The sequence below is a fragment of the Doryrhamphus excisus genome, linkage group LG6, assembly GCF_037039965.1.
Source record: "Doryrhamphus excisus strain RoL-2023G ecotype Guam linkage group LG6, RoL_Dexc_Guam_v1.1, whole genome shotgun sequence".
Lineage (NCBI taxonomy): Eukaryota > Metazoa > Chordata > Actinopteri > Syngnathiformes > Syngnathidae > Doryrhamphus > Doryrhamphus excisus.
In genome coordinates this window covers 11,901,694-12,045,872 of record NC_136362.1, presented here as the reverse complement: position 1 = coordinate 12,045,872, position 144,179 = coordinate 11,901,694, and the positions used below count along the sequence as shown (strand labels likewise).

The following is a 144,179-nucleotide window of genomic DNA, read 5'->3' as shown; positions in this document are numbered from 1 at the left end:
GCTGACATTTCTGCTTTTGGGTTGTGCACCGCCACAGTATGGGTAGGTTTTTTGACCTTACAAACGTATTATTGTCATTAAAAACTTTGTATCATTTCAGGAATTATTTAGAGATAAAACAAAAATCTGTTTAAGGCTAAGATTTTGAAGTCAAAAGCAGCACAACGTCACCATGTTAATATGTTAATACATAGACTAGCTATTGTTTCGGAGTGCAGTTGTGTGACGTCAATACTACACGAGCAATAACAAAATGACGGTATATAGTATTTGTGGTATATTAAACAAGCCACAGCAGCAATGTTAGGACTAAAACTAACCTGCTTTCTTTTTTTTCAGAGTTTACTGGCCGATGTTTGTCATGGTTTTTTACATCTTGAGCCCGATCCCAGGCATGATATCAAAGCGTCTGAGTGACAGTTCTGACGCTTCCCACAATCCCTGCAAAGAGATGGCCTATTTCATAACAACTGGCATTGTTGTATCAGCTTTTGGGCTGCCCATTGTCCTCGCCCGCAACACCACAGTGAGTTCATTCTGACATATTTAAATGAATCTTTGTTTCTGTTATGTATTCATTAGAGCTGGGCTATATGGACCCGAAGTTACATCCCAATATATATAGGTTGAATATACATATACATCCACAAAGTTAGTTTCAACAAAAATCAAACCCAAATGTGTGTGCGAAGTAATCAGTGCTATCGATCGATCGCGCAGATCCATCGTTAGCGCGTAACAATGACAAACAGTAAACATGGTTTATGCCGTCTTTATACTGCAACCTTTATATCGTCTTTTCTGCTGTTTACTTGCGCTATTCAGCCTCTCCTCCTTATCTCCACATAGCGAAGTTTTGTGTGGCTGAAAGCTACTGAACAGCTACTTCCGGGTGTAAACAATGCAGCCATGATTGAATGTGTCTCCTGCATCAAACAAGAGAGCTACAAAAATATAACCTAACAAGATGAACATGCCGAGCTGCAAACTCTTGGTCTGGCCTGTTACCTAGGAACTGATTGCCTTGACCCTACCAGGGTCATATAGCTCCAGACCAAATAGCTCCCAAGATCACTCGGGCACTCAAACCCCTCCACCACAATAATGTGGTGATTCATGAAATCAGTACATCATTTGAAGTCAGAACTTGACATGGAGGTTGTGTGATGCAGGCTCAACCTTGCAATTGACAACAACATGAAGCACAAATATTAGTACTGCACCTTTAGTGAGGGTAAATAAAATATACCAATGTTGACACAATAATGAGAAAATGGAAGAAATACAAGAAAATTCATTTACCTTTCAGTGTTTCCCATAGGACTGCAATCTATTTGTGGTGGTGCTGTGTTTCAAACAGTGAGTGGGGAAGAAGAACCAATTAAGACCACTTCCACATGGAATGAGAGGAGAGCCTTTTTCACTCTGTATCCATGGCTGGCTACATGGAGTGGAATGTCTAATCCATATAACATTCCTGCTGCTTAGTAGACAACAATACTACGTAACATTTGTTTTTCAGTAATGTTTTTACTCATAATAGACCATATTCTACATTGATACGTCAACCATTATTTTTCTGAAAAACCGCGATAATGGAACCGCGATATTTTTAGGGACGACCATATCCCTAACTTTTTGTGAGTGGCGGATATTCTTACGTTATGTATCCCCTCTTGTAATTTCAACACGAAGTACTGCACCACTGACACATCTGTCAGTCATTTGTTTTCTATGTTTGGTATCATTTTGGCCACTTTAACCTACGTGTTTCTCACTTTCAGATCGCGTGGGGGGCCTGTGCCTTTGTGATTACAGGAAACGTCGTTGTCTTCCTCACAATCTTTGGCTTTTTTGCGGTGTTTGGAAACAGTGATGAATTAGGCTGGGAGCAGTGCTAGGGTGATTAGAGAAAGTGGGCGGACGGAAGGATGGATGGATGGATTGATGACTCGGCTGCAGACAAAGGTGCACATGTGATCAATGTCAAAAGTGTAGAAAGGGGTAAATCTGGACAAGTTTTCCATTTCTTATACAAAGCACCGTGCTGTATTATTGTGTCGAGTACACCAGAGCACCACTTATAACTCACATATTCTTTAACGTCATCACTATACATGTTAACCTGATTATTTTGGCTTGCCTTTTTTTTCTTTCTCCAACCTCACATCAGCTGTGCTGTGTCGTTAGGTCCTGGTTTACTACACTGCCATGCTGACTGCATTGGTCGCCATCTTTAGTTGACTTGCTTACTATTGCTACTTAAAGTACAATGTCAGGGGAAGCTCATTAGAGCCTAGTTAGTCACATTGATGTAACTTTCTTACCTGGGTATGAAACTTGCTGTTTTTTCTGTCCTGGGGCAATCTTCTACATTCTCACCAAAGATCATTTAAGGTTCAACACCAAATTGTTCATTATGCTGGGCAGCTCAATGCCAGCTGAGGGATTGTTATGTGAATATCGAAGCATTTCACTGTGTGAACAGCATAGAAAAGTGCCTTTTCTATTACAGTGGACTGAAACAAATTTGTCTGATTTATATGTATTTTTTACATTCTGAAAAAATGTCTTCCGTGGGAAGTTGTGATGTAATCCCCTGCTTCTTATAAAGACGTGAAAAGTCTGCATATTTATGTTAGCCATACTTCAGCTGGGAGAGACACAACATTAAATCAAGTATATAAATGTTCTTGTGTTTGATTGACACAAATGAGTATTTAATCCACTACCCTACCTATCGTGTTGAGCAGGACACATACTGGTGTGCTGGATTGTGCTGGGAGTTGAAATTCATGTAGAACATTGAATGTTTTATTGAGGTATCTCTTTGTTAAAATTGATAATTAAAAAAAAAACAGTCTGAGGTGGAAAACGTCCAGGTGCAACAAATGCAACATCAGTTCTCATAAGTCAACCAACACTCTTCACTCAGCCTGACCATTAACTGACATTTGAAGACTTGCATACGTACGTTTGAGTCCACTCCGTTGAAATCAGCAAACAAAATGACAGTGCCATATGCTTCTTATGTCATTTCTCACTGTCTCAGTCAAACACTAACAAGTGCTTACAGAGTCGGATTACTTTTATACGCTCTTGACTGCATTTGATTTTCTAACAGTTTATTAAAATTGTTTTACAAATGTCCAGTTTTTTTGTCTTTTCCATTCACTGTGGAAGTCCTAGATGATTTATTCAGAGACAACTGTACATTATTTATACTGTATAGCATGCAGAGGGGGATGGGGGTGGTTCAGCTCATGTTTCAACAGATAATGACCACATTCAAATACATGACTCATCTAATTTCACGATGGATGACGTCAAATATTCTAGCTCTTGTAATATTCAACCTCTCGCACATGGAAAAGATCCATACCTCGGCGCAAAAAGTTCCCAAGAAGTTGTAAATTGTCTATTATTGACGACACCGACTCCTTGTGACTGAAATTGTTGAACCTCGGTGGCCTTGGAATATCATCAGTGAGGGAATTTGCTGGAAACTGAAGCCATACTGCATGGATATTCAACATGATGTGAGTGATAAACAGGAGAGAAAAGTAAATATGGAAATGAAGAAAAGAGCTCAGGGACACCCGTTCACTTCAGTTTTAGGGCAGCTGTTGCCTGGCAACTGCTACGGTATCCAAATTGTTCAGAAAGACTGATGAGGCTGGGCTGGAACATAGCACTAAACACTTGTATGCTAAGTCGAATAATAATGGCGTACAGATGAAGAGCTTCGATGACAATTTATAAGTGGGCTATTATAGCTACTGTAAACTTTTACAATATACAATGACAATCAACACACTCGTTCATAGTGTAATGTCAGTGTGTCTTGATCCTGGGTTTTTTTTTTGGTATTACAGGCTCACTAATTACAACACAGTGGGTCATCAACATGTCGGCTCAAGAAACTGCATCAAAATAACAAAAAAATATGAACAAATGCAAACCAGACCAGGTCACCAGGCCAGCCATACATGAAGGATAGTCCGTCTTATGAGACGGCATAAGAAAGTTGGCTTAGTTTTGTAAAAACGGAACGAAAAGACACCTTTTTCTTTGTCTTTGGGAAGCACTTGTTTAACCCTCAATTCCTCAGGTCTGGCGCCATGGTAGCCTGACTTGCACTTGCAGCATTTCCCTCATGCAGTTGTTATTAGGTGTTTTGTTTTTTTTTTACTCTGTAGCATTGATGTGATTGATTGCAGTATTTTAATTTACAGCGTTTCCTGTTTGGTTACAAATGTGTAACGACATGTATTATGACATTTGTAAACAACAAAACGATTATGTGTGGAAATTTATGTGTGTAACACATAATTTATGTGTGTAACTATAAAAGCAATCTTCACTTGCTAAATGTACTGCAAAAAAGGTCAGTAAGGATAATTCATAATGCCGCCTACAGAGAACATACTAACTCCTTATTTCTAAAATCACTATAATGATATAGTTCATCTTCAAACAGCTAAAATAATGCATAAGGCTAAAAATAACCAATTACCTAAAAATGTCATCCAATACTTCTCTACAAGAGAGGAGAACTATGATCTCAGGGAAGAACTACATTTGAAACACTTATATGCTAGGACTACGTTAAAAAGCCATAGCATTTCAGTATGTGGAATCAAACTATGGAATGGAGTGAGTAAGACCCTCAAACAATGCACAACGATGAGCCAATTCAAGAAACAATACAAGCAGTTGATGTTTGCTAAATACAAGGATGAAGAGTCTTGAACCAGTCATGATGTGCTATACATATCACTATATTGACACTTACTATGGTAGCCATTATGTCATTGGATGGTCATATCACCTCCTACTTTTGTACGTGCCAAAAAATAATAAATCTTATATTAGGAAAGCAGGAAGTGAACAAATGTAACAGTTACTGATTGTAAAAGTACCAGATGGAGGGGTAGGATTTAATAAGCTTTGCTTCTTCCTACTCCTTTTGGACATGTGGAACTGTGAACTGATTATGTGATGCATTCAATTGTAATCTGATGCATGTTCAAATGAAATATAACCATTACTATTACTATTACTATTGTTATTGTTTTAGATGCGTTGTATGCGTTTGACTCATTCATTTTAACCCGACGAGTCAGTGTATGCAACAGCTGTTCGAACAGACGGATTCATACTTTGCTCCGGCTGTGGATCGGATGGATCCCGGCAGGAGTGGGGCGGCACTGGGTGGCGGAGCACACAGACATTGGCTCGCGGAGGGATTTGCGTGGCCTCTGACGAAGCCAATCGATGAGCTCGTGGGCTCCAGAGGGGCGACGAGCGCGAATGGCACAAATAAAGGAGGGCGCGTGCAGCCTTCGAGGGAGACCGCTCGAGGATCTATACCGGGTAAACCCTGCTGGATGAAGCCACATTTTACCGGTAAGACGTAAGCTCAGTACACTTTAAATTTTAATATCGTGATGGTGATGTACCCTGCAGCAGCCTTCATATAACATTTTATCAAGTTATTGTTGACAGGCTAGTAATGTCCCCCATTTTTTAATGATGCTTTCAAGTGAAAACCGCTACTACTGACGCATGCACTGAATAAGATACTTTACCATTAAACATCATAACAAAAATGTCAATGTAGCCATGTAAGCGGTTTTGACTGTGTTAATGACTTAAAACCACTCAAGATATTTAGCAAGGGATTAGTAGGTTAGGCTCATGAACGCAGCATCTAACCATTAAACAATCCATCACTGTCCATTAAGAAATGAGGTCAACAAGACTTCTAGGACTATAATATAATAGATGTATTTGGTTTAATGTTCAAACATTTTACTTGATTAAATTAAGGTAGTTCTAGGGAAATTGCTAGATTTTTTTTGCAGAGAAAAACATTACAGGGCTGCACGGTGGACGAGTGGTTAGGGCGCAGACCTCACAGCTAGGAGACTAGGGTTCAATTCCACCCTCTGTCATCTCTGTGTGGAGTTTGCATGTTCTCCCTGGGCATGCGTGGGTTTCCTTCCACATTCCAAAAACATGCTAGGTTAATTGGCCACTCCAAATTGTCCATAGGTATGAATGTGAGTGTGAATGGTTGTTTGTCTATATGTGCCCTGTGATTGGCTGGCGACCAGTCCAGGGTGTACCCCGCCTCTCGCCCGAAGACAGCTGGGATAGGCTCCAGCACCCCACGCCACCCCAAGCAGTAGAAAATGAATGAATGAATGAATGAACTTGGTCGTTAGACTGGGTTTGAGATGAGTTACTGTACTACTCATATTGTGCTTTCACATCAATTACGTTGAAGTACTGCCTGTATTTCCATCCTGAAAACAACCAAATTTCATCTCAACTGCTTTGTTGCATCTACCTTTTAGTCCATCATCATCACTTATGTGTCTGAACTCCTCATCATCAGATGAAAACATTCACGTTGGATCAGTGCATATACAGAGGTACAAAGTCGACACCTTGAGAGGTAGTATCAGGGGCGGAAAACCTCATTTTGCAATGTGATGTGTAACAGGACATACTTCTCTCATTCTGTTGTTTTGAAAGCAACTGACTGTTTAACAAGTAGTTTAAAAGTCACACAAGAAAGTGGTGCTGATGCTGTCACTGATTATCTGAGAAAGCACAAAGTTCCGTCAGTATCCTGCTTTACAGGGTTATGTACAGAAGGCACAGGCCAATAAATGGCAGCGCTGCTACTAAGACTTTCATTATTCTTTCTTGGATTCTATGACGAGGCCAATAAAATGCGGAATTTTCCCTGTCACAATCTTGTTATTATCAGCTCTGCAGGGGAAATTCAGCTCACGGTCAGTTGCTGTGACGCTTGCCTGAACAGTGAAGTCTCATTCAAAAGCTGATGAATAGTTGCTGTGTCTTTGTGCAATAATGCTGGGAAGGTACTGTCTTGTCATCTTGAGCATGCTGCTTCAGTGTAATGTAATGTTATTCATTGTGTGAGCACCATGCATAACCTGTGGAATTATAGTTATTAGTATAAAAGTTATCAACATTGATTATCAGTTTGACTTCTATATGGCTCGAGGGCTCCGTATATGTTTGACCGGTGAGAAGTTGGCCTCCTCACTTACGTATTTGCCATGGCTTATGCAGTGGTGTTTGCGCCATCCCGATTTCTTATTTGTTTGTATGTTTGTCACACTTAAATGATTTAGATCATCAAACTAATTTAAATATTCAGTGACAACACAACTGAACTCAAAATGCAGTTTTGAAATTAAATGGGAGAAACTAATTCAAATCAACATAGCCCTGTGTGAAAAAGTGATTGTCCCCCTTATTTTGGGACTCCAGCCAACCACAGTGAGAGCCATTATCCAGAAACCCAGATACATGTAAGAGTGGTGAACCTTCCCAACCAAAATTATCCCAAGAGCGCAGCAAAAACTCAGTCAAGAGGTCACAAAAGACCCCACAAAAACACCCAAAGAACTACAGTCCTCACTTGCCTCAGTTGAGGTCAGTATTGATGACTCCACCATGAGAAAGACACTGGACAAAAACGGTCTGCATGGCAGAATTCCAATACTTAAAACCACAGCTGAACAAAAAGAACAGTAAGGCTCCTCTCAATTGTGCCACAAAATAGCTTGAAGATCCCCAAGTCCTATGGGAAAATACTCTGTTGTCTGATGAGACAAAAGTTAAAATATTTGGAACGTGTGTGTCCTATTACATCAAGTAAGCACCGCATTTCAGAAAGAGAACATTATACCAACAGTAAAATATGGTGGCGGTAGCGTGATGGTCTGGTGCTCTTTTGCCATGAATTCTGTTGTCTACCAAAAAAAATCCTGAAGGAGAATGTCTGGCCATCTGTTGGTGACCTAAAGCTGAAACCAACATGGGTTCTTCAGCAGGACAATGATCCAAAACACACCAGCAAGTCCACCTCTGAATGGCTGAAGAAAAACCAAATGAAGACGTTGGAGTGGCCTAGTCAATGTCCTGAACTGAATCCTATTGAGATGCTGTGGCATGACCTTAAAAAGGTACTTCATGCTGGAAAAGCCTCCAATGTGGCTGAATGACAACAATTCTGCAAGAATTGAGTGGGCCAAAATTCCTTCACAGACTCATTGCAAGTTATCACAAACGCTTGATTGCAGTAGTTGCTGCTAACACATGCAAAAAGAAAAAGATCAGTTGTTTTTTTTTCAGTATGAATAAAACTAATAAAAAAATAGCCGTGGTGGAGCACAGACTTCTGGCAAGGTTGAATAATCCTAATTGCCTCAGCCTCGGTTCATGCTTGAATTCTGTTATTAACGAGCATGGTTTATTCACAGTGAAGAAAATATACTAATCAATTCTTCAAAGTTGGACATCAAACTTTAAAAAGGTTGTGTGTAAACAATAACTACAGTAGGTGATAATTAAAAATTTAATGTTTGTGATATGATGAAGTTAATTAATAATTTTAGACCACACACCAAAACATACAGGAAGTGAGCAGAAAAGTTAGGGTATTTTGGAGGTATTTTTTTCAGCTGTATCGCAGAACTGAGAAGATTACTTTGCATTCCGTGCGGATGGACTTGAGAAGCATTTACAGCTATGCTGATCAAAAGGTTCCCAGCTGGTGACACCAAAAGCCATCAGCTTGTGCCAAAATCCGAGAAAATCTACCAGGCTGTCTGTTACTTGCTTTCAGAAAAATATTTTTTGCCCACATATATTTATGACACATTCCACACCTGCAGGGTTATTTACAAGGGTCTTCAATTGAAATGGAAATGTCATGGTTGTAATGTTTATATTATTGGGGTATACTGATGATAAAATTAAAATTGGTAACGCTTGGTGTCTTCTAATAGCTGCAAAAGAAGAGAAAAGCATAGTAAAAGTAAAAAAAAAAGGTAATACAAGAAGTTATATACACAATTTCCAGCTGTATCCATGTTGATCAAGTCACATTTTTTTGTATGGTTATTGCACTTGTTTATTGCATGGTTATTGCACGGTTTATTGCACGGTTATTGTACAGTATTTTTGGAACAGTTTATATCATGGATTCTGACAGCTGCAGAATTGCAGTAATGCAAGTCATTACTGATTACTGTAAGTTTTGCAAAATACACACACGATTTTTACTACTCGGATAATATTGACATAATACAGGAACTTCAATCCAATAAGAATCATTCTCTTTCGTGTCCGCTGCCGTCATGCATGTTATTTAGCATGGGGTACACCTTCAGCACCTTCTGTTTTGCTTGTAACACACACCATCTGCAAACCAGGAAGCTAAAGGTATGGGGCCAAATTACTTCATGTAACTACATCATTTATAAGTTAATTATGTATTGGTGTTCAAATCATCACAATTGTTATCACTCACATATTTGATTGGGTGCAAGGTTTTTTTTATGATGTGGCAGTTATTGAACACTACAGTCAGCAGGTTGGGAGAACATGTCATATAAAGTACTTCACTCATCATAGTGTACTTTGGACAAATCCTAATCTAGTGTATGCCAACATATGGAAGTGATGCCTTAAACCTGATGTCAGTCTCTTGTTTTGCCTGTCTTGACTTTTTTTTACGATTCCAACTGATGTAATGTAGCAGTTTTTCTGTTATAGAAAGGAGTGAAGTAATTGACGTGTTAAAACGTCGGCACTTGTCAGCTATGATATGTTCACATCAAAGGTTGACTAGCCTTTGATTATTTTCCACAGCCCTATTACGAACCATTCTGCTAGTGTGTAATTGAATCTGAAAATTCCTTAAAACTCGGGATGGGAATTTGGTGAAATATTTACGTTAAATCATGTTTTGATGGGATGGGATGGGAGAATGTCTCTCTGATAGTTTTTGATGCCGGCCGGCATCAAAAGCATTTGATTATTAGCAGCCCGTCTGTACTAACGATGAAAATTTCTACACTAAAATAGTTTGGAGAAGATACGTTATGATCAGTGAGCCACTTTGGTTCAAGTTAACTTTATTTCCTGCTTGTTTTTTTTCCTGTTCATTAGGGCGAAATAACTTTTATATCGCATAGCATGCCAACTGCTTTTGGCACATAATTAAAGAGACAGATCATTTGGCCAGTTTTATTACATCCTAACTTGTACTGAGTGTAATGGGATGTAGTGTACACCTGCATGTGTGTGGCGGATACTGTTGTATGGAGGACATGCCCACACACACACTGTGTGGGAAGATCAGATGCAGTATCCATGTACTGTGTGTTGCTTTTAACGTGGTTTTAACCTCATGACCGCAACTTTCACAATAAGATGAGCTTACCGTATGTTGGCTAATAAGTAGAGGTGGGAGCGAGTCTGTTTTTTAAGTCTCAAGTCTTTAATCTTAAGGCTCAGGGAAAGTCAAATTCAAGTCTCAAGTGAAAACAAGACAGATCGATTCAAATCCAAAGTCATAGGCATGAAATTTTGACTCCTTACAAGTCAAAAGTACTGTAAGTGTTGTGCAATTTTCTACAACTGATTAAATTTGAGGCAGAAAATGTTGTCTTACACTAAGTGACATAATAATCACATTAGTTGGATATTTTATTCGGAATCGGGACACATTTTACTCAACACATGCACTGAAAATCTCAAGTATTGTCAAGTCATCAGACTACAATTTGATTGAAGTCCTGAGTCATTGATGTCAAAGTCGAGTTGAAAGTCTTTGATGGTATTGTAAAGTCATATCTAAAGTCATTTTCAGGTTAAATCAGATTGATTACATAGAATACTTGGAAAGCATTAAGCATTAATCTTGTGACCGTTGGTAGTTGCTTCTCCATGCATTGCAAAATGCAAGTTGTCATGGTTCTTGCATGCGTATATGATGCTGAATGCTGTCTTTGTTTGGTTTGTTTTGGAATAATTATAATGAAATACAGTTTCATTTGGGATTTCTTGAGCCATCTTTGTTATGGGACCATAAAAGCAAGCGTTGTGTCTGAGAAGCAATTTGAACTGGATGACATTTAATGACACTGCACTACACAGCCTTCAACTGTACATGAATGGCATCACATTATTATACATGCTGAGTTTGCCAACGTACATGATAGTGCTGTTGCTTGAAAACTGTGGAAGCCTCAATAGCCACGAATGGAATCTTTCCGAATGACCTTTCCGAGAGCAATGGTATACATGGAAAGGAATATTCCAATCGCGTGTCTACATGCGCCGCTATAATCAACCGTGATATATAGTGAATGGGGCATGCGCAGTAAAGCGTAAACACCAACATTAAGTGATACCGACTTCCTCAAGTTTTTCTTTCACTTGTTGGAATAACTCCGTATTGCCAGTTTTTCCTTCGTCCAGTCTTGAAATTTTGTTTTCATCAAAAACAAACTTTCCGCAGCAGTCCAGTGCCGATTGCTCGCCTCCATTTTTTTAAATCGAAGAACGTCTCGAGCTGCGTGTTACGTCATATCTCAGCATTCGCTGAAAGAACGCACCCGGAAACAGGAAAAGATAAAGTTCAATCTTGCTAATATTTTATAATTAAGAAGAATTATTTTCTTTTTTAATAAAACTGGACTTGTGAATGGCGTATAGAAGGGTGTAGATTCTGTTCCACAGATGGCGGTAATGCACACGAAAGCTGCTTGCCAACCGCCAATAAACAACAGAAGAAGAAAAACACCACGAAGAAGAACACAGTCTGACAACTTTCCAATTGAGCGGATACAAGATACCTCAATCGGATTGGGGAAAGGAATATTCCACCCCTGTGAATCCGATTATCTATTCATTCAGATTGGCATTTTTCTTTCGGAATGAGGTGTATACAAAAGTTACATTCTTTCCGTTCTTTCCGCAAATAACCCGAATGGAATTGGAATATTTGGGTCCATGTAAACGTGGCTAATGATAAATACAAAAAAATCAGAGCATCTTAGTCCAGGCAACAAAGATAGACATCAAGCTCGTTTGTTTTGTTTTGTATCCTAGCACAGTGATGGTACACACAGCAATCCCTGGTGTTCAAATCAAAAATCCAAACAAAATACTCACCAGCTTCTCAAGAGCCACTTAATGTCCCTTTCTGTGAACTGCTTCCCCATCAACAACCAATTTGTAGAGGCAGACAGCCTCCATGGAGATGACCTATTTCAGGGGTGACGGAGGATACATAAAAGTGTTTCTCCAGAAAGCTCTGTGTAGTATGACAGTGTATTTTAGTATGTCAAGCTTGTTTAATTGTTAATTTTTCTTACTTTTGGTTCACTGATCAAAACCAAGTCAGAAGTGCAGATTGGCTATAGTTTCCAAGATACAGTATTGGGTCAAAATAAGACAAAAACAGTCAACTAGTTCTATCTGAAAATGTGTCTGCACATTCCAATACATTCATTTTAATATGTCTGGAGTTTTGACATAAAATGTTTTGTTTTTATTTGTAGAAATAAAATATTATCCGCTCTGTGTGGATGTTACAGAAATGATAGCATCGTGTTGTTTTTACTGCACTCTTCACGCCACTTGAAATGGACAATTGCGCTGTTGAAAATCAGCAACGGCGGTCCTACATTAACGCATGGACATAGTGCCTGTCATGGGGGGGGGGGGGGGGGGGTAAAATGGCCGAGAGCTTTGAATCAATGGTGACATGGAAAATATTGATTCGTCTCTGTCACAAAGACTAGTCACTCGTGTCTGCCTTTTGGTTGATATCCAGCCGTGGTTAGTTTATAATTGATGAGTTTAACCTTGCTTTCAGAGCGGGTTGGCAGATCTAAATGGACCACAGTGGAAGACATTCAGGCAAATGCAACATGGACAATGTCAGAGTGTACTGCACATAAATGAAAAATGTCTTGAATTTAGGAAATGCATTTCTAAACAGCTGCATGATGGTTGAGTGGTTAGCATGTTGGTGGGAAGATCTGGGTTCGATTGTCGGTTTGGGCATCTCTGTGTGGAGTTTGCATGTGGCAATGTGGGTCTTTTTCAGGTACTCCGGTTTCCTCCCACATTCCTAAAACATGCTAGGTTAATTGCAGACTCTAATTGTCCATAGGTATGAATGTGAGTGTGAATGGTTGTTTGTCTATATGTGCCCTGTGATTGGCTGGCGACCAGTCAAGGGTGTACCCCGCCTCTCGCCCGAAGTCAGCTGGGATAGGCTCCAGCACCCCTTGTGAGTATAAGCGGTAGAAAATAATAAACAAGGTGCATCACATAATCAGTTCACAGGAATGAATGAATGAATTTTGACATTAAAAATGTAAAAAAAAAATTAAATAAAAATAATGAAAAATACAAACAAAAGTTAAAAAAATTGATGTAAAATTTTTTAAAATAATTTTAAATATTAATGAAATATAATAAAAATAATAATTTTACATAATATATAATTTACATAATAAAAATGTATAAAATACCCTTGACCCTGGTGAGGTTAAGCAGACATTTTTTTTAAATGCCATTTATAATCCAGTGTGACTTATATATGTTTTTTTTTCTCTTCATGACGTATTTTATGACTGGCATGAGTTACAATCCAGAAAACACACTAGATAAAAATATGCAAATTATCTTCATGATTCAATTATAATCAGCAAAGTTCCCAGAAAGGAAGCATTAGTTGGTTCATTTCGTTCACAGCATTAGCTTAATGGACTCCCTGTGGCGTTGACAAAGCTACAGCGCCTTGATTATAAGCCATTGTAATTGTAAAATGAGTACATAATATTGACTTGTAAGTGCATGTGGAGAAGAATACGTTTTTCACCCACACTCCTCTCCTCTTTTCGTGGGCAGGTGTTTCGGGGATACAGCCCAAGCAGGAGAAGAAGGAAAGATCTGTGTCATTGGAGAGAGCGCCACAGAAAGCCTGAAAAGTGGCTTATGATGAAGAAAAGCAGGAGTGTTCAAGGAGTCACACCAGGAGATGTAAGTATATGGATTGATCAGTCAACAGTGTAATAGGAATCCAGCCATGCTTTCATCACAATTTTTATGATTTTATGCTACCTTGAAAGCTTCATTATGACTCCCAATTGTTTAAAATGCGATTGTGATTGTGTTTCCTTTGGATGCAGTCTCGTGAGTTCTAATGAGGATTCACTCGACCGGTTTGATTCAGTGTGTCTGTGCGTGGTTTGATGACTCAAAAAGATGACTGTACGCACAGGGCACACACTGGAGCTGGAGTATGTACTATGTGTGTGTGTGTGTGTGCTTGTGTGTGTGTTTTAGAGAGAACGTCATGAAGATGATGGAGTGGGGTGGCAAGAGGACAAAAGGGTGTTAAAAGACAGCCCACGCCAGGATGACATTTAGGACACAGATTGAATGGAAACATAGAACAGCCCATCTGTTTCCTTTCGATGTTTATGACACTGATGGTTGGCCAGATCCTTTACTTTGACATTGTCCAACTTGTGCTCAAAAGGCAGGCTACATCCTGACTAATTTGTTACTGTGTCTGGCCCTCATTAGACATCACTGACGTCTCACTCAATATTTCGTCATATGCACTCTTGGTGTTAAACTTACCCAAATTTTTCTAGTTTTGTGTACTCCCAGAGCCTTTTTGTTACACCACGAGCACCCCGTCACTTACATGTGTTGATAATTCTTCAAAAGTAGGATGCAACACAACTGTTATGAGTCTGGCACTGCTGTGCTGCGAGTTATTGTCTCCCTGGGGAAACTACTTTTAGCACAGTTCCTACACTTTTAGTTCCTATAGGCCCTAAAAGTGTAGGAACTGTGCTAAAAATAGTTTCTCTTAAAAAATGCTGGGTTAAAAATAACCCAATTTGGGTTGTTTCACAACCCAGCGCTGGTTAAATATTGGACCAACCCCACGTTTGGTTAATTTAACCCAACGCTTAATATGAAATTAAGAAAATTAATATGAAATTACTACGAATATTGGCTCAACATCTTTCCACATACTGTCCATCCTACTGTACTGTTAGTTCCTTGTGTATCACTAAGGGTACACGTACCCCTGGTTAAGAATCACCGGATTAGTACCATAATAAATTTATTATGCAATGAAAATTATAGGGATGCCGACCCAATATCAGCATAAAAAGTTGATATTGGTTTTCCAATTTTTCCAGATCTTCAAAACCAATATTTTAAAAATGCTGTATACAACACATGTGTTCATTCCACCATGGAAGATATGTCATGTTACACATATCGGAATCGGTATCGGTATCAGCTGATATTGGTGTCGGAAATTGAGAGTTGGATGATATGGTAATGGTCATGGTTTTATTTCATTTGAACATGCATCAGATTACAATTGAATGCATCACATAATCAGTTCACAGTTCCACATGTCCAAAAGGAGTAGGAAGAAGCAAAGCTTATTAAATCCTACCCCTCCATCTGGTACTTTTACAATCAGTAACTGTTACATTTGTTCACTTCCTGCTTTCCTAATATGGTTTAAGCTTTTATTTAATGTTTTTTATTTTGTAATTTTTTTTTTTTTTGTCACGTACCGAAGTACGAGGTGATATGACCATACAATGACATAATGGGTACCATAGTAACTGTCAATATAGTGATATGTATAGCACATCACGACTGGTTCAATGATGATATCGGCATATCAGTTTTCTGCAAAAAAGCCAATATCAGACATAGCTACTGAAAACAGATTGCTGTATTTTCTGACTATAAGTAGCTCTGGAGTATACGTCGCATTGGTAAAATGATATACTATTGAACACAACTGAATATAGGCCACACCCATCAAATGTACAGAGAAAAAAAACTGTATTGTTTTGTACTTTCATTACAAAAAGCGTCCGCTATGCTATGTATGGTTCAACTTATGTGCCTAACTGCGTCACAAGATTAACACAGTTCATTATTGTTGCCACTAGGTGTCACCAAACCCCACTTTCACTTAATTATATACATTACTGTATATATTTGACCTGAGTGTAAGTCGCAGTACCAGCCAAAATTATGAGTAAAAGTATGACTTATAGTCTGTAAAATATGGTATACAGTTGGTATAAGTTTTATTTACTTTTCTCATTTATAGCCTTTCAGTGGTGAGCAGCGAGCCCACAAAATTGAAACTGGCTCCATGATAATGAAGTCACAATTCAGTTTAAGTGTCCTTTGAGATTTAGGCGCGGCATCCATCTCTACTCTTGTCAAAATGAAAGCACACAAAATGAGAGAATATGTTTTCAGAAAACAGCAGAACAGGAGTAGAATCATCATATATTATGGATGAAGGTGAAATCAGGTGCTGTAGTCTACCCGTGTACAGTGGTGTGGAAAAAGTGAGAGCAACTATCCACAATTGGAGAAAACATAGAACAGTGGTGAATCTTCCCAGGATTGGCTGTCCAACCAAAATGACACCAAAAGCGGATTTATGGAAATATCCCAAATAGTTATTGTATCCAAGAAAGCCCTTTCATCTCCATGTAGAAATCACCCACTCCACCTCCATTCAACACTGCAGCTTCATTTTGTCCATTTGGGTCTTGTGTTACCTTTCATCTTTATTCCAGTCATCCTTTCATGGCCATAGTACCACATGGAAGACTACAAAGGGTTTCTGTAATGTTCAAATGTTTTATATTTTTAAAGCAATAAACATTTTATGTTCCTGACACACCTAAATACAGTAAAACACATGAAGGCCACCGGGCCGCCATTTGATCAATGAAGCGCTTGAATTATACGGGGGCTGTCAATGATGCAATCAATATTCAATTGGGTTCGAATTTTCCTCTGCCACAGTAAAATATTGATCCGGATATTTTAAGTCCATGTGTTTTATAAATTGGCAGTAAATAGAAGTAGCCGCAGATATTTTTTCAGGACACGTCAATTGAATAATGTGGCTCAGTTTTCAGCTTCCGCCCCGCAAGTATTATGTCTCAAATGCAGGCACGATACATCAGATAGACAGCATTTCCGAGAAGATGCTGCTGAGTCAGCAGAAAGAAAAGAAGCAGAGTTGCTTGCATTTCTGTTTGTAAAAATATCTTATTCTTCCGGCCCCTTTAGTCTGTTTTCATGCAGAAACTCTTCAGTCTTTTGTGTCTCATGTGCAGGAACTTGTGAGACCTATTACATCATATTGTTTTGTTTTTTTCACTTGGTAAAATCAATGCTTTATTCAGGCTACATACTGAAAAATAAAAGAATGGAAGGGTCACTTTGATGTTTTGTTAAGGAAAAATTGCATGTCAGCTTTGTGCCATGGGCTGCTTATGGCCCCTTGGCCCACACTGGATACCCCTGCTCAATAGGGGATTGTTACCCTCACCCACAGCTGAACAGACTCACGTGAGAAATGAGAATAACGTCAGAGCCCTGGCTTTCCTCACTTCCTTTTTGCTGGTGCAATAAAAGGCACATGTTGAAGTGTAGAACACATAAAAACGCAGGATTCTTCACTGGCAATTTCGTTAACATAATGGTAATGGTTTTATTTCATTTGAACATGCATCAGATTACAATTGAATGCATCACATAATCAGTTCACAGTTTAAGGTTATTTTTATTTTTATTTTTATTTTTATTTTTATTTTTATTTTTATTTTTATTTTTATTTTTATTTTTATTTTTATTTTTATTTTTATTTTTTAAATTTTTTTTAAACATAAGAAATGAACTTGCAGGTTTGCCCACTTTGTGAAACAATCTGGCATTTTAGTTGAAGAGCTCTGACTTCATCATCAAAACCACTAACGTGCTGTCATGTTGTCATTTTCCATCAGGAGAATAAGGACCCTGCTGCGGGGCAGTTTTCCTCGGGCAGCACTCTTGGAGTAGAGGTGTGCAAAGTACATCGGCGCTTTTCCGGCAACCTGCAGCTGCCTCCGTTGTCATGGCGACAGGCTGAGAAAGAAAGAGAGAGGGGAAGTTTGCTATCACCAGAAGGCGATCCGGGGACTTGCACCAGACCGACAAGTTTGCCTATCGCCACTCTCCCACGCATTGACATCACTAAGGCTGACAACAGGTGAGGCTTTGGGTGTTAAAAATGAAGTATTTTGGCTTTTTGACCTGCTTTTTCTCATCCTTAAAGTTGCTTCACTTGAAATTCTTCATACTGAAACATTGGTTTGCATTGTTCTTTTTAAGACAGGATCCAGAAAGGTACTGCACCGTAATGGGATATTTTCAGACAGAAGCCTTAATGATGACTATAAAAATGGAATGGCAATAACCCACCTGCGTTTTCTTTGAAGCAATATAAGATATGCCACTTTACTGCAGGTGATTTATAGTCCCTCTGCAAAAATGATAAAAGCTGCTCATCATCGACTCACATTATATTCCTATTTGTATACGTGGCTTTTATCTGTTGTTGAAAGTCGAGCTTTCTCTATTTGTCATTTTTATCTGCACAGCACTTTTGTTCTTCGATGCTGCTTTTTGAGAGCAGTGGTATTATGTTGCTGGAGGAAAAGGTCGGTGGGGCACATTTGCCCTGCTTGTCATTGGACAATAGACTATGATGCGAAAAAAGCAAAATCAAAGCAAAAAATCAGAAACTGACTAGATATTATATATGATAGATGAAATCTGAGATTTCAGATATTTGTTTCATCTTTATTTGGATAAAGTGTCTCTCACGTTTATGGTCGCTCTATATTGGTAGTTTAATTCAAGCTGCGGCATGACTGCACAACATGACATTGGGTGTGCGAGTACAATGCATCCACCTGAGTCACAAAACAATGCATTTGTGTTTTATGAAATGTTTACAAATTGACTCTAAAGTGATATCATTTTCAGAATTTTTTTAGACTAAATAAACTTTTGTTTGTATTTTTCATTATTTTTATTTTATACTTTTTTACATTTTTAATGTCAAAATTCATTCATTCATTCATGTGAACTGATTATGTGATGCACTCAATTGTAACCTGATGCATATTCAAACAAAATTATACCATTACCATTCATTTTCTACCGCTTATACTTACAAGGGTGGCAGGGGTGCTGGAGCCTATCCCAGCTGTCTTCGGGCGAGAGGTACACTCTGGACTGGTGGCCAGCCAATCACAGGGCACATATAGACAAACAACCATTCACACTCACATTCATACCTATGGACAATTTGGAGTCGCCAATTAACCTAGCATGTTTTTGGAATGTGGGAGGAAACCCACGCATGCACGGAAAGAACATGCAAACTCCACACAGAGATGGCCGAGGGTGGAATTGAACTCAGGTTTCCTAGCTTGTGAGGCCTGCGTGCTAACCACTCGTCCTGAATAAGAAAAAAAGTGGCTCTTAATTGAATAGCATTAAAACACAGCCAATGAATTTTGTTCACAATACTGTAGAACAAGTGTTCCCAAATTGCCACAACAATATTAAATATGGGATATTTAATGTACAGTATCTCTTAATAGGGCATCATAGATGTGTGGATAGATTTACTGGTTAATCCGCAGTGGTTTAACATGGAAGGAAAACAGACAGGCAATCAGATAAACACTGAATCCATTCCCCTACGGTCCAGCCCAGATCTGCCTTATCCGCCTGCCAAATCTACGTTATTCCAGCATGTGGTCTGTGACGGCACACAAAAAAAGGTCTGTGTGTCAGTGAGCGTATGCACATGTTCCTTCTGAGTTAGCAGCAACAGATTCTGTGTTTTGGGAAGACTGATGAAAGGGAAAGAGGAAAAAAGAGTGGAATGTTACGAAGGTCCCCAAGGTGCAGAACCGGGCACTTTGATTTCAGCGAGGAGGTGATCAGTGGAGCACACCTCTGGGCTCCCAGGTGACTCGGCTTTTTTCTTGGATTCTTTTTCAATCTAGACTGAACCCTAAACCCGTCACCCAATCCTATCTTTGTATATGTCTGCTGTTTCATTTTATTGTTTTGGAGTAGTGATTGTTTCCAATACTGACATTTGCTTATTTAACTGCATTTCACCTCTTGTGAATAAACCATGGTCATGAGTGTCAGATTAGGAGATAAGGTTTTTTGAGGTAATGCATTGTGTTAATATGTCAAGTCAGGATTTTGATGACGTGAAATGAAACGCAGATGACGCAGTCTGTCGAATTTTCCCATTAATCCGATCTTGTCTGGCAGAGTTACGGGGTTGGTGTCCAGTTAATCACACGCGCGGAAAGTCTGAGAGGAAAATAGGGCAAACAGTCTTGATGAAGAGGAAGAATTAATATGATTTTTGCTAACCATTTTTTTTTAGCTTTACGATATACACGGGTGGGCTCGTATTGTCCAAGCTGAAGTCAAGATATTATAGTTATTTCTAATGAATGAATTTGTTACTTCTGCAGTGCATCATTACTTTGACCTTTCTCCCTTCACCAGTCCTACTGACCTTATGATCTGATTACACAATAGCTAGTCCCTGCCTCTCTGCAGGCAGATTATAGCCATCTGTGTATCTGTGTATGGGCCAAAACACTTGAAAAAAGTACGGTTCTCATCAGAACTTTACATATACAGTAATCCATTGTTTATTGATTGGAAATTGGTTCCAGTGGACTTCTGCAAAACAGGATTCCTGCTTTATAAACAGAATATTTTCATAGTTAGAGCATAGAAAACCTGTCAGTTTGTCTAGAGACAGGGCCACTTGAAACTGCAGTCAGTGGTTTTGCAGCTGTGAGGCTAATGATATAGGATTGAGTCGTTCGGCTACTCCATTTCTGTACTACACTATCGAAACAGCGCTGTCGAAACCATGCCACTTCCATATTACAGAGGTACTTCCGCATTTACCAACAATCTCAAATATATTGACTTTATTCTTATAAAATGACTGCTGATTTTTACATATTTCTTCTCTGATATCGGATAAATCTCAGCCTTGTAGTTGCTGATGAGTAGCAATGAATACTTATTTATCCATCCATTCATTTTCAATGCCACACATAAGGGTAATGGTAATGATAATGGTTTTATTTCATTTGAACATGCATCAGATTACAATTGAATGCATCACATAATCAGTTCACAGTTCCATATGTTCAAAAGGAGTAGGAAGAAGCAAAGCTTATTAAATCCTACCCCTCCATCTGGTACTTTTACAATCAGTAACTGTTACATTTGTTCACTTCCTGCTTTCCATAATACAGTTTACTCTTACAATCAGTAACTGTTTCATTTGTTCACTTCCTGCTTTCCATAATACAGTTTACGCTTACATTCAGTAACTGTTTCATTTTTTCATTTCCTGCTTTCCATAACACAATTTAAGTTTTTTTTTTAATTTTTTAATAATGTACCTCGTACTGAAGTACGAGGTGATATGACCATACAATGACATTATGTGTACCATAGTAACTGTCAATAAAGTGAAGGGTGTGACTGCTGTGCTGGAGTCTATCCCAGCCTACTATGGTCAGGATGCAGGGTACGCTCGAGGGTGGTCATCTCTCAGTCACAGGGCACATTCGACTCTCCCATTGGACTAAAATGGGGATTTGGGAGGGACAATGATATCCTGACTGTGAGCCAGCCATGCTTACCATTATTCCACCATGCCGGTCCATACTTATTTCCGAGCATAGTAATTGTTTCTGGGCTATGGATATGTGAGTAAGTGATCATTTCAGAGATTTGTGAGAATGTTGTGCAAGTCTATCAAATTAAAACATTAATGATTTCTATCCTCATCATATGTATGATTTTTCTTCAAATTAAAAACTGCTTCCTATTTGATTTTAGCGTGGAGGGAGAGAATGGACAATCTTTATGCTGCAGTCCTTCAGTCCCACAAGGGTCCCCAAGTTCGGGCCTGGTACTCCCCCCCAACCTGGCAGGCCACGGCCAGCGTCGAGAGTCCTTCCTCTACCGCTCCGACAGCGACTATGAATTATCACCCAAGTCCCTTTCTCGAAACTCTTCCATCATGGGAGAACTGTGAGAGCTTCCTTATATCTCATGAAACAAACCGCTGTAGTCCACCACAGTTCGGACTGTTTGACTGTTTTTGTCTTGCGTTGTAGGCATGGAGAGGACCTGATAGTGACTCCATTCGCCCAGGTATGAAGTTTATACAACCAAGCAAATACCAACCTTACCTTACTCAATCTAGACGTGAAGCTCTTCTATTAAAAAGCTTCTTCCTCAGTAACTTTTCTGCCTCCTAGTGGTTTGTAGTAGTAGTACACACCAAAACATCAGCTAGAAATGAAATGAAATGAAATGAAATGAAAAGCCAATGTGAAAGTACTGATAGTTATACTGGGACTAATTATTTCATATCTGCATAATGTCAAACCTGCTCTGGTATCTAATTTTTAATGTACAGCTTCTTCTCATGAATTTTTTCATCAGGTCCTGGCAAGCCTTCGGACAGTCAGGAACAACTTCACCACCTTGACGAATGTGCAATGTGCATCTACTAAGTAAGTTTTTTTTTTTTTTTCAGAACTAGAGAAATAGGTACATTTACTGTAAACGTTTTGAACTTGAAATTCCAAAGTGTCTCACTTGAGGGCGCCACCACATAAAAAACCTTCCTAATGCAGCGTCCTAGTGTGGAAGCCCTCAGCAACATATCATGAAGTGGCTTCTTTTGTGAATCTTATGTTTGGTCCTGTCGGTACTCCATAATAGAGGTCAACTCAAATCCAGACAGAAACAAGAATTATCACAATAAATTTTTTTTAATTGCAATTATGACGTTTTTATGTCTAATTGCAGGAGGTCTCCTGCTGCCAGTCAGCCTTCTGTCACCAAAGTCTGTCTGTCAGGTAAGTCACGCCATCTGTGAACTGCGGTTTGTGTTAGCAGCTCACTTGATTATCTCATCAGAATGATGAGGTGGGAATTCTGGGGAAGGCGTCATCGTACATGCATTGACGTGCAGCCCTGTGTCTATTGTGACAGCTCTAAGAATGGCCAAGTTACATCAGATGCCTACTTATTACACTACTTATTATTTCCTGTAGGTTAAAACATGGGAAGCAAATTTTAATTTTGGCAATAAATGACGCAAAAAAGTTACATAAGATTTTAAGAAGTAGTGTTTTGGGATGAAAAATATCTCTGAGCCTAACCTAACAATCTGCTGCACCACTCAAAGTAATAATAATAGGTTTATCCTTTAACACAGGGGTTCTCAAATGGTCTCCCCACATTTTACAACGATAATTAAGTTGTGACCCACTTTTTTTAAGTATAGTTTTTAGACTTAATATGTATTTGTCATTTTTATTTTTACTATTTTAAATTTTTTTATTGAAGTCATTTTTTATTTATTTATATGTGTTTAAGTCATTCTTTATTTTTATTATTTATTTTACATTATTTGTAATTTTTAAATCAATTTTTTAAACTTTTTTTCATACTTTTAAGGAGTTTGTATTTTTCATTATTTTAATTTTTAACATTTTTTTTTTTTTTTGCATTTTCAATGTCAAAATGTTAATGTTAAAATTTACAATTAATAATGCAGTATAAACAATGCCCAGGTTAACCTGTGTTAAAAGCCAGCAAGATTAAAAATGTTCCAGTGCTTGTGCAGGTCTATAGTTGATGGGCAGGTCATTCTAAAGTCTCCGACCTGCGACAGAAAAGACGCTATCGCCCCCCGAGATTTAAGATTAGATCTTGGAGGGATTAAAAGCAACTGTGAGCTGGACTGCTTTGTTCTAACAGGAACATAAACAGACAGTAAGTCAGATACTAAGTACAAAGGAGCCAGACCATTCAACAATTTAAAAAAAAAAAGAATTTTTAATGGCAAAATATACAGTGCAAACAAGGCTGGGCACAAAATAGAGCCTTGAGGCACACCACAACCAAGACTAGACATTTTTGAATTAGATTGGCCCATAGTGACAAACAATGACAATTGTCATCATAAAGATATATATCCACTTTAGGTAAAAACTTGGCAGAGTATGCATAATGGTAATAGTCAGCATTCAGAGGTTCACACGGAGGAGTACCGATGACAACAGGGGGAGGAGGGAAGTATGGACATTGTTTCCTGCTGCACTGGTTCTTCAAGCATGATTGACGTCAGCAAAACGTACAAAGCGGTTGCTCTCCGCTTCCTATCAGCACAGATGGGCTGCTACAGCATCCCACTGAAGGGAAAAAAGATAGAAGACAACTGCCTGTCTCTTATTATCTCCTCCACACTTCTCACAAACCTTGACCTTGTCCCTGTGGGATTCCAGATGAAAACATCAATCCACTGTGATGTGTTACAGACAAACCTCAGTGTGTCGAGTTTGCTTTTTAGGATAAAAGCGAAAGACATTGTGTCACATTTTTATATATATTTTTTCACATTTAAAGAAATATGGCGCTGGTTAGTAAACAAGTAGCATTAGCAACACAGTTGCTGGCGTCCGCAAGCAATCCCTCACTGTTCTTTTTTTTTTCTTATAAGTGGGAAAGCGTCAAGATTGCAACCCAACACTGCACGGTGTTGAAAACTTGCAACCTATCTTATTTTTGCTCATTTAGTGCAATTCCACATGGCGGCATTTTATCTTTTCACTTTTCCTCACGAGGGTCGCGGGGTTGCTGGAGCCTATCCCAGCTGTCTTTGGGCGAGTAGCAGGGTACACCCTGGACTGGTCGCCAGCCAATCACAGGGCACATATAGACAAACAACCATTCACACTCACATTCATACCTATGGACAATTTGGAGTCGCCAATTAACCTAGCATGTTTTTGGAATGTGGGAGGAAACCGGAGTACCCGGAGAAAACCCACGCATGCACGGGGAGAATCAAACTTGGGTGTCCTAGCTGTGTGGACTGCGCGCTAAACACTTTCCACCGCGCAGCCCATCCAAATCAAGCATTCATTCATTTATTAATTTTCTACCGCTTTTCCTCACGAGGGTCGCGGGGGTGCTGGAGCCTATCCCAGCTGTCTTCGGGCGAGAGGCGGGGTACACCCTGGACTGGTCGCCAGCCAATCACAGGGCACATATAGACAAACAACCATTCACACTCACATTCATACCTATGGACAATTTGGAGTCGGCAATTAATCTAGGATGTTTTTGGAGTACCCGGAGAAAACCCACGCATGCACGGGGAGAACATGCAAACTCCACACAGCGAGGGTGGGAATTGAACCCTGGTCTCCTAGCTGTGAGGTATGCGCGCTAACCACTCGTCCACCGTGCCGCCCCAAATCAAGCATTATTAAGTGTCCAATCACTGACATTATTGTGAGTGCAAGATTTTATTTTATTTGATTATTTGAATGCCTTGCTTGAGAGAAACTGAGAGCAGAATCGCTGCTTCCTCGCATGGAGAGGAGCCAGATGATGTGGCTCGGATGTCTCCCGGACGCCTCCTTGGGGAGGTGTTCAGGGCATTGTCTGACCGGTAGGAGGCCTCAGGGAAAAACCCAGGACATGTTGGAGAGACTATGTCTCTCATCCGACCTGGGGAACACCTTGGACCCAGTCTAGGTTCCCCTGCTTAGGCTGATAAGGGGAAGAAGATGGACGGATGGATGAGTAATTTTGAGTCAATTTTTAACTCAGGTTTGTAGACAGTGGGTTTGGAGAACATGCCTAGAAGTGATTTTATTGTCACACTGGTCACACTGGTCACACTGGACGGTTACATTTAAGACAAGAAAAATGTTTTGGATAACTCCTGGACTCGTCACACTTGAGTATGCTGTTTTGAATGTAGTCTCAGCCCCTCCTGTTTCGCCATAGAATATGTTATCAGACACGTCTGTGTAAACAAAGAACTCACAGCACACCTGTTGGTGAATAATAGTGATTGTTCCTTTGTGTTCTTTTCTCATTTTCGTCATCTCTCCGACCGGAAAAGGAGACCAGACTTTTCCTGTTTTGCATTTGTTTTTGCAAAGAACTGATTGCCCCGCAGTAGTGACAAAAGATCCCATACACAGGTCTCATTGGGTCCGACCGCTTTCTTGAATTCCTGTTAGACATAGTGACTTTAGGGACAAAGATGGTTGCCAGATTGTCGCAGCAAGGGACATAGGCAGCCAAGGTCAGAAATTTCCACAGTTTTAACCTCAGATGCGCAAGGAGAGAATTAGTCACAAGCTGTAAGTGGAGAAGGCTACTTTGTCAGCTGGGGGTGCTTACGCTAGTATGCCCCTTTGAGCGTAAGACGACTGAAGCTTTGGTCATGTGAGTTTTGTAGTTTTTTTCACCGCGCACCATATTGACCCTATCACACTCAATCCCATGAGCCCAGCAGCGAACAAAGGGCTCACTCTTCCCTGACTGATTTCGATTATAGGCTTTGCTCTGTATTTTTCTTTATAAACAAAACTCTTGAGTAAAAAGCTTGGTTATGACGTGCTTTGCCGTCACTTGTAATGAATCCGTGCTGGCTATTAGTCACAGATGTTGGGGACTTGAACAGACTTGAACTAGAATATGAAATATATGAAATTTGATATTATATGAAAAAATGAAAATATGAAAATTAAAAGGATGCAGGGGCCACATTGATAGTTTACTTTTTTTATTATATATTTAATGAAAAAACAGCTTTTTCCTATTTTTGACATATTATGACTTCCCATAATATATTTTTCTAGTAATAATACAATAATAATAATCTAATATAAATATATTATTAATAATAATATATTATTATTATAATAATATAATCATTTCCCAGACCTAATTTGTTTGGTTTGTTTCTCATCATTTTAAAATGTTTTTTTTTGTAATATTTCATCTAGTTTACATTTTTTTAAATTATATATTTAAGTAAAAAACAGCTTTTTCCTTTTTTTGTCATAATATTATGACTCCCCATAATATATTTTTCCAGTAATAATATAATAATAATATTAATATAATATTAAAAAATAAATATATTAATAATAATATCTTTTTATTACATTATTACAATAATAATGTAATCATTTCCCCGACCTAATTTGTTTGGTTTGTTTCTCATCATTTTAAAATGTATTTTTCCTTTAATATTTCATCTTTATGCTTCTAAAGTTACATCATATAATAATAATAAAAATAATAATAATAATAATACACGCTTTTTCCTTATTAGTATGACCTAAGTGTCGCACTGGTTTTACTTTACTCTCATTAAATTACTGCTCTTGTTCTATTTTGTTTTGTTGATTTCTTGTTTAATTGTATTTTTAGAATATGCTGCAGACCAAATATAACAACCATTGGTAGCAAATGACCCCAGGGCTGCACTTTGGACACCCCTGGTTTACACAATCCCTTTGGAAATTAAGCCCAACACAACAATTTAAATTGTTGCAGTAATTTAGTATTTCAAACGCGTCTTTTAAAGTATTACCTTTTAGGACTCTGGATTTCCGCAGCTGCACACTAAAGTACTTAGACTACAGTTATAAGGTAAACATCCTTGAAACTATACACATGTAAATGTAGTATCGGCAAACTTGCACTTTTACTATTTTAAGCAGTTGCAGAATATTTCTTTTGCATCATTTTGCACAGATGGCCTCCACGTATTTGTCCAATCCTTGTCTGGCTGGCCATCTCACTCACTCCAGTCTGCAGGATTTTCTCAAAATCCGCATGTGCAGCAAGAATCCGTTTCAGGTTTTCCAGGCTCACAGCCAAAGGAGAGGATCCTGAGGGCTGGAAGCTGCAGCTTGGATAAGTATTTGAATTATTTCATTGACGTCAGCAGAGTCATAAACCTTGTTGCAGCCCATCCCTCAAGCTATCCCGTGCCAACAAAGCTCCATGGCGCATTGTTAGAGAGTCGTCAAACAGGCCTTGATGAAGTGTGTGTGTGTGTGTGTGTATGCATGTTTGTTTAACAGCTAAAGTCTTTTGTTTTGATAGCTGACAAGATTATATCACAATTGTACACTACTTCATCAAAGTTAGTAAGAGAAGACATATAGCGATGTAGTCGTTTCGGTAATGATCTAGCTTTCACTGAAATATGCAAAAATTCTATAATGTACTGGGTGTACATACTGTATTATACAACTCATGGAAGTGCAGGACAGGGGCAATAAGATATATATATGATCGTATCCGCCATGTCAATATATTTTCTTCGATTACAGTGTCACCATGAAAATGGAGTTTAGCATTTAAAACAAAGTATTATTACCTTACAATTTAAAGAATAAGGCACGATAATTCAAAAATCCTCATGTTTGTTTATAATGTGGACAAAGTGGGGATAGTTTGGATTTTTTGACATATCGTTGTATGACATCCCTATCAGCGGAGTAGTGCATCATCTGTGACTTACCCTCCGCTTTGTTATGTTAGCCGAGTTCTGGTCGGATTTCGGTGACGAGACACATAGTTCTGGTGAGTAGGGCCACTTAAGTAGCAGTAACAGTATGGCTTCTCAAAACAAGACTCTTGGATTATGGTCATTTCCCCGTTAAGAAGATTCCTTATCAACATGGGGTCGTTTACTACAAGACACAAATCTATATAAATCGAACAGTATCATCATCCACACCCACAATGATGTGGAGGGCTGGCGCCGCCGCTCTTTTGTACTAGTTTTACAATTCATACGTAACAAATATGATGCTGCGCAACAAGTCCGTAGATAATATTAAAAAGGGACATATTATGCTAATTTTTCAAGTCTTTGTATTGAGTTGTGGTCAATACAAATAACCAGCACAGAAAACATTTTTCTATTTTACCTATTCCAACTGTATTGCTCTTTTAATTTATTCCACCCACAGCCCGCCTACCGGCATGCCCACGCCATTATGCTTCCTAACTATGAACCATATAAGGAAATCCGTCCCTCTGTGACATCACAAATGCGCAGTTTTACCACGCCTTTTGAAACCGAGCATTTTGAGCCATCCCAACATTTTTTCAATGCTCACTTCCAAATGCCCAAACCTCATTATCTGAAACTTTGGCATCGATTAACACAAGAATACAACATTCGAACTACTTTAATAGGTCAGAAAAGTGGAAAAAGCATAATAGGTCTCCTTTAAATTGATGTCAAGTTTGACAACACTAATTATGCATAATGATTACACCATTGTAAGAATGTACGTACATGCGTCAGTAAAGCCTACAGTTTGATTGATATACAATTCTGTCTTGTAGTCTCACACGGAAACGACTCTTGCCATGTTTGTGGGCGAATGCTTTACTGGGAATCGTCTTGACGGGATAAACATCGTGGCTGGGAAATGACTATATACCATAAACTATCACCGAAATCTGACCAGAGCTTGACTGGTCGGGATAAAGTTTTTACTTTGTTTACACTTGAATGCTGGTTAGGAATGATAAAAACATTTACTTTCAAAAAGCTTTTATGGTGGTGACAGTTAAAACTGGGAATGAGTTATTATTCTATTCTATTCTATCCTTTTCTATGGATTAATTAAAAAAAATGGACTATGTATGAAATAGGCTGTAAGGCCTTTATTTTCTGTGTATTACACTGCTCACTGAGTTAACCATTCACCTTTAGATAAATACTAAATACTCAATACTTTAGATAATACAGTAAGTTCCAATATGAAGAAGATTCACTACACAATACCCGCTTTTGTGTCTCACATCCACGTGCGGTGTCAAGTCAAACGCAAACAAGAGAACATTCTTGCACATGTCAGTGTCAGATTGTGCGCACAACAATGTCATGAGGTCACAGCGACGAATGTGTGTTTGCGTACATGTTGAATGCTCGGCGGTAACTGCGGTGACTCAAGTCTAACTGCACATATTATTTCCTGACAGGTCAGATTAGTATGAGTGAGTCAGCTTCACGATGAATAATCCATTGCTCGACTGCATGTGGGCCTTGAATACAGCTTACACACCGAGATATACAGATATAGTGACAAAAATGAAATTAAAAAAAACTATATTAGGAAAGCAGGAAGTGAACAAATGTAACAGTTACTGATTGTAAAAGTACCAGAAGCTTTGCTTCTTCCTAGGCGGCACGGCGGTCGAGTGGTTAGCGCGCAGACCTCACAGCTAGGAGACCAGGGTTCAATTCCACCCTCGGGCCATCTCTGTATGGAGTTTGCATGTTCTCCCCGTGCATGCGTGGATTTTCTCCGGGTACTCCGGTTTCCTCCCACATTCCAAAAACATGCTAGGTTAATTGGCGACTCCAAATTGTCCACAGGTATGAATGTGAGTGTGAATGGTTGTTTGTCTATATGTGCCCTGTGATTGGCTGGCCATCAGTCTCTCTCGCCCAAAGACAGCACCCCCGTGACCCTCGTGAGGAAAAGCAGTCGAAAATGAATGAATGAATGCTTCTTCCTACTCCTTTTGGACATGTGGAACTGTGAACTGATTATGTGATGCATTCAATTGTAATCTGATGCATGTTCAAATGAAATCAAACCATTACCATATATATTAAATTTAAATTATTATGCAAAAAGCAACTCAGCCGAATTCAACATATCGAAGAGGTTTTCACAATGGGCATATTTTACAATTAACCATGAAATAATAATTTAAGAAGCAAGTGTATGAATGACTCTTTTTATACAGTAGATACACACATCCTATCACTTACAGTTTGTCCGTAATATAAATAATAAAGATTAAAGTTGCATTTATGGCGTGATTAACACATGACCCACACTACCTGGTCGATCTCAATGGACTTAATGGACACTGCTCCTCTGCGGAGTTCTAACATCATACAGATCACATTGACACATGTCAACTTATAGTTTTGTCAGTAAGCCGTTTAGTCCTGAACAGGGTCTGAAACAAAGTCATTGCTCCTCACAGAGCAGGGGAAGGATAAATAATTGTCCAGGATATATTTTCCAGGACATTTGACCCTTTTTTCTCATATTCAATCTTTTCCATGACTGAAAAATCGATCAATCATTTTTCCAAGTTTTCCAGGACAGAAAAGCCTATTAGTGTCAGTAGCACGGACTGTTGCAGTTAACAGTACAGCTTACTAGCTTTCAAAAGACTCCAAAAGCCATGCCTTTACTCCAAATGATTCAATGACACCTTCACATTTACTTTGGGTGTGATTTTTCTTCGATTTAGCCAAAATAAAATCCCAGAATGCCAAGGGGTTAATGGATTCACATCAAATTTTTGGGTTAAACCTGTAACAGCTCCTCCTAACCAGATATTACTGCTGGTTACGTGTCATTGCACGTAGTTTTATATTCCCTTATATAACACTCTCACATTAAAGTAATCGTCTTCTCCTGTTGCCGCTGGCTGAAATTCTTCACAAGGTGGTATAATGGATAAGGCAGTGCAGTTTTGCAAACCACACTTCAGCCAGACAGCCTAGGAAACAGGTTTGGGGGGTAGATTGAGAGCACAGAGAGGGGCAGTGTGAGGTGGATGAGAGCGGAAGGTGTCTCGGCCAGGAATGGAATTGGAGGGGGGAGGGGGATGTTTTAGCCCGGCCCGTGTTGTTAGTGATGTTGATGGCGCTCACAGAGGCTGGTTTGTGGGCCTATAGGGGAGCGTGGAGAGGCAGACAGAGTGTGTCTGCACACTGAGGTCTGTTGTCCTCATAGCAGCCGCCTTGCATATGGCCAAAGCATTAGGACACGCAGATGAGAAGAAAAAAAATGTTAAAAAATAAAAAAAAAACATGCTGGAAAAGTACCCCACACTGTATCTGGGAGTAGGTTTCTTCGGCTGAAAGTGCGTCACAACACTTTAGACTGGTGACAGTGAGATATGTCAGTGCATGCAGCTTTACGTGAACTAAAGGTGATGACAGTTGAAGCACAACAGTGCGAAATATACTATATGTACCTTAGCACCAAAAGTATTTGGGTGCAATGGTTAATTCGAGCATCCTTGAAATCCTTGCAAATATTATAATATTCCCATAATATTCTTACTTTGTTTCAAAAATGTGTATTTCTGTACGGTAATTGCAACTTTGTTTTCTTTTGTTTTTCTTTTGTAACATTAGAACCTAAAAAAAACACCCATTTTTATTATTCTAAAATAATATTATGTTATTCCTTTGTTAGAATGCCACTTTTCTGTATTTTCATTTCTGCAGTTTGTTGTTCATTTTCCAACTATTTCAACTTCCATCTTATATTATGTCTTTATTCCCATAATATTCTTACTTTGTTTCAATAGCGTGTATTTCTGTACGCTAATTGCAACTTTGTTTTGTTTTGTTTTTCTTTTGTAACATTACAACCTAAAAAAACACCCATTTTTATTATTCTAAAATAATATTACCCTTGTTAGAATGCTACTTTTCTGCATTTACATTTGCAGTTTGTTGTTCATTTTCCAACTATTTCAACTTTCATCTTATATTATGTCTTTATTCCCATAATATTCTTACTTTGTTTCAATAACGTGTATTTCTGTACGCTAATTGCAACTTTGTTTTGTTTTGTTTTTCTTTTGTAACATTACAACCTAAAAAAACACCCATTTTTCATTCATTCATTTTCTACCGCTTTTCCTCACGAGGGTCGCGGGGGTGCTGGAGCCTATCCCAGCTGTCTTCGGGCGAGAGGCGGGGTACACCCTGGACTGGTCGCCAGCCAATCACAGGGGACATATAGACACACCCATTTTTATTATTCTAAAATAATATTACCCTTGTTAGAATGCCACTTTTCTGCATTTACATTTCTGCAGTTTGTTGTTCATTTTCCAACTATTTCAACTTTCATCTTATATTATGTCTTTATTCCCATAATATTCTTACTTTGTTTCAATAACATGTATTTCTGTACGCTAATTGCAATTTTGTTTTGTTTTGTTTTTCTTTTGTAACAACCTAAAAAAAACCACCCATTTTTTATTATTCTAAAAATAATATGACAATGCTATTCCCTTGTTAGAATGCCACTTTTCTGCATTTATATTTCTGCAGTTTGTTCATTTTCCAAGTATTTAAACTTTCTTTTTATTTTAAGTCTTTATCCGCGTAATATTACAACTTTATTCCCATAGTATGACAACTTTTTACCCTCTTTGGTCTAGAGACAGTACCACTGAGGAAAAGACAGGAACCAGAACTGGAGGTAGCAGAGATGAGGATGCTGAGGTTCTCATTGGGAGTGACCAGGATGGATAGGATCAGTAGTAGTACATCGGAGGGACATTACATGTTAAAGGCCTTGGAGATAAAGTCAGAGAGGCCCGACTGAGATGCTTCGGACATGTCCAGAGGAGAGATAGTGAATATATTGGTAGAAGGATGCTGCGTTTAGAGCCGCCAGGAAGGAGGTGTAGAGGAAGACCAAAGAGGAGGTTTATGGATGTAGTGAAGGAGGACATGAGTGTAGTTGGTGTGAGAGAGAAGACAGGGTTGGATGGAGGCCATTGACCCCTGAAGGGAAAAGCCCAAAGTTTTGTTCTCATAAATTTCTCATAATGTGTAAATGATTGATTGATTGAATGATTTGTCGCGGGCCAATAAAAAAACAGGCTGTGACAGAAACATGTGAGTCCGAGTGACACATGTACGATATACACCTGCAGGCACACATGCTCTTGTGCGTATTAAAAAAAACACCCACGCTGCAACATGCCTGAGTAAGAGCAGCCTCCGGTATCACACGTCATATCACCTAGCAAGTGCTTCAGCATGATCCTGGTTGCATCTTGGTGAACGACTTGCAGTCATTAGACCAGGGGTCTCAAACTCAATTTACTTGGGGGCCACTGGAGCTAGGGTCTGGGTGACACTGGGCTACATCAGGTTTTCCCAAAAAAAAAAAAAAAACGCATTTATTAAAAACAGAAAAATATACAAACTTTTTCAGTGCTTTGGTTCCGATTTTCTACAATAAAATAAATCAGTAATAAATAAATATAATAATAAAATTAAACACCAAATAATAAAAACTTAAGAAACCACATATAGTTGGTGGGTAGACAAATTTTTTTTTTTTCAGATTAAAATTACCAAAGCATTATTAGAGCCCTGTAGACATGACAAAACACGACTATAGTCACATTTATACTCTTTTTATTTACAACATATTGCGCAACTGCAGGGTCTTGAGACACATGCTAACTCGCAAACTAGAGAGCTAGCAACCTAAACGGTAGCCTTCAAGTTATTTCCTTTAAACTTAAATAGCCAAAAACTTACCACTTCCACACGGATAGGGAGGATAACTATTAACAGTTATTTAACCTTTAACATGAACATTATTTTAATATTTTTTTCTGGGTACATGATACCATACAGCATCCATATCAAACTTGCGCGGGCCGCACTAACATTAAACTTTCATATCAAGGCGGGGGCCTCAAACTAGTGTCCTGCGGGCCACTTGTTTGAGACCCCTGCATTAGAGTAATAACTGTTTCTTCCGCAGTTTTTAAACTCATTTTCAAAATGGCCTAAGTCTTATTTGCTGCATGGATGAGCCAAGCCTTTCATTTTTCTTGACTACCTTGTTTAACCGTCTGTCTCTGTATACCCTAACTGAAGGGAACTGGATCAGGATGTGGTCGCACCTTCTTGGCAGCAGACACAACCAAGACCGCGCCGCACATTGATGTATACCCAGTTTCAACAGCTCACCGCCTTGTGCGTAAATTGCTTTGATGCTGCACTTTTCCGCTCTCTGCCACTGACGTTTATATGACTTGGATGCCGGGGATTCTTGGGAATAGTTTTTGGGGCCACAAAGCTTGGTGACCAATAGGTCGAGTTAGGCAACATAATTGCAACCTTTCTGAAATCTAACCATTAACTCTCCTCTGCAATGCGTTTCAATTGTGGATTTGATTGAAGGTCTTTGTTCAATGCAGCCGTTATGAGAGCCTGTATAGCATTCAGCGCTTTGAAGTGCTTTGATCTACCATATTGACGTAAAATGGGGAGCAGCACGCTGACTGTCTTGTTGTGCTAAGCAGATGGAGTAAATTTATTCCATGTGTGACGCTTATGAGGTCGACGGGTCTTTTTCAAGGAAAGGTGGGGAGATCCAGATGTGTAGAGCGTCAAACTGCTCCCTGGCGCAAATTTGTTGAATCAACATTCAGCCCGGTTTATATACGCGTATGCTATTTAATTTGCTTCCTCGCACATCATCATCGAAAGTCATTCTCATGCGTCGGTATTTTCCTTGTAAAATGTGTACACCTCCCACATGAATGGCACCTTTGATTGTGCTTTTGCAGCCACTTTGCCATTCATTAATTCCGCTCCATGTTTTATGCGAGTTCAGGGTCAAGTAGGAAGTGCTTTGGTTTCTTTGGCACATAGCTTAGTCCTGGTTTGCCCCCCCCCAACATGAGAGTCAAAGTTGGCGTCTTGTGTTACTTGTGCAAACATGCATTGATGTCTGATATAATCCCCCTCCACCCCCTTTCTCCATGAGGTTCGTAGAGGAGGGAGGTGGTGTGATGGGAGTTCCTGCTGCAGTTCATCTGAGTTTAAACGAAGTTGAAGCAGCTGTCTTCTCAAGGAGTGACAATGTGCATCAAACCGCTTGTGCAATGCATTGTACTTATATAAGACCGACAACAGGTCAGGTTTTTGCTTTAAATATTCCAACGCCGAACCTCTAAGATTGGCCGACTGGGGGTTGTTGAGGTGGGCACAATACACGGACAGCAGGAGGCAGCAAACTGCCTAGTTTGCATGCGAATGCATTTGTTGACTGGCACTGTGAGGTGACTGAGAGCCTCAGAACGGGTGTGTGCAGGGGGGGGACAAAGTGGGAGGGGGTTTGCAGAGCCCTACGAGTGAGCAGGCGGTATGGAGAGAAAGGGGCTACACAGACCGAGTCAGCAAATGGTAACTGTAGCCTCAGTTTGTCTGAGAGTTCCCCGCTAACCTGAACTTTCTGAAGTGCGACAAGATGAAGGAGCTCTGTGTGCACAACTCCTCGTCTTCCTCTGCATCTACCGGGTGTCCGGCGGGCCAGTCCAACAGACGAACAAGCCATTCCGGGACTCTTGGACCTGTCCCGTGCATGGTGCCGGGGGGCTCCAGCATGGATTTAGATCCTCTGGGGTCTGACTACGTGTCCATGTGTCTGTTGGCAGATGAGTCTTACCAGAAACTTGCTATGGAGACCATGGAAGAGCTGGACTGGTGTCTGGACCAGTTGGAGACCATCCAGACCTACCGCTCTGTCAGTGACATGGCGTCCAACAAGGTACAATTTTTGATATTTTTTCATGATGATGTTCTTTTCAACGTCAAGTGTCAAGTGCTGTTGTGGTTGTGTAACTTAAATTGAGCAGATTACGTGCAATGCCGTTCCTGCAGATCTTCCATGAATACGTTGCAACATGCCTCTGTAGGTTCCACTGCCACAATGTCAAACCAAACTGTGCAGAATTGTGTAACATGCATAATGTCAATACGTTTGCACAATGTTTGCACAACCATTTTTTTTTGTACTTGCCAGTAGCAGAACCGTTTCGCTTTGCTCACACAAGTGACGTCTGAGTTCCTTTTTCCTGTTTTCTTACCACACTCCATTGTCATTTAGTCTGTTGTTGTGTTCAGGTCAGTGTGACAGTGGTCCACTTTTTGATGAAAGGGCCACGATTTGGTTAGTTTAAGATTAACAGCACACACCACAGACTCTGAATGTCAAATTAGATAAATTTTCCCTACAATTACTTTTGTCTTGGCATTTCGGTGCCTTAAATTTGAATTGAATTTAGCAGTCGTATGCATACTCACATACACTTATCATCATCTACTTCGGATTTTTATAAAGACAGTGAAATCCCAAGGGCGTCCATGCAAAAATTATATCTCCATATCACAATAGTGAACCTCATTTTAGGGATCTGTTGTTTTTATTCTATGGGGATGATTCATATCCAATCAGTACCTTGTCGTAGTTTCCTTGGTAAAAAGTTAGATTATCTGTACAGTATAACTCAAAAAAGTACTTACACATTCAATGTTGGTGGTCCCCCCCACCCTTCCCTATAATTGAATATATGCAGATCTCTGTTTATTTGATTTCTGTAAACCTAAACCGAGTCCACCCTGGTAATTATTACTCAGCCCCCACACAGACAGTGGAGACAGTGTGGCGGCATTACAGTACATTCTAAACATTAGGGGGGTGATGTTGACCATTTCCGACTATACACTATGGTTCGTTGAGAAGGGCTGCTGACTGTGACCGTGACACTGGTTTCCTGTCTCTGTATTTCCTCTGCACTCTCTGCCCCACCCCCCCCCCCCCCCCCCCCGCTCCGTTCTCTGGTTAGCAGACGACAATGGATGGCGCTCTTACTAGGTGGCCAAGTAAGAGTCTTTACAGACAACCACGTCACTGAAACTGTGAGGACAAAGAGCCTGTGCTTTTTTGCGGGCATTCTGCAGTATGTCTAATTGGTCAGGCAGGCTGGGAACACGAGTCCCACATGACCCACAGTCATATCACAAAGCAGTGTTGCAATATTTTTTAAAGATAGTGGATGGAAAAATATTTCATTGGTTCCAACATGAAATTAAACCCAGAATCCGACCTAGGTTGTGTCTACTTTCACTATCCAAGCACACAGGTTTATCCGGGTGGTGGTGGTTGGGGGTGGGGGGGTCTGGGACCACACACCCGGTTGCCCACCAACCTGGTCGTTGTGACCTCAGGATGGGCAACTGCCTCCCTGTGTCCCTCACTATCATTAGCCTCGCCACACTTCCACACCGATGCTGGTGACGGCCTTGCACAAACATTGCCATCTGAAGTCAGTAAGCGGCGTTTAGCGTTCTGCGGGTGGACATACGCACCAGCCCCCAGGTTTGAGCGCACGAGAGTAGGAAACTTTAATTCACGTGCGGTCACTCGCTCTTTGAAGTGCTGCCGTCTTCAGACGAGAGGAAAAAAAAAGACAAAATGATTAAAACAGATGTAGTGAAGGGTCTGTAGTTGCGGTGGGGAATGGACATGAAATTATAGTCTTGTGATTCTGTGTGACTGAAAGGGTGACCAGAACATCAGACATGTCGCAGTAGTCTTTTTTTTTCTTTTTGTGACATTCTTTCTTACGGTTGCAGACTACTTGCCAAGAAATCTCAGCCTCCAGTCAGGAAACTGGGCAAAATCCAATACATGTTGACACAGTAAACAGACATAAATGGGACAGAGGCTCATTGGCTCAACCTGGGCTTTGTAACATTGCAAGTTGTGGGTTTTGCAATGCCGTCAGTCAAGGCCAAATTGTGCTGCAAGACTTGAGACGCATGCTTGGAATTTTCCCCAATAGCATGTCGTCAGCGGGGGGGGGGGGGGGGGGGGTGATTAACTTTTTTTTTTTATCAGGCTTTTCAATTATGTACTCAGGTATGCTACATATTTGCAACCTCCGGGCCATGATAGGAGGGTGTGTGTCAGTAAATGATCTCAGTCATCCAAGAAGTAAAAGGGGGAAGTAGGCGGAGACACATCGTCTGCCCTGTGGTGGTGGGCGGAGCCATCTCGCTCCTGTTAGACAGTGTAGGCCAGTCAGTCAAGCCAGCTTATCACTATACTCTCTGCATCCTCATAAGAATAGAGGTTAGAGAGAAAGTAATTAGACACATCTTTTGTTATAAGTTTTTCCCTCTATGAGTTTGAACATTTTTTCTAGCCACGTGAAAATGGGACTATGTTGCTGTGAAAAAGAGAGGACAAACTTTGGGATGCTAACTAGCTGGAATAAGGTGAGATTTAAATTGTCCAGATTTTTACTTGGAATAGAGTACTTTATTTCATCTTAGATCATTCAATTGTCAATTAAATTAGGATGACTATTGTTAAAATAGTTACATCTTGAATTAATCAGTCGGCAGTACACATTTTAACTAACTTTGTCTCTTTAGCAGACTGTAATGTCACCCCGCCGTGTATGCTGACTGTTAGCTAAACTACACAGCCTGACATGTGGCTCAGCGCCTGAATGGTTTCCTAGAGATCACTTAAATTCACACCATCCCACCGCTTTAAAGAATCACTCAGAAGCCCTTTCAGATAGAATAAAGCCGCCCAATTCCAGGCTCCAACTTTTTCCTTTGATTTTCATGGACTGCCTCTGGCAGTCTGGGTATATAAGTGCAGCCAGCCAAGGCTTTGAAAGTGTTTTTCCAAGTTTCACAGTGAAGTAGATGTTTGCCGCTTGCGTGACAGCAATTAGACAGCTGTTGTGAACTGGAAGAATCCACTTTAATGGGAAAATAAAAGAAGGACTGAGGATAGAAATATAGCATCAATATAGGATCACCATTATATCTTGCAAGATTAAAATGTGACAAGAGTTCTCATACAGGGAAAAAAAATCTCATGGACACTAGGATGATAATAAATTAATTAATCACACAGTAAATTAAATAGAACTCGATAATTTTGCCACCATTAACATATTAGCATTTGAAAGCAAATGGTAAATTTATAGGTCATGGTGAACCAGTCATGATGAACTAGCGCATACTTTAGCCACATTGGAGTGACACCTCAGGCTAAAGCAGATTAAACAAACGCTTCTTTAGGTAACTCGTCAACTTTGGTTCGGTATATTTTTCACCAAAATAGTATTCATGCCATAATGTTGTGTTGCTGCTGGATGTTCATCGTACCCAAGTGATACTGTAAGGTTTAAAGAAGGAGACAGATGGACGCCGACATTGAGTTCTGTTCTTTGGGTTGATCATTTTCACTAAAGACTGTGTCGAAGAAACATTTTTAGCATTTTATTTGAAAGTACGCAATAAACGCAGTTTGAAACAATAAGCTATTCCAACAGTACATGGAAAAAAAATTCAAACTAAGTTGGCATGAGAGAGTAAGTGACTAAGTTGTTTACATAATGTCTACGAAACATAATTCCACCATAGTAACAAGGCTGCAAAGCATTATACATCTTTATATTAGAACGATGTGTTTACCATGGGGGGCAGTGACAAAGTATCTTCAATACATTCGCAGTACAATCCAACAGGCTATAAGAACCCCTGGTTGCTCATTAGGATAAGAATTTACACTTACCATTGAGTCTTTTGAAGGCGACTAATCTTCATCTCCATGTCTTAAGCCTTAAATCCATGTTCTGCATCTCCAAATGTTTCTTCCTTTTTGAAAATAATCACTGTAAACATGTGTTATACACCACAGCGAGAGATACTTACTGGTGCCATGAACTGTGGAATTTACAGCACGCTTTCAAAAATCGAACATATTTAAGCAAAGTTGATGAATCATGTCATGGACCCTTGAAAATGAAAGTAAAACTCTTATCTTGTCTGCATTGCAAAATATAAAAAGTTGGCTCTATAAGTGCTGGAGATGTACTATAGACAGTGTGTGTGTGTGTGTGAGAGAGTGTGATGCAATGCAGTTTGTTTAGAATGGGGACCACCATGAGAACAGCAAGGAGGGGAGCACATGACTCTGTTGCCATGGCGTTCAGGTTGTCGTGCAATTGGTGGTACCCTGGTGGGCTGCAGTCTGAAAGCTCATCTGTTGTGTCTCGTCATCTCTGCATCTTTTCTGCGGAATCGGCAGCAGAGAGACGACAGAGTATTATAGACTAGACCTAAATAGTAGTGACGCACTCATCTTTAAAACTAGAACTTAATGTTAGACCTGGCTTACTATGAGCCCCGCAGTCTGTTCACTGTGGTAAATGAATACCCAGCAATCCCTTTGCTGTGTGATAAACACTCTGCTTTTGAAACCTCACATTGCGCAGTATGCATCAGATCTGTTCTGCATTACTGAGCCGAGGGTAGCGATTTAAGAAGAGGGGGAGCAATAAAGATGGAGAGGTAGCGAAATAAAGATTTGGAGCATTGTGGGATTCTCCAAACTCATGTTTTCTGCAGTGCTGTTTTTGACTGATTGTTCAGCAGGGGGTGGGAAGCAAAAAAAAAAAAAAAAAAGAGCGAGATTCACCAGTCACTGTTCACCTTAGGGGACTCTTCAGCTAAAGCGCAAAACCCCCACCCCCACCGTTCTCCTCGCTACATCTCTCTCTCCATCGCCGTCTCTCTTCTCTGTTTGGAGCCTGCCCTTCCTCCGCCTCATACAATCTGGGCACAGGAAGGCTGGATTTCCCCCCTCTATGTCACTGGATCCCATCTGGATGGTGGCTGGAGGCAAGACAGGTTTCGAAAGAGGGGTAGAAGCAGCAGGATACAGAAAACAAAAGGAAATGTATTGATTGCATCGCGGGGGGCGGGATTCCGTCACTCGTTAGGGAAAACACCGGACGATGTGAGGACACGCTTCTAACGGAAAATGCGGAGCTCTGCCGCAGCCCCATTTCGGAGACCTAACATGGGGTGCTTTTACCTGGTGTCGTCGGCACTGGAAATCTGAGCGATTCGGGTGCAACGGGAGGTCTCGGGCTGTAGGTCCTGAGCTCAGCCTTGGGGGTCCACTCAGAGAGGAGCGTACAGGGCTTCTGCTGGGGAGCGCCAGGGGCTCAGCACAGCTCAGCACCATGCCTGAGGCCAACTACCTGTTCTCTGTGTCATGGGGATACATCAAGGTGTGTCTCAGAGTACAAGCGGCATGGATGGAACTGTGTGTGTGTGTGCTATATGTTGGGAGGAAATTAATGTGCATAATATTGTTGATTATGCTCGGGTAAAGGTCACAGTGGTGGTTGATGTTCGGGTAAGACCCCAGGAAATGAATTTCATCATTGCGGTGTCCTCTTAAATGATAGAAACAAGACCAGAAAGGAAAGGAGTGGATGTGTATGCCAGTCAAGAGACTGTATGCTGATTATTTTATATATTTAACAAATCCAATTATCGTGATTCTGTCTTTATTCTGCAGCTCAATGGATATTTCTGCCAAGAAAGCTTAGCTCATTTTATTTCCATGGTTAAAACGCATAAACATGCCACTGCTCTTTATTTGTTACAATGAGAAACAGGCTGTGAGGGATATTGAGGACATAAACACAGCCCAGTATGCTGCATCAAGAAAACAGAGCACGTTCTCTTGGGGCATGCTCCAGTAAAAAAAAAAAAAAAAAAAGAAATGCTTCAGTACTCAGCATGGGAAGAGCAAATAATAATTATTTTTAAAAATAAGTACATACAATATATGCTTATTAAACTCAATGTATGTTTTGTCTTTGTCTAACCAGTTCAAAAGGATGCTGAATCGGGAGTTAAGCCACCTGTCTGAGATGAGTCGCTCGGGCAACCAAGTGTCAGAGTACATCTCCAACACCTTCCTAGGTGAGGACCTGCACACACACACACACACAAACACATACACACACTAGCATGTCTGGTGTTGATGTCGCAATCAAAATTCAATGAACCAACGTCCTTGGAGTCCCTCATGTAAAAGGTTACACTCAGCATGTGCCAAGATACTCATAGCTGGTGTGCACCACTGCTTTCAAACCAGTCTGATCTGGTCCTCGGAGGAAGGAGACAGGGTCCCCTTGCTTGTAGCTGCAGTGCGATAATGGCGGGAAGAGAACGGCGAGGGGCGGGGTCTCAACTGGGGGAAGACTTCCCTCTAGGGAAAATCGGGGCAAAGAGTGCAGGAGAGGGAGAATGCTTGTGTGCGTTGCAATGTGAGCATGCTGTGGTGGTGGTGGGGGGTGGGGGGTGCACACAGTGCCACTGGGTTCACATAGACACATGCATTATTTATCACGAGGACAGCAGTGTTTCCTTGTCTCTTAAAAGCCTTGCAGCGTTTAGCCCTTCACACTAGCCACATATTTTCCTCCCTCAGTTAAAACACAAGCAACCATTCAGTGTAATAGTGGACAAAGGGAATTAAGGAGAGCAGTAGAGGGAATATAAACAATGGAGTAACCATGGAAGGATTCTTGCCTTGCACCTGAACAGGAATATTTCCTCCTTTTACTGCTGGATGTTATTCCTCCCTATACCCTCTCTCTCTCTTTTTTTCCCCTTTTCTTTCTTCTTCGTAACATTAGGACTTCAAAAATATTTTTAAGTTTATATTATGGGGTACAAATATTATATAAATATTAATATTTCAACTTATATATATTTATTTTTTTAACTTTATTTCTCCTCATAATATTAAAAATATGAATTGTCCAACTTTTTTCTCACCATATTTTGACTTTATTTTTTTCAATTAGTGTTGATTTTTCCATTTTATTTTAGTCTAAAATCTCTAAATTTAAATTTGTTTGTATTTTGTTTATTGTTTGTTTTTCAAATCCATTTCCAATCAAATGACTGTAATGTGGCTAAAATGTCATGTGTCTATATTTCATGTATTTTTTTTTTTTTGTCCCGTCCAGCCATTGTGGCAGAACCCTATACCTTGTCTCTATGTGGGTATGTTATATGTAGTGGGACAATGTCAACTCCGTGCCGCATGTGAAGGTGTCTTTCAAACCCGCATGTTAGCAAGTCCCTTTTCTAAACAGTTCATCTTAGCGATCATAGTGAGCCGACTTTTTCCACTACTCTGTGGATTGTTATTACAACATGGTTGGCGAGGGCTGCTGGAATATTGTGAATTTTCTAACGTCTCATTAGAATCGCTCGACCCCTTTTTTTTTGTTGACCACACTCCGTCTGGAAATAGATGTGATTTCAACTTAATTTAGGGGGGTTTACTGCTGTCAGGAGACATGTAATTTTAGTGAGAGATTACTTGCTAATTAAATAGCTCACTGCTGCTTTAATGTGTTGCCACATATGTGTGAGAGGTCAACGACCTGTCTAGTGTTAACCGTGACTGCAACGGCGATGTTATGCTTCATTTTTAATCCATTTGCTGCTCCGCAGACAAACAGAATGAGCTGGAGCTTCCATGTCCGGTTCCCAAGTCAAGGGAAAGGAAGCGGAGGCAAGGCCAGCAGCAGCAACAACAGCAAGGGGGGATGATGACTCAAATCGGCCAGGTGAGGAAGAGCAGCTACGCGACCTGTATCTCGGGAAGCACCAACAGCCGCTTTGGAGTCAAGACAGACCAGGAAGAACTGCTGTCGAAGGTAACATCTTGATATATGACCAAGTGGGTCTTATATAGGCTGAAATGCTTACATTCTCTTCTGTATTTGGTGTACTCTTTACCAGGACCTGGAGGGCATCAATAAATGGGGACTGAATATCTTCAAGGTGGCAGAGCACTCTCACAACCGGCCCCTCACGTGCATCATGTACGCCATCTTCCAGGTCAGTCCTCCTCTTCTTCCTCAGGCTGGGCGGGGGGGTTCACACAGCTGATCATATTCTGTTGATTGAGTGGAACTGATATTTAGAGCTGCAAGTAACGATTAATCCGAATCTTGTTGTTTGGATTAAACGAGTAATCGGTTAGACCAGGGGCATCCACAGTGAGGCACGCAACACATTCTAACAAGAAAACCAAAAAAATACAAAACAACCGCAGCAAAAATATTTTAAAAATGCAGTAATTTTACAAAAAACAACTCAAAATATTAAGTGAGGAACACTTCTAATGCTACAAGAATATTATTGTCATATTATGAGGAAACATAAGGTAATTTTACTAGCATAAAGTTAAAATATTAATGTAAATCAATGTTTGTTATAATATTATGGAAAATATAACAATAAAACTGTAATTTGGGGGAAAACTGTTTTAATGTTATGAGAATAAAGTCATGATAATAAAAGAATAAAGCCATAATTACGAGAAAAAAAAATTACAAGAAGAAAGTTGAAATAATTTGAAAATTTAAAAAACTGCAGAAATGAAAATAATTTTAAAAAGTTTGGACACACCTTGGGTAAGCGAACTTGGTTTTTTCTGCAACAATTAAGAAGCTGAAATCAGAGGATATTTACATTTGTAGAAAAAACGATTAATCGAATACCAAAATAGGTGTTTATTAATTGAATCATGGATTAATCGATTACTTGTTGCAACTAACACGGGAGCCTTTTACTCAGACAGCTATGGGATGCTGATAGTAGACCTTCAGTAACAATTAATTGATAAGTTGATGATTAATCGATTAATCGTCCAAATTAATCGACAGTTATTTGGGTTTTCTAGTATTATTTTCTTATTTACAAATGTAAATATCCTCTGTTTTCAGCTCCTTTTTAAATTCCACGAAAGCAGACCTTTATTAATGGTAATGGTAATGGTTTTATTTAATTTGAACATGCATCAGATTACAATTGAATGCACCACATAATCAGTTCACAGTTCCACATGTCCAAAAGGAGCAGGAAGAAGCAAAGCTTATTAAATCCTACTCCTTCATCTGGTACTTTTACAATCAGTAACTGTTACATTTGTTCACTTCCTGCTTTCCTATTATAGTTTAAGGTTTTTTTTACTTTTATTTATTTATTTACTTTTTTTTTGTCATGTACCGAAGTATGAGGTGATATGACCATACAGTGACATAATGGGTACCATAATAAGTGTCAATATAGTGATATGTATAGCACATCATGACTCTTCATCCTTGTATTATCTTTATTGTATTATCCTTTATTATCTTATCATATTCATACATGTCAGCTTTGATTTTTGGAAAAAAAAATGTTTTTTTTTGTCTAAACAGGAGCGAGACTTGATGAGAACGTTCAAGATTCCAACAGACGCCTTTGTGACATTTATGCTCACCCTGGAGAGCCACTATCACTCTGATGTGGCCTACCACAACAGCCTGCACGCCGCAGACGTGGCCCAGTCCACTCACATCCTCCTGTCCACTCCAGCACTGGATGTAAGTGTGCTATCGTTTTAAACAATACACATTCGGTTGGAAAATGCAATGTCATGGTGTAATTATCATGAAATATAAAGCTTAAAGTATGTTTGGCGTCATATGCTCCTTCCTGAAAATCATAATGATAATTGTATGTATTTTGAAATGAGGTTACAGCTATGAGCACCTTTTCTTGTAAAGCTTTTGTTTGGGTTTAATGAGGTGATGGCCGATGACGTCAACCATTCAGAAACTACATACCAGACGGCTGACGCAGCGAGGGATGGGCTTCAACCAAATGCCAGTCCTGCTCAGCCAGTTCACTAAATGAATTTAATAACGTTGCTCTCCTTTTCCATTCAAACACAGGCGGTCTTCACTGATCTGGAGATCTTGGCAGCTATTTTTGCAGCTGCAATTCATGACGTGGATCACCCGGGAGTGTCCAACCAGTTTCTAATCAACACCAGTAAGTTCTGTTTTCATCGAGTGCACCATTGCTTAGTGTGCAGGTAAAAGCATTTGAACGCGTTGTAGGGATCTGCCTCCAAAGACAACAGCGTGGGCGTTTAGGGAGACGTTGTATGGTTACCATAGTTACCTGAGCTCCATTTCATTTTCCTGTCATCCTTGCTCCCGCAGACTCTGAACTGGCTCTGATGTACAACGATGAGTCGGTGCTGGAGAACCACCACCTGGCTGTGGGTTTTAAACTGCTGCAGGAAGAGAACTGCGACATCTTCCAGAACCTGACCAAGAAACAGAGGCAGACTCTCAGGAGGATGGTGATAGACATGGTGAGAACCAAAATGGTCTTACCTCATCAATTATTGGGGGGGGGGGGGTAGACAGGACGGGATGACTGGGTGATAAAAGGGGGACAGGAGCGGAACTATTCCAAACTATGCTCCTATTGGGAAGTACAGTGTGGGACTGGCAAAAACTAGGCATAAATAAGCACATTTTACATCATAAGAACTTGAAGACTCGCACCAGGGGACAGGGAAGGGGGGTGGGAGTAATTGCGGCCATTTTTCAGCACAAGCTGCAGACCCCACCTGCCCTTAAATTATTCATTCATTCATTCATTTTCTACCGCTTATCCTCACGAGGGTCACGGGGGGTGCTGGAGCCTATCCCAGCTTTAAGAGGCGGGGTACACCCTGGACTGGTCGCCAGCCAATCACAGGGCACATATAGACAAACAACCATTCACACTCACATTCATACATATGGACAATTTGGAGTCGCCAATTAACCTAGCATGTGTTTGGAATGGCGCTGACCTCACAGCAAGGAGACCCGAGTTCAATTCCACCCTCTGCCATGTGTGAAGTTTGCATGTTCTCCCCGTGCATGTGTAGGTTTTCTCCTGGTACTCCGGTTTCCTCCCACATTCCAAAAACATGCTAGGTTAATTGGCGACAAATTGTCCATAGGTATGAATGTGAGTGTGAATGGTTGTTTGTCTATATGTGCCCTGTGATTGGCTGGCCATCAGTCCAGACATGTTTTTGTAATGTGGGAGGAAACCGGAGTACCCGGAGAAAACCCACGCATGCATGGGGAGAACATGCAAACTCCACACAGAGATGGCAGAGGGTGGAATTGAACCCGGGTCTCCTAGCTGTGAGGTCTGCATGTTAACCACTCGACCACCATGCAGCCCTGATTTTAATTAATTTATTAATTAATTAATTAATCTTCTCTAAATAACATCTAACATCAGGGCGTCTTGCTTTCAGGTTCTGGCAACTGACATGTCGAAACACATGAGCCTGTTAGCAGATCTGAAGACTATGGTGGAAACCAAGAAGGTGACCAGCTCTGGAGTCCTCCTGTTGGACAACTACACCGACAGGATGCAGGTAACGAAGCACCCTGGTGCCGCCAGTGAGCGTAAACACAGAACACCGAGATTCTTAACTGTCATTTCCTGCAGGTTCTCCGTAACATGGTTCACTGTGCTGATCTGAGCAATCCCACCAAGCCTTTGGATCTGTACCGACAGTGGACAGACAGGATCATGGATGAGTTCTTCCACCAGGGAGACCGAGAAAGGGAGCGGGGTATGGAGATCAGCCCCATGTGTGACAAACACACAGCATCGGTGGAGAGGACGCAGGTAGCGTTGCGACACACATTAACGTGGAAATAGTCCCGTTAGTCATATCCATTGACGTATTCATATCTCACTTTCAGGTGGGCTTCATTGACTACATCGTGCATCCTCTGTGGGAGACGTGGGCCGACCTGGTCCACCCGGATGCCCAGGACATCCTGGATATGCTGGAGGACAATAGAAACTGGTACCAGGGCATGATCCCTCAGAGCCCCTCCCCTCCGTTTTACTCGAGTGACAGAGAAACCGGATCACACGGGGAGGTGGAGGGCGGCCCCGTGGCAAGCAAATTCCAGTTTGAACTGACGCTGGACGACCAGGAAAGCGAGAGCACGGAAATGATGTGCGACGGCGAGACACTCCAAGGTCATCCCTCGCATCAGGAGGGGGTCGACGCGGCCACACATGACGTCTCCCCAGCGGAGACATAACCGGAGTGAGGGTTTTTCGATGTGAGGGATGAGAGTCCAGCATCTGTTTTGCTGTTTTTGGCTTCATTTAATTGCAGTGGAGAAATCCTGCAATGGAGCTCTTTGGAGCTTCCTGGCTGAAGGGGCCTTTCTGAAAAAATGGGGCACCCCCTGCTGAAGAGGCTCGGAAACCCTGTGGCGGTTTGTTTTGGACGATTTGGGCGATTTCAGTGCAGAAACTCGGAAGTCACCGGCAAAGAAGGGGATGCGGATATTATACATTTGTGTACTGGGATGAGTGAAAATTCCAAACTTGCACTTCAGGACATTTGTTATACTTCTTTAAAAAAAAAAAAAAAAACTGTATTGTGTTTTGATTGGACGCCATGCAGTTAAGTGTCCAGCAACACGTCTTAAAAATGTGTGTGCCTTTTTTTTTTTTTTTTTTTTTTTTTTACAACCATGTTCTTTTGTAAGTGTATTTATAATTTATTGACCACATCCATGTAGCTGTATAATGTTACATTTTCTACAGAGTCTTCCTAATGTTCTGGCAATAGTTTGTTCTTACTGAAGCTTTCAGTGGCTGCATCTCTAAAAAAAATCACTTTGACTTCCCGGCACACTTTGCACTTTGTGGCCAAAAGACGAGAAAAAACCAAAATCATATTCCAGTTTTCCACCCAAAAAATGACCGTCGGTTTCCCATTTGTTGACATTTTTCAAATCCAAACACCTTGTAATTATAGCACTGCCCTCCTGCAAAAGCGTCCATGTTGACGTCACGCAACACTAATGAAGTTTAAACCTCTGGAATCATTTCTGGGATAAAAAAAATCCCGTAACTTTGGTTCCGCTTCGGAACAAATTAATGTCAGCTTTGAAACGTCCGTTTCCTTCCATGAGCTCACACGCTTCCACCTGCTGTGGTCGAGCAGCACCTCCGGCCCTGTGAATTCACTTTACAGCGTGACTCATTCTAAACTTTAAAGAACTTTAGACACATGTATGCGTACTTCAAGGCATAATCGTTGTATTTTGCGTTTTTTTTTTTTTTATGGCGGCACTTTTGACGACAGTTCTGCAGCTGGTTGCTTGATCTGTCCAAGTCTACCTTCCAAGGTACCACGTTGTCGAGCACAGCACGACCTTCAGTAAAAGTTGGCATCATGTCCCGGCATGATCCGCCTCCTCCTATGTGTGAGTGCGTCACATAAATTGCACAAACCTGTTGCACCCAGCCTTGTAGTGCTGACCCTTCCGCTGTTTGTAACAGTGTATTTATTATTCTTTTTTCTTGTACAGTATACTATTAATATTGATTGAAAAGCGTCACTGTATATTTGTTATTTATATGCACTACCAAGTGTCAAATATTACTTTTGACTGAACTTGTCTGGTGGTTCTGTTTTATTGTGCTCAGCTATTTTTGGTTTTTAAGACCATGACCATGTTATGCAGTTCCTGTATGTTCTGGTTTTGGGGAACGTTTGGCTCCACCTCCTTTACGGGGGTGCAGAAGAGGTTTCGTTTGAATGAGAGTGTAGTATTATGTGTACGGTGCCGGGTCATAGTACAGCTAGCTTTTCGGCGTTTTCCTCACAATACTTATGGTAAAATGGTATACAGTATATTGTGCTCAAGAAATGTTTTCTATCAGATTATTAAAATGGGCATGTATTACAGAAATAAAATGATTCTGGAGTCTTTTTGGGTTGACCATAGACCTGAAACAATTGACATAAAATGGAGTGCTGCCACCAGCAGAGGTGCTGTTGAGCAGGATTCTTTTGTTTGTTTTGTTAAAACAGCTAATTCTAATTATAAAAATAACATTTGTATATGTAAATGCACCGTTATCCAACAGGAAAAGCTTAGCTACTTTGTTGTAAAAGTCAGATCACCTTCCGGTGAGCTTAGCTATATGACCCTCCATTTTTAGCAGCCAATTCATTCATTCAGGAGAGCATAAAAAACTATTTTTCATGCATTTGACTTGCTGTCCAAAGAAAAAAGGCTTTTCCTCTCTATGGAAGGATGGCAGCGACAAGGACTGTCCAGCTCATGTACGCCTCCATCCTTTCAGCTATGTTATCCAGGGCTATATATATATATATATATATATATATATATATATATATATATATATACGTATATATATATATATACATACATATATATATATATGTGTGTGTGTCTCAAACAAACAGTTCCCATGTGACGAGCCAGAGAAAGATTGGTTCAGAAAAGACTGAGGGTCACGGACTTCCATAGATTTTGGATCAACATTTGCAATAAAAAAAAACTGATTCATTTATTAGTTCCAGCTGCAAAAGAGCTCCCTTATCTCTTTAATTACTATTGTTTGCTTTCACGATACGCACTAAAATTTGACAAGAATTATCAAAGCAGGGGTGTTCAAAGTGTGGCCCGGGGGCCATTTGTGGCCGGTGGCTTGTTTGGTATGGCCCCAAGGCACATTTGTAGAAATAAAACAAAAAAAACTAAAAACTAATAAACCTAAAAAAATTGAAAAATCTGGACAAAAATCCATAACTTGAGAGGACAAACCCGGAATGTTGATAGCAATATCTAATAATAAATATGTGTCGTGTTTTTTTAGCCTTTTTAAAAATGTAAGAATATATGCAGTATAAAAATATCAAAGTTTAAGTTATCAAAGTTTAATATCTAATAATAAATATGTCGTGTTTTTTAGCCTTTAAAAAAATGTAAGAATATATGCAGTTTAAAAATATCAAAGTTTAAGTCATCAAAGTTTAATATCTAATAATAAATATGTGTCGTGTCGTGTAGACAGGAGTTCAGCAGAACCGCTGACCACAGAGCCATCATCAATGTAAACAGGAAGGGCAGAAAAGATAGTGAAGCTATGTGCTCAGCCCTCAGGACATTCACTCTCCCATGTCCGCGAGCACCTTGACTCAAACTGATAAGCACCTGAGATACATGATGGACAAGTGGATTTAGCATGGAAGCAGAAATGACGTCAAAGTTCTGAGAAAAGTCAACAAAACACAAAGGAAATACTTGTTATTGTCTCACCTGCTTACTATGCTGAGAACAGACTGAGAACAGGTATTTGGTTTAGGAGTTTGTCTAAGTTGGTTGTTTTTATTGGGCAGCATTAATATAATCTTGCACCTTGCATTCATGAAGTAGTATCAGCATTGAGTGCCAAATATATAGTAATGGTAATGGTTTTATTTCATTTGAACATGCATCAGATTACAATTGAATGCATCACATAATCAGTTCACAGTTCCACATGTCCAAAAGGAGTAGGAAGAAGCAAAGTTTATTAAACCCTATCCCTCCATCTGGTGCTTTTACAATCAGTAACTGTTACATTTGTTCACTTCCTGCTTTCCTAATTTAGTTTTTTTTTCACGTACCGAAGTACGGGGTGATATGACCATACAATGAAATAATGGGTACCATAGTAACCATCAATATAGTGATATTTACATTTGTTCACTTCCTGCTTTCCTAATATAGATTAAGTATTTTTTTTTAATTTTTGTCATGTAGTGAAGTACGAGGTGATATGACCATACAATGAAATAATGGGTACCATAGTAACCATCAATATAGTGATATTTACATTTGTTCACTTCCTGCTTTCCTAATATAGTTTAAGGTTTTTTTTTATTTTATTTTATTTTTGTCATGTACCAAAGTACGAGGTGATATGACCATACAATGAAATAATGGGTACCATAGTAACCATCAATATAGTGATATTTACATTTGTTCACTTCCTGCTTTCCTAATATAGTTCAAGTTTTATTTTTATTTTATTTTTGTTATGTACCGAAATACGAGGTGATATGACCATACAATGACATAATCGATACCATAGTAACTGTCAATATAGTGATAGTAATTTGCTCATCGTTGTGCATTGAATTGAAGAAACAATACCAGCAGTTGATTTTTGCTAAATACAAGGATGAAGAGTCTTGAACCAGTCATGATGTGTTATACTATATAGAAGTGTAGTTTCAGTGGCCGATTACTATCACTGTCCAGATCAAATGTAATTACAGCTTTTTGTTGAGGCATTTGAAAAACTGGCTAAGAGTATTAAAAATAAAAATGCTTAACACGAAACTCGATTCATCCTTTTCCTGTATATTCAGCAAAACCAAGGCGTCTATTTACAGCAAACACAAGCGTTTTCCATGGAGGTGGTCCACTCTTCCCCAGCACTGGGCAGGGAGTTTGTATAAAACCAGTCATGTGGTTTGTCGCCCGTTGACGTCAGCTGACTGATCCGACTCTGGCAACGACATCGGTGAACTGTCTGGTTTTCGGGCTAAACCGGAGGTTCCTCACACCCTGCTCCGCTCTAACCAAGCGGGTCCTGAGAAGGCCAGCAAGGAAACGAACCACTTCCTGCAAAACAAACCTGCTCTCTCCATATCCACTTTATGAAAACAAATGTCTTCCTGGAGTTTCTACTCCACAGCTGCTATTTGTTTCCATTTGGAGTGACAGTCAGGAGTGAAGTCAACCGAGGGAAAATACGAGGGAACGATGGAAGATTAGACCTCGGAGTGAGGGGCAGAGATGAGTTCCGAAGACCTCAGAGGAAACATGCTGAAATAGAAAGTGTGCTCCACTTGGAGGGAAATGATAATCTGGAAAAGATCAGATGAGGCATCAAGGCTTCTTCTGTGTGTGTGTGTGTGTGTGTGTGTGTGTGTGGTCCGTGTGTGTCACAGTCTGTAAACTGCAGCATTAGGACAATAACAGGATGGGAGCTTCCCAGAAAATGTCATCGCTCATGCGGTTATCAAACATGATGGGAGTCATAGACATGCTATTGTTTTTCTGGGTGATTTTTGGGGGTCTTTTTCATGCATTCACCAGCCGGTGGATGATGTTGCTACATAAATCACACTATCCTTCCCAGGAAGAATATTTACCCTGGACTTCTGATGACAAGGAGCAGTTCAGAGTCTACAGGTGAGACAGTAGACTTCAGTAGAGCTCACACCAAAGCTCAACAATCAGAAACACAACTTGCTTCCAATGCATGTGGACTATAACAGCAAAAAAATAATCCTTTCTAGACCCGAGTGTGGATTCCTTATTAATAAATACAATATTTTTGTAGTTAGAGCATAATAAACCTGCATGCAACTTTCTAAATACAGTTTTTAACATTATTAGAGCCCTCTAAATGTGATATAACACCCCTATAGTCACCTTCACATTAGTATTACCCAATATAGTTGACTAAATAAAAGCAAATACGTCATTGAAGAGGCTGCATGGCGGTCGAGTGGTTAGCGCGCAGACCTCACAGCTAGGAGACCAGGGTTCAATTCCAACATTATAATTCCATGATACTATTTTTATGGACATCTTTGAATGCATCTTGTGAAGGCTTTATATTTGTGTTTTAGTCTATTCATTCATTCATTTTCTACCGCTTATCATCACAAGAGCCTATCCCAGCTGTCTTCGGGCAAGAGGCGGGGTACACCCTGGACTGGTGGCCAGCCAATCACAGGGCACATATAGACAAACAACCATTCAAGTTTTTGGAATGTGGGAGGAAACCAGAGTACCCCGAGAAAACCCACGGGGAGAACATGCAAACTCCACACAGAGATGGCCGAGGGTGGAATTGAACCCTGGTCTCCTAGCTGCGAGGTCTGCAAGCTAACCACTCGCCATGCAATGACATATTTTCTCTTATTTATTCGACTATATTGGGTAATACTGATGTGAAGGTGAATATAGGGGTGTTATATCACATCTAGAGGGCTCTAATAATGTTAAAAGCTGAGGAAACCGGAGTACCCGGAGACATTCAGGTTTGGTATTGAATGAGTCAAAGTCATTCACAATATAAAATGTATCGCTACTCATTGCTAATGAACAGATGGAATCGGAGGCACGGTGTAGCCGTTAGCCTGGTCGTCAGACTAGCAGGGTAAATATGGTGTTTTTCCACTGTTTGATATTTCGCACCCGCAGACTAAAGCATAGAAGCTATCCAAGTACACAAGTAACCTTTCCATCATGGTGACAGACAGCTTATATGATACTGTGCCATTATAGAACAATGCATGTACACAACATAATGTAATCATACTTGCTTTGTGTCAAATCCCATTTCTCATGTTGCATTTAAGGACATGGCACCAGTCTGACATTCTCACTGAGTGACCTTCCGGGCCTTTTCGCCATAGTGCATCCAACTCGGGAATCATTCGGACATAGAAGGGAACATCCCTGTGGCACAAGCGCATGATGTCATGTTTCATGGGAAAGACAAACACAACTTGGATCTGCACAATGATGAGATGGCTTGCTTGCAAACACACACACACATAAACACACACACAACAGAATGTGACATGGCAGATGAGCTAATGCGAGTGCAGGGAAGAGAGCAATGCGGTTTTAAATCTCATAAATCTATTAGACATCAATGTAAGCTGTGGTAAATAATTCCACCAGCAACCTTTCTCAGAAAATAACATCATTTCTTCATCATTTCCACATTTAAATCACATGTCTTCCTTTTGATTTTGATTTGACCTAGAGAATTATTCATTCTTATTTGACTCAGAGACTGGAAGGGAAAAAGGAAGAGAGCGGCTCTTTTCGCTCTCCGGTGTGTCAAAGTGAGCAAACGCGTAGGAGGAGATGTTCAACATGCACTGCAGTGACAGACTGCGTGGTGGAGGGGAAGATGGTTCTCCAGAAAAAGCCGAGAGGAGGCTTACACAATGTGTAAAGATCACACTGGTGATATAAACATTAGGCTGCAGATGTGGGAGCCTCACTGAAAACACATGAAAACCAATGAAACCTCCACATTTTGGCATCCATTTTTATTACAGTATATCTTCTCAATGGACAATACTAGCAGTAGTTACTTGCCTAGCGGTATAGATTTACTACACAACACACAACCGTTACTGTGTAAACAGCTGGCAACACAAGACTGCATGGCTGCATGAGTGCTGCCGGTACTATCAAGCTGTGGTTTGTTGACAAGATTTGTAACACAAGTAACCTAACCTAAGGTAATTGTGTCTTGGCTACAGACAAGCATGGTTGTGGTAGCATGACATTGGCTGCATGAGTGCTACCAGTGTTAGGAAGTGGTTCATTGAAAAAAAACATGAATTCCAACATACAGTAAGTGAGTACCAAGATAACTGTGTCTTGCATGTGGTGGTAGTGTCATGTTCTATGACTGCATGAGTGCCACCTGCAACTAGGAAACTATGGTTCATTGACGGAAACATGATTTCCAACACAAACTGGTACCAAGATAATTGTGTCTTACCTACAGTCAAGCATGATAGTGTTAGAGTCATGTTCTGTGGCTGCATGAGTGCTGCCAGTAGCAGAAAGCTGTCGTTCATTGATGGGAATGTGATTTCCAACACAAACTAGTACCAAGATAATTGTGTCTTGTCCATTGTCAAGCATGATGGTGTTAGAGTCATGTTCTGTGGCCGCATGAGTGCTGTCGGTACTTGGAAGCCGGGGTTTATTGAAGAAAGCATAAATTCCAACACAAGTGAGCACCAAGATAATTGTGTCTTGCCTGCAGTCAAACATAATGGTGGTAGTGTCATGATCTGTGGCTGCATGAGTGCTGCCAGTAGCAGAAAGCTATGGTTCATTGACAGAAACATGATTTCTAACACAAACTTGTACCAAGATAATTGTGTCTTACCTATAGTCAAGCATAGTCGTGGTGGAGTCATGTTCTGTGGCCGCATGAGTGCTGCCAGTAGCAGAAGGCTATAAGTCATTGATGGAACAATGATTTCCAACACAAACTAGTACCAAGATAATTGCGTCTTACCTATAGTCAAGCATAGTCGTGGTGGAATCATGTTCTGTGGCCGCATGAGTGCTGCCAGTAGCAGAAGGCTATAAGTCATTGATGGAACAATGATTTCCAACACAAACTAGTACCAAGATAATTGCGTCTTATCTACAGTCAAGCATGGTTGTGGGGGAGTCATGTTCTGTGGCTGCATGAGTGCTGCCGGTACTTGGAAGCTGGGGTTTATTGAATAAAGCATAAATTCCAACACAAGTGAGCACCAAGATAATTGTGTCTTGCCTGCAGTCAAACATGATGGTGGTAGTGTCATGATCTGTGGCTGCATGAGTGCTGCCAGTAGCAGAAATCTATGGTTCATTGACGGAAACATGATTTCTAACACAAACTTGTACCAAGATAATTGTGCCTTGCCTATAGTCAAGCATGATGGTGTTAGAGTCATGTTCTGTGGCTGCATGAGTGCTGCCAGTATTTGGAAGCTTGGGGCTTATTGAAGAAAGCATGAATTCTTTTTAATTTTTTAAATAATCTTTTATCTGAACAAATAAATACAGGGAAACTATGACAGAAGCATTGTTCCAGAATAAATACAGGATATAAACTGAATTCTGGAAAATTATATCATACCTTGTAAACACAACACTGTTTCTTAAATCCAAAATGCTGGTTGATGATAAGATGTGAGGCCTCAAACAACATTGATTGATGTGATGTAAGATATGATTGTGTTTTACAGTAAAACCTGGCTTTGGTTCCCGGGCCCTTGGGAATTCGTCAACAACATTCTATAGGAAAAACACCAGCCACCTACAGTACATTACGGAAAACTCCTGTTTGTCATCACATAGACACAAACTGTCACAGTGCTGATGTAAAGAATGAGATTAGTCAGATGTTATTCTCTTGTGAATTCCAGTAAGGATCAAACTGTGCACTGAATTAACCCAGCTTCCTGCGGACCCACTGGCCTGCTCTCTTTTATCGGAGCGATAAGGCGGCTAAATTTCCCTCCTCCACCCTGACTGGAATTAACAGCTGCTCCGCACCCCCTAGACGCTACCTTTTGCATCGTCACGGCTTCCCTCAAACGTGGACCTGGCTGCACGTTGCTCCGTGTGGGACTGATGGAGGATGCAGATATGATCATGTTGTGACTGGGCCGCCTGAAAGTTCAACGTCCGTGAGCACGTGTAGACCCGTTAACCACATACTAGCTCTAATTCCACATTTCAATGCTACATTTTTTTAATATTCCAATGCATGCTGTGTCTGTACACACAGAAAATACAATCTGGAGTAAATCTATACACAGTGGCTGCCCAGATTACAGCACTTTGCTCAAATGTAAATATAGGCTGAGAGTCTGGCTCTCTGTCAAAGGGCAGGCAGGCAGGCAGGCAGGCAGGCCTACGTGCAGATCTGAAGCCACCAGAGATGCCACGTGGTTGCTCAACCATGACCGCCAGTGCCATTAAAGCCCTGGCAGCAGGAGCAACAGGGCGGTCTTACTGTCTGTCCGTCTTCTCACAGTGAACTTTGAACCAATTTGGCAAAAGAAAAAAATAAAAGTATCAGTGAGAGTAGCGTGGAAGACCTTTCTTTATGCATTTTATTCTGCATATGTTGAAAACTGATACTAATGCTAGCGAATCCATATTTTACTAATCCTTTGGGCATATGCAGTAAACAAAAAGGTAGCAGCAATAATAATAATAATAATAATAAAGTAAATAAAATGGAATAATACAGTACCAATAGAAAACAACTATGAAAATACAACTACAAAATAAAAAAAAACATTTTCCGGTTAAAATCTGCACTTATATAATATATACTGTGGATTAATTATTAATGATCTCTGGTGTACTCTGTTTTTACTAGACTTTATAGTTTTTCGGCACGTCAATAGCGACATCTGGCGGCCATTAGTGGGAAGCTACACTCTTAATATTGCAGCGTCATGTGCATGTTCATTTATTGGTCAGCAGGGGTCGCCGCTGAACCGCTAGCCAATCAGACATTAGAAGTCAGGCATACAATTTCTGCTTCCAGCTGATTCAGTCGCCATTTTTGTTGCGAACGTAAACACTGCTGAGCCGTACTGACTTCTCGGGTTGACTCGGACGATTGTTCCCTTCACCTGCTGTGGCGTGGAAGGCGGATACCTTGACTTGAACCGGCGTGTCAGTGGGGTAAGAGGCAACAGTGACGTGATACGGTCATTTAAAAGGGCTGTCGTGAGAGCTAGCTACATACAGTACCGTTCCATAACAACGGTGAAGCTGTCACACTACCTTTCTATGTATTTGCTAGTTCATGCTAAATGTCATTAAGGTATAACTCAAAATAAGGACGTGGGGCTTGTACGGAGATCAAAACTTGTTTTTTTTTCTTGTAGAAATGGGGGTACAGCGTGGATTTCCTCACCGGGAGGGAGCGTGGGTTTAAATTTGAAATGGACCAAGACTACGAAAGACGTCTTTTAAGGCAAATCCACCTGCAGAACTTGCCCGCTGAAGCGCGACTGACCAGGGTGAGACCCGGATGATATGGCCATAACATTAGGTACACCTGCACTATCCAATGAGACCCAGTGCTGTAGTAAATAGGGGTGTGTATTGGCAAGAATCTGGCGATACGATACTATCGCGATACTAGGCTCACGATACGATATATCACGATACTGTTAACAAGGCGATATTTTTTTTGTTTTTCTTGTAGTTAAAGATTATTTCCTGGAAAAAACTGAATTACACCAGCAATATGCACTTACTAAACACATTTTTATTCGATTAGAACAGTGTAAAGTATTCACATCATATAATATTTACACATCAACGCATAGAAAACCTGTTTTCAAGGTTCTTAGTATGTTTTTATACATTATTAGAGCCCTCTAAACATGTAGACATGTTGGTTTTCTCGTAGTTAAAGATTATTTCCTGGAAAAAACTGAATTACACCAGCAATATGCACTTACTAAACACATTTTTATTCGATTAGAACAGTGTAAAGTATTCACATCATATAATATTTACACATCAACGCATAGAAAACCTGTTTTCAAGGTTCTTAGTATGTTGTTATACATTATTAGAGCCCTCTAGACATGAAATAACACCCCTATAGTCATCTTTACACTCAATATAGTAGACATATTTATTCACCAAAGCATAGAAAACCAGTTTTATGCTGTATCGCAAACTTTCCTCTGTAAAAACTTAAAGGGTAGCATTTGGATAAATAAAGCTTTAGCATTCAGCTTTAAATTTACAAAAAAACATAAAAAAACAAATAAATTAAATTCACATTCTATTAGCTGTGGAAAAAATGCAAGTATACAGTCCCTGACGTATCCAGCATCAGAACAGTATTTTTGTGGAACTAACATCAGTAAAAAGTCATTTTAATATGCTAGAAATAACCATTATTTAACAAAATAGTGATATCAATTTGAAAAACCAAATACCTGCAATATCACAGTACTACTTTTGTAGTATACAAAAGGACCTTAGCATTACTTGCTAGCGGCAGGTCCTCATGGTGTCTCGCTGAGTGGACTCGCACAAACAGCATGGGTTTTGTCAACGTCCTTGCCTAATTGACTACGTAAGTGCTGCCACCTAGCGATCGGAGGTTTAAATTAAAATCAGAAATGAACCTTTGCCGTGTCTGCGCTTGAATAAATACCATATACAGTCTATGATAAATTCCTAAAAATATCGATATCATACTTTTTAATATCGATACAGTATCGTAGAACAAAGTATCGCGATATATATCGCCGAAATGATATTTTCTTACACCCCTAGTAGTAAATGTTGTGCATTTAGCCAGAATACAAAAGTCAGTTTTTATTGACTAGGCTGCACGGCGGACTAGTGGTTAGCGCGCATACCTCACAGCTAGGAGACCAGGGTTCAATCCCCGTGCATGCGTGGGGTTTTTTCTGGGTACGCCGGTTTCCTCCCACATCATATGATTGAATACAGAAACGCGTATAAAAAGGGAGGAAAATTGTCCATAGGTATGAATGTGAGTGTGAATGGTTGTTTGTCTATATGTGCCCTGTGATTGGCTGGCGACCAGTCCGGGGTGTACCCCGCCTCTTACCTGAAGACAGCTGTCTACTACTACTGTTGACTACTGCACAACATCAAAATATCTTAAAAACACCTTGTTGTCCTAAGGGTCACATGTGAGCTAGCATAGATGCCATATTTGACATTACGCACATATTGTTACGTGTATCTTGTAAAGGTAATACTTGGTGAGCGTACACAGAGAAGTAAATTCCAATGCTGTTATTTTGACATCAGTGTGAAAGTGTTACCTGCAGTCCGGTCAGTGTGAAATCCGGGGACCGTTTCATCCCAACCCGTGCGGGAAGCAACTGGAGCATCAACTTCCACTATGCCAACGTGAGCTAGCCATCTATTAAAAAAACGACACAGTCGCCCCCGCTCAGGTGGTCTGATGCTGTGTTTCTTTTCCGTCCAGGAGAACTGTCAGTCTCCCAGCCAGAACCATAAAGCCAAGGATGCCACGTCAGATTCCGGGAAAGGTCAGAAATCCACTTTGGCGACTGTTAATGTGACCGTTGTCCTTCAAGTTTGTCCCCCCGCCAACAGATACGGTGGCATATGCCGCCCTATTGAGGAACGAGTTACTGGGTGCGGGCATAGAGTCCGTATCGGATCTTCACACAGATGACAGGCGGCGTGCCGTCTGTGCTCGTGACTCTCACGGCTTATTTAGGGTATGATTATGAATTCTAATAATCACTTTATATAAGCATTTGCTCAATGCCAGATTGTTTCCTCTCGCCACAGTACACCGTCCACACTAAGAGAGTGCCTTTCGACAACGATAACGAAGTCTCACCTTACTCTCTTTCCCCACTCACGAACAAGAGGTACGCCGCACGCCGCTCCTTTATTCCCCGTCCCGTGCTCTCAGGTATAACACAAATATTTCATTCCAGTCACAAGCTGCTACGCTCGCCTCGTAAACCGGCGCGGAAGATCTCCAAGATCCCGTTCAAGGTGTTGGACGCCCCGGAGCTACAGGATGACTTCTACCTCAACCTGGTTGACTGGTCGGCGGGAAACCTGCTGAGTGTCGGCCTGGGAGCCTGCGTCTACCTGTGGAGCGCCTGTACCAGCCAGGTCAAACACACATCATATGATTGAATACAGAAAGGCGTATACGTAAAAGGGGAAAAAATAATTGCACATTTTCCATGTCAGATGTTTTTAAAATCTGGCATTAAAATAAAAAACACTTTTTATTTTTTAACACTTAATGTAGTTAAAAAATACTTTAAAACACTACTTTAATGTAGCCATGTATACTTAGTCCAACCTAGCTAACAAAAACAACCATAACACAATAAATGGTTGGTTTACATTAAAATAACTATTCACATATACTATAACAACATGAACGGCCGAGTGGTTAGCACACAGGCCTCACAGCTAGGAGACCCGAGTTCAATTCCACCCTCGGCCATCTCTGTGTGAAGTTTGCATGTTCTCCCCTGAATGTGAGTGTGAATGGTTGTTTGTCTATATGTGCCCTGTGATTGGCTGGCGACCAGTCCAGGGTGTACCCCGCCTCTCACCTGAAGACAGCTGGGATAGGCTCCAGCACCACCCCTCGCGACCCTCGTGAGGATAAGCGGTAGAAAATGAATGAATGAATGAAATCTATCAGTCTGGAAAAGGTTATAAAGCCATTTCTAAAGCTTTAGGACTCCAGCAAACCACAGCGAGAGCCATTATCTACAAATCTCAATTCATCTCAGTTATTTTCTATTGGATCTGGCAGTCATTTTTTCCACACAGGGCTATTTAGGTTTGGATTTTTTTCCTCCGTTGATAATTAAAAGGCTCCAGCACCCCCCCGTGACCCTCGTGAGGATAAGCGGTAGAAAATGAATGAATGAATGAACTATTTACAGTTTTCACATGTGTGTGCATGCATGAATATTTCCCTTTCATGTGTAACCTTGTGCTTAAAACTGCACCAAACATGATCTATTCTATTATGCAGGTGCATCATCACCTCTTTTTGCTTCTCACGCAAAAAAAAATAAAAATAAAATATGTGTTGAAAAATATGTCTAAATACGTCTTTGGTAGGGAATGACTTAATATTAGCTCAACTGAGAACAAAGTGATTGTCTTGAGGACAGCTGTCTATGTCTATGTTTATGTGATATATATATATGATATATATGTTTTGTTCTCACAGGTGACAAGGTTGTGCGATCTTTCAGTGGACGGTGATTCTGTGACGTCGGTTTGCTGGAATGAGAGGGTAAGCTGCATGGGATGAGGTCGGCAGTGTTGGTCTCAAAATACACGAGTGTTTGGTTCAATAGAGTCGAAATTGTCCATAGGTGGTGATGTGAGTGTGAATGGTTGTTTGACGATGTGTGATTGACTGGCAGACTGCATGAGTGGCGAGGGAATCATGTGACACTGATGACCACATGTGGACGTGCAAAGAGTCCAAAAATGTACAAAAACAAAGGATTTTTTTTTCCATAAGAAGTTATGTATATCCAATGAATCTATTCCAGACACCAAAAAAAACCCACTTTTTTTAGAATAATTATAGTTTCGGCTGCACGGTTGTCGAGTGGTTAGTGCACAAGCCTCACAGCTAGGATACCCAAGTTCAATTCTCCCCTCGGCTATCTCTGTGTGGAGTTTGCATGTTCTCCCCGTGCATGCGTGGGTTTTTCTCGGGTATTCCGGTTTCCTCCCACATTCCAAAAACATGCTAGGTTAATTGGCGACTCCAAATTGTCCATAGGTATGAATGTGAGTGTGAATGGTTGTTTGTCTATATGTGCCCTGTGATTGGCTGGCCACCAGTCCAGGGTGAATTTATGGTTCAGTTTATCACAGGAAGTCTTCCAGGTCCTGAAGCAGCAAAACAGCCCCAGACCATCACACTACCACCACCATATTTTACTGTTTGTATGATGTTCTTTTAGCACGCAGGGCTCACAGCTAGGAGACCTGAGTTCAATTCCACCCTCGGCTATCTAATTTGCATGTTCTCCCCATGCATGCGTGGGTTTTCTCCGGGTACTCCGGTTTTCCTCCCACATTCCAAAAACATGCTAGGTTAATTGGCGACTCCAAATTGTCCATAGGTATGAATGTGAGTGTGAATGGTTGTTTGTCTATATGTGCCCTGTGATTGGTTGGCCACCAGTCCAGGGTGTACCCGAAGACAGCTGGGATAGGCTCCAGCACACAATGCTACACTTAAGCTAACTTCTCTCTCAGGGAAGTCTGGTCGCTGTAGGAACCCACAAAGGTTACGTCCAGATCTGGGATGCGGCGGGCGGGCGAAAGCTTACCAGTTTAGACGGACACTCGGCTCGTGTGGGTGAGTCACACCACCCCACAGAGACCCCGTGTGTGTCTTTTGTTGCGTGACTCCTCATGTTCCGCTGTGTTTTTAAGGTGCGTTGGCGTGGAATGGGGAGCAGCTATCTTCAGGAAGTCGGGATAGAGTAATCCTCCAACGGGACGTCAGAACCCCACCGTCTGCCGAGAGACGACTGCAGGGTCACAGACAGGAAGTGTGTGGTCTGAAATGGTCCCCCGACCACCAGCATCTTGCCTCTGGGGGAAATGACAACAAGGTAAATGAATCCTGATTGGCGAACTCCGCTGTCAATTGACTTTGGTCTCCACTTCCAGTTACTGGTGTGGAACAGCTCCAGTCTGATCCCCGTGCAGCAGTATAGCGACCACTTGGCTGCGGTGAAGGCGATCGCGTGGTCGCCTCACCAGCATGGGCTGCTGGCGTCGGGTGGCGGCACCGCTGACCGCTGTCTGCGCTTCTGGAACACGTTGACGGGTCAGGCGCTACAGAGCACAGACACCGGCTCCCAGGTGTGCAACCTGGCGTGGTCCAAGCACGCTAATGAACTGGTGAGTTTCCTTTTTTTTTTTTACCGTACATGATAACGTAGTAAATATATATTTTTGTGTCAAAGGTGAGCACTCACGGCTACTCTCAGAACCAGATCCTGGTGTGGAAGTACCCGTCGCTGACACAGGTGGCCAAATTGACGGGTCACTCGTACAGAGTGCTCTACCTGGTAGGAACCCAGCGTCAGTATCTTCATCTTAAAAACATTCGCCTCACTTCCTGTTTTTTTTCCCCCTCCGACCTATCAGGCCGTGTCACCTGATGGCGAGGCCATCGTCACCGGCGCCGGGGATGAGACCCTTCGCTTTTGGAACGTCTTCAGTAAAACACGTTGCACCAAGGTATCCCAAGCATCCATGTCACCTCTGAGGTCACATGCTCGTCACTTTGGCATTTCTGTGTGATTTCCACAGGAGTCCAAGTCTGTGCTGAACCTTTTCACAAGAATCCGATGAGCTGCAGCGACACATGACACTTTTTTTGTGTTTTTTTTTTTTTCTAAACCGACGATATGCACTACATGTTTTTCCTTCCCGCTCATCAGTGATGTCACCTTCGTGGACAAAAAAAAAAAACAAAACAAGTCAGCTTTGTAATCATCATGTTCTTTTCTGTTGTCATTATCAGAAATATAAATGTTCAACAATGCTATCATGTTATGACCTCACATTTTGGAAAAGACTGCAACAGAGAGAGAAATGTCTGACTTGAACATGTGTCTTTTTTGTTGTTTGTCACAAGTGTGAGTATTATGACAGTAGACAAAAACAACAATTAATTTGCATTTTTTTGACCCCTCATGTGAGGAAATTTTGCAGACAATATTTAATTCCAATACATATACAGTAAGTCCACACTTCCTGATATTGGTAAAAAAAAAAAAATCCCTATGCTTTTTGTGCTTGGAGAAAAAAATGTAGTCTAGTAATCAGAGTGTCCAGACCCCTGCAGGCCTCTGCAAAGCAGAGAAAAGTCCTTCACAATTTCCTTAACGCGCCGCTTGTTGCTTTGCTCCCTGGGACAAAGAGAATAGAAAAAAATATACATATACTTTATAAATAAAATCTTCAGTCCAAAGCCAAAAAAATAAAAAATACATTAAATGAGTACTGTAATTTAGACTGATTTTTCAAGGCACACAGATTATTGTGTTCTATGACTACATAAACATGGAACCTACCAACAGAAAGATTAGACTCCTGTTTGATCAGGAAAAAATATGTTTCTACATTTTTCTGTCCTTTAGTAATCGTCAGTCAAGTTTCAGGGAAATATCAGTTCCCAACAAAAATGTAGAAAAACTGCTTTTTGTGAAAAGATTTTTTGACACTTTTTTTTTGCTATTGTGACAGCTCAACATAACACAAAAAGTGTTGTTTTACACCCAAATAATTTATTGACAAAAATAACACCATGAACTATTTACACTGTTCACATTTGGAATTAATCCATGGGTCCACATACATTAAAACCTCCCTACAAGACATAATAAATACTTCCTCCTTGCTGTCCAGCTTGTAAACGCATGCTAAAGATCAATGGCAAGGTGGCTTATTCCGTTTTTCTTGCTGATTTTCTTACCTGAGAAGCTGCTGCGCGAAGGTGTGTTTTTGCTCTGGACTGACGTGCGCTGAAGGGAATCCTGGTAACTGGAGACATTCTTTGAGCCATCGGGAAAGCAGAGCAGGACTGTGTCGACTCAGACTCAGCAGCACCTCAGAGAAATACTCTGTCAGACTGCGAGGAGATCCGCCACCGACTGCCTAAGACTCACAAAAACAGCCACATTAAAAATGATGACAGTGGATTTTCCGTGGATTTTTTTTTTGTAGGGAATGGCACACTCAAATGTTTTTATGAATGAAACAGTCAGGGAGTGACATATCACACGTTGGCCTAGCCAATCAATGAGTTTGTCAGTCTGAAGGGAAATGCATCCGCTTGAGTGGCCTTTTACCGCTTAATCAATTAATTCAATTAATTCAGATTTAGTAAGATTTAGTATCAGATATACCACTAATAACTATTTTCTTTGACACCTATAACAAAACGTATTTTTTTCAATTAGTTGAGCATGTATAGCCCCAAGAGGGAGCCAGAGCCTACATGGAGGCTGATATCATTGCAGCAGCCCGCTCCAAAAGAAACAGGGCTCAAAGTTCATGAAAATGACAGTAGTTGGTCTACGATAACACGATGCTAAAATCAACTCCTTCCATCAAAATAATTTTTTTTCAAATAGTTGAGCATGTATAGCCTCAAGAGGGAGCCAGAGCCCAGAGGGAGGCTGATATCATTGCAGCAGCATAAGAAACAAGGCTCAAAGTTTAAGAAAATGACAGCAGTTGGTCTACGATAAGACGATGATAAAACCAACTCCTTCCATCAACATCATTTTTTTTCCAAACAGTTGAGCATGTATAGCCCCAAGAGGGAGCCAGAGCCCAGAGGGAGGCTGATATCATTGCAGCAGCATAAGAAACAAGGCTCAAAGTTTAAGAAAATGACAGCAGTTGGTCTACAATAAGACGATGATAAAACCAACTCCTTCCATCAACATCATTTTTTTCCAAACAGTTGAGCATGTATAGCCCCAAGAGGGAGCCAGAGCCCAGAGGGAGGCTGATATCATTGCAGCAGCCCGCTCCATAAGAAACAAGGCTCAAAATTTAAGAAAATTACAGAAGTTGGACTATGATAACACGATGATAAAACCAACTCGTTCCATCAACATCATTTTTTTTCAAACAGTTGAGCATGTATAGCCCCAAGAGGGAACTAGAGCCCAGAGGGAGGCTGATATCATCGCAGCAGCCCACTCCATAAGAAACAGGGCTCAAAGTTTCAGAAAATGACAGTAGTTGGACTATGATAACACAATGATAAAACCAACTCCTTCCATCATCAGTGTGGAATTTACCCTTATTGTTGCTTTGAAGGTAACAAGAGACTCACCTGTAGAACGGTCTCTGTAAGGAGCTTCCCGTGTCCCTGCAGGACCTCACCGAGAGACGCCATGTCTTTACAGCGAGGCAACAGCTCTGTCTGACATAAACAGCAGAAAAAAACAACGAATCACAAATCAACTAACTCCTTGAAATGACTTTTGAGTTTGACTTACAAAGAAGAGGCTGGCCGCTTTCACTGTGCATGTTTCTGGGAATTTAAGTGACAGAATTCCTGAAGGAGCATTATGGAAAATTAAGGAAAACGCCATCTTAGTAAATTACGGAGCGACTCACCACAGTAGAAGAGAGCTTTCACATCCAGATGCTCAGACAGATACAAATCTGGTTTTCTTTTAAGGACCTAAACACAAAGCAGTTTGAATGACGTAATGAAAAGTGACCTTCAGTGTCTTCTACCAACCTGAGCGTGAAGATACATGAAGGATTCTGCAACATCAGGGTGATCATTTACACCTGGAACCATGAAGGCATCATTAAAACAATTCATCACCAGGGAACTGATGGTATTACCTTGCTGAAATCTGCTCAGAGTAGAAGCGGTTAGAACTTCCAGAAGTCTTTTAATGGAGCATGTGTGGTGTTCCTCTCCAGAAAATATGTGAACCATCTAACAAGAACACACAGAAGAATCACGTTTCCTGCTTTGATTGTGATCTACAGAAGTAGTAGTAGTACCTGAGACGCCAGATCCAACGCTGAAGCTTGTGGGTAGGCGCTGTAGATCTGCCCTAACGTCTCGCTCAGTTGAGCTACCAAGGGTCCGAAATCATGGAGGAGGGTTCGAACCGTTTTCCCGAACACTCCGCACACTGCCTCCACCACTTCGGCGTCCTTGAGCCATTTACTGAGGATGTTCTGGATCAACGTGTAAAGCTGCTGCAGAACCACCACAACCTGGGATCATCATGGCACCAATAAGGAATTGTTTTGAACCATTAACGGTTCCGTGTTATACTGGACTTACTGGGTTGTGAGTACTTTGGGGGTGAGGCAGTGATGGGGGCATCGTGCCGTCGAAGCCGTCTGTGTTTCTGTTGATGTCCAGAGTGGTGAACAGGCTGGACAACATTCCCAGGATGTGAATGATAGATTGTTTATTGGCGGGATCAGGCTACACAGATAGAAGGAAGGTCACTGAGTCTGATGGAATGACATCATAATAAAACATAGGAAGTGATGAGTGAGTATCACAATAAAGGCTCAATGGATTCTGTAACTGTGCAAAGGTCTTAGGCCACCATGTTGTTTTAGCAGTACTTTCATAACTATGTACTGAAATGCTAACTTTTTATTATCAAAGGAAAAAAATCCATACCTAAATGGGTCTGTGTGGAAAAAAATGACTGCCTGGTGCATTAAAAAATAACTGAGATTAATTGAGATTTGTAGATAATGGCTCTCGCTGTGGTTTGCTGGAGTCCCAAAGCTTTAGAAATGGCTTTATAACCTTTTCCAGACTGATAATTCATCTCATTCATTCATTTTCTACTGCTTATCCTCACGAGGGTCATGGCGGGGGTGCTGGAGCCTATCCCAGCTGTCTTCGGGCGAGAGGCGGGGTACACCCTGGACTGGTCGCCAGCCAATCACAGGGCACATATAGACAAACAACCATTCACACTCACATTCATACCTATGGACAATTTGGAGTCGCTAATTAACCTAGCATGTTTTTGGAATGGTGCAGACCTCACAGCTAGGAGACCCGAGTTCAATTCCACCCTCTGCCAATCTCTGTGTGGAGTTTACATGTTCACCTCTCCGTACCCCGCCTCTCGCCCGAAGACAGCTGGGATAGGCTCCAGCACCCCCGCGACCTTCGTGAGGATAAGCGGTAGAAAATGAATGAATGAAAATAAGTTATAAGTAGGCTGCACGGTGTGCCAGTGGTTAGCACGCAGGCTTCATAGCTGGGAGACCCGAGTTCAATTCCGTCCTCGGCCATCTCATGCGTGGGTTTTCTCTGGGTACTCCAGTTTCCTCCCACATTCCAAAAACATGCTAGGTTAATTAGCGACTCCAAATTGTCCATAGGTATGAATGTGAGTGTGAATGGTTGTTTGTCTATATGTGCCCTGTGATTGGCTGGCTCGCCCGAAGACAGCTGGGATAGGCTCCAGCAACCCCCACGACCCTCGTGAGGATAAGCAGTAGAAAATGAATGAATTAATGTTTTTTTGGAATGTGGGAGGAAACCGGAGTATCCGGAGAAAACCCACGCGTGCACGGGGAGAACATGCAAACTCTAATTCATCTCAGTTAGGCTTCAACAGGGGAACAATTACTTTTTTTTTTTCCCTCCATTGACAATAAAAAGTTTGCATTTTGTGTTCAAAAAAGAAGAAACCAGGAGTCTGGTTATTAATTAATAAGTAGTCGTATTTTCTTCTCTTTGCCTACAAGATATTGTTCCTGTTTCTATCAACTGCTGACATTTTATTTGTGTTTGGGACTATGTTTCTATTTTTACTGTACCTCTTGTTGGGCCAGTGTGTCCAGCTGCTGGATGTGAGGGGTGATGAGTGAGTGCAGTTTCCCCAAAATCTCCTCCACCGGCAGAGCTGACAGCAGGAAGCCCAGACCCTGCATGAGCCACATGCACTGGCTGCTCTGCACACATATGAAATAAACATCATACATGCTACACGGAACACGAACTCACCAGTCACTCACCTTATGGATGTCTTTCACTAGCACATCCTGTCGAGAAAGATTATTCTGATTAGCAACACATCGACGGATGTGTGAGCTGAGTAACCGACCTGGGACACGGTGAGGATGTCTTGAGCGTAAGGGCCGAGGTCGTGATGACACTCCCTGCAGATCCTCTTCAGAGTAGAAACGCTGGAAACGGAGAGCTCGGGCCTCTCCAGACCCTGGAGCACCATGGGTAGCATACCGCCAAGCATCACCGGGTGGTCCACCAGCCACTCAGCCAGGGAGCCTTAGCAACGCAGACATGCAATTAGAAGGGTCTTACAATGGCGTGCACGGCGTAATATCGGTTACTGCGCGACGTAACATCGGTTACTACGCAGCGTAACATTGATTACTGCACGGCGAAACATCGGTTACTGCACGGCGAAACATCGGTTTCTGTACGGCGTAACATCGGTTACTGCATGGCGTAATATCGGTTACTACACGGCCTGAAATCGGTTAGTGCACGGCCTAACATCGGTTACTGCATGGCATAACATCGGTTACTGCACAGCCTAACATCGGTTACTGCACGGCGTAACGTTGGTTACTGCACAGCATAACGTTGGTTACTGCACAGCATAACGTTGGTTACTGCACGGCATAACATCGGTTACTGCACAGCCTAACATCGGTTACTGCACTGCCTAACATCGGTTACTGCATGGCCTAACATCGGTTACTGCACGGCCTAACATCGGTTACTGCATGGCATAACATCGGTTACTGCACGGCCTAACATCGGTTACTGCACAGCCTAACATCGGTTACTGCACGGCCTAACATCGGTTACTGCACAGCATAACATCGGTTACTGCACGGCCTAACATCGGTTACTGCACGGCATAACATCGATTACTGCACGGCCTAACATCGGTTACTGCACGGCCTAACATCGGTTACTGCACGGCATAACATCGGTTACTGCACGGCATAACATCGGTTACTGCACGGCCTAACATCGGTTACTGCACGGCCTAACATCGGTTACTGCACGGCCTAACATCGGTTACTGCATGGCCTAACATCGGTTACTGCACAGCATAAAATCGGTTACTGCACGGCCTAACATCGGTTACTGCACGGCCTAACATCGGTTACTGCACAGCATAAAATCGGTTACTGCACGGCCTAACATCGGTTACTGCACGGCCTAACATCGGTTACTGCACAGCATAACATCGGTTACTGCACGGCATAACATCGGTTACTGCACAGCCTAACATCGGTTACTGCACGGCATAACATCGGTCACTGCACAGCATAACATTGGTTGCTTCAGCTACCTATGGTGTACATGACTGTGTCAGCCAGCATGACGTTACTGATGTTGACTCTGGGGATCAGGCCAATCAGACCAGGAATGACATCAGAGTAGTTCACATCGATGGTCTCCGCGATGGACTGGAAGCCAAATAACAACGCCTCTGTGTCCTACAAAGGTATTAAACCACAAGAAAATACGTAATATGTAAGATGACCAGGCTAAAGGCTACACCGTGACACCACGATGGTGTCTCCAGTGACAGTAAGAGGGCCGGACTTAAATTCTGTTCTAGTTCATCCCAAACTCATTCATTGTGTTCTCCGACCTGCCACCCCGTTGACTGCTGGGGGTCCATCAGCTGTTTTCCCAGGCGGTCATAAAGGTTACTGAGCAGCTCGGCTCCAAGCATTTCATAGACGTACATCAACGTGTCAGAGATGTCCACCCTGGAAGATGAAACAAACACACATCCATGAATTTGCATCATAGCTGCACCAAATATGACCACAATACGGTCTTCCCTCACCGGTTTTGTGGTTTCATTCTATTACGGTTTTTCAAACATATTCATTCATTCATTTTCTACCGCTTATCCTCACGAGGGTCGCGGTTAGTGCTGGAGCCTATCCCAGCTACACCCTGGTCTGGTGGCCAGCCAATCACAGGGCACATATAGACAAACAACCATTCACACTCACATTCATACCTATGGACAATTTGGAGTCAACAATTAACCTAGCATGTTTTTGGAATGTGGGAGGAAACCGGAGTACCCGGAGAAAACCCACCCACTAAGGTGGAATTGAACTCGGGTCTCCTCGCTGTGTGGCCAGTGTGCTAACCACTCATCCGCAGCCCTTTTCAAACATATAAAAATAATAAATAATGCAGTTTTGTGGTTGAAGACGGCCTATTCGTCTTTTTAAAAATGCATATTTAAAAGCAAATATTACATATTTTGTGCCTAAATAAAACATTTTCAAACATAAAAATGTCTAAATCAACTAAAACACAAGTATAAAGCCTTCACAAGATGCATTCAAAGATGTCCATAAAATATAGTATCATCTGGTCACTAGGTGTCAGTAATCTTACTGTAATATTCGACAACTATCATTATCTCACAACAGGCACAAAAGCTGAAACTCAACCCTAAACATCACACCCCCGTCCACCCTTCACTCAGGGGGGGGGGGGCTGTTTTATAGTAACACACAATGTCACAAGTCTTATTTATGTCTTAAATGACATATTTGCTCTTATTTAGTTGACTATATTGGGTAATACTGATGTGAAGGTGAATATAGGGGTGTTATATCACATCTAGAGGGCTCTAATAATGTTAAAAACTGTATTTAGAAGGTTGCATGCAGGTTTATTATGCTCTAAAAAAAAAAAAGAAAGTATTATTTTTTTTGCTGTTATAGTCCACATGCATTGGAAGCAAGTTGTGTTCAGGATTGTTGAGCTTTGGTGTGAGCTCTACTGAAGTCTCCTGTCTCACCTGTAGACTCTGAACTGCTCCTTGTCATCAGAAGTCCAGGATGCATATTCTTCCTGGGAAGGATAGTGTGATTTATGTAGCAACACATCCACCAGCTGGAAGTAAACAGGCCGGTAGACGTGCAGGTAAACGGCCTGCTTCTCCTCCTCAAAGGACAAGATGTCATCCTAAAGAGAAATACAACAATCAACCCCCTGTTGAGGTTTTCAAAAAAAGGAAACTCAACTCCTCACCTGAAGGGTGTACCAGAAGGTGAGCGTGAGGGAGCTGGTGGTCTCGCTGACTGGGTACTGCCCAGGAATCCCAGTACAGAACAGAATCATGTTTACCAGAGCAAAATACTCCTGCCAGTGATCCACTTGCTCCAACAAAACCCTATCATACACACAACATATTTTTTTTACATACTTTTACGTTTTTATGCACAAGAATGGCAATGATGCAACTCTCCACTAATGCATTTCACTTCAGAGCAATTTTAAGCAGCCACAAGGTGACAGAATTGCATTTTAACTGATGGAGGGGTGCAGAAGATTACATAAGTTCTCCTCCTTTTCACTGTGGAAGTGGTAACTTTGTGGCTTCTTTGTCTTTCTTCCCACTCTAAAATCATTTCTTAAATTCATAATACGGTTAATAAACTGGTAGGTTCCATGATTATTTAACCGTAGAACACAATATTGTCAAAATTGTCAAAAATGTATACTGAAGGGGTTGTCTTTTGAAAAGTTGAACTTGGGTCTCCTAGCTGTGTGGCCAGCGTGTTAACCACTCATCCGCAGCCTTTTTCACACATATAAAAATAATAAATCATGCAGTTTTGTGGTTGAAGACGACCTAGTCGTCTTTTTAAAAATGCATATTTAAGCAATTGTTACATACTTTGTGCCTAAATTAAACATTTAATTTAGCTGATTTATAGTAACACACATTATCACAAGTCTTATTTATGTCTTAAATGACTTTTCAGTGTGGAAGTGGTAACTTTGTGGCTTCTTTGCCTTTCTTCCCACTCTAAAATCATTTCTTAAATTTATAATACGATTAATAAACTGGTATGTACCATGATTATTTAACCATAGAACACAATGTTCTGTGTGCCTTGAAAGATCGAAAGATTGAACTCTAAGAACTGTAACTGTAGATTTCCTGCAATGTCGCCTACCGAGGAAGTATTTTCCGTGTAAAAAAAACGTGAGTACATTTAACAAATGTGTGTGTGTGTGTGTTACCTGGAGTGTGTTTCGCCCATGGCAACGGCAATGCGACAGATCCCGTGTGAGGTCTCCATGTCGCCCTCCTGAGCAGCTGTCTTCAGCTGATCGTGGAGACCCAGCACCAGAGGCAACAGGCTCACCAGAGCGTTGCTGTACCTGCACACACACACACACACACACACACACACACACACACACACACAGTGTAGAAGTGCTAGCTCACAACTAAAGACATGATAAGTGATAGTGATAGTAGCCTTAAATCACCTTTGACAGTCAGGTTGCGAGACGGCATTAACAATTGTCTCTACAGCGGTATCAAACAGTTCAGGGTTCGACAAAGCCGTGAAGCAGTCCTGGACCAGTTCTTGACTCTCCCCCAACGGGACATCCAATCCCACCCAGCTAGACAGGCAGCGTAGCACCTTCTCCTTCACTTGGTTTGACGAATCCTGACTTTGGAGGAGCTGACGCAACAAGGGACACACGGAGGTCCACTCCCCAGCCAAGGCTTCCCTCAGCTGGGCACGTCGAGCCTGAGTCAGCCGGCTGCTCTGGAACTCCTCTGGAAGTACAACCAGGAGCTCCAGCAGAGCCAGACAGTGCACATGAGGGTCCTGCGTCAGCGCGGCACCTTCAGGGCTCTGAGGCTGAAAGGCTTGCACCATGTCTGAAACCGGCTGAGACCAGACGTGGGGAATTAAGTTAAGGGCCATAGAGGACAGGGCCACACAAAGCCTCGTCAGGACCATTCTGGGCCCGGAGGAGAAGTGCAAGATGTGGGAGAGGAGCTGCACTCGGAGGTGTTCATGTTGGTCTGCAGGCAGGTCGCTCCAGTGAGAGGAGATCTTGGTGTGGAGGGTGCTGGCACCAAAGAACTGGACCTCAGGGAGCTGTGAAGCCACATTAGCACCTCTATGAAACATGCTAACATTTCTGAAGTTTTTCCAGCGAGGGCCACATACAGAAAATTAAATTATATTTTGTATAGGCTAAGACGTTACAGTATACTTATATTTCACAAAAATATTTTTATTTTCATAATATTTTGACTTTATGTATTACATTTTTTCAAAAATTACCACTTTATTCTTTGCTTTGTTTGTTTCTCATAATATTACAACTTTTTTTCTATTTCACCTGTAGGTTACTAAAATTACTTATTTTTTCCATTTTTTAGTTTATTCTATTCTATTCTATTTCATTATTTATTAAAAAATGTTAGACTACACCTTTTTTTCTGTTAATATTTTGACTTTATTTTTGTAAAATTGCTGCTTTTTGTATTTTTTGTTTTAATTTAACAATGTCAACTTTCCTCTCATATTTTGGACTTTATTCCCATAATATTTATATATTTTTTCTTATATTATATATTATATATATTCTTATATATATTCTATATATATATTCGTGTATTATATATTGTTTCCCACCCTGACAACTTTTTTGGGTTCAAAAACTTTTTGGTTAAAAAATTACGACTTTATTTTTTTGCTTTGTTTGTTTCTCATAATATTACAACTTTTTTTTCTATTTCACCTGTATGCTACTAAATTTTTTTTTTCTATTTTTTAGTTTATTCTATTCTATTCTATTCTATTATTTATTAAAAAATTGTTAGACTACACCTTTTTTCTGTTAATATTTTGACTTTATTCTTGTAAAATTGCTGCTTTTTGTATTTTTTTGTTTTAATTTAACAATGTCAACTTTCCTCTCATATTTTGGACTTTATTCCCATAATATTTATATATTTTTTTCTTATATTATAACCTTTTTTCCACCCTAATTGCACAAAAATGACAACTTTTTAGGGTTCAAAAACTTTTGGTTTTTTTTTTGGGTTTCTTTTTTGTGTTGCGGGACAATAAAAAAAACAGCCACGGTCTGAAAATGGCCCGCGGGATGCAGTTTGGACACCCCGACACACACCTTGTCAGCGCCTAGCAGGGCCCAGCAGAACTGCCACGCCTGCGCAGACGCCTGAGCCTGGGTCAGCCACTTCTGGGCCGCATTCTTACGCTCCATGTCTGGGTCGAAATAAAGCTGATAGAGAGCCTGGCAGACACACACACACACACACACACACACACAAGGGGGTGACTTCCTCTTATTGCATGTAACAGGTACAGTTCTATCTAAATATCCATGTGATTGTTCACAGTGAATGAGCCCCGGATTGGAGTGTGTAAAAAAAAAATGGTGTCATAGTAACTAATCCAAAGCACCCAGTGGTAGCTATTATTAGGGGAGCATATGCTTTTCACTGCTCTCATGTTACAGATATGTCTGCTAAGTCGTATCTCGCCGTGTCTCCTTGAACGCCTTTTGTTTGCATGTACAGTACAGTCGCAGTGCATTAGTAGTATTATTTGCAGTGGGGGAAAAAAATCACTGAGTGGGGGAGCGTGAATATTACAGTAAATAGATTGGGAACCTCATTGACTGTAGTAGTAGTATTTACTGTTACATCATTACAATGACTGCTGTGGAAAAATCAGGACCAAAAATAGCTAAAGCTTATTGTTTGATATCATAACAATGACATTTGTAAATACTCATTCATGGTATTTTGCAAAAAAAAAATTATATTATATATAATAAATATTTATACATTTGCAAAACATGTACTATATCAAATAAAGGACCAAAAACCAAGTAATATGTCATCATCGGAAGATCATAGCACTGACACAACAGCCAATCAGCCAATCGCAGAAGGTATGCTGGAGCCTATCCCAGCTGACTTTGGTCACCAGCCAATCACAATACTGAATAATTTTTTGTTGGCTTCTGTGTTAATTTGCACAAATTTCTTATTTTTTGACTTATTGTCTCTGTTTAATTGTTGGCAAAAAAGTATATAAAGTATATATGATACTAATATGAACACAAAATTTTAAATAAATTCCGACTCACTGCCTCCACGTTGTCCACTGTTAACTCCTGCATGTCTCCTGCCTTGGCGGCACCCACCGTCGGGTGCACCGTGAAGGTCTCCCCCTGATGCCTTTGGATATCCATTAGGAATCAATGCTGCCAGGGGAGGGAGGGAAAAGAGTTCAAACATGCGGCACAGACAGCGTGTGTCAACAGTGACCACATACTGACCTCTCAGTGATGGACTTGGAAGCACTGCTATTTCATGACGATGGAGCATACAGTGTCCCCGCCCACTCTCCTTCAGGGTTAACCAAAACAAACCGAGAAAAGAAAATCATGTGTGTTGAGCCCTGCAGGCACGCCTCTGACGCACAGACGTCTGATTGGCTGCCTGTCAGCCCCACGTAGGGAGCAACAGCCAGTGTAATGTGACTGAAGCCTTGCAAAGTGATGCAGTGGTGATACAAGGAGGTAGGAAAGCATGCATCTGCAGTGAGGTTTGCCAAATTGTGTTTTTTTTGTGTGTTGGAGATAGCGGGTATGTGATTCCGTTCGGCCCCACCCCTGCGCTTCTTCTGCCCGACTCCCTCAGGATATTTTTAGCCCCTGATGGTGATGTGTCCTCCTGTATCACGTAACGGAAACAAGCTCCCACCAAGCGAACACAACCTGGTCTACTTTGTTGGAGTCATCTGAAGAAGGAATGAGATGGAATCTGTGATGAATTTGGAGTTTTGCTTCTTGGTGTTTCTTGCTGGTTCATCCCAGGCAAGAGGTAGGTGTGTGTGTGTGTGTTTGCATGATATGATGTCCTCAAAAAAATCTGCTGACCTCATATAAAGTTGACATAAGGTATCGTAGATATGTGTTTCTGATCATTCGTGCTTGCTTTATTTTGAGAATGGAACATTTTCCAAGGTACAAGGTACACTAATGATATCCATTCATTCATTCATTTTCTACTGCTTTTTCCTCACAAGGGTCGCGGGGGTGCTAGAGCCTATCCCAGCTGTCTTCGGGCGAGAGGCGGTGTACACCCTGGACTGGTGGCCAGCCAATCACAGGGCACATATAGACAAACAACCATTCACACTCACATTCATACCTATGGACAATTTGGAGTCGCCAATTAACCTAGCATGTTTTTGGAATGTGGGAGGAAACCGGAGTACCCGGAGAAAACCCACGCATGCACGGGGAGAACATGCAAACTCCACACAGAGATGGCCGAGGGTGGAATTGAACCCTTGTCTCTTAGCTGAGGTCTGCACGCTAACCACTTGACCGCCGTGCCGCCCTAATGATATCCAAAAGTCATATATTTAAAAAAATTCTGACTTAAAAAAATAATAATATTCCACTTTGATTAACATAATACAAAATGTGCTTCTCATTCAAAAATACTGTATCATAATCAAAATAAGTAAGTACATGTTACTCTGTAGCTTTGCTTTACTATAAATGTATTTTTTTTCATGTATTCCCCAGGTCAAAGTGTGGTTTTGACTCCAGTCGCCACCCTGCAGGCCTCACTGCATCCCGCTGGCGCCTCGGGGGTTCCTGACCTGATGAAAGGTCGTGTGGATGGCGGCCAACATCAAATATATAATCCGGTAGATGATACCGCAACCGTGCTGACGCTTACTCATCAGACGATGGAAGCGACATCTCAACCTTTCACAACATCACAGCCTGGAACCCACGCAGGTAAATATGAAACCGTATAGACAATTTTCTGGAGTACAAAACTGTGAAAAAGTCTGTTAGGCGGCCACCGTTTTGATATAATAAATCAATGAATTATAGGGCAGTTAGCAGGATTACGCAATACGCAGTAAATACCTCAATAGGATTCAGGTCAGGCCACACCAAAGTCTTCATTTGGTTTTTCAGCCATTCAGAGGTGGACTTGCTGGTGTGTTTTGGATCATTGTCCAACCCAAGTTGGTTTCAGCTTGAGGTCACCAACAGATGGTCGGATATTCTCCTTCAGGATTTTTTGGTAGACAGCAAGTCTTCCAGGTACAGAAGCAGCAAAACAGACTAAGACCATCACACTACCACCACCATATTTTACTGTTGGTATGATGTTCTTTTTAGTATTTTGACCAAAGGTCTTGGGGATCATCAAGATGTTTTCTGACTAAATTGAGATGAGCCTTGGTGTTTTTTTCAGCAGTGGTTTTGGTCTTGGAACTCTGTCATCCGGGTAGTCTGGGTCCAGTGTCTTTGTTATGGTGGAGTCATGAACACTAACCTTAACTGAGGCAAGTGGATGTTCATTGGATGTTGTTGTGGGGTCTTTTGTGACCACTTGGATGAGTCGCCACTCCTGGGAAGGTTCACCACTCTTCTATGTTTTCGTCATTTGTGGATAATGGCTCTCACTGTGGTTTGCTGCAGTCCCAAAGCTTTAGAAATGGCTTTGTAACTTTTTTCCAGACTCATAGAACACTTAAGTGGGTCCTTTTTAGTAATAATGGACTTGACCAGGACTTGAGTTGTACGCCATCTTAAGTGAGTTCCACTGTATACTAGGGACAAATAAACTAAGAACTAATGGGGGAAGCACTAGCTCAGTACCACTACTACTATTGGCAGTTGGGAGGTTCGCACACGGGCGTCCTAAGGCGAGCTCAGGTACGACAAAAACATGGAGTGGAGCAGAAGGCCAATCATCGTAAGATCTTTTTTAAATGTATCCTGTTTTACTAATCACCCATTTTCAGCTGCTCCACATGGCAGTTCCCCCGCTACCACACTAGAGGGCATGACCGAACGTCCCTTTAGCACCTTTTCATCCCAGGATGCAAACACCTCCACTCAGCCTCAACCAGTAACCACCACAGCAGGACGCCCTCTGACCTCTCACATAGAACAAGACTCTTCTGGGTCGCATCACCTGGAGGTCCCCTCTGAACTTAATGTAGGCGATGAAGGTAAGATGAGGGTATCTTGTTATCATTGTTACGGATCATTGATCAAAATGTCTTCCAGAACATAAAAGGCTCCACAGTCCTCTAAACCCCCTCCTTGCTGGTCTGCTCTGCGTCTTCATTGTCACCACTGCGGTCATCTTCATCATCCTCTTTATGCGCTTCCGCCAACGGACCAACAACCCGGAGTTCCACCGTCTCCAGGATCTTCCCATGGTGAGAGAAATGCAGAAATATTTACTTTTTCTTATTACTTTGTCTAGGAAATATAAAAAGTTCAGCATGTTATATGTTTCACACCAGCTATTTAGACAAGCTTTGACAAGCTGTACGCTGACTAATCTAAGTTATAATATCATCAAGCAAACGTAAATATTAGTTGATGACAACACAACTGAACACAAAATGCTGTTTTTAAAAACACAACTTCACTAAGATTGAGATATATCAGTCTGGAAACGGTTATAAATCAATTTCTAAAGCTTTAGGACTCCAGCAAACCACAATGAGAGCCATTATCCACAAATGATGAAAAAATTATGTATTAAGTATTGAGGCTGTTTTGACCAAAATCACATAATCAATTATGTTTTGATCATCTCCACCAGGATGATTTGATGGAAGACACACCCCTCTCCAGATACACTTACTGATTGACGTCCGCAAAAAGAAATACCAAAGGAGGAACTGGATCTGTGCAGAACCTTCACCAGGATGCAGCTGCATCTCATTCATGGCTTCCTACAACTGAAAGTCAGTGTGAGTCAGTGGTTCCAAGAACAGGATACAGTGGATTTTTTTTTCACATTCCATGTACAGTTCGATATTACATAATTTCAGACGAATGTCTTCACCTCCGATTTGACTACTTAGGTACACACAGCACTTTAATGTGACATGAAAAGGTCACCATAGCCTCTATAGGGGTCACGCTTAAAATGTAAATATCATTTGTGAAGTCATCACAAGCAGCAAATGTCTAAAAACATGTAATTCATTGGTATTATATAACGTTTAATGCAAATATGCTAGAGCCAAGCTGGTTTTACCTTGTGCTGTTGATGAATATTAGGCGGTTTAATTACATATACATAATTGTGTTTGATAATAAAATAACACAGGAGTGGTGTGGAGCTGGTGTGTTTTGGATCATTGTCCTGCTGAAGAACCCAAGTTGGTTTCAGATTGAGGTCACCAACAGATGGTCGGATATTCTCCTTCAGGATTTTTTTGGCAGACAGCAGAATTCATGGTTCCATTTATGACAGCAAGTCTTCCAGGTCCGGAAGCAGCAAAACAGACCAAGACCATCACACTACCACCACCATATTTTACTGTTGGTATGATGTTCTTTTTAGTATTTCCCCAAAGGTCTTGGGGGATCATCAAAATGTTTTCTGACAAAATTGAGACGAGCCTTAATGTTATTTTTTTTCCAGCAGTGGTTTTGGTCTTGGAACTCTGTCATCCGGGTAGTCAGGCAACTCCAAAGTCTTCATTTGGTTTTTCTTCAGCCATTCAGAGGTGGACTTGCTGGTGTGTTTTGGATCATTGTCCTGCTGAAGAACCCAAGTTGGTTTCAGCTTGAGGTCACCAACAGATGGTCGGATATTCTCCTTCAGGATTTTTTGGCAGACAGCAGAATTCATGGTTCCATTTATGACAGCAAGTCTTCCAGGTCCGTAAGCAGCAAAACAGACCAAGACCATCACACTACCACCACCATATTTTACTGTTGGTATGATGTTTTTTTTAGTATTTTGACCAAAGGTCATGGGGATCATCAAGATGTTTTCTGGCAAAATTTCGATGAGCCTTAATGTTCTTTTTTTCCAGCAGTGGTTTTGGTCTTGGAACTCTGTCATCTGGGTAGTCTGGCCTCCATTCCTGTCAATCTCAGCTTTGGTATATCATGTTTTGATTTTTGTTCATTTATTTTCCGTTTGCTTCATACTCTGTTGCAGTTGTGAAGCCTCATTAACAAAAAGGCTCCAATGCTGCCCCCTTTTGGTTAGATGAAATAACCGTCACTGAGGGCCACATACTGCTAAAGAAGTTATACTGTGTATATTGGAATAAGAAAAACTGCATCCCAGCTTTGCTATGTAGGTGAAAAATGCTATTATTAGTATGGATTTGGGCTTTCCTTTAAATTGTAGTACTTTATTCACAAAATATTGTAATATTGTGCCCGTTATTGGCTGGCGATGTATCACACCTTTCACCCAAAGTCAGTTGGAATAGTCTCCAGCATGCATGTGACCCTAGTGAGGACAAGCGGCATAGAAAATCAATATTACAATGCTATTCTTACTACTAATACTACTTTTTTCTTGTGAATAAATGTTTCTAATTTTTCAACTTTTGCTGTCAGGCTGCACTTTGGACACACCTGGTTAGACACAGTCACATACGGGAGTGGTTTTGTTTGTTAGTAGTTGGGTTTGGCCCAATAAATCACCTGTACAGACATGCATTGTGGACTTTATCCTGTACGTGAAAGACGGCGTTCTCCTTAGAAGAAGAAAGCACCACCAAGTTTGCCATTTTTATGCCACCCGTAAAGATGGACATTTTATTTATAATGTCAAAATCAGTATGCAACCCATGACGACCTGGCGGGAGGACACTGGGTGCAACTACTCTCCATGATTCATGGAGAACCAGTCAGATGACTTGATTCTCTCACACACACATACACACACACACACACACACACACACACACACAGCAAAACAAGGCAGAAGTGTTTACATTTACTGAGTAATAAAGGCCACACTCTTATGTCCTCAACAACAGTGCGTCTTCTGCCAAACGCATGGTCCCGTCCAGCCCACCAGGTGACATCCAAAGTGGGCCGTGGTCAGCATCATTCCGAGCAAAGCCACGGTCCCAAATGCTCCGTGCGCCCTTTTTTGAGGATCTAACCGAGAACGATATGATTACTTCAAGAAATAAACAACACAGCACTAGCTGTTTATAATGCCGTCTAACCTCCTGTTGAGTAGCCGTGGGCGTACACCTCTCTACCAATTATCCACACAGCTCCGAGTCCGCTGGCCAGACGCTGCACACGGAATTGCACTTCAATCTTTCCTGATAGAGTCCAAAGATATTGGAAGAAATAGAGTGCTAACTTACAGGACAATGCAAGCCACCGACAGCCAGGCAGAAAAGGAAGGCTGGATATTGCTCCAGACTAGAGAGGTTAAAAAAAACACACACACAAGATGTTCACTCAAGCTTTTTTTGCACACATTATATTGTACTAGGTATTAAAGCTGCAAAAATTAATATTTAATCAATTAATCAACAACAATTTAATTCAAAATGTAAAGATCCCTCGATTTAAAAAATGCTAACATGGTTTGATGGCGCTATGCGCAGGGTACAAAAAGAGTACTGCTGCTATGAATCACTCAACATTTTTCAGCAGGAAGAGGTGATGTATAATGTATGCCTGTAACTGGTTCTTAATGTGTCAAATTCAATTTAAACGTGTTTAATACCAGAGGCATATTATAGAGCAGAGGTGCCATAAGTGTGGAACATTCTAAAAATCTAATTTAATAAGAAAGCTGGAAAATTGAAACTTTACAAGGATACAGTCAAAATATTAAGATAAACTATACATTTCGTAAAATTATGTTGCTGAAAAAGTTATAAAGTTCAAGAAGTCAAAATATTCAGAGAAAAATACATTTAATATGAGGAAAAATAATGACATAATAGTAAAACTAAAGAGTAAAATAAAAGTAAATATTGAAGAAAAAATATCCTATTTTCTAAAAGTCAAAATGTGAGAAACACAAAAAAAAATATGAACTTGTAATTTAGGAAAAAGTAGGTTGGAGAACTAACATAATATTTATATATTATATTATATTATATAGTATATTATAGTAATATTAAAATTTATAAATATAAATACAGTATTTAAGAAGAAAGTTAAAATTTTTGGAAAAATACAAAAGCAAAAATGTGAAAAAAGCACATGATATCACCTTTTTGTGAAATAATATATATCACCTCTTAGCATATCTAGATTTGTTGCTTCACAAATTAAAGTTGCCCTTGCATCTTTTCATTTTTCAGTATTTTTAGGGCTTTTTATTCATGATTATTCGCCAACCCCGAGGAAAGTCCTGCAGGTATAACCTCAAAGTGTCCCGATACTTTTGTCCATACTGTGCTGCCTACTCACGTGTTTTGGTGCGAGCGCTGGATGCAGTTGAAAACGTTGCCGTTTTCGCTGTCATCGCTGTACATCTTCGGGTACTGTAACCAAAGGCGTGTTTGTGTGTTAGTCGTCATACATGATGCCACCACTCTGTTGATGTCAACACGTTTGCTCACCGGCACGTTGTACTTCTTGCGAGCTTTGCCCACTTTGACCGCCAAGTGTCCCACCATAATCATACTGGCCATACCGGTCAACACCACATAGCCATACTCTTTGGACAGAACAACCATTTTGACACCTGGAAGGATGCACATCATCAGGTGAATCGTTTTCAACTACCTTTAACTGTTCAGTAAGTGCCGCAAGGCATGCTGGGTACTCAAACAGCAAATATAATATAATATAGTCACAGAAACAAATGGCCGGATGACTATAGGGGTGTTATTTCATGTCTACAGGGCTCTAATAATAGTACAGCTTGTATTTACAAACAGGTTTTCTTTGCTATGTTGTAGTAGCACATTGAATCGTTTCCTCTGCTTATTATAGATAAAAACATATTTCTATCTGCGATTAAATGTGATTAATTGTGAGTTAACTATGGACAACAAAAGTGATTAATCACGGTCAAATATTTTTATGGACTGACAGCACTAATTAAAACACATCCTAATGTCACACATTTCTTATGGCTTTGTTTCACCCATCCATACACAAACACTGGGTTTATTATACGTAAAGTATTCGGCCGAGCCAGATCTGGCCCACGGGTCTTTAGTTTGACACCCATGTGTTAGCAGGTCTACTCCTGTCGTAAATAATTGGGTGATATTGCATAACTATACCATACTGTAGGTGCCACAATGTAAACTACAGTAGTTAAATGTGCTTCTATGGGATGTAGCCTACATGATGCAACCTTTCAGTACCCTTCATTGTTCTTAATTTTTATCCAAATAAGAGGTTAGCAATGGGATAAGGCCTTTTGAATTCACTATCAGAATCACCGCGTCATAAATGTATTTGAAAAAAAGAAAACGAGTACTGCGGTAGACAAGAGCAAGGTCGCTTTAAGAAGGTCAAACAAGGTAACAGCAGCGCCATTAAAGCTCGCACACACAAATGTTCACGCAAATGTTCACACAAATGTGACAGGGACATTAGTGAGGGGGAAGAAGAAACGTTTACCTTCCAGATGAAGCACGACAATGCGAGCAAAGACAATCTGTTGCACACACAAAACACACCCCAACACTCCGCACAAAAACTCAAATTTTCCAGACAGACATCCGCTTGCGTCAGCCTTTACGTAACGCACGCGCACCAGTGGGCGTGGCGCGCAATCCGCAGGGACAATTGTTTTTTTTTTAAAAGAAGTGGTTGTGCTCGTGCTCGACCACATACTGTATAGCATTTTTTTTATGTTGTGATTTCTCATGCATGTGATAGCAAGCGTTGCCTTGGTTACCGTTACATACGGTTAGAAACAAGTGTATGTGCGTGTATGTATTGTATTTTTAAAAAAATCAACGTTATCAACACATATGAAATACATCTATGTGATTGTTGTGCCTTAAATGGAAAACTGCGCTTGCAGTTATTATTAATTGTTATTAATAAATACTTTTTTTTAAATTTTATTTTATTTTATTTTATTTTATTTTATTTTATTTTATTTTATTTTATTTTATTTTATTTTATTTTATTATTAGTAGTAGTACTATTATTAATATTATATTATTATTATTAAACAATATTATTTAATAATAATAATAATTTATGCATATAACCATAAATGAGAGTTATGTTGCAGTAAACATGCACTATATATATATTTTTTCATTTCTTTCACCATGCACACTCCCAGTCCACTCAACAAGAGACTGAGGTGAATTCCTGTCCGACTGGAAATACCAGAACATTCGTCCACTTCCAGTGTTCAACAAGCCCTGGATAACAAGTGGCATCAAAGACCTTCTGAACCTGAAGTAGACATTTAAAGATGGTGACACACAAGAGCTGAACTAGGTCCAGAATGAGTCCGATAAAGGAGCAGGGGAATACAGAAGGGAAATAGAACAAAGGATGCAGAATAACCACATGAAGGAGGTGTAATGGTAATGGTAATGGTAATGGTAATGGTAATGGTAATGGTAATGGTAATGGTAATGGTAATGGTAATGGTAATGGTAATGGTAATGGTAATGGTAATGGTAATGGTAATGGTAATGGTAATGGTGTTATTTCATTTGAACATGCATCAGATTACAATTGAATGCATCACATAATCAGTTCACAGTTCCACATGTCCAAAAGGAGTAGGAAGAAGCAAAGCTTATTAAATCCTACCCCTCCATCTGGTACTTTTACAATCAGTAACGGTTACATTTGTTCACTTCCTGCTTTCCTAATATAGTTTAAGTTTTTTTATTTTTATTTTGTTTTTTTGCCCCCATGGACGGTGCCATTGGGCAAGGACTTCTTAATTATTTTACATTCTTTTGGCCTCACACGGTTGGTGAAACCATGAAAAGCCTCATACCAGACCTGTTTCAGACCCTGTGCTATTTTCTAATACACTGCCTGGCTCACAGAGAAACAGCAGCGCTTTTAACGCCTCTACAAAGAACTCCCACGCTGTTCCCCCTTGTCTTATAGGCCTTGTCCACATGGGAACGTTCTTGGGATTTTTCCTTTTTAGGCAGGTTAAAAAATAGTCACATCCAGACGAAAACTGAGTGAAAACCATGTCATGCACAATCTGGTCAGCGCTGTAAGGTCCCGTGATCAGCGTCCATTAGAGTGCTAAAAACAAGAGGAGATAGGCCCCAAATGGACTTTAGAACTGCTACATTTGTTGAGACTTTCAAATCAATGCTAAAAACACACTGGCTTTTAACTCAAGATGATCTGGATATTTTCTTATTTGATCCTTTTATATGGCAGTTGTGCTATGAGGATTACATTTAACACCATCTAGCCTGGCTGCACGGTGGTCGAGTGGTTCGCACACATGCCCTTACAGCTAGGATTGGATCCAACCCGGGTTGGATTCCACCCTCGGCCATCTCTGTGTGGAGTTTGCAAGTTCCCCCCGTGCATGCGTGGGTTTTCTCCGGGTACTCCGGTTTTCCTCCCACATTCCAAAAACATGCTAGGTTAATTGGCGACTCCAAATTGTCCATAGGTATGAATGTGAGTGTGAATGGTTGTTTGTCTATATGTGCCCTGTGATTGGCTGGCGACCAGTCCAGGGTGTACCCCGCCTCTTGCTCGAAGACAGCTGGGATAGGTTCCAGCCCCCCCCCCCCCCACAACCGTGACCCTCGTGAGGATAAGCTGTAGAAAAATAATAAATAAGATGATTTGAAATCTATCAGTCTGGAAAAGGTTAAAGCCATTTCTAAAGCTTTGGGACTCCAGCAAACCACAGCGAGAGCCATTATCTAGAAATCTCAATTCATCTCAGTTATTTTCTAACTTTTTCCATCCATGGCCATTTAGGTTTGGATTTTTTTCTCCTTTGATAATAAAAAGTTTGCATTTCAGTACATAGTTGTGAAAATACTGCTAAAACAACATGTCTACTAGTGGCCTAAGGCTCCAGCACCCCCGCGATCCTTGTGAGGATAAGCAGTAGAAAATGAATGAATTAATGAAGCATCTCACCTCACAGACTACCTGAATGACCGTGTGGAAGTGGTTCCCACCTATTAATACCTAGGTGTGTATCTGGATGATAAACTGGTATGGCCTGCCAACATGGGGGAGCTAGTCACCTATGATGCATTACATTCCTAATGGAGATGTCATACAACTTCATGTAAAAAAAAAAACGGCAACTATCCCTTTCAAAGAGAGGTGTGTCTGGTGACAAGATAGAGTGCCGCTATAAACATGACCAAATTCTGTCACTAGATGTCCTCATAACATCACTGAACATGTGACAGTACTGTAAGTGTGTAGCAGGTACTTGTGGCTCAGACACCACATGGTGTCACATGGCCTTTAGGCCCACCTTGTCACTCTTCTGAGCTTCCTGTCAGTGCCTGCCAGTGGGCGTGAAAGAGTGAGAGCAGTCAGCACGTGCAGTGTTGTGGCTGACATTGTGCTGTTACTTTCTCCTAGGGCCTGTCATCTGCACATCTGCCCCCCCCCCACCACCCAACCACCACAACACACACACACACTGCCCTTCTCCACCTCCTCCATCGTACTCTGATTCAGCACTTCAACACCTACACAGAAAACCAAGAATACACTCAGACTCAGTGCGGACAACAACAAGTGCTGCCTGAGCCCCCCCTGTCCCATTGCATCTCCCATCATCTGCTTGGAGGCTGCTTATGCTCTGTTTGGATTGGTGCAAGGTACAGCCAGGAGCTAAATGTCAAAACACATTATTTTGGAGGAAAGATTTAACTTCTAGTCTTTTCTGCTCTGTATACTTGTATTATTATTTATTTAAAATTATTTAAATTATTTGTGCAATTGACTGTTGACGCTGTACATTGTTGTATTTATTCTCCACATTATTATTATTATTATTTATTATTATTATTATTTATTATTACACAGGAGCCAGACAACAACATTTCGTTGGCAGTTTCACTGCTGTGTTATTGTGCAATGACAATAAAGAAAGTATATCTATCTATCTATCTATCTATCTATCTATCTATCTATCTATCTATCTATCTATCTATCTATCTATCTATCTATCTATCTATCTATCTATCTATCTATCTATCTATCTATCTATCTATCTATCTATCTATCTATCTATCTATCTATCTACTGACCTACCTACCCACCCACCCATCCATCCATCCACCCATCCAGCCATACACCTATCAACCATCCATCCATCCACCCATCCATCCACCCATCCATCCACCCATCCATCCACCCATCCATACACCCATCCATACACCCATCCATACACCTATCAACCATCCACCTATCCACCCACCCACCCATCCATCCATCCATCCATCCATCCACCTATCAACCATCCATCCATCCACCGACCCACCCACCCATCCATCCATCCACCGACCCACCCACCCATCCATCCATCCACCCATCCACCCATCCACCCATCCATCTACACATCCATCAACCATCCATCCATCAACCATCCATCCATCCACCCATCCATCAACCATCCATCCATCTATCCATCCATCCATCCATCCATCCACCCATCCATCTATCAACCATCCATCCACCCATCCACCCATCCATCCATCCATCCATCCATCCATCCAACTATCAACCATCCATCAATCATCCATCCACCCATCCATCAACCATCCATCCATCAACCATCCATCCATCAACCATCCATCCACCCATCAACCATCCATCCATCAAACATCCACCCACCCATCCAGGAGGTGGCCTCAGGGAAGACCCAGGACATGTTGGAGAGACCGTGTCTCTCATCTGGCCTGGTGACGTCTCGGGATAACAGGAAGGAGCTACATGAAGTATTGCCATGACTTATCTTGTATCTCCATTGCAACCTCGTCTAAACTCCGTCGCCACTCTGAGAACATCCTGTTTGAATGCAACCACGTGATCCTGCAGCATGCACGGCGCATCGGTCACACACCTGGTGCACGTGAGAAGCGCACCACCAAACCACAGCATTACATCCAACATACATGTTTAATGATCAACCATCCTGAGCGGCTTGCACGCTCACATTTGACACGTGCAGATTGTGACGTCACTGCGTGCACGACTGGAGCAAGTAGGTCAGGCAAACACACACAAAACGCATGCATGACAGTGGATATTTTGTTGTGCCTTGCCCTCTCTCCACCTCCTTCGTGCACAACAACCCACCCGAGCCAAGCAGCACCCATTGTGAGCGCGCACAGTGAGCGTGCACAGTCGTGTTCCGGTGGAGGACTCAGTAATAATAAATCCACGAGGTATGACAACCGACGTGAGCTCATCGGATGCACACTGGATCAGAACCAGCTGACAGGATGAGCTGAAACATTACGCGCCAGAGGGGTGCCAAGGGCAAGAGTCTCCACACTGACCTCCCGTGGAAGTAATCCTTCCGTTATTCCGATCGCCTTGGCGGAGGTCAATGAAGAATGTAAGCGTGCGTGGATCTCTCCAAGCGGACTGCATGAAGCCCTCGGCGGTGTCATGCGTCTTGCCCCGCAGCCAAGCGCGCAACCGCTGCGTCTCGTCGTTGTGCTCCTGGTCTCCACGGGGGTGATCGCGTCCCCGCTGCTGTCGTCGGGCTGCCCGGACCGGTGCGTGTGTGACGACCAGCTGGTAGTCCAATGCGCCGGGCAGCACCTCACAAGCTTCCCCGTGGACTTGCCGCTGGCCACTCGGCAGCTCATCATCTCCAACAACCGCATCGTGGAGCTTCCGCCTCTCGCCCTCAACTACCTCTCGGATCTGGTCTACTTGGACTGCAGCAACAATTCCTTGACTGAGATCTCCCAGTCAACGTTTGGGAATTTAAGGAAGCTGGCCTACCTTGACCTTTCCTTCAACACCCTCACCCGGATAGAGGACAGGACCTTCGGCCCCCTGGCGAGCTTGATCATGCTGAGGATGACTGACAACCCGGAGCTGTCTGAGATCCACCCGGACGCCTTTGCGGAGAACCCGGCTTTGCAGGTTCTGGATGTGAGCCGGAACAATTTGACGGTCTTGAACATCAGCTCACTTATCTCGCTGCCTGCCCTGCGCTCCATCGGCCTCAGTGGGAACCCTTGGAGCTGTGAGTGCATAATCGAGGAGCTCTGCCTGTGGGTCCATCTGGAGGGATTCAAGTTTCAAGGTATAGTACTGTTTTATTTTGTGGATAAAAAAAACCCTCCATAATGCAACCCAGCGACCAAAATCGACAAAAAGGCAAAACAAGCATTGGTGTCCAAAGTGTGGTACAGGGACCATCTGTGGTACATGACTCATTGCAGAGTGTGAACATTTTTGGCTTTCTGGAACAGATTAATTGGATTAACATTATTTCTTATGGGAAAACATGATTTGGTTAGTGTCTGTTTTGGTTAGAGTTCAACAAATCGATGACACTAACCAAGGTTTGGCGGTATTTCAGTATGTTGTGTGTTTTTTTTTTTATAACTTTATCCTGTATATTGGCTGCATTGCGGTCGAGTGGTTAGCACGCAGACCTCACAGCGAGGAGAAAAGTGTTCAATTCCACCCTCGGATATCTCTGTGTGGCGTTTGCATGTTCTCCCCGTGCATGCGTGGGTTTTCTCCGGGTACTCCGGTTTTCCTCCCACATTCCAAAAACATGCTAGGTTAATTGGCGACTCCAAATTGTCCATAGGTACGAATGTGAGTGTGAATGGTTGTTTGTCTATATGTGCCCTGTGATTGGCTGGCCACCAGTCCAGGGTGTACCCCGCCTCTCGCCTGAAGACAGCTGGGATAAGCTCCAGCACCCCCCACGACCCTCGTGAGGAAAAAGCAGTAGAAAATAAATGAATGGAGAAAACATGTGAAATGTATCTTTTCACAAAAAGCTTTTTTAGTCGGGAACTGATATTTTCCTAAAACTTACCAATGTTCTACTGCTGATTATTAAAGAACGGAAAAAGTTACAAACAAACTTTTTCTGTTCTAAGACGAGAGTCTAACCTTTCTTTTGGTAAATTCCATATAACACAATATTCTATACCCTCGGCCATCTCTGTGTGGAGTTTGCATGTTCTCCCCGTGCATGCGTGGGTTTTCTCCGGGTACTCCGGTTTCCTCCCACATTCCAAAAACATGCTAGGTTAATTGGCGACTCCAAATTGTCCATAGGTATGAATGTGAGTGTGAATGGTTGTTTGTCTATATGTGCCCTGTGATTGGCTGGCCACCAGTCCAGGGTATACCCCGCCTCTGGGATAGGCTCCAGCACACCCGCAACCTTTGTGAGGATAAGCAGTAGAAAATGAATGAATGAATGAAGCATCCAGCCTCAGCTCCTCAGGGTGGTGGTGGATGGATCACAGACTACCTGAATGACCGTGTGGAAGTGGTTCACACCTATTAATACCTTTCTATTGTCATAGAAAGGAGCAGACCTGGTCCATGCAGGTTGGTAAAGTCCACGGTGTCCCTGCCAGGAGATGCAGGTGCTGGAAGTGGAGCATGAGGACATTAATACAAGCCGAGATAAAAGAAGCACAGGGAGGAAGCCATGGGATTTCTCCCATCTGTGTTTATTTATTCACATTTCCAGGCCGGGAATGTGAAGACTCAGTGTTCCGTCTGTAATCATTCTGTGTTTGGGTGACCTGATAAGTGTAATTAGTTAGGATTCGGTTCTAGATATCGATCACAGTGTGTGTAACGTTGCAAAAGGGCAGACGCTATTTATACGTCAACTTAGTGAAGGAAGCCAGTCGCAATTTCTAACACCAGCGTTAGAATGCGGCATCAAAAAGGCAACCACTGCATACAGTAATTATACCCACTCCACATCCGTACTGCCCACAACCACCCACCCAAACCCTGCAGCTCAGACCAAGTCCGAAAGGAGTCCTGTGAAAGAGATGGCCTATTTCCGTGCCGCTCACTGCCTTTTGTCTAACTTAATTTAGAGTGGAGTCTCTTGCAGTGACAGCTGCCAGCAAGGGAGGAGGCGGAGAAGGAGGACACTTTTGTCTGATCATGTCTTTCAGGACGGATGACAGCCCAGAAGATACCTCAATTATCGGCTTTAGACCCGAAAGAACACCTTAAACCCACATTTGGGAGGCACCTGTGTTTTGCTTGCGAGTCTCGTTACGTCTCATCTGGGTCTCACCTGGTTCACAAAACATGTCTGGCTTGTCTCTTCAGTTTTGGAGACGCATCACAAGGAACCGACAGATTCTCCTCAATGTGTCGTCCTCCTCGGTTAGATTAGCTCCCTCAGCTGTTATATAAGGGTAGCGTCTACAAATAGAGTGGAGGATGGGAGGTAGGCGAAAGGGAAAGCCCTCACGTTTCGATGCCAGTTCTTTCCAACTAGGGGGAGTGATGATGGTATGGAGCCAGAAGGGTTTCCTTCTTAGCTGTCAGACACGTGCGCAAATATTAGCAGACCGTGCAAGGATGCAGTAAAAGATTGGGAAGGGGAAGTTGGGCCTGGATATGCAGGAAATGAGCGGCCATTGTGAGGATCAGAGAAGGCTTGGGATTCTCTGTGCTGATTGCAGCTTAGAGGAGTCCTCATGATCTTCAGCTGCAGGCTCAGCTTCACATCTGCGCACTACTTCTCTGAGGAAAAGAAAAAAAAAGGGGGGGGATTTGTGCTCAGATGATATAGTGAATTCCCGCACATTGACTGATTTTTGGTTCAAAATTCATTTTTTTAATCCACCCTAATTCAGTAATAATTTATAAATACAAAATATGACAGATTGGGGTTGTACATCTCTTTGCTTGGATTTTCTCTGGATCTGCACTCGGTATTCCAGCTTTCTCACAGATTCCAAAAACATATTTGGCTGATTTGAGACTCTAATTTGTCCATAGGTGTTCAAAGCTGTTATCCTGGAAAATGTGTCGGTCGAACTTCCATGTTTGGAATTCAACACCCATAGGAATCTGACTTAATCCATTCTATGGGACCAAACCGTCAGCTGATAAAACCTTTATTTATCATTTTGTAATATAATATTATACAGGGGGCTGCACTGTGGAAAGTGGTTAGTGCGTACAGGCCTCACAGCTAGGAGAACCGAGTTCAATTCCGCCCTCAGCCATCTCTGTGTGGAGTTTGCATGTTCTCCCCGTGCATGCGTGGGTTTTCTCCGGGTACTCCGGTTTCCTCCCACATTCCAAAAACATGCTAGGTTAATTGGCGACTCCAAATTGTCCATAGGTATGAATGTGAGTGTGAATGGTTGTTTGTCTATATGTGCCCTGTGATTGGCTGGCGACCAGTCCAGGGTGTACCCCGCCTCTCGCCCGAAGACAGCTGAAATAGGCACCAGCACTCCCCGCGACCCTCATGAGGATAAGCGGTAGAAAATGAATGAATGAATAATATAATATTATACAAGGTGCTGCACTGTGGACGTGTGGTTAGTGCGTACAGGCCTCACAGCTAGGAGAACTGAGTTCAATTCCACCCTCAGCCATCTCTGTGTGGAGTTTGCATGTTCTCCCCGTGCATGCGTGGGTTTTCTCCGGGTACTCCGGTTTCCTCCCACATTCCAAAAACATGCTAGGTTAATTGGCGACTCCAAATTGTCCATAGGTATGAATGTGAGTGTGAATGGTTGTTTGTCTATATGTGCCCTGTGATTGGCTGGTGACCATGTATGAATGAATGAATATTATACAGTCTACTTTTGATAACAGATCTCTGACTGTGATGGCGTTGATGCGTACACTCTTAAGATGACTTTTCTGAAGATTTAAATGATTTGATGTTTGTTTCTTCCTGAAAAAATTATCATGTATTATTGTGTCATAATATCAGGGTAAAATAAGCCCATTTTCTGCTGTCAACTATCACAGCAAACTGTGGCGGGGAAATGAGAGCTGGCGTATATCTTTGGGCTGTTGTTGCAAATAGAGTGTCACAGGAAACCCTGAGCGGAAAATACTTCAACTACCCGCTGGGAATTCCCTCCGAGGGGAGCAGAAGCCATCATTGTGTGTTATCCCCAGTTCATGTCGACTGTAAGAAAACCCCCTTCGGATTAACAATGATTCTCTCCTGAGGTGCTTCAGATTTGAGCAATGACTGACGAGCCTATGAAAATGTCTCCTGCAGTTTACTGAAAATCTCAACATTTCTATTCAGATTTGTAGATTTCTGAAAGGTTTCCTGCACATACACAAACACACACAAAAGCCAGAGTCGCGCTCAAATCCTCCAAGCAAGAAAAGGCTTTGAATAATTCATCCTTAGTATTTTTTTGTGTGTAATTTAATGCTGCATGAAGTCAAGATTGTGTTACCTGGGAAGCTTGTTGTTTCCTGATTAAGAAGGTGACATTGTTATTCACATGCAGTCTCCACACCTGACAGAGGGAATAAGTTGATATGCAAAAAACAATCCACAACCCTTATACATTATTTATCACGTTCTTCCGTTCAATCCCTGAGATGCTATTTATAGTCTTAAGACAACAAAGATACGTTTATCACATAAAAGTCCTGAGAAATACTTGCAGCTGAGTGTGTTTTCATTCCCAGAATAAACCACACAGTCGGACTGTGCCGCAGTCATGAAGTTCTCATTAAAACTCTCACGCAAATTTCGGATTATGTTGATTAGCTCTTCTTCATACTCCTTCTGCAATCGCCTTCATGCACAATGTAGATGATTTTCATCATTAATATACGCCCACAGGCCACAACATTATAACCATTGGGACAATCTTCTAATGCAGGAGTGGGCAAATATTTTGACTTGTAGGCCGCATTGAGTTAACAAAATTGTCCGGGGTGACAGAACATATATTTAACACACATACACTATTTTATGCTTATAATTTTCCTTGTATTATTTGTCTAATTTTATGTGTAAAAGTGTTATACCATCAGCTGTATGTGCTCATGTCCATTTTAATGATCAGACCACATCAAATTATGTAATTTAATTTTACAGTTTTGTTGTTTGTTTGTATGTTTTTTACTAAATAAGACATCCGACTTGCAAGTCATGTTGCCAGTTTGTATGTAGATCATTCCTTCATTTTCATTATCAATGGAGGAAAAAAATTAAAACCTAAATGGGCCTTTGTGGAAAAAATGACTGCCCGGTCCGTTAGAAAATAACTGAGATGAATTGAGATTTGTAGATAATGGCTCTCGCTGTGGTTTGCTGGAGTCCCAAAGCTTTAGAAATGGCTTTATAACCTTTTCCAGACTGATAGATTTCAATTCATCTTATTCATTCATTCATTTTCTACCGCTTATCCTCACAAGGGGGCCACAGGCCCAGACCATCAACCAGAATGACCACAAAGAGATCCTTCCAAATGACAATATGCCCGCTCACAATGAGCATACGGCAGTTTCTGGTTGAGGAGCTTCATCAAAGACTTGACTTGACTTGGCTTGACTTGACATCAGAGGACACCTGTTTTGAATGTGTGGATGACATCAAGATGGCTAGTTGAGGAGCTTCATCAGAGACTTGACTTGACTTGGCTTGACATCAGAGGACACCTGTTTTGAAGATGTGGATGACATCTAGATGGCTGGTTGAGGAGCTTCATCAGAGACTTGACTTGACTTGACTTGACTTGGCTTGACTTGACATCAGAGGACACCTGTTTTGAAGGTGTGGATGACATCAAGATGGCTGGTTGAGAAGCTTCATCAGAGACTTGACATTGACATTGACATTGACATTGACATTGACATTGACATTGACATTGACATTGACATTGACATTGACTTGGCTTGACATCAGAGGACACCTGTTTTGAAGGTGTGGATGACATCAAGATGGCTGGTTGAGGAGCTTCATCAGAGACTTGACTTGACTTGGCTTGACATCAGAGGACACTGTTTTGAATGTGTGGATGACATCAAGATGGCTAGTTGAGGAGCTTCATCAGAGACTTGACTTGACTTGGCTTGACATCAGAGGACACCTGTTTTGAAGGTGTGGATGACATCAAGATGGCTGGTTGAGGAGCTTCATCAGAGACTTGACTTGACTTGGCTTGACTTGACATCAGAGGACACCTGTTTTGAAGATGTGGATGACATCAAGATGGCTGGTTGAGGAGCTTCATCAGAGACTTGACTTGACATTGACATTGACATTGACATTGACATTGACATTGACATTGACATTGACATTGACATTGAAATTGACATTGACATTGACTTGGCTTGACATCAGAGGACACCTGTTTTTAAGGTGTGGATGACATCAAGATGGCTGGTTGAGGAGCTTCATCAGAGACTTGACTTGACTTGGCTTGACATCAGAGGACACCTGTTTTGAAGGTGTGGATGACATCAAGATGGCTGGTTGAGGAGCTTCATCAGAGACTTGACTTGACTTGGCTTGGCTTGACATCAGAGGACACCTGTTTTGAAGATGTGGATGACATCAAGATGGCTGGTTGAGGAGCTTCATCAGAGACTTGACTTGACATTGACATTGACATTGACTTGGCTTGACATCAGAGGACACCTGTTTTTAAGGTGTGGATGACATCAAGATGGCTGGTTGAGGAGCTTCATCAGAGACTTGACTTGACTTGGCTTGACATCAGAGGACACCTGTTTTGAAGGTGTGGATGACATCAAGATGGCTAGTTGAGGAGCTTCATCAGAGACTTGACTTGGCTTGACATCAGAGGACACCTGTTTTGAAGGTGTGGATGACATCTAGATGGCTGGTTGAGGAGCTTCATCAGAGACTTGACTTGACTTGACATCAGAGGACACCTGTTTTGAAGGTGTGGATGACATCAAGATGGCTAGTTGAGGAGCTTCATCAGAGACTTGACTTGACTTGGCTTGACTTGACATCAGAGGACACCTGTTTTGAAGATGTGGATGACATCAAGATGGCTGGTTGAGGAGCTTCATCAGAGACTTGACTTGACTTGGCTTGACATCAGAGGACACCTGTTTTGAAGGTGTGGATGACATCAAGATGGCTGGTTGAGGAGCTTCATCAGAGACTTGACTTGGCTTGACTTGACATCAGAGGACAGCTGTTTTGAAGGTGTGGATGACATCAAGATGGCTGGTTGAGGAGCTTCATCAGAGACTTGACTTGGCTTGACTTGACATCAGAGGACAGCTGGTTTGAAGGTGTGGATGACATCAAGATGGCTGTGACAATGGAGCTGGGTAGAAGATCCAGAGAATGATCTTCTTTCTCAGTCGACTTCTCAGCTGTTTTGTCTTTGGTATGTCCCAAGAGAAAGTCACAAATAAATAAGCCAGGCAATCAGAGAAATGCAAACTTAGCAGATTCCCACTGTATTCATCGAACAATGTGATAAAATGTTCTGATATTCTGCTCTGGTGTGAGTCATCTCATCCTGCTTTGTTGTTTATGTAACAGATGAGGGCCAGACCGTGTGCGGTTCCCCGGACGAGCTTCAGGGCCATCGTCTTGGCGAGGCGGGAATCCAACTACGGACGTTGTGTCACCACACGTTGGGTTCCTGGGACTACCTTTTCTTCGTCATCATCGGCTTTGTCATCTTCGCCGCCGGCACCGTGTCGGCCTGGTTCATGGGGGTCATCATGGTGCTCTACGAGCGCTACATCAAGAAGAAAGATGAGCAGCTGGAGATGGACGAAGAGGAGGAAGCGGACACGGGCCGGACCACACGTACCAGGAGTGACCATGATGATGCTTTGTTAAAACACTCTTGACCTCACTTTGGATCGTCACTGTGCTTCCTGTCCAATCCCACGACTTCCTGGATTCATCAGAGAGGAGGACCCAACTTGGATCTTAGACACAGTGACCATGTTTGCACGATTGTTGACGATTGGGTTGGGAAGTGTTCTGCCTGAATGACAAGGAAGATATGAATCAAAGTCCCTTCAAATAGGCATGCCCATAAGTGAGTACTTAAGGTGCAGCCATTGTGAGAAAACTGATACTTACGGTTACCTACCTCGCAAACACTGCCAGATCTATCAACGTAAAGAAGTCTATTCATTTCCTTCATTGTACTTATATAGGTACTTATGTACCGCATAACGCTTATTACTGGATTTCTATAAAACTTTTTGTACCTTCTACACGCCCAAACACTGCATGCGTGTTACCTAACAGTACGGTCAAGAGTACAAAGCAGCACTTTTTAATGGTACCACCACACCAGTGACAAACCATTGTGCTTAGTACAATCATGTACTTAACTATGAATCAGACGACCAAATCTAATAGTAAGCAATGTTCCATTAAAAGCAATTTCTATTGTGGGAGACACGTTCATTTTTACTTAAGCAGATAATATTTGTGTATTTAAACATAAAAGATGTACCTGCTGCTCAGTCCCAACAACAATAGCAGTCATTAATATATTTTCTAAACTCAACAAACAGACCAAAGGTAGTCATTTTTTAATTATAATACGAGAAAACATCCTTTTATCATCATGTAATAAATGGTTACCCTCATATCAGCTACGCATACACTCCACTGACATTCTGTCTGTTCTGCCGCTTCCTTGTTGACATTAACAAGAAGATACTAAAGATAAAAACTACATTTCAAAACCAGTCTATACTCCAAAAAAACATATTTTTATCATCATATTTAGATGTAATGGGCTCTATCAATCATCCTATTGAACCCATACACCGTAGCAGCGTGTAAATAACTCCTCCATGCTAAAGCGAGGTAAGCAATGCATTCATAAATCAATATTTATAACGTGTCTTTTCCACATATGATGGCGTCGAAGGGCTACATTGGGAGGTGTGAAGGAGCGTAGAAGCTGTGGAAGGACATACCTGTACATCATTCCATGTTTGCGGTGTAACCGTCTTCTGCACCAATAAGCCTTTGGAGAGACGACAAGCTAGAAAGAAACAGGGCTATTCAACAACTTTGATATTTAATTGGTTGCACTTTGTGGATGACTGTTATGTTATGATAAAGAACAAATGACATGGACGATTTGGATTTGGGTTAGTACACCTGAATCTTATTGTTTTTATATTTTGATCTATACTACGCGTCCAACTTTGCGGTGTTCTCGTATCATGGATTCACCATCCATCCAATTATCCATTTTCTTCCACTTATCTGGGTTGCGGGGACAGGAGTCTAACTAGGGAAGCCAAGACTTCCTGGTCTCCGACTACCTCTTCCAGCTCCAGGAATGGGACACTGAGGTGGTCCCAGGCTAGTTGAGAAACCCTTCTGGGCATGCCCAGAACATCTCAACAGGGAGGCGTCCAGGAGTGCATCCGGATTACATCCTCGAACCAACTCCCCTTGATGCAAAGGAGCAGCGACTCCACCCTAAGCTTGGATGCCTGGATGACCTATGACCTTGCTCTTTTGGTCACTATCTAAAGATCATGACCATAGGCGAGGTTGGAAACAGATCGACTGGTAAATTGAGAGTTTTAACTTCTGGCTCTTTACCATCGATCTCATACTCGTGATCCCAAGATACTTTAACCCCTCCATCTGGGGCAAGAACTCACTCCCAAACCCAAAGGTTCAATCCACCCTTTTCCGACTGAGATCTCAGATTTGGAAGTGCCGAGTCCAATTCACACTCAGCTGCAAATCTCCCCAGTAGACGTTGAAGATCAGAGCTTGATGAGACCAACAGGACCACATCATGTCCAAATAGTAGAGACGAGATCCTGAGGTTCGCAAAACTGACACCCCAAAGCCTTGGCCGTACCAAGAAATGCTGTCAATGAAAACTATGACCAGAATCCATGATCTTTGACGCAGGTCAACATTCACTGTGAACAGGCTTGACTTACTGCTGACCAAAGGAACCAGGTTTCGCGTTGGGCCAGTAAAAGGAGCGGCGTACCGTACCCACTCTTGTGAGCCATTGTATGGTTTACATTTGTTCAAACCTAATAGAATAATAAACAATACTTAACGACGTAGCCGCCGGTGATTAAGTGGCACTGTAAGCGGACCTCGGCTTTGACCTCTTGCAGATACACGGTGACTTTGCTCTCCAGTTTCAGCTCTCTGGTGTCAGACTTACTGGCGCTGAGCTGCAGCACACCATAGGACCCTTCCTGGAACACAGTCAGCAGCATTCAGTATAAATAACTCAGGAATGAATGTGTGTGTTTGCGTCTCATTCTAAACAATATACACACCTATCTATGCATGCAACAAGAAATATTGTCACTGAAACTGGATACCTAACGAGAAGGCTGTGCTTTGCTGGCTTTTTTGCATGGGTTCCGCCTGTTTATACAAATACACTATCTTCATTATGTCTACATGTAAATCCACCAGGGAGGGAGGGGCCTAGTAATTAAAAAGGTCACGATTTGTGCAATACTTTTTAAAAAATAAATATGTACATACAATGTTGTGCTGGTTTATTCGTCTCTAGTTAACCACATTTTGTCCATAGTTGACTCACAATTAATCGCGGATAAAAATAAGTTGTTATCTTTGATAAGTATACCATTGAAAGATCATTTTAACGTCTGAAAGTTTTTAATAAACCCATCACAAGACTGGGTAATATGTTTTCCTCTGTACAATTCTGTTTTGTTTATGAAACATTCTGTTGTTTTTAAACAGCTCAACACTACAACAAGTAGACAGTAGTAAAGTAAACTGTCCATCACTCAAATATTGTCTTCAAGCAAATAATCTCACAAATACTGTATTGTGACTAATATTAATTACAAATAAAGTTTTACAAAAATACCCAAAAGCTAAGTGAAATGGAAACAGGGTGTCAGAAAAAGAGTGACGCATACACACAAAATCCATCCACTTTTCTTTGTCTGGTGACTTTAACAATGTTTTCTTTTGATCGTGACTGCAAAATAACCCAAAACGAAGCCAAGTGCTGGAGCCTATCCCAGCTGTCTTTGGGCGGGAGGCAGGGTACACCCTGGACTGGTCGCCAGCCAATCACAGGGCACATATAGACAAACAACCATTCACACTCGCATTCATACCTACGGACAATTTTGGAGTCGCCAATTAACCTAGCATGTTTTTGGAATGTGGGAGGAAACCGGAGTACCCGGAGAAAACCCACGCATGCACGGGGAGAACATGCAAACTCCACACAGAGATGGCCGAGGGTGGAACTGAACCCTGGTCTTCTAGCTGTGAGGTCTGCGCGCTAACCACTTGACCGCCGTGCCGCTAAATGGTGTGTTGTTGACAGTTTTCGGTGTCAAAAGGCTTTATAGGCGGAATAGGTGCGTCCCATTACGTGCATTCTTAACTGCCTTGTTTTATCTGTTTTTATATCTTTAGAATGCACAGAAAAGAGAAAGACCTGTGTTCATGTCTCACATAACTATTGCGGATGATGGGTAAAATTTAAACACCACAAGATTCCCATCAAATTCCTACATTAACTGAAAAACACGCCAACCGAGGAGTACAATACAATACAGTACAATACAATTCTAGAGCGCTGCAACCACAATAGGAAACACATTGTCCCTGATGCGCTTTATAAATTACGTTTCCACTATATATTTATATATAGCCTGTGTATTCTATTTTAATAATGTGTTCAATGAGTGTACCATACATCTTCTCCAGCCATGTATGCAAACGGTATAGCGGTCATAATGTGCGTTAGCCATGCATCCATTTGACTACGGTCGCATCAGTGAATAGCCACCCAAACACTGAATGCAATTGGATATGGAAATTTCCCACCCGAGGCTATTTACGCTGCTTTACACTTATGTATAGTCCCCCATTTGCTCACTTGATGATGCGACATCAAGTTTGAGCATCTCTAACTGACCATAGCATTTCATCTCTTTACACACACACACACACGAATAGGAAGAAAATCCTTCTCATCACCAAGCAGCCGAATGACTTACACATTTAGACATGAGGGATGAGGAAGTGGATGCCTGCATTCCACTTTTAAAAAATAAGTCACTTATAATCACTGCCACAAAGACATGACAGCACCAAATTACCATGAGAACAAGTTATATAAAATGCTTATGCAGTGGCAAACTTGCAAGCTATTTCCGCTAAAGAAGTCTTGCACATTTCTAGACGAGGCTGGGGGTTTATTACTAGTTATTGAAATGATTCAGGACAGCATATAATATTATGACTTGCTGTCGTGATGATTGATGGACAGTCAGGAAGCCGCTTGGCAGAGTCGAGGATGCTGCTGATGCTTTTCCATATCCGCACACAGGCTCAGGGGGCCTTCCAGCTTTGACCACTGAAAGGTCATTTGAGAGGATGTGGTGTGTTCTTCTATGCACGCACAAACACACACACATGCATATGGACTTGTAGGCTACACAACGACACACAATGGAGAGAAAGCAATGTGTTCAGCTGTGTTTTCACTGTGATGCTGATCCAATAGAGAGCATCTGCACAAGTGTGATAATAAAAATCCATAAGCTGCAACTCAAAGGGGACCAAAACAGAGCTGTGGGCTCTACAAATTGTATTCCTATTCAAAGTACTGCCGTGCCTGAAATGGTCTTAAATATATTTTTGCTCACTTCATCCCCTCTTATCACCAGCTTCTATCTTTAGATTTATATTTAGCTCTCCTAGGGCTTTGTTGATTTTTCCTAAAGATATTTTTGGCCATAACTCCTGTTGGTTTTGTTGCTCCATCTCTATTTCTGTCTTTTTAAATACATTATTTTGAGAAGCATGATTGTGCAGTTTTTTAATAAACAGCCAGATGAGCAGAGGGCTGTGACTCTGATGTCAGCGGCTGGCTAAGCCAGCTTAAAAAAAGACTGGAAATGGACAAGCGGAGAGCCAAAGAAGAATATCTGCCCGAAAGCTCTTTAGCGGACTTTGTTCATCTGTATGAAAATTAATGCAAACATGATATTCTCAATATAAAAATGACTTGCATGTTCAACATGGTTTCATTGGTACACTTAAGCCAATAAAGCTGATCCTTTTTATCATTCACGTTTACTTTAAAGTCATAACTTTTGTAACTGTCTTAAAGGATTGATATGCCTTATTGCGCCACAACAAATTTCATGTACAAAAGATGAGTCTAGAATACTTGAATTTTTTGGAAAAGACGAAGCAATAACAGGATATATACAATAGAATGCATCCTTGCACTTGATTTTGCTTGGTTTAAGAAGGGACAGTTAAAAAACGACTGAAGACAACACAAAGAAAAGAGAAAGCAATGACAAGACAGCAACAGAAATAACAATATCTGCTTGCATTTGATTTTGCTTGGTTTAAGAGGGGACAGGGAAAAAAACAATAAAAGACAGCAAAAAGATAAAGTAAAGCCAAAAGCAATATCAGAAGACAACAACAGCAGCAACAACAAAGCCTGCTTGCTTTGCTTGATTTTGCTTGGTTTAAGAGAGGACAGCCTAAAAAATGAGCAAAAACAGGACAGAAACAGCAATAACAACAATGTATGTCTGCTTGCATTTGATTTTGCTTGGTTTAAGAGGGGACAGACAGAAAAAAGTAATAAAATACAGCAGAAAGACAAAACAAAGCAATAAGAGAAAACAGCAGAAACAACAACAATGCCTGCTTGTGCTTGATTTTGCTTGGTTTAAGAGGGGACAGACAGGGAAAAACAATAAAAGACAGCAGAAAGACAAAATAAAGAAAAATAAAGAAAAGCAATATTGGAACACAGTAACAACAACAAAGTGTGCTTGTACTTGATTTTGCTTGGTTTAAGAGGGGACAACTTCAAAAATGACAGACGATAACAGATAGAAAAGAGAAAGCAAAAACAGGACAGAAACAGCAATAGAAACATTGCCTGCTTGGACTTGATTTTGCTTGGCTTAAGAGGGGACAGACAGAAAGGAGAAAAGGCTGATAAATTACCAAAAGTTAGCATTGTTATCAAAACACAACAGTTTAACTCAGAAGTACTCACAGATTACAGATTACATTGACATGGCAACACATAGAAGCTGAAATCTGATTGGATTTAAAAAAAAAATTGGACTATATATGCTACATTATAAATTTGTTTTGTTGTGCTAAATGTCAATGTGATATCCAAAATACTAAAATGCTAAAGCTACCACCCAGCAAGATGCCAAATACATGGAAATGCTAACAATGCTAACAGATAAGATGCAAACAACCTGTGTTAACAGTGGAAAAAGCAGTGCAGCTAAGCCACAAGCTACAACATTATGTTGGGAATAAATTAATATAACTTTATCGAACAAATACAAATATTAATTTGCAAATGCAGGTCAGTGCTTCTGATCAGTGCGTCTTTAGGCCAGCAGAGAAAGCTTTGCAGGCGCTGCCCTTTAGACAATGGACATGTTGATGTTTTTGTTCTGTTTTAAGGGTTTGGTGTGTAGTTTATTATTTATATTTTTAAAAAGTAATATATTAAATGTGTTTAATTTAAAATATTTTATTTAATAATATATACATATTTTTAAAATATATTAATTAAATTAATTAATTCATCATCATTATTATTATTATTATATGAGATTTAATACTAGTATTCAAAATTACTAGAATTAAAAAATATATATTTTTATATTCACATTTTATTGTTTCAAGTTTACATTTTTTTTAATTTAAATAGGAGGTATACACTTATATACTACCATCGCATCAAGTTTAGAGACAACTAGATGAAAACTGCTGATTTGTGTATTTGACACATGCTAAAGAATGGAAACCATCTTGCCAAGTGTATTCCAAATGGATACATCTCACCTACACTCTTTGGTGCTTGGAGGGGGTAAAACAAAATGAGTATGTGCTCTTTGGATGACATCCAGCGACTCCTGTTACCTCTTGTGTGTCAACGTGTGACAACTTGAACTTGCCACTGTCACGAGTGCCACTTAAAGAGCCATGAGTGGAAACGTAAAACCAGGTGAGAATACACCTGACACCTCCTCACAAGTCACCCAACACGTGGCCAAAGAACTCCTGGAAAGCTTTTTTTATGCTCGTCATATGACTTGAACGTCGCAAGAACAACAGGGGGTGGGGGGCACGCCTCACCAGTCTGCCACTCTAGTTAAATGCAGACTAAGCACTTTTCTAATCATATTTCACAAAGCAACATATTCTAAGGAAAAACTGCCTCTCAGCTTTGTGATATAGGTGAAAATGTATATAATTGGGGTTTTTATTATTAGTATTAGTTCAGAAATCTTCATTTCGTAATATTACATTTACACTTTTTTCTTCAATATTTCAGCTCTCTGCTATGAAATTTACTTATTTTTTTCCTCATGATATTACGAGTTTATTTTCATAAAATGTTGACATTTACAAGCAAATACAAGTTAAAATAATGCCTTTTTTTATTAGTCCCATAAAATTCTCACTTTATTCTCATAAAATTACATCCTTTTTTTCCCCATTTTTATCATCAACATTTTTAATTTCCCGACTATTTCAAATTTCTTCTCGTGATGACTTTATTCCCATAATATTTTGGCTTTATTCTTGTAAAATTATTATTTTTTCCGCTACCTAATTTTCCAAAAATAAGTGTGTTGGGGTTCTTTTAAAAATGTCAACTTCATGCTACTAAAATGATGTTATTTTTTAAATAAGTTAAAAATGACCACTTTTTGTCGCTAGATCGGAACTCTTTTCTCTTAATATTTTGACTTTATTCCTGCAAAATTACAGCAATTTTTTGCTGCTGCTAGTTAAATTTAAAAAGTGTGCCAATTTTCCAATAGTGCCAATGAAAAAGAGAATCCAACTAAATCCCGCCAGAAACTTTAGCAAAAAAAGTTTGATTAAGTCCTTGTGATACTCACTAAGCTAATACAATTCATAAGTTATTTTTAATTAGCCACCTCAAACTTCAGATGCCCTGGAGCCCTTCTGGCTTCCTGCGGTGTTACATAAAATTTGCCGTGGAGGATGGCAGGAGATGCAGAGAGAGGCTGAGAGGAGGAGTCGACTTTTTTGTGAGCAATTCTGACTTATGATGAGGGCGGGAAGACATCACAGCAGTCCTGTTATGTATGCAATTGCACTGTATAGATACAGTGCTGTATGTCTACTGTAGGCCTGAAGCTAAAGTACTGAAGCACCCTCTAGTGGTAGGTTTGTGCATCCAATTTGGGCTGAAGTACTTTATAAATTCATCCATCCATACGTTTTCTGTACCATGTGTCCTTCCAGAATATTATTATTATTTTATTATTTTATTATTTTATTATTTTATTATTTTATTATTTTATTATTTTATTATTTTATTATTTTATTATTTTATTATTTTATTATTTTATTATTTTATTATTTTATTATTTTATTATTTTATTATTTTATTATTTATGTGTGAGCTGACATAAACAATGTTCTGCCATCTTACACACATACAGTCACAGTGAATTCCTCTAAGAGCTGTGAGCCTCTACTTGTTTGTTCAAGAGTTTCGAGTGTTGGCGCCCAACCGTATGCAAGATGCTCTCTGATAATCCCCTAATGATGCTGTGTGTGTTGGGATGTGCCGCCAGAGCCTTCAGAAGTTCAGTCACGCCTTCCCGCTCCAGTATACAGCTGTAATGCGGAGCTGAGGGGGATAGAGCAAAAATTATGGGTGGGTGGGTGGGTGGGGGGGGGGGGTGAAACTTCTTAAATATTCCTCACATGAATCCGCAGCATGGCCTTGAGTCACATGTGCAGTAAGGAGAAGACACACACTATGTTTTATTGATGATGAGGAAACTTACTGTTTAGAGTGGAGACAAAATGAATGGCCCACACGGCCCACAGCTGCACTCCTGTGGGTTGATACGTCTGAAGCAGGCGGCAAAATGGACGAAAGGACCTAAATAAAAGAGAGTAAAGAGACAGAAAACAGACCCATCATTGACATTGTCAGGAACAATTAATTATGGGCCTGCAAAATTCCCTTATTTTGAAATGTAAATGTTGACAGGTATGCAAATTGCATCAATTGACATGGCATTATGTCAGAGCAATATATAAATACTATATATTATGCTAACTGTTAGCATTGTTAGCACTTTACCCATCAGAATTAAAATCTCTCCAGAACTGCCTTAGCACTTTCTTCGCTATCTAACTGTTAGCATTTTATTTTACTCATGTAAAAATTTATATATTTACAAGACATTGTAACTTTTGATAATCAGCGCTATCATTTCAGGTGCTAGCATACTAAATGATAAAGTTTTAGTTATTTTACCAGTGTAAAAATGTAAATATTTACATTACATTACATCTTTTTAGGTGCTACCATGCTAACTGTTAGCATGTATCATATTAAATTGCCTACATTTTTAATGTAAACCACGACAGAACTGCAATTTCAGAACTTCTACCTTGCTAGATGGTAGCTTTAGCATCTTAGATATCACTTTGACATTTAACACTTTCACAAATACTGTATGTATTTGAGCAAGACCTATTCCAATGTTATCACACTGTATTCTGCCCACTGCTGTGCTGTTAGCACTGTTAGCATTTACATCTTGTCTATATACTGCCAATGTACATTGTAATGTCACAGGTTGCTTGGAGCTTTTCTGTTAGCATTGTTAGCATTTAGGTTTCATTGATATCTTGCTGGGTAGTAACTTTAGCATTTTAGCATTCGAGATATCACACTGACACATAGCACTTTGGCAAATATAAATTGTAGCATATATATTCCACATATGTTCCAATGTTATTACACTGTATTCTTGCAGGTTACTCGCAACGTAGCTGTTAGCATTTCCGTTTCATTGACATCATGCTGGGTGGTAGCGTTAGCATTTTGGACATCACACTGACATGTAGCACTTTTGCAGCTGTATATTGAAGGAAAACATGTTCCAATGTTATCACATTGCAGTCCCGAGGTTGTTAGCGTTGTAATTGTTTGCAATGTTAGCATTTACATTTTGTCGGCATCTTACAGGGTGGTAGCTTTAGCATTTTGGATATCATATTAACAGTTTGCACTTTAACAAATGTATACTGAAGTAAAAAATGTTCCAATGTTGTCATATTTTACAGCCACATGTTTCTAGCATGGCAGCTGTTAGCATAGTTAGCATTTCAGTTTTGTTGCCATGTTGCTAGGTGGTAGCTTAGGCTTTTTGTATTTCGGATTTCACACTGGCATTTACCACTTTAGAAAATGTATAGTGAAGCTAAAACATGTTCCAAAGTTATCACATTGTATTCTCGCAGGTTGCTAGCATTGTAGCTGTTAGCATTGTTAGCATTTTAATTTCATTAGCATATTGCCAAAATAGTTTATAAGGCCAAGCACAAAATAAGTTAGAACAGGCAACAACACATTTTTTTCATTTGATTATTCTATTGGGCAATCTTAAGTGCAAATATCAAAATGGTTGATAAAATAAAAGCATAAAATACCTGTAAAATACCATCTCTTTATCCAAATGTGGCCAGGCTGCAATGGACACATGCTTTTAAGAAACAGACACACACTGATTAGAGCCAGAAGATACTTCAACTGCTGGATAAAAAACAGAGTTTTGACACGTGTTCACACACCAGCTGCTTGAGTATGGTGCTGCGGAGCTCTTCATCCAGGATCCAAGCTTCATGTCTGGAAGTGAGATGAGCCAGAATCCCTCCAGCAAAGTACCGGACCTCCATTTCTATCTGGGGATCCTTCAACAGACTGAGGATGTGCTCCAAGAGGTCCTCCTCCATTAGCTCTGACTGCAACTGCTCTACCTCTGCTATGTTGTTCTGCATCACAGTGAGAAATGTTTAGCTTCTTTAAATAAGAAATATGCCAACTAAAGTAGACATTACGAGACATTGAACCCACCAGGAGGCCGAGAACCTTCTGTTGTATAGACGACTCGTTGTGGTAGGACTGCAAATAAACAACACAAGAACACTCTGAAGAAGAGAGGTGGTGTACACCCTGCACTAGTCACCAATCACATGGCACATATAAACAATTCACACACATTCACCATTAAACCCATACAAGTACGCAATTATGTAAACAATCAGCCTTGGTGAAGGTCTACTCTTCATTAAGTGACAATGTAGTTGCTAAAACATGCGCTCAACAAAAATATAAACAGGACACTTCTGTTTAAGTTCCCATCTTTCATTAAACACAGGTGTGCATTAGGCTGGCTACAATAAAAGGCCACTAACTGCAAACAACGTGCCTATTGCACGCTCCTTCAACACGACATCTGTAGTATCGTGCCACAGATGCTAAAACTGCACATTTTTGTGACCTTTTATTGTGGCCAGCCTACTGCACCATAATCATGCTGCACAATAATCAACACCAGGACAAGTCCCACCTGTCAGGTGGATGGATTCTGCTCACTAATATAGATTATAAGCAAGAAATTGACTTTTGTGTACATAGAAAAACTTTTACATCTTTTCAGTTCAGCTCATGAACGTCACAAACAGTGTACAGGATCATTGTTCACCCTATCATGTTTTTTTTAACTACACCCTATTATTGTGGAAAAATATTTGCATATTGAAGCAAATGTCACCTTCATGCATTCATTCATTTTCTACCGCAGGGGGTGCTGGAGCCTATCCCTGCTGTCTTCGGATGAGAGGCGGGGTACACCCTGGACTGGTCACCAGCCAATCACAAGGCACATATAGACAAACAACCATTCACACTCACATTCATATCTATGGACAATTTGGAGTCGCCAATTAAACCTAGCATGTTTTTGGAATGAAAACCCACGCATGCACAGGAAAAACATGCAAATTCCACACAGAAATGGCCGAGGGTGGAATTGAACTCAGGTCTCCTAGCTGTGAGGCCTGCGTGCTAACCACTCGTCCGCTGTGCAGCCGCAAATGTCTCCTATTTTGCCTAAATTAAGCAACATATATTGGGGCATTGAGAAGATGCATTCAAAGAGGTAATATGTAGTACGCTACACTGATCACCAGGTGTCGGTAATGTTACTGTAATGTTTGGTGAGACACACAAGCACCAGACTTGTTCGCTCTCACAACAGGCACAATAATCCCTCATTTGATTCCCTAATGTTGCTTCCTGTCTGTCTTTCGCTCAGGTCCTCTAGCACTGGAACACATATGGAAAACTGGAAATTCACTTATCACAGTTGGTGTTGGGAACAAGATATTACTGTTTATCATAAAAACTGTACTTTGCGCTGCATCATACTGAGCGGAGGTCAAATGTAATGTAAGGTAGAGGTAAAGGGATAAAACAGATGTTGGAGGATGTCTGAGGAAGGAACATGAACCGCTTGTTGCGGGTCTCTACCTCCAAAACCTCCTCGTACAGCTCCAAACCATTACACTCGATGAAGTTACGCGCCGCTGCGGGCATCTCGTCTGTTAAGTTCCACAAAGCTCTCAAGGCAAACTTGAGAGTGGAGTCCACCACTCCGATCATGGCCCTTTGTTGCACAATGGCCAACAGCTGCTGTTGGGAGAAAAACACCACACAAGCTTAAGTTGTGTTTTTGCCGGGTGACATGAGAATTACACATGAATATAATAACAGAGAGTGAAGCTTGACTGCATCCACATTGACCAAAATAGAGATTGAATAACGGTAAGCTGAGAAGGACGAGCACATGTGACGACGGCGTGACAGTGAGTAAATGCGGTGATGGAAAATAGAGCAGGTGAGAGAAATAGACAGATGGGGTGTGTGTGTGTGTGTGTGTGTGTGAAATAGAAGTACACCCATGCATTAGTGCGGTGAAGACAGGAACATTGCCAACACAAAAGTACCTTCATGATAGAGACATCTTCACCAAGTTTTGCAATTTCTGCCGTGGACAGCTGCAAGTGAAAACAAAACAGATCCGATATGATTTTATGACTTTTATAATATTATTTCATCCTACAGTGAAATTGCACAGTTAACTTTCCTCTTGTGTGTGTAGCTTTCTGTTATCATCTCTTAGGTTAACAGGTCGGTTTTGACCCATGTATTAAATCAGCTATAAAATACACTAAAAACAATAATTTACCATCAAATTTGCTTCTCATGTCTTGGTTACCTTCTTAGGCTTCCTCATCCTTTAAAATGTTGGTTTTAATACTTTTGGTGTGGGCATGGAGGCCTTTTTTTTGTCACTATACCCCTCCATTTCAATTTCCAAAAAAGGTAAAATGAACGTCAAAAGAATCCTATTAATAAATTGAAGGTTCTTTTGTTACCTGGCTATTACTGAGGGCTACATAACATATCTCTTAAATCAATTAGTTTGATTTATTTCCTCATTTTAGTATTAATCACTAAAGAAACATCTATGGTGTTGGGGTCAATTCTGACCCATATATATTAATGTAAAAAAAATGTAGAAAAAGTTATTGTTTTCAGCAACCGAACTTTAGTATAAACCGAAATCAAAAAGCAGAACAGGTCCAGATCTTGGTTCACTGTACTTCTTGCCATTCTTTCCATGATTCAAATTGTAAATGTGAAATCAGCCAATCAAATGAATGAATTCACCTCACATGTCTGGACCTTGTTTTTCTGCTGGTATGCTGGAAAATCGGTCAAAATGAGAATCCCCTGAAGCTTACATGATGAGAAGAGGAGCTGGTTGTCATTGTGTTGGCTATTTGTACACTTGTAGCTCCAAATATTGTTTTATAGTCATATTATTATAACCGGGTCAAAACTGACACTCACAATACAGTGGTCATAATTTCAACCAGACCATTTTAAAATGTAGTCAAAATTATTTTTGGGGTTTTATTTTGCTGAAATAGAGATTCCTGACAAAGTCAAAAAGCCTTGATGCAATAAACAAATGTTATGTGATTATTTTTATGCATTAAAATATAAAACGGGTCAATGCCGACTCTAACACAAGAGGAGGGTTAAAGCCTGAAGGTGGTCACATAACCGACAGGTGCTCCTACTGCACTCAAATGCACCACACACAAGCGGTGTCTTGACCTTGGGCACCAGAATGGAGATGACGGCGACAGCCATCCTCTGAAGTGTAGGATCCTCGTGGCTGCTCAGCCAGTTGATCACCAGCTTGGCCGCTAAATACCTGCAACCGTGATCACAGCACGCATGAGCAGAAACAAATAAACCACGAAAAATGTGCACACAATCTGCCGGAGACATTTCCTGCAGTCTTACATCTGGAAAAACAGTTTCCCCTTAGCCAAAGACCGCACTGATTATCTGGGCTACTGTGTATCCATGAGCTCAAATGTCTTACTATAATAGAATCAAAGTAAACTGACGTGTCAAAGGGGACATCCTGAAGGATATAGTCGCTGCAGAGTGCCAGCAGACAGTTCTTTTGGATCTAGGGAGATAGAAACACAACAATATGGCTGTCACATGTTGAATAGCCAGTTCAATGCGAACTTATTTGGATAATGATAGATGACCGCAATTACTGTACAATCAGTCTACTCATGTAAAGCATCTCGGTTTTATAAAGCAAAATGTCATTATAGTAATTTATCGTTTATTGCGGTTTATTGTTTTGGACCAGACGGTGATAAGTGAATTTCAGCAAAGTACAAATCATTCATTGATTCATTTTCTGCCGCTTTTCCTCACAAGGGTCGCGGGGGTGCTGGAGCCTATCCCAGTTGTCTTTGGGCGAGAGGCGGGGTACACCCTGGACTGGTTGCCAGCCAATCACAGGGCACATATAGACAAACAACCATTCACACTCACATTCATACCTATGGACAATTTGGAGTCGCCAATTAACCTAGCATGTTTTTTGGAATGTGGGAGGAAACCGGAGTACCCGGAGAAAACCCACGCATGCACGAGGAGAACATGCAAACTCCACACAGAGATGGCCGAGAGTGGAACTGAACCCTGGTCTCCTAGCTGTGAGGTCTGCGCGCTAACCACTCGACTGCCGTGCAGCCGAGCTTCAAATAAAAAAGCAATTATTCATTCATTAATTTTCTACTGCTTATCCTCACGAGGGCCGCGCGGGGTGCTGGAGCCTATCCCAGCTGTCTTCGGGCAAGAGGCGGGGTACACCCCGGACTGGTCGCCAGCCAATCACAGGGCACATATACGTAGACAAACAACCATTCACACTCACATTCATACCTATGGACAAGTTGGAGTCGCCAATTAACCTAGCATGTTTTTGGAATGTGGGAGGAAACCGGAGTACCCGGAGAAAACCCACGCATGCACGAGGAGAACATGCAAACTCCATACAGAGATGGCCGAGAGTGGAACTGAACCCTGGTCTCCTAGCTGTGAGGTCTGCGCGCTAACCAGCAATTATTCATTCATTAATTTTCTACTGCTTATCCTCACGAGGGCCGCGCGGGGTGCTGGAGCCTATCCCAGCTGTCTTCGGGCAAGAGGCGGGGTACACCCCGGACTGGTCGCCAGCCAATCACAGGGCACATATACGTAGACAAACAACCATTCACACTCACATTCATACCTATGGACAATTTGGAGTCGCCAATTAACCTAGCATGTTTTTGGAATGTGGGAGGAAACCGGAGTACCCGGAGAAAACCCACGCATGCACGGGGAGAACATGCAAACTCCACACAGAGATGGCCGAGGGTGGAATTGAACCCTGGTCTCCTAGCTGTGAGGTCTGCGCGCTAACCACTCGATCACCGTGCAGCTGAGCTTCAAATGAAAAAGCAATTATCCTCACAAGGGTCGCGGGGGGGGCTGGAGCCTATCCCAGCTGTCTTTGGGCGAGAGGCGGGGTACACCCCGGACTGGTCGCCAGCCAATCACAGGGCACATATAGACAAACAACCATTCACACTCACATTCATACCTATGGACAATTTGGAGTCGCCAATTAACCTAGCATGTTTTTGGAATGGGGGAGGAAACCGGGGAGAACATGCAAACTCCACACAGAGATGGCCGAGATTTTGGAATTGAACTCAGGTCTTCTAGCTGTGAGGCCTGTGCGCTAACCACTCCTTGTCCATTGAAAAAATATATATAAATATATAACAGATGGAGACCTGTGTATGGTCAGGGAAGGTCTTCATGCTGTGCAGCAGCTGGGTGACGATGGAGCGGAGCAGGCCTACAGACATGGCTTCAGCCTGGTCCTGAGTGGTGAGATTGAACACACACGCTGTGGCCACCAGGTGGACGTGGAGACTTGCAGGATGACTCTGCATGGAGCTCAGGACCAGCTAGAAGATACACACAAAAGCCAAATGAGTCTATTCATTAATAATGTGTTCTCACAGTTATGAATCAAAGTGATATATACGGAACACATATCACTCCCACAATTATCTCTGTGGATGTTCTTGTTTACTTTCTGTCATAATGTTACAGTTTTGATTGACGATGTCAGAGTGACATGATGATTAGAGTAATCCCTCGCCACTCTAGTTATATCCATGTATTAATAAATCAGCCTATTATTAGTCAAAAATATGCATATTTAAGCACACTTTGTGTATTCCTTTGACTAAATTACACAGTTTCAAGCATAAAAAATAAATAAACTACATGCAAAAAACATTGTGATGATATGTAGTACTCTACACCAGTCACTATGTGTCAGTAATGTTACATTGAAGAGGAAGTAATCTTAAGAACAGGAAGCAACAACAACAAATGCTAACATGCACAAGTCTATATTAATAACTTGTTTATGTCTTATATGTCTTATTTTGTCTTATTCTGTCTACTTTATTTAGGAAATAAGAGTGTGATGGTGACTATAGGGGTGTTATTTCATGTCTGAAGGGCTCTAATAATGTTAAAACCCGTATTTAGATGGTTGTCTTTGATCTAACAACAAAAATATTGCATTTATCATGAAAATTACCACTTATAAACAAGGGATTACTTTAATATTAAAAATATTTAAACACATGCCACACAAAAAAATCAACATTTGCAATAAAAAGCGACTATAGTAATTATTAACCCTCCTCTTCTCTCTTAAAACCATAAATATGCCTCATATGCTAAATGATAATATAAGATGATGGATAAACTTATAGTTTCATGGTGTGTTCAAGGACCACTGAACAAAGTGCGAAATTGCAACGTTATCAGTGAAGCAAACAGATATGAACATGTAAAAATTGGGGTTTTTCTAACATCAGTACATGTATGCAGTACATTTATTCTGCATTATCACATATTTAATAAAAAATTATTATGATATTATTACGTATATAATGTCAAATGGAAAACTAAAAAAATATGGATTGTTCAGGTGTATCTAATATGGCTGGTTATCCCTGCTAGTAATTAGGATGACATTTATGCTGTTTCCCGTCACAAACGTGACTCATACATGAAGTATGTTCACTCATCGTGGTTCAAACAGGAAGAGGGGGAACAAAAACGGGACTGCATCACCTCCAGCATTTCTGGTTGCGGTTTGTGAGAGTCGGTGGTAAAATTGTGGAGATGGAAGAGGGCCTCTCGAGTGAAACACTCTCTGTCTCTGTACCTTCTCAGGGCCTCACACAACTGGTTCTCATTAGCTTCCCCAGTTACCTAAACACGTGCAGCACAGCAGCATTGTCAGTCAAACAGGAAATGCAGCCAGCGTATTCAGTAAATGTATACAATAGAGCTTCATCACAGGGAAGATCATGTATCTTAATAGTACAATAGAACAGTAGGCCAAGGGATCTACTGTAACAAATCCTTACTTTTAGGTTTTTCTGTGATGACAGCGCACCACAGGAGCTAATTCCAGTTGCGAGCAGGCCTAAGAAAACCAGCTCCTTCCTGGTCTCCATGAACGCAGCAACATCTGTCTCGGTGATTCTTCTCCGGCCTGAGACGTCTAAAGAAACTAAGGAGGGAAGAACCTGGGGACCAGCTCGCAGAAGATGCAGAACTCCCACATCTCCATCATCTGAGGCGCCGTCCTCCGCCGTGAAGTGATCATCTGAAAAGTCAAAATGCTTGACAGCGTGAAGTTGGCTGAGAACAGACAGCAAACTCGTAGGCGACATATCCAACTGGCGAAGCCGATGAGCGATTAAAGATCTCAAAGTGTTCCTGCACCGAAGGAGCCCTGTCAGATTTGAGACGACACTGCTGGAGATGTCTAGGCTCTCCAGCTGAGGGAGAGCGCAAACATCTTCCAAAGCAGCGTCCGTCAAGTCGGTGCTGGAGAGGTTGAGCGTCCGCAGGCCCTTCAGGGAGTTGAAACCAACACCATCATCTTCTAGAGAGGCCCAGTCCAGACGTAATCCGTTCAGGGACAAAGTCTGCAGCCTGGATCTGCACTGCAAGTTGGATGCCAGGCTCGAGATGATTTCAGCCCCGGTGATGTCGCCAGAAACCCAGGATGCATCCACTTCCTGGAGACGGTGAGGGCTGATTGCTAGTCGAAATGCTTCTGCAGACACTGGACAAGAGCGGATGGAAACTCGACGCAAACGCAGCTCTTTGTGGTTCCGAAAAATCCCAATGGTAGAGTCGTTCAGTGTGCCTTGATAGGAAAAGAAAATTAGCATAAATAAATTTGAATGAATGTGTACCCCCGCCTCTCAACTATAGTGAGGATAAGCGGCATAGAAAATGTAAAGTCAAGGTAGAAAACTGTACTATTTAGGGCTTCAAATATCTATTATTTTAATAACAGATTAATCGGTCGATTATTTTTTCAGTTAATCTGATTTTTCTGAATTGTTATTTCCACCTCTTAGCAGCAATCCCTTTAAGAATACATGTGTGTGTGTGGGGGGGGGGAGTTCCATTTTAGATGCTGAAATCATATTATTATAGTACATTTTTAAATGAAATGATTAATTGATTACAAAAATAGTTGATTAATTGGATCAGATAATTACTTGTTGCAGCCCAGTGTGGGCTGGGAACCATTTGTGGAATAAAGTCAAAATATTATGAGAAAAAATTCTATGAAAATAATTTTGTAATATCATAAGGGGAAGAAATTAATTGTAGTAGTAGAAATAATAAAGATTTTAAAGGCATAAAAAGTTTAAAGTCGTAATATTATGGAAAATTTTGTCAAAAATGGTTTAAAAAATGGTAAAAAAAATGCAAAAATAGAAAGACTAAAGTTCATACCATTAATATTTTTTTGCTGTTGTTTTTCATATCTTAAATATTTCAACTTTCTCCTTAAATAAACTTTGTAATTTTCCTCCTCGTAATGTTATACCCCTAATATTTTGACGATATTGTCATAATATTGTAACTTTTCCTCAACCTAATTATTTTCCATAATATTACAACTTTAAACTCTTTATGCCTTTAAAATCTTTTTAATTTCTACTACTAAAATTACATTTTTTCCCTTATGATATTAGGAGATTATTTTCATAGAATTGTGACTTTTTTCTCTTAATATTTTGACTTTATTTCACAAATGGCTCCCACTTATGACACCCTTCATATATGTGACGCCTATAGAGTCAGCTAACACCCAAATATAAGACACCCCCCTCTTTTTTGAGACCCGTTTTTGGAGTTTCCCCAGTTCAGGTATGTGTGAGTGACAGGAAGAAAGTTTTGACAAGTATAAATATAAGACAACACATATTTTTCAGTCAATATGGTAATTCCCATATTTATTCACATGCCCACCTTTTGATGCCATCTCCTGCAGTAGCTGATCAGCCATCTCCTGAGGGAAAAGCGGTGCCGACCCGAGGAGCAAGGAGCCATCTGCTCGCTTGCTGCACAGGACATCCAGGCTGCAGCACACCTGAGCCAAGCACAGGTCACACAGGGTGTGGGGGGCCTCCCAGTCCTGAAGCACAGTACCAGGTGGTTATACTGGTCACAACAAGGTACATATGCACTGGATAATAACACCTAAAAGAGCTATAATGAAGGATATCTTAAGTGTTTTAATACTGTTTGTTTACTATATGTGACTCTTCAGTGCTTCCTCATGACTAAACACATTCACGGTGACATAAGTTCAGCTAATTTTATCCTCAACACAAGAACCCCAGTGCAGGATTCAAGCTCCGTTAAATCACATAATCCAGCAGATCTCCACAAGGCCAAGCGGACAAAACATATGTTGTATACATGAGTAGGAGTCACTGACATAAAGAGCAACACAATACTCACCATGCTGTCAACACAACACTCCCCCAGAGATTCTAAATCAAAGATTTAGCCTTTGTTGGCACAAAGACGCCATTTTGATCCCACGAAGCACGTATTACGATGATTATAATGAGATTAAAGTTGGAAAATGTCAACTGAAGTGGCAGCGACGCGGTTGATCGTCAAATGTTAGCCGTCACGAGCCGGGCGCCTCCTATTGGTCAGTAACTATGACGTCACCCGGTCATAGCACATATACCTGAGACTTATCGCCTCGTGCGCGGTAATTAATCAGTTTGGCCACAAGGGGTCTCAAGTGACTAAAGTTTTTTTTTTTTTTAAAGTTAAATCGCTATCTTGCAAACGCCTTGTATTCGACCATACACTTCAGTTAACACCATCACATTTTATGTAATAAATACTTTTTTCATATTATTTGTTTATATGTGTTTTCCCCCTAAATTAACAACTTCTAAGCATAGAAATGGCAAGAGAAAAAGTCATAATATTCCAAGAATAGTCATAAATTTGCAAGAAAAACTTGTACATCTGCAATAATAAAGTTAGAAATTTACATTAAAAAAGTTGTAATCTTACAAGAATCAATTTTTTAATTTATGATTAAAAAAAGCTGTACATTTATTACAAAAAACCAAAAAACTCGTAAATTTCCCATAATTCTGAAAAAATTCATAATATTGCAACAAAAATGTTGGAAACTTACAACAATAAAGTTCTAAATTTACAAGAAAAAATTTCATAATATCACGAGAATAAGGTTGTAACTGTATGACGATTACGACAAAAAATACATATGAATAAAGAAATTGTCATAGTTTTAGAAGTTTTAGAACAAATCAAAAAACCATCATAATATTTCAAGAATAAAGTCATAAATTTCCCACAATTCCGACAAAAAAAAATCAAATTATTACCAAAAAATGTCACAAACTTACAAGAATAAAGTTCTTAATTTACCGGAAAAAAGTCGTAAATTTATGGGCCCTTTGGTCCAGTGCCAAAGTTTCCCTTTTCATAGCTGTCTCAGACAATGCCTGTAGCATAAAATTAAGATTTTTTTCTTGTACATTTATGACTTTATTTCAAATTTTTTTCAAAAAAAATTTCAAATGATTTCAATACTTTGTCAAAACTGGCATTACGACTTTATTCTCACAGATTTATGGCTTAATTCTCGTAAATTTATGACATTATTCTCACAAAGTTATAACTTTTTTGTCTTAAAATTATGACTTTATTCTTGTAAAATTACAACTTTATTCTTGAAATCTCAGAGGGGGGGTTCCATTGTGGCCCTTATTGTATAAACGCAAAAAGTTTCTAAGAAATAATTTGTTAGCTCGCTTGCATGCTATGCAGCGGTGGCTTTTTGCCATACATTTGCAATGTGGTATAAACCAAAAATAATAGGAGTGTAAAAGTGACTATAGGGTTGTTATTTCATGTCTCCGTGGCTCTAATAATGTTTACAAACAAAACATACATAAACAGGTTTTTTCTGCTATAAATATAAAAATATTCAATTTATTAACCGCGAAACGAGGGATGACTGTAGCAGATGACTGGGATGGGTTCCAGCTCCCTGCTACCCAAACCAGGATGATTAAATGAATTGACCTAAAAGAATCACCTCCATTACCACCCGTCAATCATTCTCAGTCACACACACATAAACACAGGACTATGCTATCACACTCTCCAAAAACAAAAAACATCCCCTCTTGAATGCGATAAGCAAAACTGTCCCCCCCACTTGGTTTAAACACGTCTCCTTGTGCAGACCGTCTCCATGCATCAATTGCGTCTCATTTCAAAACATTTACCTCAAGGGGCTGCAACCCGCTGCACGTTGTCTTCATAAGCAAATAAACACAGCTGCCAATTGCTTTTGGCTCGTACACACACACCATCGACAGGGGAAAACGAATCGAAAACAGACCACTGATGATCATCCTAAACTTCTGGACTGTCAAAATCATGCAGTGGATTAAGTTTGAGTAAAACAATAAAAAAAAATGCACGCTTCAGAACAGAGGTTTAAAAAAAAATGACATCAGGACTTTAAATTTAACCAATTGTGGTTATCTGAGAAGGGGTGTATCGGTCTTTGCGAAACTTTGCATGACATCAGTGAAAGAAGGCAGGGCCAAAGCTTCCTTTTTTCCTGCAAACTACGGAGAAAATCAAACCATCAGCCTCCCTCTTTTTGCACATGGACCACCCTCTGTTGGTGTTCTCCTACCGGGGCCGGGTTGGCTTGTGCTGCAGCTCCGTGCCGGCCCTTTATTCTCAATGAGAGCAAGGACAGCATGGAGGGAATGAAACCTCAACACAGCTGAAACACAGACCTGGACCTGTCAAGCTGTGTCTCGTGGACGACTGACTGACCCCAACTGAGAGAGGTGAGATTTTATTTCATCTCTAAGGATTAATTAATTAATTACTCTAAGGATTAATCTCTAAAAATTGGCTGTTTTTTCCTCGTTTACCCTAAATCCAAAAATACACAGTATTTATTATATTTTTTTGCTGAAACATTGAGATTTCGCACTTTATTTGGCAGTCCTTGAAGGCACCATAGTTCCTATAATGCAGCAAATTGGCCCTCGACTTCACATCAATGTTAAATATTAATATGGCCAGTGTGATCTTTAATTGTGGAGGCAATAGCCAACATTGCAAACACAAAAATGACAACACAGCATTACACGACACACATAGGACAACCAAACAAGTGCCGCAAAGCATGCTGGGAACTCAGAAGCACTTCCATCAACACTAAAATGTTGTATATATTCATTTTTTTATACATATTTAGAATACTCAAAATCATTTTTGTGTATTATATGACCCCTATTTGACCTGTATAGCTTCAGTGACCCCTGTTTGTGTGAAACTTATTTATAACTTCTACACCGTGACTCCAATTTCATCTGTTCATGGATCAATTTACATTATCATTCAGTACCTATATATGTTATACTTTAAAATATGTTTAATAAATATGTGAGGCATATAAGGAAGAAGTTTTGGAGCTGGCTCTAATCTAATATGTTTATATCCGTTAACGTCAAGCTAGAAGGAGGGTTTGGAGGGGGAGGGAGAGCGAGCCGTGTGTTAAAAATAGACATTTTTACGGGCGTATCAATTACTCATGAGTTTTTGCCACTCGCCTAAAAAAGGGGGGTGTACCGTTGTGTAATAAAAGGCAAAAATGCAGAGTTTTGCTCTTTGCTGTATGGAACCATGTTTAGAATTGTATGATCATGGAGCTCCTGAGTATAAACAGTATACACAAAGCTCGTGTGTCATCCCTCAGGACCTAAACAGACACTCTGATGAGTTCCGTCTGTTCCCCCCCACTCCCCCACCCACAAAAAAAGTGGGCTAATTGGCACAGTACATGTAACCTCAAAAACAGTATTCCCTGAAAAGTAATATCAATTTCTGAACTTGATGTAAGGTCAGTTGGCTTGAAGGAACATCCTCTATTTGGAATATTTATTTCCAAAATCCCGGCTGAGGTGGTGAAAAGTGACTTTCAATAGGTCAACAAAGAAAACGTCAGCCGCTGCTGGCTCGTGCAGCGTTGATTGACAGCCAGGAGGCCGATGAATGAGATCCACAGGCCTGCATTGACGAGCCTCTGTGTAAACACTGTCACTCCTGCTTGTGAGATTCGTATTAGGAGCTCGGAGACGAGCAGACGGGCCAATTGCGGAGAGACCAAGCAATCGAGGGAGACGAGCGGTGATTAGAGAAAGACGGGGAAAAAAAATACCCTGTGGGTGAAATGAAGTGACTGACATTGCCAAGGCGTTTCAAGGCTTTGACACGTGGCCCATTTTCCTTAAAGTGTCTTTTCCTTTCCCCTCAGATGGCTCCTCCTAACGCCATGCAACAAGCAGCAGATTGTGTAGCATATATAACAGCCTTTCTCTGAGTTATTGTGATTTAAACCACACACAAAAACTTGTGAGCATATTTTTCCAGTGATGTCGACAAAAGAGCATTATTCTGTTCGAGCAGCGGTTTCAACTTTGGGATCTGTCCCATTAACTGTGGTACCGACTCATCAGAGAACACCACAGGAATTATCCAACGCAACCTCCTGGGTTATTTATTGTGCCTTTTCTGGCATTTGTGATAACCACTTGTTGGACTTAATGCGCTCCACTGAGAAGTAGGTCGGACAGCAGGGGTCTCAAATTCAATTTACTTGGGGGCCACTGGAGCTCGGGTCTGGGTCTGAGACTGGGCCGCATCAGGTTTTCAAAAAAAAAAAAAAAAAAAAAAAATTTTAAAACTCTGCTTTGGTTTGATTTTCTACAAGAAAAGCTCTGATAAAACATTCCACTGTTCTCAAATATCTTAGTTTTTATTTTTCTACACAAAATAAGATGAAAAAAAACAAATCAAGAATAAAGAAAATCAATCAATCAGTAATAAATAAATATTATAATCATAATAAAACACCAAATAATAAAAACTTAAGAAACCACATATAGTTGGTGGGTAGACAAATTATTTTTTTCAGATTAAAATTAACAAAGCATTATTAGAGCCCTGTAGACATGACAAAACACGACTATAGTCACATTTATACTCATTTTATTTACAACTTATTGCGCAACTGCAGGGTCTTGAGACACATGCTAACTCGCAAACTAGAGAGCTAGCGACCTAAACGGTAGCCTTCAAGTTATTTCCTTTAAACTTAAACAGCCAAAAACTTACCACTTCCACACGGATAGGGAGGGTAACTATTAACAGTTATTTAACCTTTAACATGAACATTAATCAAACGTAATAATTTTTTTCTGGGTACATGATACCATACAGCATCCATATCAAACTTGCGCGGGCCGCACTAACATTAAACTTTTATATCAAGGCGGGGGCCTCAAAGTAGTGTCCTGTGGGCCACATTTGGCTCGCGGGCCAAGTGTTTGAGACCATTTTTATAACCTTGGCCGGAGTCGCAAGACGACCTTCTGGATGGCTGCGGCCCGCCGCTGTGCCAAAATCAGCTCAAAGCTGGCTCCCCATTACAGGCCTACTTACGGAGCCAAGCCTGCTTATTGAAGACGGAGACAAGCATCTTTTACTTTTCAGACACTTGAACGTCACCCACAGCTTCTCCATTTGATATCCTGTCAAGACCAATAAGAACCCCCACACACGCGTTCTCCTGCCAAAAGTCGGCTCAATAAAACAGCACTCATAAATCGGTGACAGCTCCTCCTCCTGCTGCTTCTGAAACCCATCAATATCCTTCATTTCTCACATAATTTCTCATTTTTTTCCATCCAAGAAGGGATAACACACTTTGAAAGTAGTCAGAGGAGCTCAATAAATTTATTACATCCACAAGGGACTATTTTCTGATATTCATTTTCCATCAGCATGCTAACTCATGCAGTGCAGGTATAGGCTACAGATCGACAGACGTATTAAAAAGCACTTGAACACACCCAGACACCTGGCAAGGGGTTATAATTAAACCCACAAGTGAATACTTTGGAAATATAACTGAGGTATGGTGGGTGGGTGGCTGGGTGGGTGTCATGGCTCCTACTCCACCACAAGTCAACCAGACGCTCCGTGCTTCCAAGAGCAGAAGGGAAGTCTTTTCACTTTTAGACTGACCTTGCAGTTAGCAAGTATAGCAAGGATATAACCTTCACATCTTCACTACAGTGCAGTCTTTTCCGGTAGTGTGGTAGGAAATTGAACTAAGTGACCACAAAATGATTGAAAAATACACATTTGATGTAAAAACAGCTGCCCCTATTTCTGGGAAGAAGTGTTTTGTTTACATCAGTCAGAGCTATTGAGTTTGTTTATGTAAGCGGTGTCCAAACTGGCCCTGAGCACATTCTAAAAAAAAAAAAAAAATTAAAATTAATTAATTAAGAAAAAAAACAAGAAAAAATAATAAAATAACAGAAAAAAATTAAATAAAACAGCAATGATTTTCTAGCCGATTGCATTTTTTTTAAAACAGGTCAAGTGGTTAGCGCACAGACCTCACAGCTAGGAGACCGGGGTTCAATTCCACCCTCGGCCATCTCTGTGTGGAGTTTGCGTGTTCTCCCTGTGCATGCATGGGTTTTCTCCGGGTACTCCGGTTTCCTCCCACATTCCAAAAACATGCTAGGTTAATTGGCGACTCCAGCTAATTTATGACCACATTCTAATCTTGTGACATCTCCTACACATCAGACCTACTACTAATCATTTAAGGTACCGTGGTAGCTCTTTCTTTGGAAGGTGCCACTCACGAGCATTAAGGGAAGTCACAACAAGCTTGTCAACCCATCAGAAATTGCAGGAGGTCATCACTCAATAAAACAGTCCATTACCCACAGTGCTAAAATCATCACACAGTAACTTAACACTCAAAAAGTAGCAAAGAAATATATAAGACACCGGATATTATACACCGGAAATTTGTGATTTACATGATTTACATGATTTAATTTATGAGAGTTGGATCTTCTGGAATTAATGTGTCACTTCATTTCTCCTAAGGCATTTTTAGGAGAAACATATGAAGAACATTCATTCATTCATTCATTTTCTACCGCTTTTCCTCACGAGGGTTGGAGGTGCTGGAGCCTATCCCAGCAGTCTTTGGACGAGAGGCGGGGTACACCCTGGATTGGTGGCCAGCCAATCACAGGGCACATATAGACAAACAACCATTCACACTCACATTCATACCTATGGACAATTTGGAGTCGCCAATTAACCTAGCATGTTTTTGGAATGTGGGAGAACCGGAGTACCCACGCATGCACGATGAGAACATGCAAACTCCACACAGAGATGGCCGAGGGTGGAATTGAACCCTGGTCTCCTAGCTGTGAAGTCTGCGTGCTAACCACTCAACCGCCGTGCAGCCCATAAAAACCAAAATGAACAGTCCAATTGTCTGCTAACCCGGCCCCGGTTTCCTCCCACATTCCAAAAACATGCTAGGTTAATTAGCGACTCCAAATTGTCCATAGGTATGAATTTGAGTGTGAATGGTTGTTTGTCTATATGTGCCGTGTACCCTCACCTCTCGCCCAAAAACAGCTGGCATAGGCTCCAGCATACCCTAGTGACCCTAGTGACAATTAGTGGCATAGAAAATATATGGACGGATGGGTTCTGCTAACCAAGGTTCTGCTATATTTTGTGCCCAGTGAGTGCTGCTCTTCTTACATGGCTCTGTGGATAATTAGTGCATTTTATAGTTATGAGCCTGTAAATCAAATAAACCATATAATCATGAAATTATTGTAAGATTATAAACATATAATCTTACAATCATATTTTACTGTGTACATATTAGTAGGCTGTGCATGCCTTCAGGTCAAATGTCAGTGTTTATTGGACCCTAGTTTGTGCACTGGGACAGACGTCTTCCCTCAACTGTTCCCATAAGAGGCCTAAAGCAAAGTGTCTTTCAGTTCCGTCTGCATGTTTTTGTTCATAGTTTGATTTGTAGTCATCAGTTAGTAGCCTTTAGTCAGCGGCCAGTCGGTTTTAGGAAAACCTCAGGCATTTTATGAAAATGACAGTGCTTGAATATTTATGAGAATATTCCAAATAGCAACCAGTGGCCTTGGGTCTGAGTGACACACATACATACATAAGACATACATTTTGCTTTGGCTGGAAGTTCTAAACAATAAATCAACAAAAACATCAAATAAAATATTCTGTATTCTTTGTTCACAGAAGTGGTGATAAATCGAGAGAGAAGCCATGGGACCCGGAATGTGGAGCTTGTTTACTCTCTTTGGTTTGTCCCTCTGGAGCAACAGTGAAGCCTTCACCAAGAACCCCATCCTCTCTCGGACTCGAAGAGCTCCGGAGGCAAATGGAGAAAACAAAAGGTGCTCCTACACCTTCCTGGTTCCTGAGCAGAAGATCACGGGCCCCATCTGCGCGGCCCGAGGTCCCGTCCCTGACAAAGATAGAGTGACGCGCCTTGATGTGGCTGCGGTGCGGGATCTTCTGTCCAGGCAAAGACGGGAGATGGAGACGCTGAAGTTGGTAGTGGATGTGGACGGCAACTTGGTGAATGAGATGAAGCTGCTGAGGAAAGAGAGCAGGAACATGAATTCCAGGGTGACCCAGCTCTACATGCAGCTGCTGCACGAAATCATCAGGAAGAGGGACAACTCACTGGAGCTGGCTCAGTTGGAGACACGCATCCTTAATGCCACCGCTGAGTCACTGCGCCTGTCCTCCCGCTACAAGGACCTGGAGGCCAAATACGCTGCCCTATCAGCAATAGTCAACAACCAGTCAGTGGTCATTGGAGCTCTGGAAGAAACTTGTATGAAGATGCACGATCGCAGACAAGAGCCGCCACCGCTGGGCCCTCCCATGGTGCAGGTGGTGCCCGAAAATATTCCCGTTAATGTGCCACGTTTCACCAATGAGATCCGGGGAGATAACAGTGGGGGGTTTGTCCGTGAAAGGGGCTCTCGGTCTGGACCGTCACCCACAAGTGGCACGATGGAAGTCCAGAAACCTCCTCAGACAAACTTTAGTGCTGAAGGTGAGTTAGTCGCCACGGAAATGATGATGATAAGGTCTCTAGTCAAGGGTCCAAATGTTCTGCATTTTATGGTTATTTTGCTGAAGCCTGTCTTGGTCATGTTGAAGGGTCAGAAGAGATGTCTGGAGTTGCTCATAGCCTTTTTCCAACACAATCAGTGGGTCTACCTGATTTTTTTTTAAACATGGGTAGTCCCGCAAACAACATGTAATGACCACATTTATTATCAACTCCAATATCGACAAAATTATAAAGTGGGGTTCGGCTGCTCTTCGGAAGTCCTCGGGAGCCCTTTGGAGTTTGATCAATCACAGCAAAGTCAGCGCATTGTGTCCTCTGCACCACTGGGCCCTCCCATGAAAATATTCCCGTTAATGTGCCACGTTTCACCAATGACATCCGGGGAGATAACAGTGGGGGGTTTGTCCGTGAAAGGGGCTCTCCGTCTGGACCGTCACCCACAAGTGGCACGATGGAAGTCCAGAAACCTCCTCAGACAAACTTTAGTGCTGAAGGTGAGTTAGTCGCCACAGAAATGATGATGATAAGGTCTCCAAGGTTAGAACTTCTAGTCAAGGGTCCAAATGTTTTGCATTTTATGGTTATTTTGCTAAAGCCTGTCTTAGTTATGTTGAAGGGTCCAAATGTTCTGCATTTCATGGTTATTCTGCTGAAGCCTGTCTTGGTCATGTTGAAGGGTCAGAAGAGCAAGCTGAAAGTAATCATTTATCAGTGTCATACATGTAGCAGAACAAGTGTTACAAGATGTCTGGAGTTGCTCATAGCCTTTTTCCACTACAATCAGTGGGTCTACCAGATTTTTTTTAAAAACATGGGTAGTCCCGCAAACAACGTGTAATGACCACATTTCCACCACATTTATTATAAACGCCTATATCGACAAAATTTTAAAGTGGGGTTCGGCTGCTCTCCGGAAGTCCTCGGGAGCCCTTCAAAGTGTGATCAATCACAGCGAAGTAGGCTCATTGATTGTGTCCTGTTTTGTCCCTGGTGATGCCACATGACAGCAGGAATGTGGCATCCCCCCCCCCCCCCCCGCGCTTCGTGATACAGGAATTTGTGGAAGTTATGGAACATAAACGCCTATATCGACAAAATTTTAAAGTGGGGTTCGGCTGCTCTCCGGATGTCCTCGGGAGCCCTCAATCACCGCAAAGTAGGCGCATTGTGTCCTGTTTTGTCCCTCGTGATGCCACACGATAACACCCAACCCCCGCCCCCTCGTGATTTGTGGAAGTTTTGAAACATAACCTGTATTTTCAGGGGGAAGATGTGCCCCTCTGAAGTCACTTCAACTTAACAATCTGAACCACGTTGTGTGTTGACGCCCTCGATTTTACAAGACTCCAACTCGGCAAGCGTCAGAGGTTTAACTCTGTTCCCATGCTTTGCTTTATTTAGACTTTTTGCGGCTTTTTGATAATTCAAAAAGCTGCCCTCAAGGCAAGCTTCTCTGGGCCAATGAAAAACAATATATTGTCAAATGAATGTCAACTTATGGCTATTTATAGTATACAAGTATCGTATAGTGTGTATTTACGTTTATATTTCATTGGTAAAATTCACTTACCGATTATGTAATTCATATTTATTTAATTGTATTGTTGATATTGGGCAGCATAGTGGAAATGTGGTTAACACGTCTGCCGCAGAGCCAGGTGGTCCTGGGTTTGAGAGCAGCTGTGACCTCTCCATGTGGAGTTTGCATCTTCTCTGAATGCTTTTGCAGTCAGATTAGGTTCATTGGACTCGTTGGTAGGTGTGAATGCTTCATGTGATTGACTGTGATATTTTTTTTTTTAAATGCATCTCAGCTTTTTTGATATAGGGGAAAATTCTTTTGTATCAACTTCACTCTTTGCCATTTCCCCCCCCAGTTTTGCAGTTTTTTTTTTATTTTCCAAATATTTTCATATTTATATCTGCATTTTTTTACATTTTCCAAATATTTCAACTTTCTTCTTGTAGAGTCTTTATATATTTTCAATTGGGAATTTTATGTCTTTATTCCCATAAATGTTGGACTTTTTCCCTAAGCTAAAATTGCAGACATTACAACTTTATTTTTTTTGTTTCTGATAATATTCCGACTAAATTTTGAAACTATGTGAAAAGTATTGCAGTATTTATTCACATATTATTATACTCATATTCTGATGTTTTTGTGGTTAGAATTCTATTTCTTACTTGTAATACTTTGACTTTATTCTTGTAAAATTACAACCGGTTTTATTTCACATTTTCCAATATTTAAATTTTTTTAGCCATATGTTGACAAATTATAACTTTTTTTGGCACCTAATTTCCCAAAAAGTAATATTTATTTGTCGTTTTGGTGTGTTGTTGCTCATCATATTACGACTTGAATTTTTTTTTAATATTTCAACATTATGCAACTAAAATTATGTTATTTTTCCTCATAATATTATGACATTATTGTCATAAATTAGAGCTCTTTTTTAGATTATTTTTGTTTATATTTTGATTTTGTTCTTTTTTTAAATATATATTTTGACTTTATTCTTGTTATATTACTGCTGATTTTTCAATTTTCATGCTGTGAAAAAACGCTTTGAGATAATTTTTTCCGCAAACTTCCTACTTGGACCACTTTAGAGGCGTTTGAATTTGGTAGTTCCGCTGTATGGGTCACAGTTTAAGTGAGCACTATAAACGTGCAAATACAGGATCTATACATTTCTATGGATTTATTCATTCATTTGCAGGGCATTCACCACTTTGCAGGTCAACCATAACAACATTATACGCACTCACTTGGAGTGCAGCTGCAGGTGGTCCCACGGCCCCGTTTTCAAAGGTTAAAATCTGCACATTCAGCTGCAGCACCACTCCTTGCTCGACAGAAAGAGCAAACACCAGAATGGAAACAAAAATGCTGTAATGTCTGAACGGAGGCTGGGGACTTAAAGCAAAGCAAAGAAAAAAAAAAAACACCTCGCAAGCCCGATTTTGCTCATCAACAGAAATTCCTCGCACATTTAGCCCACCCCTCACCCAAGAATAATAAAGTGTGTAAGGTTTCAGTGCAGCTGTATATGGAAATGATCCGTTACCAGACTGTTCCATTGCATTGCAGACGTGGACCGAACCCAGACTGGCACGATGGGTGCAAACCACAAAGCGCCTCAGGGTTACCAAATCCAGTGATTAATACTTCATAAAGTCAACAGGCAGTATACCTTTATGTCGCTATTATATCATTAGCCGGGCCGGGGTGACTTTCCTGTTGACTGCGGCACACGTGATTGCAATTTAAAATCCCGAGGTTTAAGGAAATATCTTGATGAAAAGCAGACATATACAAGACTGAGGGCCGCTAATTAATTAGAAGCTGACCTAATTAGCCTCTCTTTCCTGTGTTTTTCTCAGACATTTTGCAGCGCAAACCTCGATAAATGTGCTTTCTATTACTCCATCAACTTGGAGTAAAAGTTTTCTTTAGTATCTACTTCAGTGTCTTGCAACAATGGTCATAAAAAATGGCTCCTAAAGCAAAAACATTGGAGTACCTCATCTTTAATTTTGATATCGTATTGATATATACCCCACCTTTTTCCGACAGATTACCGTCGTGTTTCAGGTTGTTATACTACGTAAGTGAGTATAACACACAAATGGATCAAGTTCTGCTGGAAGAGACGGCGTAGCGCTAGCTTGCCACGATGACATGATAAATTATAATGTCAACATTATTTTGAGAACATTTTTTAATTAATGTAATATTGAAACAAAAAATTGTAGATTTAGGAATTTAGCCTCAAAATTTTTTTCAAGACTTTTTTAAATTTGCAAGAAAAAAGTCCCAAAAAATTTTTCTGAAAAAAAATTTCAGAAAAGTTGGACTTAATTACTTTTTTAAATTTACAAGAAAAAAATCATACATTTATCACCAAAAAGTTGTAAAAAAGTAAAATAGGCCAAGGGTCACGTAAGTCCCCCCTTTTCATAGCTGTCTCAGGCGATGCCTGTTACGATAAAATCATTTTTGAGAATAAAGTCATAAATTTCTTACAAAATTTGTGAGAAAAATGTCATACATTTAAGAGAGTACACTGTGTCTAAAGCAGTGAATTTTAATTTATCGGAAGTATTTAACATTTTCATTAAAATTGTCATCCAAATTAATTCAACAAACAACATGATACTGTAATTTCCAGAGTATAACATTGAGACATTTACAACATCTTATGACATCTTCTATACTTCAGAAGTACTACTAATTGTTGAAATACTGTGCCACTCGCAAGTCAGTGAGGAAACGGTAGCTCCTTCTTTGGTAGGAGCCAATCATAACCTATGAGGGAACTTAAAACGTGCTAAAATCATCACACAGCAACTTAACACCCAAAAGGTGTCATCTTACAAAGAACGCTCAACGGCGTAGCGCTGGCTTGTCACACGATAAATTATAATGTCAACATTATTTTGAGACCATTTTGAATTAAAGTAATGAGTATATAGTAACTAAAGAAGTGAATTTAAATTTATCGGAAGTATTTAACATTGTCATTAAAATTATCATCAAAATTAATTCAACAAAAAACATGACACTGTAATTTCCGGGGTATAAACTTTGAACCTTGCGACATTTACGACATCTTGTGACATCTTCGATACTTCAGAACTACTACTAATTGTTGAAATACTGTGCCACTCGCAAGTCAGTGAGGAAACGGTAGCTCCTTCTTTGGTAGGAGCCAATCACAAGCTATGAGGAAACTTAAAACGTGCTAAAATCATCACACAGCAACTTAACACCAAAAAGGTGTCATCTTACAAAGAACGCTCAACGGCGTAGTGCTGGCTTGTCACACGATAAATTATAATCTCAACATTATTTTTAGACCATTTTTTAATTAAAGTAATGAGTACACAGTATCTAAAGCAGTGAATTTAAATTTATCGGAAGTATTTAACATTTTCATTAAAATTGTCATCAATGAGGAAACGGTAGCTCCCTCTTTGGTAGGAGCCAATCACAAGCTATGTGGAAACTCAAAACGTGCTAAAATCATCACACAGCAACTTAACACCCAAAAGGTGCCATCTTACAAAGAACGCTCAACGGCGTAGCGTTGGCTTGTCACACGATAATTTATAATGTCAACATTATTTTGACACCATTTTTTAATTAAAGTAATGAGTACACAGTATCTATGAGGAAACGGTAGCTCCCTCTTTGGTAGGAGCCAATCACAAGCTATGAGGAAACTTAAAATGTGCTAAAATCATCACACAGCAACTTAACACACCAAGAACGTTCAACGGCGTAGCGCTGGCTTGTCACACAATAAATTATAATGGCAACATTATTTTGAGACCATTTTGCTAAAATCATCACACAGCAACTTAACACAAAGTTGTCATCTTACAAAGAATGCTCAAAATCACATTTAACGTCTTAATAGCAACTACAAATAAAGGTTGTTGGTTTTAAAAACTCTACACTATCATCTCTTTGGTCAAATGTATTATGTAATTACATTACAAAGTATTATTTTGTTTATTATTTTCCCATTATCCTGTTGGTTTTGCCCTAAAGGTCCATTCAGAGACTGTCTGGAGGCTCAAGAGGCCGGCCACATCACCAGCGGGATGTACCTGATCAAACCCGACGAGACAGAGAGGTCCCTGCAGGTCTGGTGTGAGCAGGACATGGACAACGGAGGCTGGACTGTCATCCAGATGAGGAAAGACGGTTCTGTTAACTTCTTCAGGAACTGGGAAAATTACAAGGTGGGCTTCCCCAACCTCAGAATACATCATCCAGAGATAACAGTGCTTCCTTATAGGACCCACAGGAACCTTGTCGAGGGGGGGGGACTATTTCCTATAGGTCACGGTCCTTGTGTTTTCATTGTAAAATATAGTGCCGTGTCAGCAGTGTGCTTTTTTAGGTTGAGATTTCCATCATGAAACCTTAGATGGCCCACAGCAAAGATATGTTCCACAGCTCAATCTGTAGGGGTTTCTTTCCAAAACCGCTACTACTGCGGTGCCTTCCTGGATGGAGGGCTGCTTTGGCTTAGCGCGTACCGCTACACGGAAACCCTCTCATCAAGGTCTGTGAGGAATAGGTGGAGTTTGTCGCTGCCGGTAAACTCGGTTCGCCATCCTGTGTTCCATTCAGTAAGAAAATGTCAAAGTGGGAGCTAAATTGCTCCATTTGACATTGATTTGCCTCCGTGATCTCCCACAAAGCCGCCATAAGCACACATGCAGCCCGAGTGGGGAGGCCCTCCCAACCCCCCCGGAATGAAACTCTCAGTCATTCATCATAGGTTGGCTTACTTCGTTAATCCACAGTTGCTGCAAACCTCAAGCATCTCGACTGAGTAAAGTGTTCTGGAGGCACATGGCCAGACGCAGACATCGTTCATGGTTAGTCACAAAAACGCAAACGCCCAAGTCAGTGTTCCCATTTGTGATTGATGAGGTCCGCGGGATTGGACTGGACCCGGTTTACTGAGGACTGATGCATATTTTCCAGCATTACTTGTCCACATATTTTGCACGAATGTTCTCAAACATAAGAAAAGTGTCAAAAACAAACAAATCAAGTGCGGATCAGTGGCACATTCTAAAAATATAATAACAAAAAACAGCAAAAATGGAAAAATCAGCAGTAATTTTACAAGAATAAAATAAAGTAAAATAACAAAAAAAATTAATCTAATGAGAAAAAGTCATGGAATGGAATGGCCTGGAATGGAATGGCCTTTATTGTCATTATACAAGATGTACAACGAAATTGGAGAGCTTCTCTTTTCAGTGCAGTAGTCAAGTTTAAAAAAACAAAAAAGTATATAAAGTAGAGTAAAAAAGACAATTTAACAAGATATATACAAGATATATACAAGATATCCAAAATATACACATAGTATTGCACAGGAGTGTGCAACATGATTTCACACAAGGAAAACATATATAAATATGAAATAAATAAATATGAAATATTAAGAAATATGAGAAACAAACATAACAACAAATAAGTTAGTAAAAGGTTTTTTGTTATAAAAAAGTTATAATGTTACGAGGATGAAGTCAAAACATTATGGCAACAAAGTGATAATTACAAGAAGAAAATTTCACAGTTTAAATAGTTTTAATCTCTATAAAAACAACAGCAGAAATTGAATAAAATAGGAAAATAAAGTCAAAATATGAAGCAAAAATTATTGTATTGTAAATATTTTTAAAAGTTGCTATTTAACGTGAATAAACTCATAAACCTATGAGGAAAAATAATAATGTCAGTTGAAATATTCAAGAAAAAATGTCATATGTCAATGAAATGTTACATTTGAACTTCTAGAATCATAACAAACATCCTTATACAAGCAATATACATCATTTTCTATCATCTTTGTGCAACCTTCCTTTTAATCTTCCTGCAGAGTGGTTTTGGGAACATCGACGGGGAGTATTGGCTCGGTCTGGAAGGCATCTACAAGCTGGGGCGTCAGGGTGACTACAAGCTACAGGTGGAGTTGGAGGACTGGATGGGGAAGAAGGTCTACGCTCAGTACAGTAGTTTCCACCTGGAGCCCGAGAGCGAGGGCTACCGACTGAGATTGGGCACGTATCGGGGCAACGCTGGCGACTCCCTCAGCAGCCACAATGGCAAACAGTTCACTACTCTGGATCGGGACAAGGACGCCTTCTCAGGTAGACATGGACCTTTCTTGTTGTTTGGATTATATTTACGTTTCAATGTACTGATTTGGTAAAATGGCAGAATTGACTCACTTGTCCCTGGTGGTGTAATGGTACAGCTGCTACCTTTTAAGGCAGAGGGCGCCGGTTCCATCCCAGTTTTCTGTTCAATTCTGTTAATAATAATTTGTACCCATAAATTGACCTACCGTAATTTTTGGTGTATGCACTGCTATTTTACTCTCGAGTCAGAGGTCAATCATGACTTCACGATGAGCTTGTCAACCGATCAGAAATTGCAGGTCATCATTACTCAATATAACAGTCTAACTCACAGTGTCACCGTAGAAAGAACGCTAAAATCATCACACAGCAACTGGACACTCAAAATGTAGGTAAGAAATACACAATAAAAGTACTAATACACTTTTAGAATAAAAGCCATAGCTGATGAAATGCTTTGCTGGGAAGAAACACAAATGAGAATCTGTTTAAATTGTTGTTTTTTATTCTAAACTCGTATTGGTAATCGTCTTGTATATTTCTTACGTACCTTTTGAGTGGCAAGGGAGCAATATTATAATATTATATTTATGTTTCAATGTACTGATTTGGCAGAATGGCAGAATTGACTCACTTGTCCCTGGTGGTGTAATGGTACAGCTGCTACCTTTTAAGGCAGAGGGTGCCGGTTCCATCCCAGTTTTTTGTTCAATTCTGTTAATAATAATTTGTACACAAAAACTGACCTACTGTAATTTTTGGTGTATGCGCCACTACTTTACTCTCAAGTCAGAGGTCAGTCACCAGCTCACTACAAGCTTGTCAACCGATCGGAAATTGCAGGTCGTCATTACTCAATATAACAGTCTAACTCACGGTGTCACCGGAGAAAGAACGCTAAAATCATCACACAGCAACTGGACACTCAAAAGGTTGGTAACAAATATGCAATAAAAGTACTAATACACGTTTAGAATAAAATCCCAGCTGTCTTCGGGCAAGAGGCTGGGTACACCCTGTACTGGTCGCCAGCCAATCACAGAGCACATATAGACAAACAACCATTCACACTCACATTCATACCTATGGACAATTTGGAGTCGCCAATTACCCTCGCATGCACGGGGAGAACATGCAAATTCCACACAGAGAGGGCCGAGGGTAGAATTGAACTCGGGTCTCCCAGCTGTGAGGCCTGCGAACTAACCACTCGTCCTCCGTGCAGCCGTAAAATGAAGTTAATAAAAAATAAAGAAGATCTAAGGCAGACTACTGGCAAGCTGGAATTGGCCCACTTGGCGCGTCTGACCTCAAAGTGTTCCAGTATTACATACATAACATTAAAACATGGTTGAAGACCGCGATAATGTATTCATGTGTAATCTTTTACGATCTTTTAGTGCCACCATTATCATGTGACGTCAGATTAAGTAAGACATCCAAAGCACTTTTCTTAATCAGGGTCGGAAATTCCTGACTCCTCTGTTTTATGGAATGCAGCATCAATTTCGATTTTTACAATCTTTCATTTTAGTTGGCTTGCTGAACCTTCTTACACTCGGGAATTGATGCTGGGATTTCCTTCCATTTTAGCTTCCTTTTCGGTCATTCCAATACATACATGAGGTTACATTCCTGCAGTGCTTAAACAGGAAATAGTAACCATGGATTTGAACAAAAGGAGACAAGTGAATGACACATTTCTTATTGGCATTCCCACTCTCCCTTGCAGGTAACTGTGCCCATTTCCACAAAGGAGGCTGGTGGTACAACGCTTGCGGCCAAGCCAATCTTAACGGCGTGTGGTACAGCGGAGGCGTCTACAGAAGCAAATTCCAGGATGGGATCTTCTGGGCTGACTATGGCGGAGGTTTTTATTCCATGAAGTCGGTCCGCCTGATGATTCGGCCCATTGACGCTTGAGACACTGGACTGTGCTGGTCCACGCAGTGTGGACTTGAACCTCATTTTTAAAGAAGCGTGATGTCAAATATCGTCATTGATAGGAAGGTGTGAAATCCCTCCTATTAATAGACTGGACTGCTCTGTTCATATGTACATGCATATTATGATAGTTACATAAATAGGGAGGTTTGGGGTCATATTTATAAGACCTACCGTTCCTTTCACCAGTAATATATACACTCTGATCAAAAATTTTAAAACCGGTTAAAAAATTGCAAGAATTTACACTTTGCACTGTTGGAATTTAAAAAGGTTCTAACATGGGAGTGAAACAAAAAAAAAATAGAGTAAGCAAACAAGCATTGAAGTGAAATAATTTGTTCATCAGCTGATCAAAAGTTTAAGACCACAGCCTTTCCTTCGGATTGTTGAGCTGCGTTGGACGCAAGTTATTTGAAACTTATTCAAAAATCCTGACGGTTACGGAACAAAAAAAATCAAACAATTCCACCGACGGATCCAATTGGCCGTCCGTCGAGACACAGGAATAAAGGTTGTTCAGTCCAATAACCATCACATAGCAACTGCGAGAGAAGCGCCATCATAATACTTCAATGGAACAATGGAGGCGACACGGCGGTCTAGTGGTTAGCGTGCAGATCTCACAGCTAGGAGACCAGGGTTCAATTCCACCCTCGGCCATCTCTGTGTGGAGTTTGCATGTTCTCCGGGTACTCCGGTTTCCTCCCACATTCCAAAAACATGCTAGGTTAATTGGCGACTCCAAATTGTCCATAGGTATGAATGTGAGTGTGAATGGTTGTTTGTCTATATGTGCCCTGTGATTGGCTGGCAACCAGTCCAGGGTGTACCCCGCCTCTCGCCCGAAGACAGCTGGGATAGGCCCCCGCCCCCCGACCCTTGTGAGGATAAGCAGTAGAAAATTAATGAATAAGATGAATTTAAATCTGTCAGTCTGGAAAAGGTTAAAGCCATTTCTAATGCTTTGGGACTCCAGCAAACCACAGCGAGAGCCATTATCTAGAAATCTCAATTCATCTCAGTTATTTTCTAACTTTTTCCACAGAAGGCCATTTAGGTTTGGATTTTTTTCCTCCTTTGATCATAATAAGTTTGCATTACAGTACATAGTTGTGAAAGTACTGCTAAAACAACATGTCTACTAGATCCTTGTAAGGATAAGTGGCAGAAAATGAATGAATGAATGAATGGAACAATGGAGCTTCAGATTGTGCAGGGGCGTCAAATGGCAGGTGGATATCCCTCTGGAGGGACTGAAGGCCCTTGTCTTTGTGGTAGTAATGGAGTTCTCAACAGTGCTGTAGTTGCCTTCAATGCCGTTTGGAAAAAGCACTTCTTCCAGAGGAATAAGCTCATACTTTTTGGACTATCCTGAGCCGTTCGCCTGATCTAAACCCAATTGAGAACATTTGTTAATTCCTGAATCATTTTTTCAACATTGTATTCTTTTTTTTGTTGTTGTTGTTGTTTTTTGTAGCGATGGTCTCAACGTTTGATCAGCTGATGAACACTTTACTTCACTTTAATGCTTGTTTGCAATAAATTACTTACTGAAAAATGTTCTTGTCTCACTCCCATTTCTTCTTTACGCTTCTTTCGAAGCTCTACATACCTCAACTTCGCTTAAATATGTTCTGCGTTGTTCAGAAAGTGATCGGTAAATTGGCAAAAATGGACAGTAACACCTCTCAGCTATACAAATGGTTTTAGTGATTTCAAGTTATTTTTAGCAAAAAATTGAGCGATGTGTCAATAGTTTTCGCGGAGTAAAAACGTTTTGAGATGAAATAGAGAACTTGCAGAACATGGACTTAAGTCTTAAGATATGGAGATGAAGATTAGTCGCCTTCAAAACACAGAATGGTCAATGTAAATTACTCTGGAGTTGCTTATCCTTCAGTTATTGTTTTAAATTGGCTTATTAATGACTATAAAGGGGTCGCTGTGTTATTACCGTATTTTGCAGCCTTGTTGCTATGGTAAAACAGTGTTTAGTGTTTAGCTGGTACTATTCCGCCGGCGGAATAGCATTCTTTTTCAAAATGTGTTTATACAGTACTTTCAAGACAAATTCTACTTGTAATGGTGTTGCTTCAAAGTAGTCATCAGTGAAAGGTGGGCGTTCATCTGTCTTTGTCTATTGTTGTCTTAAATCTTACTGTTTTGGAAAACAATACAAACTTACAGTATCATTCGGATATTATGAACATCCAGCAGCAACACAACATTTTGGCATGACTACTATTTTGATGAAAAATATTACAGAATGAACTCAACAAATTTACTGTTTACTTTGAAAAATTTTAGAATTGAATTACAACAGGCGGCATGGCGGTCGAATGGTTAGCGCGCAGACCTCACAGACCAGGGTTCAATTCCACCCTTGTCCATCTCTGTGTGGAGTTTGCATGTTCTCCCCGTGCATACGTGGGTTTTCTCCGGGTACTCTGGTTTCCTCCCACATTCCAAAAACATGCTAGGTTAATTGGCGACTCAAAATTGTCCATAGGTATGAATGTGAGTGTGAATGGTTGTTTGTCTATATGTGCCCTGTGATTGGCTGGCCACCAGTCCAGGGTGTACCCCCGCCTCTGGGACAGCTGGGATAGGCACCAGCACCCCCGTGACCCTTGTGAGGAAAAAGCGGTAGAAAATGAATGAATGAATATGAACATCCAGCAGCAACACAACATTTCGGCATGACTATTATTTTGATGAAAAATATTACAGAATGAACTCAACAAATTTACTGTTTGCTTTGAAAAATTTTAGAATAGAATTACAACAGGCGGCACGGATGTCGAGTGGTTAGCGCGCAGACCTCACAGCTAGGAGACCAGGGTTCAATTCCACCCTTGTCCATCTCTGTGTGGAGTTTCCATGTTCTCCCTGTGCATGCGTGGGTTTTCTCCAGGTACTCCGGAGAAAACAATAACAAAAACATGCTAGGTTAATTGGCGACTCCAGGTATGAATGTGAGTGTGAATGGTTGTTTGTCTATATGTGCCCTGTGATTGACTGGCGACCAGTCCAGGGTGTACTCTCTCGCCCAAAGACAGCTGGGATAGGCTCCAGCACCCCCACGACCCTTGTGAGGAAAAGCGGTAGATAATGAATGAATGAATGAATGAATGAATGAATGAACTGGTCTTCCAATTTCGATCAAGAGTGTATTTATATTGGTGAAGGAAAATGAAGAACTGCGGGTGCAGTTGAATCTATACTAAGCAAGTCGATATTGCAACATGTCAAATTCGACAATATTTTAATATTTTCCTAATTCTTGCTACACCCTTATCGGAGCTGTCAGGATTAAGAATTTAATGCAGCTCTTTCTACCTCACCGCTAATATAAACATCCAAAGGAAAGCCTCATGTATGGTATTTAACTTCGGCAATAATTCCTAGAAACTGGAAAATAGCTGTATTTTAACTAAATCATCTTTGAAATCAATGCATTTTCTTTTCGCTTCACATTTAAAATGACTTTTATGTTTAACTATGAGCTGGAAAAATATAATTTATATGTACAATTAACTTATCCTAACAGTGAAAAGGGCCTGGTGTCCTTAGATAAAGGATGTATAGCAGTTGCTTGTTTTTATCACTCAAACTTCCTAGCATGGAATTGTTTGTTGTTTTGCAGAGTTTTAAGAGTTATAGGCACTGAGACCAACAACGAGAAACACATTTCATGAAGCCAGACAGGACGGAGAAGAGGGGGGGGGGGGCAGGCGAGTGGGGGTGTAGAGGGGGGCTATTGGGATGGAAGTGATCCAGATTTCCAAGTTATTCCCCCTAGCTCCCTGTTAAATACACAGACATTTACATTCTTTCCACACACAACTGCTTGAACTGTATGTTTTCTTGGAAATATCTTCCATCGACGAAGTCACGGGCCAGAGCATCTCTGTAATCACTGATATGAAAGTGAAGAAGTGGAGCTTCTGGCTGTGTTTTGAACAACGCCAAAGTGTCAGCAGAAAGCCTCTGGTCCTGATGCTGAAAATAGACCTTATTGCTCTGTTTTGATGTTTCACCACAATGCTCCTTGTGGCCATTGCTTTACGAAAATCAGCCAACAAAGCATGTGGTAGGCTATAAATGAGTTTGTGGTTAGTGAGGATCAAGAGAGTTCCTCCTCACTTGTGCTATTATGCTATTAACTAAGGCACCATTACAGTTTATGTGTTTTATTCTTCCTTGGGATGGCATGCACATTCCATTCCAGGCTTATCTGGTGAGTGGGAATCGTGCAGATATACGCTTGTATTTAAGCCAGCGAAAAAAAACAGATGGAAAGAAAGTTGTCAGACTGACATTGTGGAACATTGTGTACTTGACTTGACTGAAATACAGAGTTGTGTTAAACACGCTTGGTTGTGTGTTCTTTGTCTTCGGAGAGAAGAGAGATTTCACAATTACATTTAGAGTGGTTACACATTTTGGAGGATAAGTGGAGATGAGCGAGTCAACAGTTCATGTATGACTCATTACCGCAATCATTTTAGTACATTGGCGTGTGATTTTCCTGTAAACACTGAATGCGTCACTTATTTCTCACATTCATTCATTTTCTACCTCACAAGGGTTGCAAGGGTGCTTGAGCCAATCCCAGCTGTCTTGGGGTGAGGGGCGAGGTACACCCTGGACTGGTGGCCAGCCAATCACAGGGCACATATAGACAAACAACCATTCACACTCACATTCATACCTATGGACAATTTGGAGTCGCCAATTATGTTCAAAGAAAATGTGAGGAAACGCAATGTTTTGCAGTTTAAAGCAGGGGTACCCAAACATTGGGGGGAGTGAGGGGGGGTGTACAGGTACTCCGGTTTCCTCCCACATTCCAAAAACATGCTAGGTTAATTGGCGACTCCAAATTGTCCATAGGTATGAATGTGAGTGTGAATGGTTGTTTGTCTATATGTGCCCTGTGATTGGCTGGCCACCAGTCCAGGGTGTACCCCGCCTCTCACCTGAAGACAGCTGGGATAGGCTCCAGCATACCCGCGAAAACCCAGAAAATGGATGGGTGGAAAAATAGTAAAGATTTAGTAGCTTCTGTTTCGATTAATCGAAATAATGTGTGGGTTTTCTCCGGGTACTCCGGTTTCTTCCCACATTCCAAAAACATGCTAGGTTAATTAGCGACTCCAAATTGTCCATAGGTATGAATGTGAGTGTGAAAGCCATCAAATGGCAAAAACATGGAACAGTGGTCAACCTTCCCACGAGTGGCTGGCCAAGCAAAACGACCCTAAGAGCATAGTGACGACTCATCCAAGAGGTCACAAAAGACCCCACAACAACATCCAAAGAACTGCAGGCCTCACTTGCCTCAGTTAAGGTCAGTGTTCATGACTCCACCATAAGAAAGACACTGGGCCAACGCCCAAAACCATTACTGAACAAAAAGAACATTAACGCTTGTCTCAATTTGGCCCGAAGTCAACTGGTTTAGGCTCCAGCTTACCCCTGCAACCCTAATGAGGATTTTTTTGACACAAAAAATACATTGCTGACTAAGGATCTAATGACTAAGCCGCATAAATCAGTTGTTCATTGTTGACAATTTTCTACCAATTCCACCACCAGAAGGGATTTCTGGTCTTAACAGCTTCATGCTGTTGTGCCAGTGACTCATTGGCCCCCGTGTGTCATCAACAGACAGGATGTAAGTCGAGTTTTCATTGAAAACAAGCAACACGACTAATTCATGCCCCTAGTGAGGCTGTTAAACCACCTAAAAATGTCTTTTCTTGTATGCTCTTTTGATTTAAAGCTGAACAGACACTTGTTTAAAATGGATAATCACTCCAAGGGATCTGGGAAGGCTCAGTCCACGCAGTTTCCACTCCCAAGTTTGTACGAGTGTAGAGTGATTTTTCCGTGTTGCTGTGAGACGAGTGCTGAGATTGTGAAAATGAGATTTATTTAACAGAGGTTTGTTTAATTGTAGGGATACGTTAACCAAGCAACCAATACAGACCAGATAAAACAAACAAAAGGAACTCTGGAGACATGAAGTGTGCTGTGTGAGTTTCAGCAGCCTATTAGCAAGCACTAACTGTTACTGAATGTATCTTTAAGGGCTTTCCATTGTTGATGTCAGGACATGCTGCTTTATTGTGCTACCAAACCTTGAAAAACCTTACTTTTCTTTATAAAAACATACAATGAGCTGAAAATCATGCAAAGTCAGCATTAGTCATGGACCCATTAGCGTACGATATCGTGTTTAACTACAAGGAAACTGGAACAGATCTCTGGAAAGGCAATTTATTTCCCTTATGAATTATACACCATTTGTAACAAAAAAAAAAAAGAAATATGGAATGTGTTGCAACCACAACTTTTCACTGCCTTTACTGTTGCTATGAACTATTGTTTGGAGGTTTTGGCTTCTTGATTAAAGCTGTAACCACAAAAAAAAAACACATTGGCAGTAATATAACAAATGGTCAGGGGCTTCAGTCATGTTAAGAAGAACCATACACAGCCGCAACAATCTGGCACTGCCTTCTCATGTCGCTCACACACTACTACTGTAGGATGGCATTACACTCAACCGGGAATCAGCCAATGTGGTTGTGTTGGTGCGGCAAATGTTCAAAGGAGGGCGATGCAATGCTTCTGTTCTGCCGCGTGTTTAAAGTAAAACTCAATTTCTTTGTGGCCATTTTTAGATGTTCGTGTAACGAGAATCAACATTTTTTTGCAAGGGAGTGATAATCGAATATTCATTCATTCATTCATTTTCTATCGCTTTTCCTCACGAGGGTCGCGGGGGTGCTGGAGCCTATCACAGCTGTCTTCGGGCGAGAGGCGGGGTACACCCTGGACAGGTCACAGGGCACATATAGACAAACAACCATTCACACTCACATTCATACCTATGGACAATTTGGAGTCGCCAATTAACCTAGCATGTTTTTGGAATGTGGGAGGAAACCGGAGTACCCGGAGAAAACCCACGCATGCATGGGGAGAACATGCAAACTCCACACAGAGATGGCTGAGGGTGGAATTGAACCCTGGTCTCCTAGCTGTAGGGTCTGCGCGCCAACCACACGACAGCCGTGCCGCCCCTAATCGAATATTATTATTAATATTATGAGGGATTACTCCTGCACACATCGCCTTTATCTAACCCTGTTTTCTGTATCTGTCTCTCTCACACCAACTACCCTCATGTCCTCCTTCACTACATCCATAAACCTCCTCTTTGGTCTTCCTCTATGACTCCTACCTGGCAACTCTAAACGCAGCATCCTTCTACCAATATATTCACTATCTCCTGGCTTCTCTGACTTTATCTACAAGACCTCTAACATATAATGTCCCTCTTATGTACTTGTTCCTGATCCTATCTATCCTGGTCACTCCCAATGAGAACCTCAGCATTCTTATTATCTCTGCTACCTCCATTTTGGCTTCAAGTGGTCGGTTTTGTAAATATCACCTACTTGGGCTGAATGTACATGTGTGGGTGAGTTTGCTGTGATTTACACAAGTGTCCCTGAACGCGGCGACAACTTGTGTCCGGGAGTTATGTGATGCACCTGAATGCACCATTTTAATTAAAAAGCTTGAGCACCACTTACAGCGGTTTGTTAGTTTTGATGCTGCTTGTTGAGTATGAAGTGTCCATTATCTGACTGGAATCTTTCCATAGTGTCCCAACTGTAAAAGAACCACTACCACTACATACAACCATCAATAAAGCCTCATTTTTGGGTCAATATCCACTCACGGTGGATATTGACAGGTTTTAATTGGAACACCAATATAAGTTATTCAAGATGAA

At 40.9% G+C, this 144,179-nt stretch overlaps 9 protein-coding genes across 18 annotated transcripts in view; 6 read left to right on the top strand and 3 right to left on the bottom strand.

Annotated features, from left to right (window-relative positions):
• Nucleotides 1-3,152, top strand: part of LOC131125475 (leptin receptor gene-related protein-like) — a 3,534-nt gene extending 382 nt beyond the window's left edge. The window contains exons 2-4 of the mRNA XM_058067067.2: nt 1-42; nt 340-526; nt 1,785-3,152. The exon at nt 1-42 is cut by the window's left edge and continues 34 nt beyond it. Coding sequence (XP_057923050.2) covers nt 1-42; nt 340-526; nt 1,785-1,901 — 346 coding nt within the window. The 3' untranslated portion in view covers nt 1,902-3,152. The remainder of the gene's footprint in view (nt 43-339; nt 527-1,784) is intronic.
• A 2,132-nt stretch (nt 3,153-5,284) lies between these two features.
• LOC131125232 (3',5'-cyclic-AMP phosphodiesterase 4B-like) lies at nt 5,285-48,494 on the top strand. Of its 3 annotated transcripts, XM_058066574.2 has the most exons (17): nt 5,285-5,409; nt 13,759-13,890; nt 17,712-17,956; nt 21,655-21,849; nt 21,936-21,972; nt 22,267-22,337; nt 22,636-22,685; nt 35,908-36,020; nt 41,965-42,058; nt 43,607-43,812; nt 43,898-43,996; nt 45,364-45,528; nt 45,880-45,979; nt 46,153-46,307; nt 47,256-47,378; nt 47,453-47,635; nt 47,713-48,494. In XM_058066574.2, the coding sequence occupies exons 2-17, from the start codon at nt 13,846-13,848 to the stop codon at nt 48,061-48,063; spliced, it is 2,232 nt and encodes a 743-aa protein (XP_057922557.2). In that variant the 5' UTR covers nt 5,285-5,409; nt 13,759-13,845; the 3' UTR covers nt 48,064-48,494. The 3 variants fall into 3 exon arrangements, with proteins under 3 accessions (XP_057922557.2, XP_057922558.2, XP_057922563.2); XM_058066575.2 differs by lacking the exons at nt 5,285-5,409; nt 13,759-13,890; nt 17,712-17,956 and adding an exon at nt 19,492-19,731; XM_058066580.2 differs by lacking the exons at nt 5,285-5,409; nt 13,759-13,890; nt 17,712-17,956; ... (3 more) ...; nt 22,636-22,685; nt 35,908-36,020 and adding an exon at nt 38,540-41,355.
• Nucleotides 48,495-57,901: 9,407 nt separating this feature from the next.
• fzr1b (fizzy/cell division cycle 20 related 1b) lies at nt 57,902-65,662 on the top strand. The gene is made up of 14 exons (XM_058067786.2): nt 57,902-58,083; nt 58,290-58,424; nt 60,211-60,312; nt 60,392-60,455; nt 60,523-60,650; nt 60,724-60,806; nt 60,876-61,059; nt 62,147-62,212; nt 63,196-63,298; nt 63,376-63,557; nt 63,616-63,849; nt 63,915-64,019; nt 64,099-64,191; nt 64,264-65,662. The coding sequence occupies exons 2-14, from the start codon at nt 58,347-58,349 to the stop codon at nt 64,303-64,305; spliced, it is 1,464 nt and encodes a 487-aa protein (XP_057923769.2). The 5' UTR covers nt 57,902-58,083; nt 58,290-58,346; the 3' UTR covers nt 64,306-65,662.
• Nucleotides 64,163-78,290, bottom strand: LOC131125855 (importin-13-like). Of its 7 annotated transcripts, XM_058067784.2 has the most exons (21): nt 76,622-78,290; nt 76,430-76,546; nt 75,443-75,568; nt 73,775-74,400; nt 73,523-73,663; nt 72,524-72,665; nt 72,291-72,457; nt 71,112-71,232; nt 70,806-70,953; nt 69,582-69,763; nt 69,493-69,519; nt 69,295-69,429; nt 67,784-67,930; nt 67,495-67,713; nt 67,330-67,426; nt 67,220-67,272; nt 67,093-67,159; nt 66,972-67,030; nt 66,806-66,895; nt 65,432-65,613; nt 64,358-64,865 (listed from the first exon to the last, which is right to left on the bottom strand). In XM_058067784.2, the coding sequence occupies exons 2-21, from the start codon at nt 76,532-76,534 to the stop codon at nt 64,772-64,774; spliced, it is 2,928 nt and encodes a 975-aa protein (XP_057923767.2). In that variant the 5' UTR covers nt 76,535-76,546; nt 76,622-78,290; the 3' UTR covers nt 64,358-64,771. The 7 variants fall into 7 exon arrangements, 5 of the variants coding, with proteins under 5 accessions (XP_078647554.1, XP_057923767.2, XP_057923768.2 ...); XM_078791428.1 differs by lacking the exon at nt 76,622-78,290 and having other exon boundaries at nt 64,163-64,865; nt 66,972-67,006; nt 76,430-76,607; XM_058067785.2 differs by lacking the exon at nt 76,622-78,290 and having other exon boundaries at nt 76,430-76,606.
• LOC131125857 (uncharacterized) lies at nt 76,840-82,047 on the top strand. 2 transcript variants are annotated; one of them, XR_013627529.1, is made up of 6 exons: nt 76,840-77,168; nt 77,882-78,100; nt 79,123-79,332; nt 79,391-79,545; nt 79,938-80,669; nt 80,769-82,047. XR_013627529.1 is itself a non-coding variant. In XM_058067788.2 (5 exons), the coding sequence occupies exons 1-5, from the start codon at nt 77,102-77,104 to the stop codon at nt 79,980-79,982; spliced, it is 696 nt and encodes a 231-aa protein (XP_057923771.2). In that variant the 5' UTR covers nt 76,840-77,101; the 3' UTR covers nt 79,983-82,047. The 2 variants fall into 2 exon arrangements, 1 of the variants encoding a protein (XP_057923771.2); XM_058067788.2 differs by having other exon boundaries at nt 79,938-82,047.
• Nucleotides 81,714-84,864, bottom strand: mgst3a (microsomal glutathione S-transferase 3a). The gene is made up of 6 exons (XM_058067789.2): nt 84,701-84,864; nt 83,686-83,810; nt 83,534-83,607; nt 82,471-82,528; nt 82,324-82,396; nt 81,714-82,252 (listed from the first exon to the last, which is right to left on the bottom strand). Exons 2-6 carry the CDS (start codon nt 83,800-83,802, stop codon nt 82,119-82,121), a joined length of 456 nt encoding a protein of 151 aa, XP_057923772.1. The 5' UTR covers nt 83,803-83,810; nt 84,701-84,864; the 3' UTR covers nt 81,714-82,118.
• Nucleotides 84,865-89,361: 4,497 nt separating this feature from the next.
• Nucleotides 89,362-101,313, top strand: LOC131126400 (leucine-rich repeat-containing protein 52-like). The gene is made up of 2 exons (XM_058068887.2): nt 89,362-90,329; nt 97,548-101,313. The coding sequence occupies exons 1-2, from the start codon at nt 89,681-89,683 to the stop codon at nt 97,862-97,864; spliced, it is 966 nt and encodes a 321-aa protein (XP_057924870.1). The 5' UTR covers nt 89,362-89,680; the 3' UTR covers nt 97,865-101,313.
• A 4,494-nt stretch (nt 101,314-105,807) lies between these two features.
• Nucleotides 105,808-118,351, bottom strand: LOC131126380 (protein zyg-11 homolog). Its single transcript, XM_058068838.2, has 14 exons — nt 118,159-118,351; nt 117,664-117,829; nt 115,752-116,542; nt 115,453-115,593; nt 114,087-114,263; nt 112,350-112,414; nt 112,051-112,150; nt 110,871-110,921; nt 110,395-110,556; nt 108,937-108,984; nt 108,654-108,854; nt 108,513-108,565; nt 106,853-106,950; nt 105,808-106,692 (listed from the first exon to the last, which is right to left on the bottom strand). The coding sequence occupies exons 1-14, from the start codon at nt 118,159-118,161 to the stop codon at nt 106,517-106,519; spliced, it is 2,232 nt and encodes a 743-aa protein (XP_057924821.2). The 5' UTR covers nt 118,162-118,351; the 3' UTR covers nt 105,808-106,516.
• A 2,027-nt stretch (nt 118,352-120,378) lies between these two features.
• angptl1b (angiopoietin-like 1b) lies at nt 120,379-137,214 on the top strand. The gene is made up of 5 exons (XM_058067101.2): nt 120,379-120,560; nt 125,890-126,718; nt 132,303-132,496; nt 134,158-134,428; nt 136,152-137,214. Exons 2-5 carry the CDS (start codon nt 125,917-125,919, stop codon nt 136,340-136,342), a joined length of 1,458 nt encoding a protein of 485 aa, XP_057923084.2. The 5' UTR covers nt 120,379-120,560; nt 125,890-125,916; the 3' UTR covers nt 136,343-137,214.
• The last annotated feature ends 6,965 nt before the right edge of the window (nt 137,215-144,179 follow it).

Coding starts and splice junctions, on each gene's coding strand:
- LOC131125232 (XM_058066574.2), top strand. CDS start 13,846: ATGATGAAGAAAAGCAGGAGTGTTCAAGGAGTCACACCAGGAGAT. Junction 13,891..17,711: donor AAGGAGTCACACCAGGAGAT/GTAAGTATATGG, acceptor ATTTTCCATCAG/GAGAATAAGGACCCTGCTGC. Junction 22,338..22,635: donor GTGCAATGTGCATCTACTAA/GTAAGTTTTTTT, acceptor GTCTAATTGCAG/GAGGTCTCCTGCTGCCAGTC.
- fzr1b (XM_058067786.2), top strand. CDS start 58,347: ATGGACCAAGACTACGAAAGACGTCTTTTAAGGCAAATCCACCTGCAG. Junction 63,850..63,914: donor CCAAGCACGCTAATGAACTG/GTGAGTTTCCTT, acceptor TTTGTGTCAAAG/GTGAGCACTCACGGCTACTC. Junction 64,192..64,263: donor GTAAAACACGTTGCACCAAG/GTATCCCAAGCA, acceptor TGATTTCCACAG/GAGTCCAAGTCTGTGCTGAA.
- LOC131125855 (XM_058067784.2), bottom strand. CDS start 76,534: ATGGATATCCAAAGGCATCAGGGGGAGACCTTCACGGTGCACCCGACG. Junction 72,666..73,522: donor ATGGGCGAAACACACTCCAG/GTAACACACACA, acceptor TGTGTATGATAG/GGTTTTGTTGGAGCAAGTGG. Junction 67,931..69,294: donor ACACACTGGCCCAACAAGAG/GTACAGTAAAAA, acceptor CTATCTGTGTAG/CCTGATCCCGCCAATAAACA.
- LOC131125857 (XM_058067788.2), top strand. CDS start 77,102: ATGGAATCTGTGATGAATTTGGAGTTTTGCTTCTTGGTGTTTCTTGCT. Junction 77,169..77,881: donor TGGTTCATCCCAGGCAAGAG/GTAGGTGTGTGT, acceptor TGTATTCCCCAG/GTCAAAGTGTGGTTTTGACT. Junction 78,101..79,122: donor ACAGCCTGGAACCCACGCAG/GTAAATATGAAA, acceptor ACCCATTTTCAG/CTGCTCCACATGGCAGTTCC.
- mgst3a (XM_058067789.2), bottom strand. CDS start 83,802: ATGGTTGTTCTGTCCAAAGAGTATGGCTATGTGGTGTTGACCGGTATG. Junction 82,397..82,470: donor TCGGTGGCTTGCATTGTCCT/GTAAGTTAGCAC, acceptor TTCCGTGTGCAG/CGTCTGGCCAGCGGACTCGG. Junction 82,253..82,323: donor CCACGGCTACTCAACAGGAG/GTTAGACGGCAT, acceptor GTTCTCGGTTAG/ATCCTCAAAAAAGGGCGCAC.
- LOC131126400 (XM_058068887.2), top strand. CDS start 89,681: ATGCGTCTTGCCCCGCAGCCAAGCGCGCAACCGCTGCGTCTCGTCGTT. Junction 90,330..97,547: donor GGAGGGATTCAAGTTTCAAG/GTATAGTACTGT, acceptor TTTATGTAACAG/ATGAGGGCCAGACCGTGTGC.
- LOC131126380 (XM_058068838.2), bottom strand. Junction 114,264..115,452: donor CGCAACCAGAAATGCTGGAG/GTGATGCAGTCC, acceptor TGTATCTTCTAG/CTGGTCCTGAGCTCCATGCA. Junction 108,985..110,394: donor TGTACGAGGAGGTTTTGGAG/GTAGAGACCCGC, acceptor GTTTATTTGCAG/TCCTACCACAACGAGTCGTC.
- angptl1b (XM_058067101.2), top strand. CDS start 125,917: ATGGGACCCGGAATGTGGAGCTTGTTTACTCTCTTTGGTTTGTCCCTC. Junction 126,719..132,302: donor GACAAACTTTAGTGCTGAAG/GTGAGTTAGTCG, acceptor TTTGCCCTAAAG/GTCCATTCAGAGACTGTCTG. Junction 132,497..134,157: donor GGAACTGGGAAAATTACAAG/GTGGGCTTCCCC, acceptor ATCTTCCTGCAG/AGTGGTTTTGGGAACATCGA.